The sequence below is a fragment of the Dendrobates tinctorius genome, unplaced genomic scaffold (genome assembly GCF_039654945.1).
Source record: "Dendrobates tinctorius isolate UK_male_01 unplaced genomic scaffold, ASM3965494v1 ptg000114l, whole genome shotgun sequence".
NCBI classification, from domain to species: domain Eukaryota; kingdom Metazoa; phylum Chordata; class Amphibia; order Anura; family Dendrobatidae; genus Dendrobates; species Dendrobates tinctorius.
Window position 1 is genome coordinate 258,369 of NW_027361782.1, and position 143,093 is coordinate 401,461.

At 44.7% G+C, this 143,093-nt stretch overlaps 1 protein-coding gene across 1 annotated transcript; it reads right to left on the bottom strand.

Moving 5' to 3' along the window:
- Positions 1-69,291: 69,291 nt before the first annotated feature.
- On the bottom strand, positions 69,292-120,996 carry LOC141101039 (uncharacterized). The gene is made up of 7 exons (XM_073589825.1): positions 120,901-120,996; positions 102,517-102,751; positions 100,545-100,658; positions 96,540-96,596; positions 96,080-96,316; positions 93,111-93,227; positions 69,292-72,494 (listed from the first exon to the last, which is right to left on the bottom strand). Exons 2-7 carry the CDS (start codon positions 102,727-102,729, stop codon positions 72,429-72,431), a joined length of 804 nt encoding a protein of 267 aa, XP_073445926.1. The 5' UTR covers positions 102,730-102,751; positions 120,901-120,996; the 3' UTR covers positions 69,292-72,428.
- Between the last annotated feature and the right edge of the window lie 22,097 nt (positions 120,997-143,093).

A 143,093-nucleotide genomic window follows, 5' to 3' on the forward strand; every position in this document is an offset into this window, starting at 1 on the left:
ATTTAATATATTTATTTCCCAACGCGTTTCGAGGTCATAAAACCTCTTCCTCAGGGGATGACATGTACAGGCAGGTAAAGACATTGCCGGTTTTATATATACATGGTTCAAATATTGGCGCCAAGAGTCACATGTTGGGGAAGGGATAAAGGTCAGAGATCATCAGTATAAATGTTTAAAAACTTAGTACATTCAAAAGAATTAATACATTTGGTGTGTTCACAGATAAAAAATAGAGAAGAGGAAGAAAGTGAAGAAAAATAAAGAAGAAATAAAGGAAAAAAAGAAAAAGTAAAAAAGAAGGAAGCGCTGCACGAACCCGTGGAAAAGGAACGAAAAAAAAGGTGTTAGCCACTGTGTGATCCGCTACTCCAAGTGAGCAGAGGAAAAGTTGCTGAGAGAGGAAGAAATGATTAAAAAAATATTTTAAATAATAAAAGTGAATATTATTGGAAGTGAATGTGTTAAAATCTTTATTAGTATATAAAATGCAGTAGAAATTGGATGAATAAAAATATATGAATAAAAAAATAAAAAATATATATGAATAAAAATTGAATAAAAACGAGTCTGACCAAATGTAAAATTAAAAGTTAGTAAAAATACAAAAGGTGAGAAATTAAAACCAGGATGGATGTCTGGTAAACTAATTGGAATCGCTGGAGAGAAGAACACTTCTATAGACGGTCCTGAGGGCAGAAGCACACAGAAGAGGAAGCAGATTCAGGGAGGGAAATATGCACGGGAGATCAGAAGGCGAAAGATCGGGTCCAGGAGAAGAAGGGAAAAGAAGCAGGGACAGCAGAGTCCCGCACCCTGAGAGTGTAAAACAAATAGAACAAGTGCAATAAAATTATATTAATATGCAAACAGTAATTTACACGCAATGAAACAACAGAAAATAGAACCAGGATTAGTAAAAGAGGCATGACAAGTTCAGAGAGCGGTGGCCTAAAGTTGAAGCATAAAAACGCAATCTTAAAAAATATTTGCACAAAAAAATATATAAGAATAAACTTCATTAAACTCAATATCTATTTAATAAAATTATTCAGACAAGGGGATGAGCAGTAAAATTATTTTTATAGGAAGACTTCAGTGATTTCGTTAAGACCATTAGGTCTTAAAGTATTCAGCCTATAAATCCAAAAAACCTCCTTTCTGTTCAGTGACCCCATTCTATCAGTAATACTATTTGGAATATGTTCAATGGGGCTAATTTTCAAACCATTTGGATTTTTATTATGCTCAACTGTACAATGCCTAGAAAGACCATGTTTTAAAAACCCTTTTTTAATATTATGTCTGTGAGAGTTAATTCTCAAATGCAGTGGTTGGGTTGTCCTCCCCACATACTGCTTACCGCATTCGCACTCAATCAAATAAATCACAAAGTCAGTGGTGCAGGAAAGAAACTCCTTAATGGGGAAAACTTCATTTGTACTAGTTGATTTAAAATTCTTTTCTTTATGTGCGATACAAGTACAACATAGACAGTTCCTCTTGCCGCATTTAAAAATACCATAAAGAGGGGTATTAAAGACAGATAAAAATTTGCTACTACTTTTAACATTTTTTAACCGGCTAGGAGCCACTGTGCTCTTAATGGTGGGGGCTCTTCTAAAAGTCACGCCAGGTTTATTTGGAAGGAATTTCTGCAGTACGGGGTCATTCAGTAAAATGTGCCAGTTACTCCTCAGAATTTTCCTAATTTCTGTGTGCTCAGAGCAGAATTGCGTGATAAAATTAGTCATAAATTTGTTGTTTTTGGGTTTAACCGTTTTAATGCCATTAATAAGGCTATCTTGAGATAGATTAATGCATTTGTTGAAGGCATTGGTAAGTAAATTAACAGGGTAATTTTTTTCGATAAATCTATTTTTTAATATTTCTGCCTGGTCCTTAAAAACTTTCGTGTCTGTGCAGTTTTTCCTTATTCTTCTATATTGATTAGTAGGGATGTTCCTCAGCCATTTCCCAAAATGACCACTACTAAAAGGGATATAGCTGTTTGTATCCACATTTTTAAAAAACGTTTTCGTTAGAATTCTATTATTCTCAATGTAGATAGTCAGATCTAAAAAATTAATATTTTCTTTGTCATAGATTGCTGATAAACTTAAACCCCAAATATTGTTATTAATGTCCCGAATAAAATCACCAATATTATTACCAGTATTGTCCCATATGAAGAACAAATCATCTATATATCTTTTGTAAAAAATACAGTTATTGTACCATCTAGATTTAAAAATATAAAATTCTTCAAATACCCCCATGAAAATATTAGCATAAGTGGGTGCTACTTTTGAACCCATCGCGGTCCCGAGTTGCTGGTGATATAAAATTCCATTGAAAGTAAAATAATTATTATTCAATATAAAATCCATACCCTTTAATAAAAAGCTTTTTTGTCCTTTGCTCAGTCTAACATCTTTCAATAGGACTTTATTAAAACAAGCTAAACCCAAATTGTGTGGGATGTTTGAATACAACGAAGAAACATCCATGGTTACCAGTATATACTGTGGCTTCCAATCAATATGTTGTAAAAATTGGATTAGTTGTGTAGAGTCTTTAATAAAACTTTTTAATATAGGGACATGAGAAACCATTATTCTGTCGATGTAATGAGATAAATTACTGGTTAGTGAATTAATGCCAGAGATAATAGGTCTCCCTGGAGGATTAACCAAACTTTTATGAATTTTTGGCAAGTGATAAAAAAAGGGGGTCCTTGGGTCCGTTACATGAAGAAATTTCAATTCATTTTTATCAAATATATTATTATTCTTTCCTTCTAAGATTAAATTGTCATAAGCAACTCTGGACCTGATTAGGGTGTCAAAAGGGACTTTAATATAATATTTATCATCTGATAATATATTAAGAGCTTCATTGCAATATTCATCTCTATTCTGGATTACGACCCCTCCACCCTTGTCAGCAGATCGAATTATTATTTCGGTATTAGATTTCAATGTTTTCAGAGCGGTTTTTTCATTTTTAGTTAGATTACATTTATAACCATAAGTAGCTTTGGTGGAAAAAATCTCTTTGAATTTCCTTTGTACAACATCGCTGAAGACTTTTAGATAGTGGCCTCTGTCTTCCAATGGATAAAATTTAGATTTGATTGGGACATTTAGATGAAAAGAATCATAATCTACTTCACTATTAATTTGTGTATCTTCATTTGTACCATTACAAGTAGTGTTATTCATTTCTTTAATTGCAAAATGTCTTTTTAATGTAAGTTTTCTAATAAACAATTGGAGGTCTAAAAAAAGATCAAAATCGTTTGTTTTGTAAGTGGGGCAGAAATTCAATCCTTTTGAGAGGACTCTAATTTCATCAATAGTGAGAATATGAGAGGATAAATTAAAGATATTACTACCCTCAGAGGAACAATTATTTTTATCCTTTATTTTCCATTTATTTTGCCTTTCACTACAATAGAGTATAGATTGGACCATAGTCTGCAGTAAAAACCTGCTAATTATATCTATATGTGTGCAAACCACATTTTTTTTTCTTGCCATGAATGTGCTGTATTTCAGGTCCTTCATTGACCTCACTGTAGTTACAAGTTGGTTTAGCATTTGTACTCATCTGTGTCATTAACAATTGGCATTAAAAAGCAGTATCTATTGCAGCAGTTTTTTGAACGGTCTGCATGCTTAGAAACCACTTCCATTTTATACACGTGGTTAATGATGGGGTTATAACTTCTTTTGGGCAATATCATGCAGCATTTTTTGCCACATTTGAAATGTGGCATTGTTGGTCTTTTTCTTGTGTGGTGCAGTGACCACTATGTCCGCTAGGGGGCGCTGTGTGGGTGTCCCAGGACGGGCCTACAGTCATATCCATTGTGGTAATGGGTATAGGATGGTGAAGGATCGTTATGTATCTCAAGGTAGGTGGCCTTGAGATGAAGGCTTGCTTATGTGCTGATCAGCAGAGGCCCTGCTGCGCTGTTGTTACACTGTGTCAGTGAGAGCTCTCTACAAATCCACCCAGGGGTGTGTTTAAAAGTGTCATAATAAAGTATATGTGTATGAATGCTTGAAGGACCTGTGATGAGGTCATAGCCATGTGATCACCTGTGGGTGTGGTTATGGACCATATAAGGTACCTGAGGTCCGGTCACATGAGAGATAGCGCATGGATCTGATTGAGCCATGTGGAAGGTCCCGGCAGGCCTAGGTGGAAGAAGGTGTGCTACCTTCCTGAAGACCACGTGCTGAGGCTGCTGACCCCTATGTATATTGGCTGTATGTGAGGACGGATAAGCCTCCTGTGCTTTGCTGAGGCTCCAGGACTGAGCCTGAAATCATGGACACTTATGCTTGCTTTCGCCTGAGCTAAAGGCTATTCCTTGTGTTATGTGCTGCTTTATGGGTTATGAAGCAATAAACCCTATGAACTTTAAAGGAACGTGCCTCCTGGTTGTCTCCCGTTGCACCTAAGCGAGTTGAATGCCTACAGTTGCTATTGGAAAAAGTGTGAACATACACTGCATGCTTAGAAAACACTGATTTAACCAACATTAGGTTTTTCCTACAGTAACCACATCTTAGTTGGCTCTAATAGTTTTCTGAGCACCATTTTTTTTCATCTATGCCAACCATTAGTTGGCAGTGTAAGCAGTATCTAATTTCTGTAGCAACTTTTGAATTTTGTCTGCATGTTAGGAGACTACAGTCTATTTTGGCAAACCAAGGGCAGAAAACAACCGGAGTATTGTTATCCTTTGACCACGTTGTGAAATTATGTCAATCGTCACCAATTGCCTATTGTGTTCTTTTTTGTTTTTAATTGGGGTCTAGGGTCCTCTTAGATATAGGATAGTCTATGTCTATTGATAGGGATTCCTTTAGGACATCGGGTAGAAGGGTTCCCTTAGTGGCTGTAGGGTGTTACAGGGCTCCCAGAGTCAGCCATCGTGGAGCGGGGGCGCCACAAAGTTCCCCCCCTAGGGTGCCAACCTCCGCAGCCAGGAAGGCGACAGCTTAGTTGACATAAGAGGGACTTCTAGCTCACCCATTTTTAATTGGTAATTTTGGAACACAGTTGTTTTTGTTTGTGCAGGTTTTTTTTTTTTTTTTTTGGTGTGAACCATTGCATATGTTTTTTAATCAATAAAGATAATTTTTAGGGATATATATGATTGAACAGTTGGATACCCTTTTTGGATCAATTTTTGATAATTTTCCCACTGTACATTTAACGACTCTGTTAAACTGTGTGGGTTTTTTGCCTGCTACTTCCGCTGCTGCTGAAAGTGAACTTGTCAGTTAGCTAAATAGGATCCTGTCCTGTGTGAGATCAATCTTCCAGCATATAACTAGATTGTGTGAAAACTGTGTTGCAGTCCCAGGAGGCCCCATTTCCTCGTTTAAATCATTTGTGCAAAAACTATGTTGCAGTGAGGAATGAGGAGGCTCTCTTTCCTCTTAAAAATTGTTAGGCCTAATATAGGGGTTCAGCCAGGAGGCCCATATGCTAATCCAAATCGTTTGTGATGAAACTGTGTTACAGTGAGAAATCAGAAGGCCACATTTCCTCTTAAAAATTGTTCGTCCTAACATAGGGGTTCAGCCAGGAGGCCCTATAGGCTAGTCAAAATCGTTTGTGATAAAACCATGTTGTTGTGAGAAATCTGGAGGCCACACTTCCTGTCAGCAGAATTGTGCTACATAACCTACAGACAGTGTCAGGTTGGCGCCATTATACTAATTTAAATGATACCTGGGGTGATGAAAACTGTCTCGTGGCTGTTGTTTAACCTCTATTTTCGTTTTTGAGTTAATGATATGAAATAATAGCAGGAACGCGGGATGTCGTCACGTACAGGAGGCAGATCAAGAGTTGAAAGTTTTATTTAAAAATGAATGCACTCCACGCAGGGAGTAGTTGGTTACGGGGTGAGGGTAGGAGATGAGGCAGAACTGGGAGAATGGCAGTGTAGGTAAGGGACGAATGATAGTTCAGAATTAAAGAGGTATAGCTTAACAGACTTCGGTCTTCTGGTGTACAGCGACTCAGGGTTCCAGCGGTGGCATCGACAGCAGCGGCACATGGTGCCTCAGCGAAGTCTGTAGCAGGCGGGAGTCACATGCAAGGGTTCGCCCTTGACTGAAAGTCTTCCCCCCTGCAACATAGGTGACAGCTCCGGCAGTTCCGGAACCAGCGTGAGAAAGGTACCACTGTTCATGTGCTTCTCCTTACATTCTCCCTCTCTTTTAGCTCGCCATTCCATGGGTGAGAGTTTCGTTATCTCACATCGACATTCTTTCAGACCTTGAACTATTTGTTGCCAAACAAACTGATTTTGATTGTAGCGAATAGGGGGTATACCTGCGGTGGAACATTCGGAGTGCCATAGAGTAGAAGGTAAATAGTAGATTTCGTTGGATCAGCTGAATCAGGTTGTCCTTGGGTACTGGTAGACACGTTTCCCCCGTGGAACTGTCGACAACGGATTCTTCCTCTTCATCCCTCACGAGGACTGTTGGAACTTCATTAGGAGCATCCAGCATCTCCTGCTCTGGGTCAGGATCTCTTGACAAACAGGGTCGTAACATGTCCCAAGTCGGGGTCACAGCAGCAAACTTTGTAAAGTGATCCGTCATTACTAAGCAGTGTTCATATCCCTGATGTGCTGGGCCAATGGTCAGATAATCTATCATTAGTAGTTCCAGCAGAGCAGATGTCACAATGGCTTGTGTTGGGCCCTCTGTTCGGGTTTCTTGGCCAGTTCGCAGCTCCGACAATGTTGACAGGTTTCTTCCACAGCTGGTTTCAAATGAGGATGATATACCAGTCGTTGTAGCATCTGAAAAGTTTTTTCTGGCCCGAAATGAGCCCCTTTTTCATGCGCCTCTGTGCCACGTGGGACAGTAGCTTCTCAGGAATCACCATTTGCCAGGTAATACTCAGTTTCCACGGTAGAAGGACTTTTCTGTACAGAATTCCATCACTCAACTGTAGACTTTCCCAGTGCTGCAGCGTCCGTAGGACACCAAGGGACAGAGCATCTCTCTCTTGCCGACTGGGTAACTGCTTAGAAGACACCCATTGTCTGAGTTGAGCCAGTTCTTCGTCCTCCTGTTGTATTTGGACCCATTCATCCCGGGGCTGCCCCAGTAGACAGGCTTGAGTCGTCCCCTGCACCTGCTCCAATGTGGCCACCACCGTCCTGGCAGGGTTTCCGAAAACAGGAACTTCCTCAGCCTCCAAATCTTCATCACGATTGGGCCCAGGTTTCCCATAGTCCTCTCGGGACAGGGCATCGGCATGGGTATTCTCTGCTCCTCTCTTGTAGGTGATTATGTAGCGGACCTTGTAGCGACCCAACCCTGCTCCAGTGGCCCAAACTTTGCTCTCACCAGATGGGCCAATGGATTGTTATCCGTGCGCACATGAATTTCGGAGCCGGACAGATACTCGGCAAATTTCTCCGTCATGGCCCACACCAATGCCAACAACTCCAGCTTAAAGGAACTATAATTTTCTGGATTTTTCTCAGAATCATGTAGGGAGCGACTCGCATAGGCGATCACCCGCTCTTCTCCCTTCTGGATCTGGGACAACACTGCTCCGAGTCCGTGTAAACTCCCATCTTTATGCAGAATGAACGGCTGCGTGAAGTCAGTATAGACCAGCACTGGTGCCTCCGTCAAGGCCAATTTTAGGGCATGAAATGCTTCCTCTTGTTGTTCGCCCCATTGTACAGTTCTGCTCTTTGCACTTGACGGCACTCCCTTTAACAACTCCAATAGTGGATTCACGATGCGGGTGAAATTCTTGACGAAATGCCTGAAATATCCCGTGAGCCCCAGAAAAGCTCGCACTTCTTTCACGGTCTTTGGGGTAAGCCAATCTTGTACTGCAGCAGTCTTTTCACGAGATGGTCTCACTCCTTCTGTAGAGACGACATGCCCCAGATATTCAATTTGAGTGTGAAACAGATGACGCTTCTGAGGCTTCACTTTTAGCCCATGTTGTTGTAGACGACTCGGCACTTGTTCCAGTCTCTGAAGATGTCCTTTGAACGTGGGAGCAAAAACAATGATGTCGTTCAGATAAATCAAGGTGGCCTCTAAGTTTAAATCCCCTTAGCATCTTTCCATGAGTCGCTGAAACGTGCCCGGAGCATTGGCCAGGCCAAATAGCATCCGTTCAAACTTGAATAACCCCATAGGAAGTATGAAGGCTGTTTTAGCTCGGTATTGCTCGGACCTAGGCACTTGCCAGTAGCCACTGGCGAGATCCAAGGAGGAAAAATACTTAGCATTTCCCAGAGCGGTAATCCACACAGAAACATAATGTTCCGTCCTTCTCCGCACCAACACGATGGGGGCATCCCAGGGGCTCTGACTCTCTCTGATCACCCTCTTCTGGAGCATCTGGGACAGCATAACTTTCACCTCCTGGTACATTTGAGGGGGGCATCTGACGGTAACTTTCTCTAATGGGCACGGTATTCCCAGTGGGTATCTCTTGGGCGATTGCCGTGGTGCACCCGAAGTCACCCTCGTGTTTCACAAACACATCCTGGTATTTTCCTAACAGGGTCTCCACCTGCTGTACTTGTTGGGGCGCGAGATCATTCACTTCAGCCTTCATCTGTTCTAAAATCTGGTGTCCCTCTTTCAAATGCTACGGATCAGGCGATAACGTCGTATCCACGGTCACCATCCAGGCATCTCTTTGTTTGACGGTTAGCTGTATGGCCTGGGGTGGAACCAATTCTTCTGGCATGCCCATAACGTGAGCCACTTCACTCCTGGGGGGTAAGGTGATATCTTTCTCCCCCCAATTTACGCAGCGTACGAGTACTGTTCCGTCTCGCACTGTAGCCAACGTTCGTGCTACAAGAATTCCTGGTGGTAGCTGGTCGGGATTGCTCGCTCAATCTGAACTTCCACGCCTTCCAGGGGGGTACAGGCCCGAATGGGCAGAGTAAGCACTGTGTGACCTGGCGGGATGACTCGATTGAATGTAGTAGGGGCAATATCCTTCCCCAACATCTTTTCCCCACTGGAAGTCTCTTGAGCTTGGGCCGCTTGAATCAGCTGCTGAAAAATTTTCCTCTGGGACGTCCGAGTACTTCACTGTTTAAGGAATCTATCCGGGGACTCATTGATAAGCAGACTCCCAAACTCCTTCACCACATTCATGCCCAACGTGACAGTATGTTTCTTGCTTGCCTCTCCGGCCGTCAGCACCACCCCTTTGCGTCCCAAATCTTTCCCGCAGACGACTATATTCATCCGAGATGGGCAATTGACTGGCCGCCGTGAGCTTAATCACAGGTTCCCATTCAGGCCCCATTGCTTCAGTGAAGTGTCGGCGGAAGTATATTTCGGGCATGGTGGTCACCTGAGAGCCCGTATCGACCAAACAGCATACTGCTCGTCCGTTCATCTCTGCCCAGACCAGGGGGCACACGGACACCAGACTCATGGGACTTATAGTACTCCTTCTTAACGGAACAGGCTCCGGGAGGCGTCCCTCAGGCTCGGAGCCTCTTAGTTTAACGGACAGCGCTGGAGGGACCTTCCCCTCCACCTTCACCATCGGGCTACATGACCAAATGCTTCACAGTTAAAACACGCAGGGGGTTCTTCTCTGCTGTCCATTCTCATCTCTCGCCTGGGGGCAGGCCCTCGACGGTTTTCAGGCCGGCTGACAGGTACAGCCGGGGTCTTTTTTTTCTCAACCTATTCTTCGCGTATCTGCTGTATTTCCTTATGCAAATCTTCGGCCCATTGGGGCGCAGTAACTGTGGTGGCGGACACCTTCCCACTCCGAACCTTCCCTACCGAAACTGTCCCCCCTGTTCCTGCTCACGCGTGTGCGCCTCACTTCCTACCTCAGCAAATGTCATACTGGGTTTAACCCTCAGGCGCTCCTGCAAAGCCTGCTTCAGCAGCACATCTCGCAGACCCGTCACTAGCTGGTCTTGCAGTACCACGTCAACGGACCCTATGCCTATTCCGTCTTTGTGAGCAAGCAATGGCAGTATGGAGTTCCTACAGCACATTCATAAATTGGGACACCGTCTCCCCCTCTCTTTGAACCCGGCCGAACAGGTGCATGCGCAACTCTCCTACAGCGGTTGGGTCCCCATGCTTCTCTTCCAGTATCAGTAAAACTTTATCCAGGGTGTCTCTCGCGTGGGGGGGTCGGAGCATGACAGAGTCCCTGGCCTCCCCATCTAAAGCCATCATAGCCACCTCTACTTCTAGGGCCCCCACCAACTGCTTGATCTTCCGCCTCCGCGCCATTGTACGACACCCTGCCTACTATGCCAAGTGTTATAATGGCAGGAACGTGGGATGTGGTCTTGGACAGGAGGCAGATCAAGAGTTGAAAGTTTTATTTAACAATGAATGCACTCCACGCAGGGAGTAGTTGGTTGCGGGGTGAGGATAGGAGATGGGGCAGAACTTGGAGAATGGCAGTGGAGGTAAGGTACGATAGTTCAGAATTGAATAGGTATAACTTAACAGACTACGGTCTTCTGTTGTACAGCGTCTCAGGGTTCCAACGGCGGCACCAACAGCATCGGCACGTGACACCTCGGTGAAGTCTGTAGTAGGTGGGAGTCCAACGATGGCACCGACAACAGCGGTGCGTGATGTCTCAAAGAAGTCTCTAGGAAGCGAGGAGATTTCCGGTGCTTAAAGATGCCTTGCACTGTATTGAGTCCAGTATGGGAAACCGCCGGAGTGAATCTTCGTTCTGTGGTGTGCGCAAGTCCTTGGTAGTGAGGCCCTGTCCTAGCCGTATGTCTCTCACAGTGTCTCACTCTTGGTGCGGTCTCTGGCGTCAGCCCTGAGTCACCCCCTGACGTGGAGGGTAGCGGGGAATCGCTGGCTGGTTGCCCACTAACGGTGTAGTTGTCTACAGGGGTACTGTCGAGTCGACCTGCGCGCCTGGTATGCTCTGCCTCGGTCACAGACACAGCAGCCGACTTGCCACTCAGCCTTCCCGCCCGGGCTCTGGCTCTTTTCTCGCGCACAGCGCTATTTAACTCAGCCCGGCCTACTACAGTCACATCATTATGGCTTCTGACAGGTCTCTGATCCCTCAGTTATCTGCTCCCTAGTTTACATAATGAATATTTTATATATTTAAAAAAAAACCCTACACATGCCAAAGCTAAGAGCTTGAACTCCACCATTTCAAATCTGTTGGCCACGGAAATGCTGCCTTTCTGCCTGGTGGATACAGACTGTTTCAGAAAGTGAATGGCCATCGCAGTACTCCAGTACCAGTTGCCCAGTCACCATTACTTCTCTAAGAAAGTTGTGCCTGTCAGTGGTGCATTTCACCACTGACACCTGGATGAGCAAACATGGGCAGGGGTGACTCTGGTGGCTATGGGGTCAAGGGGCTGCTCCACAAATCTTTGAATCCCCAAGTCTTGCGGGTCAAACCTCTGTATGTAACAGTTCCTCCACTGCTTCTGCCTCCTCCTCCAACTCCTGACAGCAATCAGGCAGTGTTTAAATTAATATGCCTTGGAGATCGCAGTCACACAGCTCGAGAACCTTGGACAGCTATCAAGGCTAAGTTAGAGCAATGGCTGTCTCCACTAAACCTGGAGCCAGGGAAGGATGTGTGAGATAATGGTGCAAACTTGGTAGCAGCCCTACACTGTGGCAACCTCACACACGTGCCTTGCATCACTCACATCCTCATCCTGGTGGTACAAGAATTTCTCTGCCACTATTCAGGCCTGGATGCGCTGCTGCAGAAAGCACAGTTGCTATGTGCTCACTTACCATAATCGCACCCCGCAGGTCATTGATTTGCATCGCTACAGAGGTCTTTCAGCCTACCAGTTAACCGTTTGATTAGCGATATTCCAACATGGTGGAATGCCATTCTGCACATGTCACAGTGGCTGTGGCAGCAGCGATGAGCCCTGGTGCAGTATGTACTTTTGCATAGCCTGGGCCAAAATAGTACAGACGTGGGGCAAATCACACTTGCAGAGGGGGCACAGATGAAGGACCTCTGCACCCTTCTGCATAGTTATTGAAACATGACGATGGAGAAATGAAGAAATGGCAAAAAACATGCGTGCTTCTTTCAATTAAATGGAAGTTCCAGCTATTTCCGGAACTCCTGGTCAAATGAATTGAGCAACTGCATGCATGTCTGACCAGCCACTCCATTCATTTCAGGGAGTGGTTACAGTTATGGGGCCCCTGTTTGCTCCATCAGTTGGAATTCTTCTTTTTGTACCCCCATTGATCACAAGAATGGGACCCCTGTAAATCTCATCGCCTCCTGAAAAGAGCAGAGCAGCTGACTGGGCATGTGTGCAGCCACTCGATTGTGAGGGCCAGCTCACATGCAATATTCGCAAGCAGAATTTTGGTGCGGACAAGTCCTTTCTCGGCATGGCTGCGGCTAAAATCTGCCTTTCTGCATTCCTCATCACTGTCTCCTATACAGTAAAGATGAATAGAAGGCATGAAGGAAGCGGCGGCCATGAATATTCAGTAGAATGTCGCCATGGCTGCCCACCATGTGGACGAGCTCTAATAATTATGCCATATGTTGTGTATAGGGGATAAGTATTAGATTACCAGAACATCCCGTTTAAGACATGCAAATGTACCTTTTTGCAGACAGTCAGACAGGCAGCAGTCAGTAGGGTTAAACTTAATATTAGTTAGTAGTTTGCAGGCAGGCAGCAGACAGGGATGGCCTCCAAATTCACACTGTAGTTGCAGGGGGGGGGGTGCAAGAAGAGTAGTGGGTGGGTGGAGCAGGGGGTGGACAAATAGGATGTTGGATGGGGGAATGGGAGGTCATATGGGCGAGTGGACGGGTAAGTGGGCAGTTGGATGCGCACACCTCATCATTTTCGGGGCCCTGCTTATAATGTGCCACAAGGGCACCCTGGCAGTTCATGAACAGAGGGCGGGCCGGCAGCGTCTGACATCACTGAAGTAAAATGTGGCCGGCCCCCTCTTCTGCGGCCATGCAGTACAAGTAGCTGTGTACTTTACTTTACAAAGTACAGTAATTATCCCAGGCCCCACACAGTCTGCCAGGCCGTTTATACAGTGGCTCGGCAATGCTGCCTCAGCGCATGCTGTGCAGAGTGTCTCACCCAGTCCAAGCCCCCCCTTTTCCTCTGCCCTACGGACCCCATACATCAGTAATGGCAGTAATGCACTGATGGTAGAACTTCTGTATGGACTTGAGTATCTCAGATTTCATCAGAACACTGAAGTGACCAAAAGATAAAAGAGATAAAAATGTGTAATATAACGAATTAATAAGTTGTGTAAGAACCACCAAAATGTTACAAAAAAACTGATGTAGTGAGATATGGAAGAAACCTGTTAGGGCTTGAATGATCTGATTGTTGAAATTTGAAGAATTATAGTGTGACATATTGGACCAGGCATGACCTCGTCTATCCATTCATCCTGATGGTTTTCAAACCATTTTCCTAGAAGAGTCTTAGGCTGCGTTCCCACGGTAAGTATTACTAGCGTTCTGGATGCAGCATATTTTCACTGTATCCAATGCGCTGCATTGTACAGCACAAGCACAGTGGATGGGATAAATAGAAATCTCATGCCCACTGAGATTCTTGGGGTTTGAAATAAAAAAACTAAATTGGCCTGCTACATGTATACAAATTTGATTGATCAAAAATTGACTATTGTCATATATACTGTAGAACTTGTTTTGCGTGAAATTTGATTGGTTTGAAAAACAAACAAAAAATGGCCTGCTACAGGTTTACAAACTTGGTCCCTTGGTACTCGGTTCCCAGCCTCCGCTATTTCTCCCAGTGTGGCGTCCCCGCCTTGCACAGCACGTGTCCAGGAACATCACTCCTGCCTTTACCAATGCACTTACTAGGATTGTCAACTTAATGACTGACACATGGACAAGTGCTTGATGTCAAGGATTCTACATTTCCCTGAGGCCACACTGGATGGACAGCTGGAAGCTGGAGCCAAGTCCGATCCTTGCATGGCATATGTGTGGTGCCCGTGAGGCTCAGTCGCCACAGAGGTACTGCACCTTCTTCTAAGGTGTGGTGCCCCACCATCCAGATAAGTTGTAGGCTCCAGACCACGCTCCAACACTCGCACCCCACACAATAGAGTAGTTTTGCACAACCACATTGCGGCTCCTTGCTTAGAGAGAAGCAGAGCACCTTTGGTGGTTCCCTGCTTGGAACACTAGACGTGCTGGGAGGTGGGTGGAGTTCAGAATATATGTATATGAGCGGGATGGTTTAGGATAGCAGGTTAGTCTGACAGGAGGTCAGTGAGGAAGGAAGCCACTCGGGAGGAGTGGGGATCCCTGGAAGAAGGGATGGAGGAAGGAGTGCTGCAGTTGCCTCAGTGACCTGAGCCAGCTGGCACGGGAAAGGAAAGGAGAGAAGGAGAAGGACGTTGACCTGAAGCCTGAGCTTCCATAGAAGGGAAAGGACAAGTACAGAACGTAGGAGTAAAAGGGAACACAGAGGACGTGGGTTAGAGCAAGAACCCTGCCTAGAAGTTCTAAGAGCAAGGCCGGGGCCCGGTCCCCGAGGTTGTATGAACACTAATGGTTCTGCAGCAGACAGCGGTGGAGTAGTGGGCTGTAAATGCACTACTCCCATCTAAGACTTGAGGGCACAACAGCAATACGGATAGAGAGCCGGGACTTAGGAGTAGAGAGTCCCCGAAGCAGGCTACAACTGTCTGCCGTGCAAGTAGAGTTCTTGGGAACATCTGTCAGGAGGAACTCCAGAGTACCACGGTACTGGAGATCTTCACACTTAAAGGCGCTATAGAGGAGACGTTCAGGAAAGGCACATAAGTTGGCGGAGTGTGGAAGGGAGCTTTTCAACTTGCCTGGAGGTTGACTGAGTCCCTGACCCGGAGGACACGTCACAGAAGCGGGCACTACAGACTGTGAGTAAAGCTTTGGAACTACATGCCCTGGTGTCCTCCATTCCTTCCTGCATCCGTCCACCTGACACTGCTACATCCCCTGCGCCAGACACTACATCACCTAAGTGTCTCCACATCTACACTGCCCTGGGACAACAGCCCTGCCTGTGGAGGGCTATACCATCATTGCTGCACCACACCATCTATCCCGGAGGACCTGCATGCGGCGTCGGCTTAACACCTCCCTTGCCGAACACCACAGGTGGCGTCACGAACTATTCATCCAAACCATTACATTCCCCCATTACTTGGGCAACCAGGGCCACGGTCCGGGTCACCGCTGCTGTGACTCATCCCACTGATACCGGCCCGGTACTGAGTACCCCACAGCCCTGGGAGGGCTACCGATGTTGAGGATTGCTGGCCCTTCTTCTATGAGGGTTTCCTCCACCTCCTGCTCCTGCTCAGCCTCCATCTCCAGTATGCTATCTCAGAGCACGACGTCCACATCAGCTTTGCAGCCCTGTCTGTTATGAATGAGTCACCGTAGGAGGCAAAAGCAGAAATACAAGCTAAGTCCAGAAAACCAGAGAAGTTGGCAACTATCAGATTGCAGACCCCTGAACCTATCCACACAACCAGCAGTAGCCGTGGGGGGTTCCTACGATGCCCTAGACCCCTCGATCACAGCCGGAGAAATACATAGGCCTAAAGAAAGAAAGGGGAAATCTAAACTGCCCCAGAGCAGACCCCAAAGCAATAGGTAGCCCCCAACATATAATGACGGTGAAGCAAGATGAAAATACTAATACAGACAGAAAGATAGACTGAGCAAAGACGGGGCCCCAAAACTACCTAGATAGGAAAGGAAAGGAAGGCTGCTGTCTGCAATCTGCCAAAACCCTATCAAAGACATAAGCCAACCAGCTGATATGAAAAAGGCCCTGAAGCAGCTAGGCTTCAAAAACTGAATCAGCACTCAGGTATTTTCAGAAGACAGAGCTAACTGAATTCAGCACACTCCAGCAGGGAATGGCAGAAATCCAGAAAAACACAGCAAAAACAAAGTCAAAGCACAAAAGCAAAAGGCCGAGCAGCAAACTTAGCTTTGGAGGAGCAGGAATTCAGACTGGTCTCCAAGGATCCCACAGAGAAATCACCCGCAGGGCAGAAGGGCGTCGGCAGCATTATATCCAGTCCGTAACTCCACTCAGCCAGTCACAATCATCAGCCTCAGGTGTTTGACAATCAGGCTCACTACCTTTCTTTACCAGAAGAGGGAGTTCCTCGGGCCTCAGTAATGAAGGGGAAAATTAACTCACAACAGTACCTCCCCCTTGAGGAGGGGTCACCGAACCCTCAACTATGCCACCAGGGCGATCAGGGTGAGCCCGATGAAAGGCACGCACCAATCGTTTGGCATGAATATCAGAGGCGGAGACCCAGGAATTATCCTCCTGACCATAACCCTTCCACTTAACCAAATACTGGAGTCTCCGTCTAGCCAGACGGGAATCCAGTACTTTCTCTACCTCATACTCCATGTTACCTTCAACCAATACAGGGTCTGGAGGTGCCACCCCCTGAACAACAGGTTCAACAAACCTCTTCAACAAAGATTTATGGAACACATTATGGATTTTAAATGTGACAGGAAGAGCCAAACGAAAAGAGACAGGATTAATAATCTCCACAATCTTGTAAGGTCCAATAAATCTAGGCTTAAACTTAGGAGAAGCCACCTTCATAGCAATATTTTTTGATGATAACCACACCATATCACCAACCTTAAACTGGGGACCAATGGTCCTATGTTGGTTGGAAAACCGCTGGGCCTTCTCCTGGGAGAGAGATAACTTATCCACCACTTGGTCCCAGATCTGGTGCATTCTCTCCACCACAGTGTCAACACCTGGGCAGGCAGAGGGCTCCACCTGCCCTGAAGAAAATCGAGGATGAAACCCAAAGTTACAAAAAAAAAGGTGACATCAAAGTGGCAGAACTAGCTCTATTATTCAAAGCAAATTCGGCCAAGGGCAAAAATGAAACCCAATCACCCTGATCAGCAGAAATAAAACATCTCAAATATGACTCCAAGCAGGGCCGGACTGGGACTAAAATTCAGCCCTGGCATTTGAAGTTACACAGGTCCACTAGTCACATGGTGACTATATAATATCTTTGTACACTTGTAGTTTACAAGAAGTGAGAGGAGATTAACACAACTATATAACATGTAGTCACAGCTGTGCCCAGTATTTCAGCTCAGTCCTATTTATTGCTTTTAGGTACAGTACTCCTCCCAAATCTCTGTCCCCTTTTGTATGCATGATTACAGAATTCCTGGCAGAACTGCTCTCTATTGGGCAACCAGACCCCCTGGTCATAGCCGCCCCTATCATACCTCCCAACTTTTGAAGAAGGGAAAGATGGACAAAGACTGCGGCGCGCATAGCAAATTTTGGCCACGCCCAGCCACACCCATTTCACAACTAGTCACACCCATGTCCACACCTAATCGCACCCATTTAGCACTGCTGATCACACTGACTGGTACTGAGGGCATAGTGGCTGGCATTATGGGCACACTGACTGGCACTAAGGAAGAGAGAAAACAGAGAGAGAGAGAAAAAAGAAAACAGAGAGAGCGAGAAAGAAAGGGGAAAGAAAGAACAGTGAGAGACAAAGAAAGAACAGTGAGAGACAGAGAAAGAACAGAGAGAGAAAGAAAGAGGGGAAAGAAAGAAAGAACAGAGAGAGACAGAGAAAGAACAGAGAGAGAAAGAAAGAAGTAAAGAAAAGAAAGAAAGAACAGAGAGAAAGAGAGGAAAGAAAAAGAAAGAAAGAGGGGAAGAAAGAACAGAGAGAGAAAAAAGAAAGAATAGAGAGAGAAAGAAAGAACAGAGAGAGAAAGAAAATGAGGGAAAGACAGAACAGAGAATGAAAGAACAGAGAAAGAAAGAAAAAGAGAGAAAGAAATAAAGAAAGATTCTACAAAGATACTATAGCAGCCCGGCTCCCATTGTAGTGCCCACCTGAGCCTCCCGGTGCAGGACCTATCATGATCCGCTCACATGGCCGGCATCCCCGATTCCAAGGCGATCCTGCTGTCTGCGCCGTCGGAGGAGGACACGGTGATGGATCTGAAGCATTCCTGGTTCCGTCACAATCTCCTCAAGAAATTCTCATTTCCGGTCAGCTTCCAGCACATCACTTCAGGTGGAACGTCATGTGTGTGTTTTAAAATGCTCCTCGGGGCTCCGCCGTGTACTCCTGTGTCCGTGGGAAAAGCCCGCTTTGTATGCTTTGTACACACTTGGCTCCGCTCCGTACATCCCGTACACATATGGCTCCACTCCATACACACGGCTCCACTCCGTCCACCTCGTACACGCGTGGCTCCTCTCCGTACACCTCGTACACGCGCGGCTCCGCTCCGTACACCTCGTACACGCATGGCTCCGCTCCGTACACCTCGTACACACGGCTCCTCTCCGTACACCTCGTACACATGGCTCCTCTCCGTACACCTCGTACACACACACGGCTCCGCTCCGTCCACCTCGTACACGCGTGGCTCCTCTCCGTACACCTCGTACACGCGCGGCTCCTCTCCGTACACCTCGTACACACGGCTCCTCTCCGTACACCTCGTACACATGGCTCCTCTCCGTACACCTCGTACACACACACGGCTCCGCTCCGTACATCTCGTACACACGGCTCCTCTCCGTACACCTCGTACACACGGCTCCTCTCCGTACACCTCGTACACACGGCTCCTCTCCGTACACCTCGTACACGCGTGGCTCCTCTCCGTACACCTCGTACACACGGCTCCTCTCCGTACACCTCGTACACGCGCGGCTCCTCTCCGTACACCTCGTACACGCGCGGCTCCTCTCCGTACACCTCGTACACGCGCGGCTCCGCTCTGTACATGCGTGGCTCCGCTCTGTACACCTCATACACACGGCTCCGCTCCGTACACACACACGGCTCCGCTCCGTACACCTCATACACACGGCTCCTCTCCGTACACCTCGTACACACACACAGCTCCGCTCCGTACATCTCGTACACACGGCTCCTCTCCGTACACCTCGTACACACGGCTCCTCTCCGTACACCTCGTACACAAGGCTCCTCTCTGTACACCTCGTACACACACGGCTCCGCTCCGTACATCTCGTACACACGGCTCCGCTCCGTACACCTCGTACACGCGCGGCTCCTCTCCGTACACCTCGTACACGCGCGGCTCCTCTCCGTACACCTCGTACACGCGCGGCTCCTCTCCGTACACCTCGTACACACTGCTCCGCTCCGTACACCTCGTACACACTGCTCCGCTCCGTACACCTCATACACACTGCTCCGCTCCGTACACCTCGTACACACTGCTCCGCTCCGTACACCTCGTACACTCACGGCTCCGATCTGTACACCTCGTACACTCACAGCTCTGCTACATCCACACTGTAAATCCTGACCCCACACATACATACCTCAACCAGCACCATGACAACAGCAAAGCAGAGTCTTGCAGACGGTAGAGGCAAGGCTGGGCGCACAGGACCTGTGATGAGGTCACAGGAGGGGCGGAGTCAGGGGGTGACATGATCGGGGGTCTGGACAAAGGCTCCTGCTGATCATGTGACCCCCTGACTCCTCCCCTCCTGTGACCTCATCACAGGTCCTGCGAACAGAGCGAGCAGGCAAGCGAGTGCTACGCTGTGAGTGGCTGGGGGGAGGGGGTCTCATGCTAAGGCGAGGATGGGGTGCGTGGGGGGGGGCGTGGCGGCTTATCTCCCTGCAGTGCGGGAGGAACTTGAAACTATCACCACCGTGCCCGCAGAGGGCCGGCGGCAGGAGCAACAGTGGCCACAGCAGCTGGCAAGCGGCCAGATGATCGGGCGCTGCCGCCCGCGGCCCACGTGACAGCGGCCCAGAGGGAAAATGCCCGGTTAGTTATATTGCCAATCCGGGCCTGACTCCAAGGTCTGGTTTGTTCTCTCTGTCTGCCCATTGGTCTGAGGGTGAAAAGCAGAGGAGAAGGACAACTGAATTCCCAGCCTGGAACAGAAAGTTCTCCAAAATCTAGACACAAACTGCACTCCTCTGTCAGACACAATGTTCTCAGGAATCCCGTGCAAACGAACCACCTGTTGTAAAAACAGGGGCACCAACTCAGAGGAAGACGGCAACTTAGGGAGTGGTACAAGATGAACCATCTTAGAGAACCTATCACAAATCACCCAAATAACAGTCATCCTCTGAGAGACAGGCATATCAGAGATGAAATCCATAGAAATATGGGTCCATGGCCTCTTGGGGACAGGCAAAGGCATCAACAACCCACTAGAGCGAGAACACAATTTAGACCGGGAGCACGTCCCACAGGACTGCACAAAATTCCTGACATCACGAGACAAGGAGGGCCACCAAAAAAACCGACTCACCAGATCTCTAGTACCAAAAATACCTGGATGACCAGCCAAAGCAGAGCAATGAACTTCAGACATCACTCTCTTCTTCCACTGGTCAGGAACATACAACTTTCCACTGGGACAACGCTCAGGTTTGTCCTCCTGGAACTCTTCCAGAGCACGTCTCAAATCGGGCGAGATGGCAGAAAGAACTACCCCTTCGCCTAAGATGGTAGCAGGCTTGGTCACCACAGGAGAATCAGCAAGGAAACTCCTAGAGAGGGCGTCTGCCTTGACATTCTTTGTTCCAGGAAGAAAAGAAACCACAAAATCAAAACGTGTAAAAAACAAGGCCCACCTAGCCTGTCTAGGGTTCAAGTGCTTAGCCGACTCTAGGTAAATCAAATTCTTGTGGTCAGTGAGGACCACGACTTGATGCTTAGCTCCCTCCAACCAATGTCTCCACTCCTCAAATGCCCATTTCATGGCCAACAGTTCCCTATTCCCCACATCATAGTTACGTTCAGATGGAGAGAACTTTCGGGAAAAGAAAGCACAGGGATTCATTTTAGATGTTACAGGATCCTTTTGGGACAAAACAGCTCCTGCACCAATCTCAGAAGCATCCACCTGTTATGCGGGGCTTAGGTCAAAGGAGGCTGACAAACCCGGGCCCCTGCGGAGTCCCTCAAACTAGGGAAAACCCTGTCTGACCCTCAACCCAGGGTTTTTGCTAAAGGTGCAAATGCCTGAGCCTCCAGCCTCTCCTTATCTCCTGCTCAGCCCTAAGCTGAACCCTCCACCCTCCACCCAGTGAGTTGTAAAACCACCAAAGCCCACACAGTAATGACAGACAGGGAGAACTCAAACCACACCACGCCGCAACCACACAGGACAATACTATAATGTGAACAGGGCAAAACAAAGCACAAATATAGGAAGGCGAAAAGGTAACAACGGATCATACGACACCAGATATGAATTTCTCTCTCCAACACCTCCTCTCCAGACCGGAACCACTTGGCACAAAACACAAGCTATAATCGGTGACGCCAACAGGCCAGCACGACTATTTAAAGACCGTGGGCGTGACCAAACATCCCACCTGATTTCCAGCTAGATTAACCCCAGATAACCGGAGTAAAATCAAGCCGGCGCCACTGAGGCTATAGTGGACGGAGATGGAACTACCGCTGCCTACCGGACGCTGTGGTGTGAACAGCGTCCGACATGACAGTACCCCGTCTTCTACGAGGGACCCCAGGGCCCTCAAGACTCATAGGACCCAGCTTGTCCGGATGGCGGTGGTGAAAGGAACTGACCAGCCGATCCGCATGTATGTCCGAGGCTGGTACCCAAGACCTCTCCTCCGGACCATACCCCCGCCAGTGCACCAAATACTGAAGAGTATGGCGCAGTACTCGAGAGTCCACCACCTTGGAGACTTCAAACTCTAAATCGCCATCCACCATGACTGGAGGTGGCATCGGCGTCGTGTCCACAGAGCCTACCACCTTTTTCAATAAAGACCTGTGAAACACGTTGTGTATCTTGTATACCGCAGGAAGCTCCAACCGATAAGCGACCAGGTTAATGATGGCAGCAATCTTAAAAGGGCCAATAAATCTTGGACCCAATTTCAATGATGGAATTTTGAGTTTTATGTTTTTAGTAGCTAACCACACCCAATCACCCACACACAGGTCCGGACCTGGCACGCGTCTAGAGTCAGCCACGCGTTTGTATCTTGCACTCATGCTCAGCAATCGCTGTTTCACACTCCTCCAGACCGATGATAGTTGAACTCCTAACCGGTCCTCCTCTGGGACGCCCCCAGAGCCCCCCTGACGCAAGGTACAAAATTGAGGATGGTGCCCATAAACACAAAAGAACGGAGACTCTCCCGATGATTCTTGGCGGTGATTATTCAATGCGAACTCGGCCAAGGGAAGGAACGTCGACCACACCTCTTGGTTGTCAGACACAAAACATCGCAAATACTGCTCCAGATTTTGGTTCATGCGCTCAGTTTGACCATTTGACTGCGGATGAAGCGCCGACGAATGAGACAACTTGATCCCCAATCGTGAGCAAAAAGCTTTCCAAAACTTCGCCACAAACTGGGTACCCCTATCAGACACTATGTCTGACGGAACTCCGTGCAGTCTGACCACCTCCTGCACAAAGACCTGAGCCAACATCTTCGCGTTGGGCAAGGAAGGCAATGACACAAAATGCGCCATCTTCGAAAATCGATCAACCACCACCAGGATGACCGTGTTCCCCGCCGAGGCAGGCAAGTCTGTGATAAAGTCCATGGAGATTTCTGTCCATGGCCTACTAGGTATCTCCAGCGGCTGTAGAGTGCCAGCAGGACGGGTTCTGGGCGACTTGGCCCTGGCGCATGTGATGCAAGCTGTCACGTACGAAACCACGTCCTGCCGGATTTTTGGCCACCAGAAGCGGCGCGATACCAGTTCCAAGGTGCCCCTAACCCCTGGATGACCGGCCAGGACCGAGTCGTGGTGTTCCCCCAACACTTTAAGACGAAGATGAAGGGGTACGAACGACTTATTAGCGGGAAGTCCTGGTGGTACCTCCTCCTGGGCCTCGGCAATCTCCGCCTCTACCTCAGTCGTGAGAGCCGAAACCACTACACCTTCCTGTAGGATGGGTACCGGATCTTCCCGAGGTTCTCCCCCCGGAAAACACCTGGACAAGGCATCCGCCTTGGTGTTTTTCGCCCCAGGACGGTAAGTCACCAGAAAGTTAAAACGTGTAAAAAACAATGCCCAGCGAGCCTGCCTGGGAGACAGACGCTTGGCCGACTCCAGATAGAGCAGGTTTTTATGGTCGGTGATGACTGTGACCTGGTGGGCCGCCCCCTCCAAGAAGTGTCGCCATTCCTCAAAAGCCAATTTGATGGCCAACAACTCCCTGTTGCCGATGTCGTAATTCCGTTCGGCCGGCGACAGCTTCTTGGAGAAGTAGGCGCATGGACGCAAATTTCTCAAGGACGAGCCCTGTGACAGTACTGCCCCCACTCCCACCTCAGACGCATCGACCTCCACCGTAAAAGGTTTAGATACGTCCGGTTGCACCAGAATGGGGGCTGAAGCAAAACGGTTCTTCAGAAGCTCAAATGCACGCACCGCATCCTCAGACCAGATAGCGAGATTGGTACCTTTTTTCGTCATGTCCGTGAGCGGTTTGGCTATAGTAGAGAAATTCTTAATAAACTTCCTATAATAGTTAGCAAACCCAAGGAACCGCTGGAGCGCTTTTAGATTACCAGGCCGTTCCCATCGCAGCACCGCTTGCACCTTCGCGGCATCCATTTTAAACCCTGCGGCGGACACAATATATCCCAAAAAAGGCAACTCTTGAACAAAAAACATGCATTTTTCAAGCTTAGCATAGAGCTTATTCTCACGGAGCAGCTGTAACACCTGCTTGACATGCTCTAAATGAGTGTCCTGGTCGCTCGAATAAATGAGGATATCATCCAGGTACACAATCACAAATTTCCCCAGCACATGAGCAAATACATCATTTATGAAATGTTGGAACACAGCCGGCGCGGTTGTCAACCCAAATGGCATAACTAGGCTTTCAAAATGACCCTCAGGGGTATTAAATGCCGTCTTCCACTCATCCCCGTGGCGGACCCTTATGAGGTTATATGCCCCCCTGAGGTCAAGTTTGGAAAACCACTTCGCACCCGCCACCTGGTTGAACAAATCAGGGATCAGAGGCATCGGGTAGGGATCACGGACCGTAATCTGGTTTAACTCCCGGAAATCCAGACACGGGCGTAACCCCCCATCTTTTTTCTTAATGAAGAAAAACCCCGCTGCTACAGGTGAGGATGAAGGTCGGATGTGCCCTTTACTTAAACTCTCCGCAATGTAATCCTTAAGAGCTTGTCTCTCCGGACCAGAAATACTAAACATCCTCGCCTTTGGCAATTTAGCCCCGGGTTTTAACCTAATCTGACAGTCATAGGCTCGATGTGGAGGTAGTTCTGAGCAACCCCTCTCAGAGAATACGTCCGCAAAATCCAGCAATGCCTCCGGAAGGCTGGACTTCACGGCGGACACACATGTGGCCAAGCAATTTTCCTGGCAGAAACTGCTCCACTGGACTATGTCCTGGGTTCTCCAGTCAATCACCGGGTTGTGCTTACACAACCATGGGAAACCCAGGACTATTTGTGCTGGGAGATTATTGAGTACCTTACATGTAACCCACTCAGAATGTAGGACCCCAATGTGGAGTTTAACCTCAGCTACAAACTCAGTAATCTCCCCCTGTGGGAGGGGAGCGGCATTAATGGTAACCACGCGAATAGGATGAGGGAGTTTTTCGATCTTGAAACCTGCCATGCGTGCAAACTCCTCATCCATGAGATTGGTGGCTGAACCGCTATCCACAAACACTGATATAGGTAGCTCTCTGCCCGCAATAATAACCCTGGCTGGGAGCATACATTGAGATACCATCATGGAGGATATGCATACGCTCAGTTGGGCCTCCTCCATACCCTCTGAGCTTACCAGTTTTCCGCCGGTGCGACTTTCTTTGGTAGCACAGGACAAGCATTTACATAATGATCTCTTTTACCACAGTAAAAACATGCTCCATGCTTCCTGAACCCAGGAACGCGACGCTGCACATGCGACACCCCCGCGATTTGCATAGGTTCCGTGGGCTCACCTGCAGCAACCACACTGGCACCCTTGCTTTCCCCCAGAGGCAGCGTCTCCTGCGCCCCTTGATGCAAACGGCGATCAATATGAATAACCAAACTCATGGCAGATTCTAACGATGCAGGAGTCTCATACATCAGGAGGGCCTGTTTAACTCTTTCTGAAACCCCATGAATAAACTGACTCCGCAGCGCTGGGTCGTTCCACTGTGTGTCTACTGCCCAACGGCGAAATTCTGAACAATAGTCTTCCGCCATACGTTCCCCCTGACGGAGGGCGCGGATTTTAGATTCCGCCATAGCCAATCTGTCGGGGTCATCATAAATGAGCCCGAGTGCTGAAAAAACATTCTCAACCGAATGAAACGTAGCAGAGTCGGCTGGTAAGGAAAACGCCCATGCTTGGGGGTCCCCACTCAGTAAAGATAACACCAGACCCACCCGCTGAGCCTCATTACCTGAGGAGACCGGGCGCATGCGAAAGTATAACTTGCAGGTCTCCCGAAAGATGACAAATTTGCTGCGTTCCCCAGAAAATCGTTCAGGCAGCGGAATCTTAGGCTCTGCACCTGCACCTGCAGAAGCCACTTGCACATTAGCTACGACCAGACCCTGCTGCTGAACTGCCCCCTTCAACTCGGTGACCTGTACGGACAGCGCCGCCAACTGGCGGTTAATGGAAGTCATGGAATCCATGGAAAAAATGTTAGGCCGATTATAATGTTATGCGGGGCTTAGGTCAAAGGAGGCTGACAAACCCGGGCCCCTGCGGAGTCCCTCAAACTAGGGAAAACCCTGTCTGACCCTCAACCCAGGGTTTTTGCTAAAGGTGCAAATGCCTGAGCCTCCAGCCTCTCCTTATCTCCTGCTCAGCCCTAAGCTGAACCCTCCACCCTTCACCCAGTGAGTTGTAAAACCACCAAAGCCCACACAGTAATGACAGACAGGGAGAACTCAAACCACACCACGCCGCAACCACACAGGACAATACTATAATGTGAACAGGGCAAAACAAAGCACAAATATAGGAAGGCGAAAAGGTAACAACGGATCATACGACACCAGATATGAATTTCTCTCTCCAACACCTCCTCTCCAGACCGGAACCACTTGGCACAAAACACAAGCTATAATCGGTGACACCCACAGGCCTGCACGACTATTTAAAGACCGTGGGCGTGACCAAACATCCCACCTGATTTCCAGCTAGATTAACCCCAGATAACCTGAGTAAAATCAAGCCGGCGCCACTGAGGCTATAGTGGACGGAGATGGAACTACCGCTGCCTGCCGGACGCTGTGGTGTGAACAGCGTCCGACATGACACCACCTCTACCTGGAATGGAAGTGAGACATCAGGTTGCTGCAAAACCGGGGCGGAGGTGAATCTTTGCTTCAACTCCTGAAAGGAAGAAACAGCCTCCGGAGACCAATTTAACACATCAGCACCCTTTTTAGTCAAATCAGTCAATGGCTTGGCAATACTAGAAAATTTTGCTATAAATTTCCGATAAAAATGAGCAAAACCCAAAAACTTCTGGAGGGCCTTCAAAAAAGTGGGCTTAACCCAATTGTGAATGGCCTGTACCTTGGCCGGGTCCATTTCAATAGTTGACGGGGACAAAATAAATCCCAAAAAAGAAATCCTCTGTACTCCAAAAAGGCATTTAGATCCCTTGACATACAGGGAATTCTCCCTCAAGATCCGGAACACAGTCCGAATATGTTCCACATGAGAATCCCAATCCTTGGAGAAGATCAAAATATCATCCAGATAGATAATCAAAAATTTATCGACAAAATCTCGGAATATATCGTTCATGAAGCACTGGAAGACAGAAGGGGCATTAGTGAGCCCAAAAGGCATCACCAGGTACTCAAAATGTCCCTCCGGAGTATTAAACGCCGTCTTCCATTCATCCCCATGCTTAATGCGAATAAGATTATACGCCCCCCTGAGATCAAGCTTGGTAAACCAGCAAGCACCTTTAACTCTGGAGAATAGATCAGAAATCAGGGGTAACGGATACTGATATTTAACAGTAATTTTGTTGAGGGCACGATAATCAATACAAGGTCTTAATGATCCATCCTTTTTGGCTACAAAAAAAAAAACGGCACCTAAGGGTGACGAGGATGGTCTAATATGACCCTTCTCCAACGCCTCCTTAATATAGGATCGCATAGCCTCGTGCTGGGGTACAGATAAATTGAAGAGCCGACCCTTGGGAAATTTACACCCCGGGCTCAGTTCAATTGCACAGTCATAACTCCTATGATGAGGCAGAGACGCAGACTCATTCTCACTAAATACATCATAAAAGTCCGCCAAATAATCAGGAACATCATGCGACTGAGGAGAGGTGGAAAACACCGGAGCCTCACTAAAGGCACACCGACAACCCCAACTCACCACAAACACAGATTTCCAATCCAAAACTGGATTATGAATTTGTAACCAGGGAAACCCCAGAACAATAGTATCATGCAGATTATGCAACACCAAAAACCTGCAATTTTCTTGATGGTCTGGGGCGACCCGCATTACCACCTGGGTCCAAAACTCAGGTTTATTTTTAGCCAAAGGAGTAGCATCAATCCCCCTCAAAGGGATAGGCGTCTGCAGAGGTGTCATCGGAAATCCACAACGTTTAGCAAAATCCAAGTCCATTAGGTTTAGGGCTGCTCCCGAATCCACAAAAGCCTTGGCGGAAAATGTGGACAGGGAGCAGATCAGAGTAATAGCCAGAAGAAACTTGGGTGGAACACCACCAACAGAAAACGTGTGTGCAAAGCGTTTCTCTCATTTAGGACAGACAGAAACAACATGCGAGGTATCTCCACAGAAAAAACACAACTTATTATGCCTTCTGAACTCCTGATGCTGCTCTCTGGAAAAAACTCTATCACATTGCATAGGTTCAGACATTTGTTCAACAGGTGGCAACACCTCTCGTGCAGCTTTGCGTTCGCGCAAACGCCGATCAACCTGAATGGCTAATGACATAGAATCGTCAAGACCAGAGGGAACAGGAAATCCCACCATAGTATCTTTTACGGCTTCTGACAACCCCTTCCGAAAGAGAGCAGCCAAGGCATTATCATTCCAGGTAGTAAGTACTGCCCACTTTCGGAATTTTACTGTTGTGAGTTCATTTTCCCCTTCATTACTGAGGCCCGAGGAACTCCCTCTTCTGGTAAAGAAAGGTAGTGAGCCTGATTGTCAAACACCTGAGGCTGATGATTGTGACTGGCTGAGTGGAGTTACGGACTGGATATAATGCTGCCGACGCCCTTCTGCTCTGCGGGTGATTTCTCTGTGGGATCCTTGGAGACTAGTCTGAATTCCTGCTCCTCCAAAGCTAAGTTTGTTGCTCGGCCTTTTGCTTTTGCGCTTTGACTTTGTTTTTGCTTTGTTTTTCTGGATTTCTGCCATTCCCTGCTGGAGTGTGCTGAATTCAGTTAGCTCTGTCTTCTGAAAATACCTGAGTGCTGATTCAGTTTTTGAAGCCTAGCTGCTTCAGGGCCTTTTTCATATCAGCTGGTTGGCTTATGTCTTTGATAGGGTTTTGGCAGATTGCAGACAGCAGCCTTCCTTTCCTTTCCTATCTAGGTAGTTTTGGGGCCCCGTCTTTGCTCAGTCTATCTTTCTGTCTGTGTTAGTATTTTCATCTTGCTTCACCGTCATTATATGTTGGGGGCTGCCTATTGCTTTGGGGTCTGCTCTGCTCTGGGGCAAAAACTGAATCAGCACTCAGGTATTTTCAGAAGACAGAGCTAACTGAATTCAGCACACTCCAGCAGGGAATGGCAGAAATCCAGAAAAACAAAGCAAAAACAAAGTCAAAGCACAAAAGCAAAAGGCCGAGCAGCAAACTTAGCTTTGGAGGAGCAGGAATTCAGACTGGTCTCCAAGGATCCCACAGAGAAATCACCCGCAGGGCAGAAGGGCGTCGGCAGCATTATATCCAGTCCGTAACTCCACTCAGCCAGTCACAATCATCAGCCTCAGGTGTTTGACAATCAGGCTCACTACCTTTCTTTACCAGAAGAGGGAGTTCCTCGGGCCTCAGTAATGAAGGGGAAAATGAACTCACAACACCTGCCTCAGCGAAGATGCAACAGGCTCTGCTGAAGCTAATTTGTCTAGGAGACAAACCACACTGCTGCAGAATAACTGAAAGGAATTACAGACCAGAAAGATCTCTGGTTCTCGATGCTGAACCTACAATCAGGCATGGTCATGTGTAATAATGGCCATAGCCTGGTGGCAGCTGTGAAGCTTGACAAGCTCACACACTTACCATTCTTGGCCCATGTATCTAAGTTGGTAGTTCAACTAGCAGTGCTGCAGCAGAGCATGCAAGTGCCAGCTCAATGACTGGAACTTCACACTGCACATGCTGGCAAGGCTTGGTGTGCAGCAGAGGCCATTTGTGGGATACCAGCTCAAACACTCCTGTCTGTATTCTGGTCAGCCTCCATAACAACTGAAGTGTTGACAAGGATGTCTGACATTTGTTCGGTTCTCCGACTTTGAGGACTCCAGTAAGATGGTGAGTGGTGATGACGCCATTGTGGCGCCCCTGAGGGTTCAGCCGCCACAGAGGTACTGCACCTCCTCCTGAGGTGTAGTATCCCATTCCTCAGGTAAGATGACGACACCTGACCAGACTCCAGCACCTGCACCCAGCACGGAAACCTTAGAACAGCAGAGCACCCTCTATGGCCCCTGCTTTGGTTCATGAAGGGTGCTGGGAGGTGGGTGGAGCTTAGATTGCACTAAGAGAGGAAAACTGACAGAAAGTTAGAGCAGAATCCCCAGAGAGGGATGGAGTGAGAGGACGTACATGCAGCAGCCTCCTGTGAGCTGGAGCTGCTGGCATGGCAAGGAAAGAGAGAAAGAGAAAGATCAGTTCTTCAGAAGAAAGATAGAAAAAGTACGGAACGTGAGGAGGAGAGAATTGGGATCGGAGCTAGAGCAGAGCCATTTCCTAAGTTTAATGTGCCAAAGACCAGGCACCGGTATCCGAGGCTGTGTGTGATACTAATGATCCTACAGCAGAAACTGGAGGAATAGAAGTAGAGACCACTTTGTTCCCACCTAAGACTCAACAACACAGCTGCAACATGTGTGAGCTGGGACATGATTGTAAGGAGTCCCCGAAGTAGGCTACAGCTGCCTGTCATGCGAGTGGAGTTCTGAGTAACAGCAAGAAAGAGGAACTTGAGTGTAATTCATAACTACAAGTACTTCAGATTAGCGCTAGTAAGGAGACGTTCAGGCACATATGGAAGGGAGTGCTGGAAGGGTGTATTCCATCTGCCTGGGAGTTGGCTGAGCCCCTCACCCGGAGGACACAGCACTGAAGTGGGCACCTGTCTATGCCAGGTACATGAGTAAAGCTTTGGAACTGCATTCAGCTGTGTCTCTGCCTTCTTCCTGCGTCCACCTACTCAGCACTGCTACATCTCTGTGCCTAGCACTACACTACACCATCTACCTCAGCATCTACTATCACTGCCCTGGGACTACAGCTCTGCCTGTGGAGAGGTATTACACCTCTGCTGCATCTCACCATCTGTCCCAGAGGATCTGCACTGCAGCGCTGGTCCCCTTCTGACCAGATACCACAGGTGGCGTCATGAACTTATCTACTCATAAATTTTATTCCACCTAATTTACATGGACACCCAGGGCCACGCACTGGGTCCTTGCCACCGTGACACATCCCCCTTTAAGACACCGGCCTGGTACGAAGTGAACCCCACTTGCCCTGGGGTGCTCCACCATCATCAGCGCAAAACACTTCCACTTCTGTGCCTACTTAAACAGTTGCTGCTGACAAATAAACATGAAGGTTTACATGCGGACCAGGTGGAGATATTACCCAGCCCAGCCTCATCTCATCTGCTCAGTGCAGATTGGGTAACAATAAAAAGGTGGAAGCTGAGGAAGAGGAGGAACAGCAGATAACTGAGAGGTTAGAAACCACACAAGCGTTGTTCCATTTCTCTTACATGGATGGGCAGAGGAGGGAGATGGAGGAGGAGGTGATGGAGGATAGTCATAATAGTGGAGACAGGGAAATCTTCCCTGTCAGGACATTGGCACATTTGTATGACTTTATGTATTGCGGCCTTCCCCGTGACCCTTGCGTTACATTTATTTTGGCCAAAAAAAGTACTAGTTGTTCATCCTGCTACAACCTCGGTACAAGGAGTACCTTGCATCTCTGCTTCCTGAGGCAGAGAGGTCTACTAAAATGGTGCTATATCAAAAAGCCAATGTGGTAAATATGATGAAAAAATTCCCATCAAACAAGGCTACCGGTAGGGTGCAAGCTTCCTTGCCCAACCAAGGAGGAGGGGTGAGAGAGACACACATCAGGTACAACAGAGGCAGGGGAACACTTTTAAAGTCCTGTACCAATTTCATGACACCCTCCCAGTGCCATGCCCTGATGTCTGGGTATTTTTGACAAGGAGAGAAAATACCTGGCCGACAAAACCAGTGTACTAAATAATTCTTCTGCAACCTTCAGTTATTGGGTCTTCAAGCTGGACACCTGGCATGAGCTGTCTCTCTCTATTTTGGAGGTGTTGTGCTGCCCTGCTGATAGTGTCTTGTCTGCGTGGGTTTTTTGTGTCGCTTGGGGGGAGGAGTCATAACAGACAGGCGCTTTTGCCTGTCAGCAGAAAGTGCTGGTAGGCTAAGGCTGGTTTCACACTAGCGTTTTTTTGCGCTGCGCCTCGTGCGCTATCAGGCGCATGCGCATTGCTCCCCTATCTTTAACATGGCAGGTGCATGGTATAGCACATGTAGGCGTTCATGTGCGTTTTCGTGCGCTGCGTTTTTTCCAGGTATGCGCCCAGGCGCGCCAGACACTACATGTTGCATTTTTCTGTGCGCCCAACTGCTGCCAAAAAACGCATGCGCACGTTAGCGCACGGAATGTGCAAAAAAAACCATTATAGTCTATGGGATCGCACGTGTGTGCTAGGACATGCGCACGCATGCGTTTAAAATCGCATGCATTTTTAGAGTTAACATGGCGACAAACTGGTTAAATCGCATGCGCAAAAAAACAGCAAACGCATACAGAACGCTTAATTAATGCTTTTTTTATGCCTTTGGAATGCGCATGAGGCGCAGCGCAAAAATACGCTAGTGTGAAAGTAGCCCAACTCTGATAAAAATGAACAAAGCCTGGATTAACCCCAACTTGTCCACACCACTATATGACAGCAGCACATAAAATGTTTTTAAACTTCAATATTTGAATGAAGCCAGCCAGTTGTTGCCTTCAAAGGTCTATGGATGACTGTATTACCCTCTTTATCATTTTCTTCCTTTCTTTGAATTTGGTGCGAAGCCTTTATGAGTGTGGAAGTGCCACAGCTTCACTTTCTTATTTTTTTGCTATGAGGCACTCCAGTTGGTGCCTTGAAGTGTGTATGGGTGACCCTGCTTGTAATTTCTGTTATGTTTTTCACTATGATGTGCAGAGCCTTAATGAATATACCACAACTACACTTTTTTAATATTTGAATGAGGTACAACAGATGATGCCTTGAAGGATGTATGGATGACCCTGCTAGTAATTTTTGGCAGGCTTTGCAATTAGTTCATAGCTTTTCCCCAGTCTAGGAGTATCACTACATGACAATTTGAACAGAAAGCGTATGAGACTCTCCTTTTTGTTTAATACAGGGTCTATCTGAGCCCCTCTCAGTCCCTAATATTTGACACTAGATTACACTGAAATTTCAAATTTTGGTTTACATAAATTATATAGATAATTTTTAAATCCTTTTAAATTTTTGCCTTGTTCTTAAAGTGGAGTAAAAGTGTGACATCATTCTCAGCAGCAATCTGGAAGTCAGAGATGCATCCAGGGGTCTTCTCCATGCTGTTTTCCTTCCATTCAGCATTTTTTCCATTCATTTCAACATTTTCAGTGCCCCCCCAGACCTCCATGTATTGTCTATTGCAAAAATGCTTGGATTTTCCATTGACTCCCATTATACACTTTTACTTGAAACAAACATCTGACCATTAGAAATTGTTCAGTTCGAGAGGCGAGCATCCAAGCGTTTTTAGTGTTCGCTCATCCCTAATACTGACATGTAAAATTAAAAACATCAGCAAAAACACTGACAGAATTGCCATTTTTCCCCCTTTTTTGCCTCACACAAATCAAGCCCTTACACAGTTCCATAGAAAGACGAATAAATCTATGGATCTTGAGAGGTGGCAATGAAAAAAAGACACTACCTAATTTTTGAAAAGGGGCACAAGTAGTATAATGTAAAAAAAATATTTATTATCGCTATAATAGTACTGACCCAGAGAATATAGAAACGTTACAAAATTTGCAATGTGAAAAGTCAGTGGCGGTATTGTTGTTTTTCCCAATCCCCTCAGAAAGAGTTAATAAATAGTGATGAATGAGTATACTCGTTGCTCGAGTGTCCTGCGAGTATTTTGGCGTGCTCGGAGATTTAGTTTTTGTTGACGCAGCAGCATGATTTGCGGCTGCTAGATAGCCTGAATACATGTGGGGATTGCCTGTTTATTAGGGAATCCCCACATGTATTCAGGCTGTCTAGCAGCCGCAAATCATCCAGCTGTGTCAACCAAAACTAACTCTCCGAGCACGCCGAAATACTTGAAGGACACTCTAGCATGTTCGGGAAAACCCGAGCAACAAGTATACTCGCTCATCACTATTATTAAATTAATCTGTAATTTATGTGTGCTCAAAAATGTTGGCATCAAAAACAACTTGTCCCACAATAAATATAGCCCATAAAGCTACATCAATTGCAAAAAAGGGATAGCTATTGAAATATGACGATGAAGAAATGACAAAAAAAAAATACTTGACCAGCCCCTGAAATGAACGAAGCAGCTGGTCAAACATGCATGCTTCATTCATTTAAATGGAAGTTCCAGCTATTTCCGGAACTCCTGATCGATTGAATCAAGCAGCTGCACGCATGTCTAACCAGCAAATCCATTCATTTCAGGGAGTGGTTAGAGTTATGGGGCCCCTGTTCTCTGCATCGGTTGGAGTTCATCACCTCCTGGAATGAGCAGAGCAGCTAACTGGACATGCGTGCAGCCGCTCAATTGTAAAGGCCAGCTCACACGCCAGATTGGCAAGCAGAATTTTGGTGCCGACAAGTCCTTTCTTGGCATGGCTGTGGCTAAAATCTGTTGTTCCACAATCCTCATCACTGTCTCCCATATAGATGAATGGGAGGCATGAAGGAAACGGCCGCCACGAATGTTCAGTAGAATGTCGGTGTAACACTCGCGCCCTGACTGGTTGCCATGAGCGTGGGAGGTGTGACCCCACGGGACCACAAACCAGACTACCCTGGAAGGGGCGTAACTAAGCAGCTACCTTGGTGTTCACTGGAGCCTCTGATGGTGAGGTCAGGCTTGTGCGGCAGGTATCTGCCAGGTGCCACTTCCAGGGTGGTGTCTGGCTGTGGCTGCTGATCCCACTGAGGGACAGGATACTGCGAGCAGGTGCAGGCTAGTGCAAACTGACACGACGGGTACTCTGGCGGGCATGGCTTATGACACTGGCAGGCAGGCGGCCACAGCTGAGACACTGGCAGGCAGGCGGGCACGACTGAGACACTGGCAGGCACGGCTGAGGCAGAAGGGACAGGAACTGACTCGGAGAGACAGGACGGAGACTTGGACTGGGATGAGTAGTACGTTAACAAGTAGGGGGCTGTTCACACTGGCGGTGCAGGAACTGGTTCGGGAAGGATGGGATCATAGACAGGTATGAAGGGTATGAGGGAACAGGTAGAGAGCTGTTCACACAGAAGATGCAGGAACTGGTTGAGGAACCAATACAGAAGAGTAGGACAAGGATCCATTTAATACGGAACGGAAACAGAGCAGAACGGCAGGGTTGCAGAGCAGAGAAGAAGTGCAAGGAGTGGAGCAGGGTAGAACCGCAAGACTGCGGAGAGGAGCTGCAGTTTGCAGCAGGAGGTTCTGCAATAGCAGGTGCCACAGAGAAGGAGAGCAGAGAGGAACCACAGGCATGAAGGTAACGAAGCAAGGCAGAACCGCAATGTATGCGGAGAGGAGCTGCAGCAAGAGGTTCTGCAGCAGCAAAAGTGGAGCAGAGCGGAGTGGAGCTGCAGTAGCAGCAAGACAGAGGGAGTAAAGACAAGGGTACACCAAGCAGGGAAGGAAAGGCCAGAGACTGGGATAAAACAGACACAAGTATTGAACAGAGTTCAGACTAGGCAACGTACAGGGCAAGGCACAGAGACAGGGATAAGATGGACACAAGTATAGGACAGAGTTCAGACAAGGCAAGGTACGAGTCAATGCACAGGAACAAGGACACAGACCAGGATATTCTGCCTCCTGGTGGACGGAACAAGAAATGCACAAGGCACAGAGACAGGGATACAGACACCAGGATATTCTGCCTCCTGGTGGGCGGAAAACATAACACAAAGCACACGGAAACAGATCTGGGTATGATGTCCCCAGAGCAGGCAGAGACAGCAAGACAGTGACTGAGTAAAGGCATTGCTCAGGCAGCTTCCACCAGTTGGAGCTGCCCTAAATACTAGAGGCCTCTTGGTAATTGGCTGGGAACACCATAGGCAGGTGCACACTAATTCTATAAGAACCAGAGAGTGCCGGCGCCACCCCCCTATGCACACAGCCAGGAAGTATGTAGAGAGCAGGCAAGAGGCATACAGCACGGAGCCGGCAGCATACAGAACTCACACCATTCCCCGGAGCAGTGAGTACAGCAGGTGGGGAATGGGAGGCCATGCAGTGATACCGGCAGGGTTCTTACAGTCGCAGTGGCTGTCCGCCATGTGAACTAGCTCTAATAATTATGCCATATGTTGTGTATAGGGGATAAGTATTAGATTATTGGAGCATCCCGGATAAGACTTGCAACTGTACCTTTTTGCAGACAGTTGGACAGGCAGCAGTCAGTTGGGTTAAACTTAGTAGTACTTAGTAGTTTGCAGGCAAGCAGCAGACAGAGATGGCTACCAACTTCACACTGTATGAGCAGGGAGGGGGCACAAGAAGAGTAGTGGGTGGGTGGACCAGGGGGTGGACAAATAGGATGTTGGATGGGGGAATGGGAGGTCATATGGGCAGTGGACGTGCCAGTGGGCAGTTGGACGTGCACACCTCAACATTTTCGGGGTCCTACATATAATGTGCCGCAAGGGCCAGGGGCACCCTGGCAGTTCAGGAACAGAGGGCGGGCTGGCAGCATCTGACATCCGCCAATTTTGAAAAAAAACGGATCCGCTATTTTTCTTTGCGGATCCGTTTTTTTTCCCCATTGACTTTCATTATTGGCGGATCCTGACTGATTGCCGTCCATTGCATCCGTTTTTTTGAGGATCCGCCAAAATGTTAGTGTCCGTCAACATCCTCAAAGATTTCCAAATGGAGCTTGCAACGTTTTTTTCGGCGGCGGATCCTCCAGACACTGAATTAACCCCAAAATCTGTCTAGGTGCCGGACAAAAAAAAAATTCTAAAAACGGATCCTGTGCCATCCGTTCACATCAGTTGAGAACGGATCCGCTTGTCTGCCTTTTTGGCGGATTATAACTGATGCAAATAACTGAAGTGTGAAAGAGGCCTTACTTGTGTGCTCCTGCGATGTACAGAGAAAGCTCGGCGATAGACTCTTTTTTATTGAGGGTGCTTTTCTAGAGACTATTCTAAATCCTTTTTTTATTACGTCCTCAATATCTGGATCTTCTTTGAGGATTGATAAATTATCCTGAATAATTCTTTTTATGCCTGAAAATTGGTAAATTGTAAGACCAATGTTACAGGGTTAACAGGATTTTCAGTTACGTTATGTAGTTTTTTGAAAACGAGATTTTTTAGACACAATTTTTTCCACCCTATCTAAACTCCACTGATTGTAGCCCCTTCTACTTAGATGCTGTTTTATACCACAGACTTCTTTTTTATAGTCCTCATGCCGGTTACAATTTCTTTTTGCATGTGTCATTTCACCCACAGGAATACTTTTAATTGTATGCCTCGGGTGATGACTTTAAGCATGGAGTATCGTATTTCCAGCTGTGTCTTTTCGATGAGTGCGTTTAACCACAGACTCATTAGGTATTCCAGTTAAATTCAAATCTAAGAAATCGATGTTAGACTTCTCATGTCGTACCAGGAATTTTAAGTTGAAAGGATTACAGTTTAGGTGCATGTTAAATTCATGCACAGTCAATATATCAGATTTCCAAATTATGACAATATCGTCTATATATCTCCCATAAAATTGAATGCAATTAATAAAAAGATTATCGATATTATAGATATACAGCTCCTCCCACCAACTCATGACTAAATTTGCCAATGAGGGGGAGTATTTAGCCCCCATAGAAACACCATTTGTTTGCATGTAATAGTTTTCATTGAATAAAAAATAATTGTTCGAAATTAACAAATGTGTGACATCCAATATATAATTTTGGGAATCAGGGGGAAAATTGCTGTATTTTTGCAAGAGGAACTGTAATGCATAAATTGCTATTTTATGGGGAGTTGATGTGTACAAAGAAATAACATCTGTGGTTATCCAAGAAAAATTAGTGTCCCATATTAAACCATCCATCATACTCAGAACCTCAGTGCTATCTCTAATAAATCCAGGAACCCTTTGGGCCAGGGGTTGTAAAAGAAGATCCAACCTTTCCCCTAATCTCTCCCCCACCGACCCCATTCCTGACACAATTGGTCTCATGTGGGGGGGGGAAGTTTTTTTATGGGTTTTTGGTAGCGCGTAAAGTGTGGGTGTAACAGGGTTGAGAACTTTTAAATAGTCCTTTTCTTTCGTACTCAAAAAACCCATACTAAATCCTTCATCTATAATTTGAAAAGTTCGATCTTTCATTTTCAAGGAAGGATTTTCAGAAAACCGTTTATAAATCATAGGATCATCTAACATTTTCTCAACCCAGTTAATATAGTCCCCTTTATTCATAAGCATAATCGATCCACCTTTATCTGAGTTTTTAATTACAAGGTTGTCATTTTCTGTTAATTCTCGCAATGCTTTTCTTAAGGATGGTTTCAGATTGTTGCTGAGCGCATCTATACTGTGCGTTTTTTCAGATAAATCTCTCAAATCATTTTCAACAGCACTCTGAAATCTATCCATTACTGGCCTCCTAGCTTTAACTGGATAATATTTTGGATTCGGGATGTTCATATTTTTTATTGGGGAAATGAGGTTATCATTATTTGGCATATTTTCATTTTGTAAATCCTGTAGACTTATTATTGACATTTGTTCCAAAAAGGAACAATTGCTATATGCATTCTCAGAGACTTTACTAGTTTTCACAAAATTATCAGAACCTTCTTCAAAATGTAACCTTAGAGTGAGATTTCTAATAAATCTATTAATGTCACATATTGTTGAAAAAAGAGTAAAATTACAACTAGGAACAAAAGAAAGGCCAAATAATAATAACTCACGTTGGTCAGTTGTTATGTTCAGTGATGAAAAATTAATCACACAGTCTCCTACTGTAGATTCCTCAGGTGATATCTCTGCACACCTTTGGTTATTCCTATGCTTCCTTCTCTTCCTTCTTCTGTTTTACTTCTTTGTTTGTTCTTTTTGTAGTATAAGTTTTTTGACTGCTTTGCAATGTCCATGTCAGAATCAGATGTAGCTCCATTCGAAGTTTCAGCATCAGATGAACTAAAAGTCACTTGTCTATGAGCTTGATTTCCACTGGTGTGTCGTTTGGGCCGTCGTAGTATTGATCTGGGAGACTTGTTAGTGTTCTCCCACCTGCCCCATTCGTACACCTGTTCATTAGAATAATCATACAGATCACGCTCCAATTTGCGTTTCTTGGTTTTCATTATTTTCTCCTCAGCTTTGTTAATTTTATTGATACTATTTTGCAAGAAATCCTCAAAAACTTCTTTTGACAATTTACCTTGTATTTCTTGTTTCAAAGTGTCAATTCATTTTTGTAGATCTTGCAACAAAGCTTCCTCATTCCTTATGATTAAGGAGATTAATTTTAATGAACAGTCCGATAGTATACTATTCCATTCTTGGACAAAAACATCTGAGTACACCGTACTGGGAATTTTTCTAATTCTCAATCCCCTCGGGATCACATTCTTGTCTCTGTAGTTCTTCAGAGAACTCACATTCCACCATAGGCGGTTTTCCTTTAACATAGCAGCTAACATCTCCTCCTGCTCAGTGTTTGAATTTACTGGTACATGTGCAGATTCAGCGGTAGACACAGCAAATAGTTTAGCAGCTTTATTCTGTCTAGTCTGGTTTTCCATGGTAGAATACCAAGTAAATCAACTTCATGATGCTGGCACCTATTTTCAAACCTCTTGGGGTATGTGCACATGGTGCAGATTCTGCTGCACATCCGCAGCGTTTCTGCAGCTGCGGGTCCGCAGCAGATTTAGGTGCGTTGTACAGTACCATTGTTTTCAATGGTAAACTGGAAAACGCAGTGCACATGCTGCGGATTTTTCCGCGTGGTTATGCTGCGGTTTACAATCCACAGCATGTCAATTCTTTAGTGCAGAAATGCTGCAGTTTCACATTTCATCTATTACGAGGTGTAAAACCGCAGGGCAAAACCGCAGATAAACCGCAAAGTTCTGCGGATTTATCTGCGGTTTTTACTACAAAATCCGCAGAGCCAAAAAACTCTGTGTGCACATAGCCTTGTACTTTAAAACAGATGCACCTGGGTGCACGGAGACACTCAAGGTAATAAATTCTATGAAAAGATCCAGCTCACCAGAGACAGCATCCTGACATCGGACCAGGAAACCGCTGTGCTTGATTTAAAACAATGAAAAAAGCAATGTCAAGCTCCACGATGTAGTGAATACATAAATCCTTTTATTCACTTAGATACAGGAAAGATGTATATCTTTGTACCGTGTTAGCCAGTAGATTTCAGGATTGAGAGTCCTCAGTAGTTGATACCTTTTAATGGCTAACTGAAAAGATGGTAATACATTGCAAGCTTTCGAGACTACGCTTGCAATGTATTACCATCTTTTCAGTTAGCCATTAAAAGGTATCAACTACTGAGGACTCTCAATCCTGAATATTTTTTTATTCACTTAGTCACTTCAAAGGTGAGGTTAAAAGGCCAGCATAGAAAAACAAGGCTTGCGTTCTCAACGCGTTTCTGGTGACTTTGCACCCTTAGTCATGATGAACAGCTTTGTTACAAATAGATCTTATATACTATGTCCGGTCGGCACACCGGTAAAATAATTAACACACAAAAACTGGGAGACATGTGAAACAGACAGAATTAAAATCCTTAACGAAATCCTAGGTTATGCATGACAAGATGTACAATTCAACGATCTACAGATAAATTATATTTTAATAGATAAAAAAAATTTTTGCTTTAAATTACATTTTTTATATTTGTTTATATTTTTATAGAAACTATTCGTATAAAACAGAGAGGGAAGAGGAAGTAATTACCTTTTATTTATGTGCAAAGAAGAATTTTTTCGTAGCATAAATATGCCACATGTACTTGCAATTTTAGAAAAATTGTGCGGCAAATCACAGCAGTATGAGCTGCAACCATTTCAGATTTCATTTGCATAAAGAAAAAAATACATTTTTTAAACTTTTATCATTATCAACAGGTGGCAGATAATTTGTTTATAGATAAATCCGTTAGTTAGAATGTTAATCCCAAACAGATTTACAATCTTATAAATTCATAACAAAAATAAGACACTAAATATTCATCATAATTTTATTTTCAGAATTTTTCAAAATAGCCTAAATTTATTAGATTAATAAAAAAGCATGATATCTTTTCTTTTATTTAAACCCTGTGGTATTCTAGTATTTAATTTGAAGATCCACCACGCTTCTCTATTCCTAAGTATCGATTCTATATCGCCACCTCTGATCCGATTATGGATTTTTTCTACATCATATACTTTCAATGAATCCAATTTATTTTTATGGACTTCAACAAAGTGTTTTGGTAACTGAGATGTTTTTCTATCTGTGTTAGCGCTCTCTAGGTCATGGATGTGCTCCCTAATTCTTGTTTTTAAAGCGCGCTTACTGCTGCCTACATATTTTAATTGGCAAGCTGTGCACTCCATGACATAGACAACGTTCTTAGAGTTGCAGTTTAGGAAATCTTTAATTATCATTAAAATCTCCAAATTTAGTACATTTTTTTAGTATAACTGCACATTTTACATGGATTAGCGCCACACTTAAAAATACCTTTCATGTTTAACCAGTTACTTGTGTGATCCTGCGATGTACAGAGAAAGCTCGGCGATAGACTCTTTTTTATTGAGGGTGCTTTTCTAGAGACTATTCCAAATCCTTTTTTTATTACTTCCTCAATATCTGGATCTTCTTTGAGGATTGATAAATTATCCTGAATAATTCTTTTTATGCATGAAAATTGGCTACTAAATTGTAAGACCAATGTTACAGGGTTAACAGGATTTTTAGTTACGTTATGTAGTTTTTTGAAACGAGATTTTTTAGACACAATTTTTTCCGCCCTATCTAAACTCCATTGATTGTAGCCCCTTCTACTTAGACGCATACAATTAGAGGCATACAATTAAAAGTATTCCTGTGGGTGAAATGACACGTACAAAAATAAATTGTAGCCGGCATGAGGACTATAAAAAAGAAGTCTGTGGTATAAAACAGCATCTAAGTAGAAGGGGCTACAATCAAGGAAGGTGAAGGTACCCGGGCCAGAATACAGAGAGCTGTAAAGGAGCTGCGGTGTATGGCTACGGTCGTCAGGAGGACGGCCAATAAACTTCGACCCGTTGCAACTAAATCTGTCTCCGTCTAGTGTCTGTGTCATCTGATCGCGGTAAGCAGTGGACTACCCCCCAATTCGGGCCATTACCACATAAGAACCACCAACATGTTACAAAAAAACTGATGTAGTGAGATATGGAAGAAACCTGTTAGGGTTTGAATAATGTGTTTGCTGAAATTTGAAGAATTATAATGTGACATATTGGACCAGGCATGACCTGGTCTATCCATTCATCCTGATGGTTTTCAAATCATTTTCCTAGATGAGTCTTAGGTTGCGTGCCCACGATCAGTAATACTTGACCGCGCATGGCGAGTCCGGCTTCCCCTTCAGCAACTGACCTCCATGCCAGCCCACACACTGATGTGCCAACCCCTTCCTATAAATAAAACACTACACAAGAATTCTTTTGGATAATTTTGGCCACAGCGGCCATTTTTATTAACAAACATATAACCATGAATAATAATACATTCGATATGTAAAATATAAAGGGGGTGGGGGATTCTTGGAGCTAAAAGATCTGGTTAACAATCCTGCAAACAAATTGGAAAACTCGACCACCCTGTTACCCTCAGACGTCCATCACCAGCTCGAGGGCACCATACATCCCGTCCCGGAAAGATTAACCACCAAAGCTCCCGAAGTAACAAACCCCATCCAGAGCCCATAACCAAAACCAGATCAACCAGACAATTTTAAACTGTTAGGAATTTTGCTAACAATTCCTTCCCCCGACCGATCAACGTCAACTCCAAGAACCCCCACCCCCCTCTAACCACGAGCAGCCCTGACCACTTCAGGCTCGTGAGTGCCCCACAGCCACCCTCCCTCTCGATCCCTTCCTGTATCAGCAATGCCCATAAATCGATTCCTATTGCATTTTAGTGCACTCCATCCTCCATCCAAAAGTTACCAACACCTGCTTCTAATTCAAACTCTCTCACGCTAAAACCCCCGTTCCTGGAAACAAAAGCGGATACCACCCTATTCAATTTAACCCTAGCTCTGTTGATCCCTTTTAACGATCTAGCATGCCTCCACTTCTGTCTAGGTACAGTGTCCAACCACACAATTACCATGCCCGGACAAGACGCCACAACCGCAAAAAATCAAAACATATATCCCTGATTAATTCCCTAACAGGCCTAACCCCCAAGTCATTGCCGCCCACGTGCATGACCAGAATGTCAGGTGATCGGTCCAGACGAACAGCCCTGGAAAATCCCGATAGGACCCTATTCCAAACCATCCCCCTAAATCCCAACCAACGAATCACCACCTGTTCCCTCCTAAAACCCAATTGCCTACCGTTTGGCCTGACGTCAGCCCGCAGCGCCCCCCAATGCACGAAAGAGTGTCCAAAAATCCAGGCAAGAATGGGTTCTCCACATGTAAAATACACATATGATCAAGTTCAAACAAATCAATTAACATTCCACCCCTAAAGCCAATGATGCACATACATCAAATATCGGTCCGAACTCCACCTGAAAATTCACCTTATCACATCCGCACTCAAACCAAGACTATCAGCCTCGGAAGCAGCCCCGATCCTAAGCAAATGTGACCCAAATACGGCAGGGTTGAGGCCGAACGCTATCAGTCCCTTCTTCAGGACCGCAATGAATTGATAACGGGACAAAAACGCCCCGTTCGCATGATACAACAATGGGCCTGCCCGAACTGACCAAAGATGCCAATAAGTCTCCAAGCACCCTTGCAGGCACATCACCGACCCCTCAACCCGGCCCAGAACTTCCCATCTGCCTTTCCCCAACTGATGGTTTTTTTACTTTCTTATCCAAAAAGTAACGCCCCACGCCCAAAACTCCATATCTTCTGCTAACAATCCGCCAGCCCTCTCCCTGCTATAAGAGACAAGTTCACCTATTTGCATTGCCCCGAAAAAGGCCAATGAAAAAGCCAGTCTAAATAAAGCCAATTCAAATCTAGAGCAACAATTGGTCTCCAAAACTCTTCCCAACCTTTCCAACACGCTGAATGAGATCGGTTTACGCCTATCGAAACTCCAATTACCTCTCCTAAAACCCCTTAATGCCTGCCTAATACGTACGAGCCAAACCTGGTCCCACGCCCGCACACCGGTCCGGTGGATTCCTGCTGGATCGGGCGCTGCTGGAAAAGGGAGCATCGCCGCGGTCGCTGTCCACAGGGTCCCTGGAGGGGCTCCTCAGCCTTCGCCTGCTGCGCGTTGTTACTTCGGGTGAAAGCCTCTCAGGGGGTCTGGTCCTCCTGCCCCGCTGGCTGGTACCCGATCCCCCTGCAGCACCGAGGAAAGAGGACAGCTGGGCCTCGAGACATCCTCCCCTCCTGGAGCGCACGACCTCCTGGAGTCGTGCCATCAGAACGTCCACGGATTGCATCAGGTAGTTCTGTTGGTCTGTCCTGCTTCACTCCCTGGGTCGGAATGGCGGCTTTCCCGCAATTCTCCCTCACTAACACCCACCGACTCCCCCAACCTCCCTCAATACTCCACCCCTTTTCCCATATTCAAAGGGCCCTTGTCCAGTCCTGTCTAAAGCTTTATTTGAAAGCCTTCCCACCCAAACGCAGTCATGGGGGGGCTCTTACTAAGGCTGCTCCCCAGTCCCACCCCTGTCTAGAATTGTGGACAAAGCATATTTTCACTGCATCCAACGCTCTGCATTGTACAGCACAAGCACAGTAGATGAGATTAATAGAAATCTCTTGCCCATTGAGATTTTTTGGGTTTGAAATAAAAAAACTAAATTGGCCTGCTACAGGTATACAAATTTGGTTGTTCAAAAATTGACTATTGTCATTTATACTATAGAACTTGGTTTGTGTGAAATTTTGTTGGTTTACAATTAGTGATGAGCAAGTATCGTAACATTCGTAACCGCTATACTTGCAACGAGTACTTTGCAAAAATCGCGTATTGGTTCCGAATAGCGAGTACAATGCAAGTCAACGGGAAATGCAAGTAATTTTCTTCTGGACCATACAAAGGAGTCTGGGGACCTGAGGAAAAGGTTGAAATGGATGGGAAAGAGATGAAACAGAATGGGAAGAGCCTGGAGAATATGCCTGCATGCATTTCTGACTCATATATGGTTTCTGGGAATAAGTTTGTTGCAGTATTATGCCACTTTTACAGTCACAATGTGGGACAACCTGTCACAAGGGCCTCCAATGACAAATATTGGTTTGGTAGGACTACTCTACATTCAAGATTTGTCCACTGCACAATGTGCAAATGATTTGTAAAAATTAGCCCTATGGGCCGAGTCATGGTTGACGCAGGAAGCCACCATCCCAAGGGCCTCCAATCACAAATAGTAGTTAGGCTGGAGTATGAATACTGTCCTGGTTTGTCCACTGCACAATGTGCATAGGGTTTTTTTTTTAAATTAGCCCTATGGGCTGAGTCATGGTTGACGAAGGAAGGAAATGGGATTTTATGGGAAGGGGTTGACGTTAACAGCAGTGGCATAAATCAGAATTTTTGGTGAATTCAGATTGGTTTGCTGTCAACTGGAGGGATATGAAAATGTGGCGATATCCAGTCCTTGTTGAATTTAATCAGAGTAAGTCTGTCTGCATTTTCCTTGGAGAGGTGAGGGATACTCGGCACCGAGCCCGTTAACTTCAATGGGAAATGTCACAGTGGCAGTGTCCCCGTCCGTGGCCTCAGGCGGTCATGTAAAAGGGGTAGAATTGAATGGGGTTAAAGATTATGTAGTGATTTGTGACGCCACCTGTGGTTTCTGGTCAGAATGACCAGCCCTGCGGTGATGCTTCTCTGGGACAGATGTTTTGGTGCATCAATGATGTTTAAGCTCTCCAAAGGTAGAGCTGTAGTCCCAGGGGAGTAGAGATGGGTTGGTAGCTGGTGAGGTAGTGTGGAGTGGAGGATGTAGCAGTGCTGGACGTGAGGGGCAGAAAGAATATGGCGGACACAATGGCATGTAGTTCAATGAGCTTTACTCACAGTTCTGGCATGCACAGAGGACCACTTCAATGCTGAGTGCTCCAGGTGAGGGGTCCAGCCAACATCCACATAAGATGAAATGCACCTTTCCAGCTTTCACAGTCAGTGTGTGCCTTTCCTGGCCGTCTCCAAAGAATATGCTGCTTTTCCCGCCTTACTTCCACTCCAGCACTTCACAGTTATCGTTCTGGGCCAGCAGCTGCGAATCCTGTTCAGACAACGCCTCACCGTTTCTGTGACTCTAAATAGCCGCCTTTCCAGTCGGACTAACTGTGGTAGGGGCGATGATCCGTGAACTAACCAAAGCTATCGGCTTGCTAGTGGCACCCAAAGGAATGCGATCCCTTTGCGACCAGTCTGGTTCCTTCCTCCACCTGACGGCGGTCAGCATGGAACGAGATCCACGGGATAACTTTCCAACCGTGTCTCTGGAAGAACCAATCTTTCCTATGGAGAATCTTCTGTTTTAGTCCCAAACCGTCCAGCAACTCCCTTTGAGAGGACTCAACCTAACTTCAGCCTAGACTCTCCCTCTCAAACTACGCTCTACCCACCTCCCAGCACTCTTCATATTCCAAGCAGGGAGCCATAAAGGGTGCTCTGCTACACTACTGGTATGTGTGGGGTGTGAGTGTTGGAATCTAGTCGGGTGCATGCACCTCACCTGGTCATGGTATACTACACCTCTGGGTGAGGTGCAGCATCTCTATGGCGACTGGACCCTCAGGGGCACCACATTCCCAACTGTTAAACTTGGCACATCCGCGGGCTTAAATAAAACAAAGATGCTACAGAGAACATACAAAATTATTGTTATTTTTCTTTTCAAACAATACTGACCAGCAGTTAACATTATATATTCTACTAGTATAACTTCTTCTCTTGTGAGAGGTACCTTTACTTTAAATGTTGCAAAATATTCTTATCTTTATTATCTAACAAACTGACTGCTTCCTGGTGATAACCGCTGACTATGGTTCATCACTTGTCCCACAAGCTTTATTCAATAACTTCACATTTGTATTAAAGACTACTACTGCAACCTACTCTTGTAGAAAAAAAATGCTTTCACTATAAAATACTAGGCAACAACACAAGAAGACAAAGTGCTTCATTAAAACAGTAATTATTCTTGTACTAGGTAGACACTATCCCAGCCGGGGTGTCTTGCAGTGTCCCTTTTTGCTGGTAGAGGACCCGCTCCAAACCTCCAACGGTTGTCCTGGGTGGGCTGCAGGACTTACTGGTGATTTTCTTTAGACCCAGTCTTCGGCCACACCCACAGGTTTTTGTTCAGGTCTGAGGGAGTTGTCCCATTCTTGCAAAAGTTCAAATAAAACCAAGACGAAGCACCATAAAAGGGGCGCAAACTATTTACAGGGGAAAGTTTTTGGATCACTCAAAGTTCATGATCGCTAGTTTTTAACTGGGGAAACTGGGATATTTGTGCCTACTGGGCAACTGGGAAACAACAATGAGGGCACGACGGTTCCCATACCCTCATGGGTAAATGTTCATGATTTTCAAGCATGTTTATTTCTGTTCACCCCCTGGGGTGGATGAAGCAGGCTTTTTCTTCTGCTTCCAGGGTAGATTATCAGGGTGTCCACTCCCTGGTGGCATAACCCATTGGAGGTAGCCTTCTGCAGGAGCTCCTCCAGAGGTAGCTGTACTAGTGGCTGCCGGGGGTAATCTTCTGGCAGCTGGTATTGCGGCTGCTTGTGCTGGCGCAGCGGGAGCTGATACTTGTACAGCTGGGTGACAAAGTGCTGCCGCAATCGCTACCATAGATTTGATGGGAGTATAGATGGTGGTCGGAGCCACAGCTGCTGTGGTGGTGGGCGCCTCCTGGTGTTGGTAAGCTTCTACAAATGGTGCGGTTATGCGGCGTACATTTAGAGCGTACCAGCCGTGCGCCCCCTTGTGGCATGTGAAGGACACGTACTCTCCGCGGTACAGGTCACGATGCGGTTGCCCCCTGGGGAGATGCGCTTCCACATCTCGGCAGCTCACAAAGAGATCCTAGATTTCCTGGGCATCCTGGATAAACCCGAACCCTTTGTCCAGGTTAAAATTCAGGACCTTGCCCCATCCAACAGAAGTACGCCCAGCTGGCCAGTCCGCCCGGGCCTGGCGCTTCTCCCACAGGTCCCTCTCAAGTACAGCTGCCCTACGCTGCTCCCATTCCCTTTGCTCTGCCGCGAGCTTCCGTATCTGCCGCTGACAGTACTCCTCCCTGGTTAGGTCTTCCGGACGGTCTCCGCCTACGGAGGATGGTGGTGGTACCGCAAGCGATTTTGGCTTTCCCCCCTGGGTATAGTGTCCCGGTCCCAAGCCAGATCTATCACTACCTGCCCGGGTTTTGGAGCAGGTGGGGACTCACCGGGGCCTATCAGGGCCTCCCAGGACGCAGGGGCGGCGGCCATACCTGTTCCCTCCTGGTCGCTAGTGTCCTCCGCAGGTGAGGGGAGGAGATTGGTGTCGGCAGCGGTCATCAGGGCTGCCAGGTCAGCAACCGCGACAGATGCCGGCGGTGGTAAGGCCGGTGCAGGGATGGTATCAGACAGGGCCAGCGACGTAACCTGCGCAGCCGCGCCAGGTCCTGGCAGGGATACAGCCTCTGCAGCGATGATGTTCTCAGGAGCTGATGGTAACGACTCCCAGCAGACGGCGGCGTCCTCCAGCAGGGAGGCCTGGAAGTCAGCATCAGGTACTGGCAGTGGGGATACCGGAATGGTAGCAGTGGATCCCGGTGGCGAGGGTTCCGGATCAGGGTCAGCATCAGGGTCGGCAGGTACCGGTTGCATAGGTACTTCAGGGGCAGACCCCTCCTGGGTGCGCTGCCGACTCAGCTCCAGCAGAGCCTACCTCAGCCGCAGGCTGTGGTTCAGCAGGGCGTTCTCCTCCTCTAGCTGCCTCTGGTCCATGGATTCGAGCGGGCCGGAGCCTACGCCGAAGGCGCCGGGGAAGAGATGCTCCTCTCCTCCGCGCTCTCCTGGTCTCCGTCCTCCTTCCATGATGGCTGCTGGGAATTGTGGTTTCTTCCTGGCCCTTCTTCCCGCCGCTGAGCTTTGCTCCTCCTTCTTGGGGCGGTGCCTCCTTCCTTTTCCACCATTCCAGGCCAGTATCGAACCCCCCTGGGGGTTGGCCATGTTGCAGTCACATAGAAATTCAGGCAGGGGAGGCCCAGAACAGTTTGCCCTCTTTTTGGGGTGCCACCCACGATGGCATGCCCCTCAGCACTGCTCTGGCAGCCATTTTGAGAGTCCATTTTACAGTCTATCATTTTGGTTCTTTTGCACATTTTCAGCAATTTTAAATGTAATAAATCTTCAGCATACAGGACCCGGTGGTACCGGGCTTCGTCATCCTGTTCGTGACGCCAAAAATGACGTGCCCCAGAGGCCATGGGATACTCGGCACTGAGCCCGTTAACTTTAATGGGAAATGTCACAGTGGCAGTGACCCGGTCCGTGGCCTCAGGTGGTCATGTATAAGGGGTAGAATTGAATGAGGATAAAGTTTATGTAGTGATTCGTGACGACACCCCTGTGGTTTCTGGTCAGAATGACCAGCGCTGCGGTGATGCTTCTCTGGGACAGATGTTGTGGTGCAGCAATGATGTTTAAGCTCTCCACAGGTAGAGCTGTAGTCCCAGGGCAGTAGAGATGGGTTGGTATCTGGTGAGGTAGTGTGGAGTGGAGGATGTAGCAGTGCTGGACGTGAAGCGCAGAAAGAATATGGCGGACACAATGGCATGTAGTTCAATGAGCTTTACTCACAGTGCTGGCATGCACAGAGGCCCGCTTCAGTGCTGTGTCCTCCAGGTGAGGGGTCTAGCCAACTTCCAGATAAGATGAAATACACCTTTCCAGCTTTCCCAGTCAGTGTGTGCCTTTCCTGGCCGTCTCCAAAGAATATGCTGCTTTTCCTGCCTTACTTCCACTCCAGCACTTCACAGTTATCGTTCTGGGCCAGCAGCTGCGAATCCTGTTCAGACAACGCCTCACCGTTTCTGTGACTCTATATAGCCGCCTTTCCAGTCGGACTAACTGTGGTCCGATGGTCCGTGAAGTAACCAAAGCTATCAGCTTGCTAGTGGCACCCAAAGGAATGCGATCTAGGCTAGGGGCCGTTCCCTTTGCGACCAGTCTGGTTCCTTCCTCCTCCTGACAGCCATCAGCATGGAACGAGACCCACGGGATAACTTTCCAACCCTGTCTCTGGAAGAACCAATCTTTCCTATGGAGAATCTTCTGTTTTAGTCCCAAACCGTCCGGCAACTCCAGGTACAAGTCAGGAGCTGCTCAGAACATGTCCTTCGCCTTCCCTCCCTCTGAGGGGACTCAACCTAACTTCAGCCTAGACTCTCCCTCCCAAACTACGCTCCGCCCACCTCCCAGCACTCTTCGTGTTCCAAGCAGGGAGCCATAAAGGGTGCTCTGCTACACTACTAGTGTGTGTGGGGTGTGGGTGTTGGAATCTAGTCGGGTGCATGCACCTTACCTGGTTGTGGGATACATCTCTGTGGCGACTGGACCCTCAGGGGCGCCACAGAGGCATGTGCGCCTATCAGTGATGATTGACCCAGCGGAACTGAAAACACGCTCTGACATCACACTAGCAGCAGGGCAGGCCAGCGCCTCCAAGGTGTATAAGCAGAGGTTGGGCCAAGTGTTCAGCTTGGACACCCAATAATTAAAGGGAACTGAAGCGTCAGAAAGGACACACATATTGTCACTTACGTACCCCTTGACCATGTTCTGCAACTTCTCTCTCCTTGGCATTGTTACAGGCACAGATAGCCCTTGCTGTTGTGCTGGTTTATTGAAAATTGTCCAATTTGTGTACATTTTCCCCCCACCTCTGTTGGACCTGGTGTTCGTGTCTCTCCCCATTATCCCTTGGTGTTGAAAACAGCTGCTAATTCTGCCACCAGCATTGTCTGAGGGTGATGTTTTCAGCAACTGATCTACAACAGCCCTCTTGAACGATTCCATTGTAAAACTCTTTGGTGACTCCAAAAGGAGAGAAGGAAATTTCTCCTTGTACCGTGGATTGAGAAAAAGTGGCAAACCAGTACTGGATGTTGGATAAAATGTGTATCACACGAGAGTCTTGCCACAGACGCTAACACATGAACTGTGCCATATGAGCCAAGCTGCAAAAAGGCAAATGTTCTGTGTCCCCAACAGTAGGAACAGTACCCATCCTCTCCTCATGCTGACTAGCCTCCTCCTCCTCATCCACCTCCTCCTCTCCAGCCCATCCAGGCTGCACAGACATGAAACCTGGGTTGGGTGTCCCCTCTGTAGCATTAGGAGTCCCCTCGGTTTCACAGAAAAACAAGTCCTCTCCCTCCTCATACTCCTCATCTTCCTCCTCATCATCACCCAATGTTGCCTCAGAATATTGACTGGGCTAGGTAGTATCACCCATTGTAAAATCTGGCTCTCAACCCAACATGCTGGACACTCAAAGCTTTTTCTTTGAGATTATGCAGTGATTGTTTCTAGAGACACAGCAGCAAGATGATTACGCTGATAATAACCTGATCACCGCTCACGAGCTTGGTGCAGTACTCAAAGTTCTCAAGAACCTCACAAATGTCAGCGATCCACCCCCACTCGACAGTTGTTATGTGTGGTGGCTGACTCTCAGTCTGACAGGCATGTTGAAGCTGGTATTCAGCTACTGCCCTATGCTGCTCACTAATCCTTGCCAACAAATGATAGGTCGAGTTCCACCGCATGGGCAGGTCGCAAATGAGTCAGTGACTTGGTAAATTCAAGCTCTTTTGCAGCACTGTAAGACCAGCAAAAGCAGTAGAGGAATGGTGGAAATGGGCACTAATATTGCGCACCTTCTCAAGTAGGTAAGGCAGTGTAACTTTTCAGAAATTTCTGAACAGCTAGGTTCAGCACGTGAGCCATGCATGGCACGTGTACCAGCTTGCCGCCCTTTAACACCGCCACCAGGTTACGCCCATTATCGCAGATGGCCAAACCAGGTGGAAGGAGCAGCGGGGAGAGCCAGTGATTGGTCTGTTTTTTTAAAGCTTGCCACAACTCTGCTGCAGTGTGTGGTTTATGACCTAAACAGATCTGCTTTAGCAGACAATGTTGCTGCTTTGCCAATGCGCTGCTGCTCAGGTCCCAGCTTGGCAGCGATGGGGAGGGTACTTCAGCAGAGGATGAGGAGCAGGAGGAGGGGAGAGAGGAAGTGGATATGAAGAGGCGGAAACCCTGACAGAAGTTGGGCTCGCTATTCTTGGCGTGGGTAGAATGTGTGATTGATGTTCCAGTTTGAGCCTTTGTCCCACCTTCCACCAGGTTCACCCAGTGTGCTGTGACAGAAATTTATCATCCCTGTCCACAACAACTTGTCCAGGTGTCTGTTGTTAGGTGGACCTTCCTGGTTACGGCATTGGTGAGAGCTCGGTCCAGATTGCTTGTGTAGCGCAGGGATGGCATGTAAGGTACTAGCAGCAACACGGGATGCAGTGACGGGACACAGGCAGAACAAGAGTTAACAGGTTTATTTATAGGGGAATACTCCATACAAGGAGGTAAAAGGTTAAACAGGGGAGACAGTACATAAAGACAAAGGATAACTTGAGGTGAAGAACAACGGTTGAAGTATCGGCAGTTCGTTAGACCAGGAATAAAGTAAGGAAGTTCCTGAACGGCAGCTCCTGCTGCGGACTCAATGGTGCCGGCAACGGCCGACACGGTGTCCTTAATAATGGGATCCAGCACACAATACCCCATCTTCTGATGACAGTGGTCAGACTCTGGTACCTTCCATTGCCCCTAGTCCATATACTGTGGTGGGCTAAACAACAGTGAGGGCCACAGTCCTGTAGGAGCCCAAAGTGCCTCTGCAACTATACAATGGTCAAGTCAAGGTGCAAGTGTCTGGGGCCGAGATTTACTAGCACAGTCAGGGTGTAGGTTACGGTCTCTTTCAGGTGGCACACGCATGGTACTCACGATCCTGAAGCATCTGGCACCTGGCTTTATGTCGGTCACCGGGCACACACTGCCCGTCTCTCTCTCTCTGGTCCCCGCTGTTAGCGAAGGACAACAGCAGTCACTGGTCTGTGTGAGGCTGGTGCTCCCCGGATGGAGCGCTCCTCTCTTTCGCTGCTGCAACACCCGGCTTGGCTCTACTCTGTGTGCACGGCTCCACTGCACGGTTCTGCTCTGCTAACACGGCTCTGCATGGTTCTGCTCTGCTGACACAACTTGGCTCTGCATGGCTCTCGCTGCAGGTGACCCTATATGACCCATCGCCACACCGGTACTCTCTGGTGGTGGAAGCAAAGCGCGCTGCTCACCGCTCTGCACGCTGCTCACCGCCGGCGACAGACTGCCCCGCTTCGCGCGCTTTTTCCTTTTATATATCCGATGCTGCGCACCTTTTCCTGGCTCTCCCCCCACCCTTCTCCATCCTCATGAAGGTCCTCCTCACTCAGGATTCCCCCAAACAGCAGGGGAAGGTCCGCCCCACTCAGGCTTCCCCCCGGGAACAGAGGATGCAGTCTTACCAGTTCCAGACCCGACATACAGGTACCCGTGGTCATCTCCATCTCCCTACATTCTCCCTGTCTTTTAACTTGCCATTCCACAGGCGAGGATTTGTTATACTCCAGGATGCTCTCCTGAGGGCCTACAGCTGCCACAATTTTCGCAACTACATCTTCCTCTCTGGCTTCATGTGTTAGGGCTTGCGGAACGCACCTAATAATATAAAGTAGAGGCTAGGTGCGTTCGCAGCCCGAGGTCCACCGTGCAGAGATGGTAAACTGCTGCTTAGTAATGGAGGAATACAAAACGCACACCGGCAGGTTAACCACTGACCCAGTGTGCTCATGAGCGAACTCTGTTACCTCACAGAGCCGCTAAAACAAACGCCGGAGCCTGTTGAACTCACAGAGCTCGGCTGGGTGACCGCTAATTAAAGGTCACAGAACTCTGTCCCAGAGACACAGGGCTAGAGTTCCTCTCAGCGCTCGGCGCCGTGGCTGCAGTGCCAGCAAAAGGAAAGGAATATAATTGTGCCAAGTGTACACTGTACTGCTTCGGCGGACGCCACTAACCACCCAGAGTGAGGAGGAAAGCGCTAGAGTTGCGCATGACGCCGCACTGGCGGCTAATGCTACCTAGCGTGGTACGACAGTGCCCTGAGCAGAGAGGCACAATAGGATGCTAGCAAGTGCAGAGGACTGGGATGCACTGTGGCGTATAGCCTAGCCACTGACAGGCGCTGACTCTAACCACAAAACCCTAACAACAGACACAACCAAGGGTAGGGGTTTTATAATGAGTCAGTCACCAGATACATCCATCCATCATCAAACACACCATAAACATTTGAGTCTATACTAGCGCATGGCCGAGCGGCCATGAGACTTTTATAGCGGCGTCCTTCCGGGACCTTCCTAGTGGACCAATCCAAGCAGGAACGGGACCTGCGCATGTGACTTCCGACCTCCAATGAGAGGTCGTCCCACGGGCATTCTTGATAAGCAAAACACAGGACTTATTCCCAGGAGCGTCTGCTTGCTGCTGACTCAAGCATGGTGCTATAGCAGAGCCAAAAGGAGCAACCAGACGCCTAGCATCAGCCTGGGCAAGACACCGGGACCGAAGTCTCTGCTGAGCAGGAATATCTGCAGCTATAGAGAAATGGGAGACTGCAGAGGACATGGCTTGAGATTCCCCTTGTGCAGTGGGGGAAACTTGATGCCTAACATTACCCCTCCCCCCTGAGCCTCGCTATGCTCAAAGGCCGCAACAAGTAGCGGAGTGCGGATGTTCTCCACAGGCTCCCAGGTCCGATCCTCTGGGCCATGACCCTTCTAATCCACCAGATAATACTTTTTTCCACGTATCATCCTGCAACCCACGATGGCATTCACCTCGAACTCGTCCGAGGACAAGCCCGATGTCCCGGCAGATGACTCGGAGAACCAGGACATGTGGATGGGCTTAAGGAGGGACACGTGGAAGGTATCGGTGATACCCAGGTGTGGAGGAAGGGCCAGCCAGTAGACCACAGGGCTAACCTGTTCGAGGATCTTGAAAGGACCTATGTAGTGAGGCGCGAACTTAGTGGACTCGACCCGCAGCCTGATGTTATGAGCGAAGAGCCACACTAAGTCTCCAAGGGCGAAGGTCGGAGCAGGGCACCGGTGTTCATCCGCGGAGACCCTCATTCTCTCCTTGGAGGCCCGGATGGCATCCTGGGTGCGGTCCCAAATATCACGTGCCTCCACCGCCCAGTCTGTCACCCTAGAGTCAGTGGATGACACGGGCATGGGCACCGGAACGCGCGGATGCTGACCGTAATTAAGGAGGAATGGGTCTGGCCGGTGGAATCTGCCACAGCGTTGTTCAAGGCAAATTCCACCCAAGGTAGCAAGGATGCCCAGTCATCCTGCCTGGCTGAGACAAAATGTTGTAGGTATGTGACCAGGGTCTGGTTGGCCCTCTACCAACCCGTTCGTCTCATGATGATAAGGCGAGGAGAGATTTAGCTCAATGCTGAGCAAGCGACAGAACCGAGATGCAAACTGGGGACCCCGGTCACTGACAATCTTGTCTGGCATGCCGTGTAGGTGAAAGACATGCTTGATGAACAACACTGCCAGGCCCTGTGCGGAAGGTAGCCGAGAAAGGGGCACCAATTGCACCATCTTAGAGAAATGGTCGGTGACAACCCAAATCATCATGCTGCCACTGGACTTGGGCAGGTCCACCACGAAGTCCATGCCAACCATTTCCCAGGGCTTGCAGTGCTGGTGGAGCCCAGTCAGAAGGAGCACAAAGGATGAAGAGTATAGATTTAAAATCTTATTTTATTGCAGTCCACAACGCGTTTCGACAGAGACATCTGTCTTCCTCAGGTGGCAATACATGGGTTACATCAGGGGCAGGTATATAAAGGGACAATAGCCAATCCGAGATAACATATAATCAGTGCGTCATGATGATTAAAACATGGGGGATTTTAAAATAGGAGTGGGGAAATGGGAAAAATGAAACATAAATACATGTAATAACTTAACAAGACATCAAAAAAACAGATTAATAAAAACGGATTAATAAAATACTATGTAAAAAATACACTTTATAAAAAGAAATACTTCACCCTAAGGTTTCTCAATAGTAAGATTTAACCCCTCTGGTGCCAATGTGCCCAATTTGAAAATCCAAAAACTTTCCCTCCTAATAAGATTTTCATAGCGGTTGGTCACGTCCTCCTTTACGTGTTCGATGACTGTGAGTTTTAATAAACTGGGATTTTTTTTGTGTGTATGCAAAAAATGTTTAGAAAGGCTATGCAACATATACCCGTTTCTGATATTCTGGCGGTGTTTGTTGAGCCTATTATGCATAGACTGAATCGTCCTGCCCACATATTGTAACCCACAGTCGCATTCAATCAGGTAGATGACATAGCTTGATTGGCATGTGACGTGACCCTTGATTTTAAAACTAGCGCCAGTTGTCCGAGATTCAAAATATTGTACCCCATTCATAATTGATGTACAGCATAAGCATTTCGGGGTCCTACATGCAAAACACCCTGGGTTGGATGAATCTTGGGAGGTGGATAAGGGAGGGTGTCCAATAGATGTATTACTTGGGGCTATAAAATTACGAATAGTCCGGTTTTTCCTAAAGATAGTCATCAGTTGTACTGGTATCTTATCTGACAGAACAGGATCCCCTCTCAATATAAACTAGTACTTCTTTATCAGGTTACGTTGTTAAATATTAATAATCCGTTAATTTCTTATAAGACTCAGTTCTGTACATTGCTTTAGCTTACATGACATAGGCTATTTTTAAGCTTGGCTCATGGTAGAAAGACAGCTCCATATATGTAGAGACCACGTGCTTTAGGAGACGTATATAATTCATGGCTAACTGTAGAGGTCGCTCTTCTTCCCTCACCATCATGAGAGACAGACACGAAGATGTCATCTGTTCTGGGCCATGACATGACATAACAGCTGGTATGTTACTTTACTACGAAGAAGCCGAACTGAGAGACAGACGCCATTTGCCATGTGAGATCCCGGAGAGAAAGAAGAATACACGTTGCTTTGCTATGAACTGATGGACAATCTTTCACCTATTTTTATTCACCTGTTTTTCTGTAATAACCTTTCTTTGATGGAAGAATCCAAATAAACCACTATATTTTTATCTGGTAACTAGTCCTGAGTATTTTACAGGATAAGCATTATTTTACATTGGAGAGCCAGCCAGATCTGAATTTTTGTACTTTTTTGCGGATTTCCCTCCACTTGCCCAAAAGGGGGATTGGACTTTGCTAACGTCAAATCATATGTGCAAGTTATCGGGAATTCCACTACTTACAAGAATCACACAGAACCTAGAAGTAAGAATTGCCAGATAGATTGAGAAGTACTACAAGTGCCAAAGTGCCAGACATGCTGAAGCCAAGACGTGTGAAGACAAGAGCCCAGTGTTGTCCATCAAAGGAACAAGCTGAGAAATTTCAAGGTAAGAGAAATGGATGTAATTAATTCTTATGCTAAGCAGAGTAGATTGAAATTTAAGTCTGTAGACAATTCTAATTCAGAAGTTTTATGGTTGAGTTTATATGCCGAGTGTGAACTCGAGAATCAGAGGTTAGATTCTAAGTTTTTCAATAGAGAAAGAGAGAGATTAAAAAATATTCTACAGATGGTAGATATATTTCATAGATCTGTGTCAGAGAAATCTAAAAATGATTGTGTAGAGGATAGTGATATTCCCGAGATTCACTGTAATGTGGAGAAACAGTTACAAGTAGCAGCAGCCATTGAAGGTGACCTTGCAGACGTGGAACAAGATGGAGAAGTAGGAGGAGACTTCAGAACTGACGTAGAGGACGTACAAGGGAAAGACGTATCACTAAAAATAGACGACTCACAGGCCCAAATCCGAAGGCAAATAAGGAAAAGTTTGCTATCGATATGTAAAATAATACCTGCATATGACAACAAAATGCATGTTTGTAGAAACTCTGAGGTTTTTGAAAGTTGTGTTGACAAATTTGATTTATCTAACGAGGAGAAGAATCAGTTGTTCAAAATGTTGATCCCTGTAACCTTTTCCAGGAGGTTATCTTTAAAGTTATCTGGTGAAACACATGAGAATTTAACTGATAAAGACAGATTAAAAATTCTCATTTTTTGTTCATCAAATGAAAATCATCCAGATATTGATATTCTTCAAAAATTAAGGATTGGTCGGAAGGAATGTATTTTTACGTTCATGTCAATATATGAACGTTTGTACAAAATCCTGAATGAGAATGTCAAAACACCGTCCCTCATAAGGAGTTTTGTAAGCAAATTTTGGTTTTTAAATCCTGCATCTCGTGTTATTGCGTCACAAAAAGATTCATTGTTTGAATGTGCGCAATCCCTTGATTTTGCCAGAAAACACGAGAATCGTGAAAGGAAAGTAAATTGTGCTAATTTTGTGAAGACAGGCAGAGTAAAATCTTATCAGAAGCCTGTATTAGCAAAACCTTCTAAAATGAGTTTTCCCCAAAATCAAATTTATGAAGAACAAAGGAAATCACATGTTTGCTTTAAGCCCTACGGAATGATGCAAAGTATCACTGAAAAGACACAAATTGAATTAAGAAAAATGATGAGTTTTGATCTTCTTTCTGTAACCAAGATGGCCGAATTTGACAGACAGAAACAGGTGGTGAGTGACATCATGGCCTGTAAACTGAATACTCTGCTCCAAGAATCTATCAGCTTTAAAATGGCAAGAACCTTTCAGGATATTTTTTGCAGAGAAATAAGTATGGGTTTAGGAATTGGCTAGAAAAAGTAATTATATATATATATTTTGTGTAACAGTGTTATACAATTAGTGAGTTATATGTAATTATTTTATAGAGTATAATCCTGTAGTTTTATGGTTTGTGGATATATACATAGTCATACAGTATATATAGAGTGTTTGTAGAAGTAGAAATAGTAGAACTGTATTTTTTAATGAAAATTAAAATCTACATCAGTAATAATATTTAGAATATGAATATGATATTAACCTTCTCTTTTATGTTTCCTTAGAATTTTCATTTCAAAGCAGGACTTAATCGGGAAAAATTTTCTTACAAGGATTTATGCCTTTATTTACACAGGAAGTTGCAATAATTGCATGAATTTATATATTTAACACTGAAATAATATGCATATAACTAACTGCATTTTAAAATATGTTCTGTGTTTGTGCCTTCACTGCATGGCTCGAATGACAACCACAGCAGGGAAATTTGAACCTTGTTCTAATAATACCAGACCAGTATACTATGTCCCTGTTCCTTAGGGAAAGAATTTTTAAAGGGGTCTCAGCTTTTGCAAAGCAATGGAATTTTTTTTTCAGGCCTAAATGTCAAGTATAGCTATACATATATTTATGTCATGTGTATTTGGGGAATATTCAAAGAAATATTAAGAGACTAAATTGAAATAGTTTACAATGCATTGATGATTAGGATAATTTGGGTTAAAACACGTGTATTCATCACACCTTCGTATGTGAGGTATTTGGTTTAAACTTAATATGTGACACAGTCTGAGTGACAGTGACTGAGTGTATGAGCAGCTGCTGAGCGAGTAATGTGATATGTTTGTAAGAGGCCTCAGGATCCTGAATGCATGAGAGAAAAAAAAAAAAAACCCCAAAAGCTTTTATCTTTAGGAGAAATATGCAGATCAGTTAAATTATTAGAATATTAAGATACATAATGAAATATTATCTATACAACATATATTTCTATATTTCTATAGTAATTATTATTTCTTGATTTAGTTAATTGTGGATAAGTGCCATCGCACATCAAAATGGTTTATGAAGAAAATCTACATTTAAATTAATTTTTCCAAAGGATAATTTTATGATATTCAAATTAATTTTAATGGTTACACATCTTCAGACAAATAATGGTATAAGCAAGTATAATATTTACACAATTTATTCATTAATTATTTTTAATTTTGGTTTTGATAAATGAATTATTTCATGAAACAATATTTTTTTTTTGGTATTAAGGGGGAAAATATGTTTTTTATCCTGACTACATCATCACATTTGATTAATACCTCTTCTTCACACATTTTAATAGGAAAAAATATTAATAAGGTACAATGGTATAAGTATTGGGTATAATAACAAGTATTATAAAGAGTCATTTCTTTACACTAAGAGGAATTACATGCAAAGTTGCATGATTTGAATATTTTGATAACACAAGTTTATGACAATTATGAAATAATCCAGATCATGGAAATATTAAGGGTATATGTTACTGAAGACATAACTACTCTGCATCAACATAAAGGCCTTATTCTTATTTTTATTTTTATTCTTATTTTTCATTATTTTTAATTCTTTCACCAATATTTAGTAAAGTAATATCTACTGAGAATATTGCTTCATTAAATATAGCAATTATATGGTTCTATTACTAAGGAAATGTTTCACTTCTGAGTTATATGCAACAATTCTTTTATTCATTCATTCGCTCACTCATATATTCTTATTTTGGTTCATGGCTATACATTCCTACATATTATTAGTATAATAAATATATTCCTTATTAATAAAGATGAAAACACTGGTTACATAAAACACAGTGACACCTATGGGTTGAAAAAGGTAATTACACCTATGACATCAAAATGTTCTATCACATGAAAAATATGGATAATAATGTATTATCACTTATTATTGGTTTATTATTTCAAATATTGAAATCCATATATGGTACAAATTCTGATAATAATTATATGGATATTACTGATTGCTATGGTACGCTGTGATATTATAGGATAGGAAAATTACCAGATTTGGTATAGACTAGGGAATGAAGACTTCAAGCAAGATACTGAAATTATGTTAATAAAGACTTTTCATATTAAAATTGATTCTTATCAGTTGCAAGAAGAATGCCGCGATCCAGAAGTCCCAGAAGGTAACAAAGTTATGATTACTGAGTAATAGACTGTGTTAATTACAAATGCAGTATCCACCACTGACAGTCACAAGTGCAGTATTCACCACTGACAGTCACAAGTGCAGTATCCACCACTGACAGTCACAATTAAAGTGTCTAACCTGACAACCAGAAGACGATGATCCTATGATGCTGAGATGAACTGTGTTATCACGTTCTTATCAAGTTCCAGAAGTTTTCAATCACCTGTAAAGCTTCGATGTAAGGCTGGTGAACAATAAGGTAATTGTCGGGAGGCTACAACCCTGACATATGTCCTGTGCATTAGGACAAGGAGTGGTTATGGTGCTATGTTTAGCAAGAAAGTCATTTTAACCCTTGCTTTGCTGACCAAAGACGTCACACCTGTTCAAAGACCAGTGCCGATGGAGGATTCCAGAATATCCAAGGCGAGCCAATGTAAGCCCAGGTTTTTAAAGATGACACTGCACAGATATTAAAGCTGCATTTCATCTATAGACTTTGTTTCTTATCAACATTTGAATTTATGGACTTTAATTTTTACACAACACGATTTCTACAACATCTTTATGCTATAGAAAAACTGTGTTTTTAAAAGAATCAAGAAGAAGATAGAAGACATCAAAATGAAGACCAGATGACATCAGATGATGATGACTGGACCTGAGATGCTTCAATTTAGACTTAGGGAAGTATAATTATACATATTTTATATGAATATTGTTCACGGCTTACCATAACATGAATTCACATCAATTATGTCATTGAGTACTTATAACGGTAATCTGATATTATTATTATTATTATTATTATTGATATTAAATTATTTTGTCAAAGAAGAAGAAAAGAAGAAAGAAGATCTTGTTATATTTTGAGGGTTCCAATTAATGTCTGTCTCCCTCAAAAGGGGGAATTGTTAAATATTAATAATCCGTTAATTTCTTATAAGACTCAGTTCTGTACATTGCTTTAGCTTACATGACATAGGCTATTTTTAAGCTTGGCTCATGGTAGAAAGACAGCTCCATATATGTAGAGACCACGTGCTTTAGGAGACGTATATAATTCATGGCTAACTGTAGAGGTCGCTCTTCTTCCCTCACCATCATGAGAGACAGACACGAAGATGTCATCTGTTCTGGGCCATGACATGACATAACAGCTGGTATGTTACTTTACTACGAAGAAGCCGAACTGAGAGACAGACGCCATTTGCCATGTGAGATCCCGGAGAGAAAGAAGAATACACGTTGCTTTGCTATGAACTGATGGACAATCTTTCACCTATTTTTATTCACCTGTTTTTCTGTAATAACCTTTCTTTGATGGAAGAATCCAAATAAACCACTATATTTTTATCTGGTAACTAGTCCTGAGTATTTTACAGGATAAGCATTATTTTACATACGTATAGATACATGGGACTGGTTATAGGTGGTAACCAGGCTCCATTTCGCCATGTCTGGAGGTTCAGCCTTTCTTTGAAGTTCAATTTTATTTTCATTTTTACTCCTGTTGCTGATTTTTTCAGTGCAATCTTTTTGTGAAAGGTTATTAGCCCTATTAAAGGCATCTTTCAATAATTTTTTGGGGTAGCCTTTATCTACAAACCGGTCCTCCAAAATCTTAGCCTCTTTTAAAAATTCTATATTATTCGTACAGTTTTTTCGGATTCTCCAATACTGCCCATAGGGAATATTTGAAATCCATTTTGGGAGATGGCCGCTTGAAAAGTTCAGATAGCTTTTAACATCTACTTTCTTGAAATGGGTGGATGTTGAAATTTTCCCAAAATGATCAACATTGATCATAAGGTCCAGGAATTGAATTCCTGTAGTAGATGTGTTAGAGGAAAAATGGAGACCCCAAGTATTCTGGTTCAAAGAATGGGTGAATTCAATGGCTTCCAATTCCGAGCCAGTCCAAATTATAAACAAGTCATCAATAAAGCATCTATAGAGGGCTATCCTGCCAACCGCCAGCGGTCCATTCTCTTGGAGTCAACTACCCGTGTCACTATCCTTACATTTTTCTTACATTAGTAGTCTATGAAACTGTTATTTGTGCCACCTTAATGTGGCTGAATATCAAAGCAGGTTGAGCTGTTATATGTGGTATCCGGGCTCCCAGCACAGCAGGCCTACACTGTTGCCTCACCCACCTCATCTTAATTTGAAGTTCAATTCAAAGCTGTAAATGCTGGCCCAGATTCTCATACCTCATGTATGGCTGACTGCTGCCGTTCCATTATAAAATTTGTACTGTGGGTCAATTGAGGCCACTTTCCTGGTGTCTGCAGCTAATATGATGTGTTTTGACAGCTTTTGGGCCTGTTTGAAGGTGTTGTGTTTGCATTTGTTTTTGCCTTCCTTTGACTCCAGTGGCATTCGGCTATAATCGGTGAACGTTCGTTGAACAATTCGGCGAAAATTGCAAAATCGGCAATTGTAATCCGAACTGAACATTGAAATATTTGCTCATCTCTAACTGGGACACCCTTTGTCTGTAAGGTGCAGCAGATCGGTCGCAGCTACTGCTCTCAGCCAGTTTACAGTAACACTCACACAAATGTGTAAATGTAGCCTAATTGTTAGGCGTCGGGTTCCTGCCTCTGCACAGGAGGAATCCCGACCCTTGCCTTCTGCGGTCTCCCATTCCTCTCCGGCTGCAGAGGAGCCTGCTAAGCAATATCGTTGTTCCTGGCGTCTTGCTCAGTCTACGAATGCTGGCTTGGTTACTGCTACCAATCAGGGTTCAGCTATAGTAACCTGCAATAGCCAGCAGCGAGCAGCTCTTGAGACAAAGTCCTTCTTTCGGCCCACTGAGCATGCCCGTGGGAAGTCCTCTCATTAGAGGTCTGAGGTCACATGCTCAGGTCCTACTGCTGCTCCCATTGGACTATTAGGAAGGTCCCGGAAGGACGCTGCTATAAAAGAGTCGCATGGCCGCATGGCTAGTATAGACAGTAATTGGTAGTGATGTGTGTGATGATGTGTGTGATGATGGATGCTTGTGAACCGCTGAATGACTCATTATGAAACCCCTTTCCTTTGATACGCATGTTAGTAGGGTTTAGAGTTCAGAGTCAGCGCCGAGTTGTGGCACTGCCTAGTGCCGTAGTGCTCCCAGTTCCTCACACATGCTAGCGCCAGAGTGTGCCACTCTACCTAAGGCACTACGCTACCGCAGGTACTGCAGCATCTGTTAGTGCGGCGCCGTGCGCGTCCTATGCTTTAGGCTGGTTAGTGGCGTCCGCCAGAGCTGCGCTGTACACACATAGTGCGGTAAGCAACGTTCAGCTGCACCCTGTGACTTCTAACAGTGCACAGCATTCAATAAGTGTCTGTTAAGGCATCGCTGTTGCGGTGCTGAGCGCTAGTGGGACTAGAGGGGCTCTAACCCTGTGTCCTTGGAGCAGAGTCCTGTGTCTTAGCACTAACGCTCTCCTGCCGAGTCCTGTGAGGATAAACAGGCTCTGGCACTTGTTCCAGCGGCTCTGTGAGGTGACAGAGTTCGCTCCTGTACACACCAGTTCAACGGTTAACCCCCGGTGTTTTGTGCTCCCCCTTTACTGAGCAGCAGTTTCCATCTCTGGACGGTGGACCCCGGGTTGCGATCGCACTTCCTTAAATTTTATATTTAGTGCGATCCGCAACCCTAACATTATACTAGCGCCAGTGTCTCGCTAGTAATGGCGGATGAACAGCGACTTCTCAGGTGCATCCAGCAGCTGGAGGGCAGGTTGGTTGGCGGCTCTCGAGCGCTCAACCTCAGCTGTAGATGTAACCGCGGTAGCTGTTCAGGCAGCTACGGAGGCTGCTTCCCGTGTGACCACTGCCATCCCTGCCTCAACTATGTCCCGCCTTCCCCTCCCCGTAAAGTTCTGGGGCGATGTTTCTTGTAGGGGTTTTGTCAGCCAGTGTGCCATTCAGCTTGAGTTGCTTGCCGCTCGATTCCCCTCCGAGCGGGCTAAGGTGGTATTTGTAGTTTCCCTCTTGTCGGGCAGGGCTCTGGAGTGGGCCACACCGTTGGGAGCGTGGTGATCATGTGGTGCAGAGTGCCTCGCAGTTCTTGGCTTCTCTGAAGCAGGTCTTCCAGGGACCACGAGTCACCCATGACACCGCACTCCAGCTGCTGGCACTGTAACAGGGCTCGTCCTTGGTCAGCCATTATGCTATCTAGTTCCGGACCCTGGTCTCGGAGCTGGAGTGGCCAGACAAGGTCCTCATCCCAGTGTTCTGGAGAGGTGTGGCTGCCCAGTGTTCTGGAGAGGTGTGGCTGACCACGTGAAGGACGCCCTGTCCACCAGGGAGATTCCCGCCACACTGGAGGAGCTTATTACCGTCTCTACCCATACAGACCGTCGCTTCGTCAAGTGAGGGTTGGAGCGGTCCCAGTGTAGGCAGAGGTTGAGGTTGGCATCTAGTTTTACTAAATCCCTTGAATCTCTCGATCGGGCATCCGAGCCTCAGGGGGCCTTAGATGCTTTTCGCACGGGATTCAGGTCCCAATCCGCTCGAGCACCTGTGGTCTGTCATGTTTTCTGGCAGTTTGGTCACCTTGCCAACCGGTGCCCACAGCGGACAGGGAAACGCTCGCCTCTAGTGGTCATAGTAGGGAGCTCACTAGAATCAGCGGCATTTTCCTCCAAGCTAACCTTTAAGGGAACACTTGAGGTTGGTTCATCTACTCTGGTGGTGGAGGTTTGCGTGGACTCCAGAGCGGAGGGCAATTTCATGTCTTCTGACTTCGCTCAACGGCACGCAATACCCCTGGTTATGATGACAAAGCCAGTCACCATCAGGGTGGTGAACGACGCAACTCTACCCTCACAAATTACCCACCAGACCACCCCGTTGATACTCTCGGTGTCTCCGTCTCATCAGGAGATGATATCCCTCCTTGTCAAACCCGAGGATATCGATCAGGTTCTTTTAGGGGTTCCCTGGTTAAGGTTCCAATCTCCCCATATAGAGTGGTCCTCGGGGAGGATTCTCGGTTGGGGTAAAGCCTGTGAGGGTAGATGCCAGAGGGAGTGCGTTCAGGTTGCTTCCACCGAAGTCCCCGCAGATCTTTCCTCTCTCCCCACACACTATCAACAGTATGCAGATGTGCTCTCCAAGCGGGCTGCAGAGACTCTTCCGCCTCATCGCCCCTACGACTGTCATATTGACCTCTTGCCTGGTGCTGAGCCTCCTCGGGGTCGAGTATATCACCTTTCTCTCCCGGAGACAGAGGCCATGTCTCAGTATATCAGGGAGAATCTGACAAGGGGATTCATTGGAAGTAGGTGTCACCAGCAGGGGCGGGATTCTTCTTCGTCCAGAAGAACGGAGAACTGCGTCCCTGCATCGATTACAGGGGTCTTAACACCATCACCATTAAGAATAAGTACCCTCTGCCCCTGATATCAGAGCTGTTTGATAGGCTACGGGGAGCGAGAGTGTTTACCAAACTCGATCTGCGGGGGGCTTACAACCTGATTCGCATCCATGAGGGGGACGAATGGAAGACGGCATTTAACACCAGGGATGGGCACTATGAATACCTGGTGATGCCCTTTGGGCTCTGTAATGCCCCTGCCGTCTTCCTAGACTTTGTGAACGATATCTTCCGGGATATGCTTACCACCTCGGTAGTAGTCTATCTGGATGATATTCTCATCTATTCTCCAGATATTGACTCCCACCGAAGAGATGTTTGCAAAGTTTTCGACCTCCTGCGGGCAAACTCCCTGTATGCCAAGTTGGAGAAGTGTGTGTTTGAGCAGGAGTCCTTGCCTTTCCTGGCTTATATAATCTCCGCCCAGGGATTGGCCATAGATCCTGCGAAACTACAGGCGGTGATGGATTGGCAGGAGCCCCATTCTCTCAAAGCCGTGCAGCGCTTTATGGGGTTCAAAAATTACTATCGCCAATTCATCCCACACTTCTCGACTTTGGTAGCCCCCTTGGTGGCCCTCACCAAGAAGGGTGCAAATCCCAAGTTGTGGTCGGAACCTGTCTCCAAGGCCTTCTCCTCCATTAAGTCCCATTTCGCTAGCGCTCCCATTCTACATCGCCCTGATGTAGATAAACCCTTCATTCTGGAGGTGGATGCCTCGTCCGTCGGTGCTGGAGCGGTCCTGTTTTTCTCTAACCTTCACAACGGCGGAGAGGAATTATTCCATCGTGGACAAGGAGTTGCTAGTGATGAAGTTGACCGGAGTGGAGACACCTCCTAGAGGGGGCTCGCCACCCTTTCCAGGTGTTCACAGACCACAAGAACTTGGTGTATTTGCAGACAGTCCAGCGGCTAAATTCTCGCCAGGCCAGATGGTCCTTGTTCCTCTCCCGGTTCCACTTTACCCACCATTTTCTCTCCAGTGAGAAGAACGTCCGGGCCGATGCTCTCTCCCTCTCCATGGTGTCATCGGAGGAGGAGCCTTGGCTGATTGTCCGAGAGCCTGAGGACCATGGCTCCGGTCGCCCTTGAGTCAGTACCTCTGGGCAAGACATCTGCGACCGGAGGTCCTCTCTAGGGCTCACTCGTCCAGGGTGGGTGGACATTTCGGGACAAAACGGACCTCTGAGCTTCTGGTGAGGACATACTGGTGGTTGCATATGGCCTGTGACGTCAGGAACTATATTCGGGCGTGCGTCTCTTGCGCCCAGAATAGGTCCCCTCAGCAGCGGTCAGCTGGGCTACTTTACCCCCTGCTGGTAGCGGACAGGCCCTGGGAGATGGTTGGTATGGACTTCATGGTGGGACTGCCCAAGTCCAGTGGCAGCACGGTCATTTGGGTTGTGACCGACCATTTCTCCAAGATGGTGCACCTGGTACCTTCTGCATGGGGCCTGGCAGTATTGTTCATTAAACACGTTTTCCGCCTGCACGGCATGCCGGAAAAGATTGTCAGCAACCTGGGTCCCCAGTTTGCGTCTCGGTTCTGGAGAGAGCTCTGTAGTCTGCTCAGCATTGAGCTAAATCTCTCCTCGGCCTATCATCCCAAGATGAACGGGATGGTGGAGAGAGCCAACCAGACCCTGGTCACATATCTATGACATTTTGTTTCAGCCAGGCAGGATGACTGGGCATCCTTGCAGCCGTGGGCGGAGTTCGCTTTCAACAACGCTGTGGCCGACTCCACCGGACAGACCCCATTCCTCCTCAATTACGGCCAGCATCCGCACGTTCCTGTGCCCATGCCCGTGTCATCCACCGACTCTAGGGTGGCAGACTGGGCGGTGGAGGCACGTGATATTTGGCGGCTGGACGTAGACAGTATGAGGGAGTGGGACATCACTGATCCATCACTATTAGTGATGGGCGAGTAGCATTGTTGCTCAGGTCTCCTCAAACATGCTCGGGTGATCTCCGAGTATTTTGGCGTGCTCTGAGATTTAGTTTTCGTTGTCTCAGCTGAATGACTGGCGACTTGTAGACAGGCTGAATACATGTGGGAATTTCCTAACAAACAGACATTCTACACGTTTTCAAGCTGTCCATCCCATAGTCCCGTGCCCATATACCCATCATACATATCTGCCATCCCATAGTTCCGTGCCTATATACCCGTCATACATATCCTCCATCCCATAGACCAGTGCCCATATACCCATCACACATCCTCCATCCCATAGTCCCATGCCCATATACCCATCACACATCCTCCATCCCATAGTCCCATGCCCATATACCCATCATACATATTCGCCATCCCATAGTCGAGTGCCCATATACCCATCACACATCCTTCATCTCATAGTCCCATGCCCATATACCCATCATACATATCCTCCATCCCATAGTCCCGTGCCCATATATCCATCATACATATCAGCCATCCCATAGTTCCGTGCCTATATACCCATCATACATATCCTCCATCCCATAGTCCCGTGCCCATATACCCATCATACATATCTGCCATCCCATAGTTCCGTGCCTATATACCCGTCATACATATCCTCCATCCCATAGACCAGTGCCCATATACCCATCACACATCCTCCATCCCATAGTCCCATGCCCATATACCCGTCATACATATCCTCCATCTCATAGTCCAGTACCCATATACCCATCACACATCCTCCATCCCATAGTCCCGTGCCAATATACCCATCACACATCCTCCATCTCATAGTCCCGTGACAATATACCCATCATACATATCCACCATCCCATAGTCCAGTGCCAATATACCCATCACACATCCTCCATCCCATAGTCAACCATTATGACATCATAATGAGGGGCGGGGCTTGATACACACACACTTTTTCCCCATTATGTAGATAGGGGCAAAATTGTTTGGTGAATTGGAACGTGGTTTGGTTCAAAATAAATGATAGAATTTAAAGGGTGCTTGATAAGGTTATACTTTATTATATATTGCAATTGAATGTCAGTTACACAGCAGTACATAGCCCAAAAAACGCAAGTACAGTATATCTTTGATTATGACAGAATAGAAGAGAGACAGTTTTGATAAATCAGCCCCTAAGAGAAAAACGGTCTTTGTTTCCCAAAACAACGAATCGCAGCACAGATTTCATTTTGTATTCTGTTCTTGAAAGATGAGAGCATAGTTTTGATTGGTTGCCATGGGGAACTAAGACAGTTTTTCTTTTGATGAATGGGGTACATAGTATTTATCATCAGAAACTATAGAACTTGCACTTTCTAGGAGGTAGCCAGATTTCACGGCATGGTGGGCAAGAGTGCAATCTGTAATGAATTCATACGGCAATATTATATTAATTCTGAATGTAATTAATTCTATGTAGGCTACTGACAATATATATATATATATATATATATACTGTGTGTGTGTATATATATATATATATATTAAATACATATATATTTATGTATATATATATATATATATATATATATATATATGTGTCGGTTTATATATCTTCCCCTCTAAACTTTTTCTATGGTCATGTTGCTCTCTGAAAGATAATGTGATCCACACACTTGCTTCTGAAATCTGTTGCTCCCTTAAAGAACAATCACTGTTTAAATTAATATGCAAATGAGCTTTAAGTGCTCTGGGGGTGATCAGAGCATTTCCCACACTCCCTGACTCTATTACTCTTCCAGCTCCATCTTCTCCTGCCTGCCTGACAGCTCACTGGCTCGATTATGGTACACAGTTACTGAGAGATCAGTCAAGCAGGGGAGGATGGGAATGGGCAATAAATAGAGCCAGGAAGGCAGAGGCTTGGGAAGTGCTCTGATAATCCCAGGGCACTTAAGTTTTAATTTTATATAGATTAATACAGCAATTTTCAGTTAGGCCGGAGTCACACTAGCGATTAAATCGGATGAATGCAATGCGATAAAAAATCGCATTGCATTCGTCCCAATGTTATTCTATGGGGCAGCTCACATCATCCGATTTTTTTGCTGAACGTTTCCTCGGACCGAGACAATCGCAGCATGCTGCGATTGTCACCGATTTTCGGATCGGACTCACCAATGCAAGTCTATGGGGGCGATAAAAAATCGGATTACAAATGGACCAGATATGTGAGTTGCGATAAAATCGCACCCGGTGTCGCACCCTTTACAAAAAGCCGGCAATTCATTTAGCAATACAGTAAAATCACAGTGACAGGTTAAATAAAGAAACGAAAGAATAGATATTGACACATATATATATATATATATATATATATATATTGTATTCTATATATATATATATATATATATATATATATATAAAATTCATGCAGTTCTTAATAGCAGAATAGCCACTGTAACATTTGCCGGCTTCTGTAAGTTCATTTCCCTACCCGACATGAAATGACACATGGTTTACATATAGTTAACCATTTCATTTCATGTTTTTTTTTATGTCTATCACTAGTAATTAGATGAGGGCTTTTGTGTAAAATTTTGGAGTTGTAGGTGTTAATTTAAGGGGATAATTTGTTGTAAAAAATTGCGGGGACTCCCTGCAGCCTCAGTGACGTCAGCGGACTTCCCCTAGAAGTTTTTATGATCTGGCAAGGGTTATTTTTTTGTCCCATGCCAAATAATGAGGCTTTTTAGACCCCTAGTTTCAGGTATGCTAGAAAGGCAATGTATTTTCATTTATTTGATGTCTCCTCTAGAAACATTATTTTCACAGTGATCACTTATTTTGGATATAGGGGCAATCACCAACTTATGAATGTTTACTAGTTCCAAACGTAAGATGTTAGGAAAAAACCTAACACCTAATCCCTCACCTCTCTGAGAGCTATGCTGCTTGCCAACAAGTCCTGTTATTTCCACTATCATGCCACACTTCTGTCCTTTTTAATGTAGGCCAGACAGGGCCGGCCCGAACGTATAGGCGAACTAGGCGCCCGCCTAGGGCGCCGACCCAAAGGGGGCGCCAGAGAAAAAATAGAAAAAAATTATAAAAAATCTTTTCAAAAGGCAAAAAGTTTTAGGGATGGAAAGAAAAGTGCACATATTTAAGGGCAAATATGATGCAAGAGAGGTTGGTTGGGTTGGCAACAATTTCGATAGAATCTGAAGTTGCTAAACAAATTAATCTCAGTGACTTAGTGTCATCCTTTTAAAAAAAAAAGGCAAGGAAACAAAAATTTTAATTACCTATGGTAGTTTTTGTTTTGTGTTATTGATTACTTTGTATATATTTTTCCTATACAATTTCTCAGAAGATTAAAGAGTTAGGAGAGAGTTAATTAATCATTGTTGTTGTGGTTTATTTTGCTCCTAAATTTATATCCCAAGTTTTCATCTACTGCCAAGTAGGGGCGCAACAAAATAGTTTCGCCTAGGGCGCCGTAATCTCTCGGGCCGGCCCTGAGGCCAGAACTTCCGGCTGCATCCAGGCCTCAGACGTCACTGCGTGTTTTAAAGATGCGACAATGTGATGTCAAGACGTTCGCCAAGACCTTATGATGCGCAGTATCCTTTCGAGGCTTGGACGCAGTCTAGAAGGCATTTAATGAAATGGTCAGAGAAGCGGCGAACAACGGCAGAAAGAAGAGGATCGGACAATGGAAGTGGGACAGCCGGAGAGGTAAATAATGAGGTATTTGTTTTTTGTTTGTTTTTTCTGCCATCCCTGTGTTACCTTACTTACTGAGCCAATTTGGATTATGAACAAACCTGCAGAACCTATTTAGATTGTACCCTGGGAACTGTCCTTATTTAGGAAACTTAGAAAACAAATAAAAAGGACTGAATATAAAATAAGATGGAGGAGACTTTAAAGAGCACACAGATACTAGCGAGCCAGGTGCCAGCCTTATACTGTACTACCAGGCCCTCAGCATTATTAAATCACATTTTACAAGAATTGGTAAATCGGTCAGTAAAGAAGTGGCAGTGATTAATTAGTTATAAGGTCATCTCAATTTCATTGGGTATTTCAGACAGAATGCATAACTAATGATCATTTTCCCCCTTTCATCAAGTGATTTTATAAGCAGCTCATAATTTGTTGATTATGTGCACAAGACAGTATTTTCCTTAAGCAATAATGATGCCATCATGAAGATCCGGTTTCATCAGACTATCGTCCTTCTCCTCAGTTTTCTGTAAAAGACAGTAAATGTATATAACATTATGGCTACCATGATAATATACCAAAGAACAGTATACGAGTAAACATGGCCAAAATGTAAGTGGTGGACTAAAGACTCAAGGACCCTGTGCAAGATTGGAGCACAACATCCCCTACCCCCACACAAAATGCTCTGAATAGTGAAAGAGAATATACAGTGGGGAAAAAAAGTATTTAGTCAGCCACCAATTGTGCAAATTCTCCCACTTAAAAAGATGAGAGAGGCCTGTAATTAACATCATAGGTAGACCACAACTATGAGAGCCAAAATGAGAAAACAAATCCAGAAAATCACCTTGTCTGATTTGGCAAGATTTATTTTTCAAATTATTGTGGAAAATAAGTATTTGGTCATTAACAAAAGTTCATCTCAATATTTTATTATATATCTTTTGTGGGCAATGACAGAGGTCAAACGTTCTGTAAGTCTTCACAAGGTTGCCACACACTGTTGGTGGTATGTTGACCCATTCCTTCATGCAGATCTCCTCTAGAGGAGTGATGTTTTGGGCCTTTCGCTGGGCAATACGGACTTTCAAATCCTTCCAAAGGATTTCTATGGGGTTGAGATCTGGAGACTGGCTAGGCCACTCCAGGACCTTCATATGCTTCTTACAAAGCCACTCCTTCATTGCCCTGGCGGTGTGCTTGGGATCATTCTCATGCTGAAAGACCCATCCACATTTCATCTTCAATGCCCTTGCTGATGGAAGGAGGTTTGCACTCAAAATCTCACAATACATGGCGCCATTCATTCTTTCATGTACATGGATCAGTCGTGCCTTTGCAGAGAAACAGTAGGTATGCTGTTCTTTGGATGCAACTCAGCATTCTGTCTCCTCCGAGCATGACGAGTTTTGTTTCTACCAAACAGTTCTACTTTGGTTTCATCAGACCATATGACATTCTCACAATAGTCTTCTGGATAATCTAAATGTTCTCTAGTAAACTTCAGACAGGCCTGGACATGTTCTGGCTTAAGCATGGGGACACATCTGGCACTGCTGCAGGATCTGAGTTCCTGGCGGCGTAGTGTGTTACTGATGGTAGCCTTTGTTACAGGGGTCCCAGCTCTATGCAGGTCATTCACTAGGTCCCCCCGTGTGGTTCTGCGATTTTTGCTCACCGTTCTTGTGATTATTTTGACCCTACGGGGTGAGATCTTGCGTGGAGCCCCAGATCGAGGGAGATTATCAGTGGTTTTGTATGTCTTCCACTTTCTTATTATTGCTCCCACAGTTGATTTCATCACATCAAGCTGCTTGCCTATTACAGATTCAGTCTTCCTAGCCCGGTGCAGGGCTACAATTTTGTTTCTGGTGTCCTTCGACAGCTCTTTGGTCTTCACCATAGTGGAGTTTGGAGTGTGACTGTTTGAAGTTGTGGACAGGTGTCTTTATACTGATAACAAGTTCAAACAGGTGCCATTACTACAGGTAATGAGAGGAGGACAGAGGAGCCTCTTAAGGGCAGAGACACACTGCCATATTTTTCGTCCGAGAATCGCATTGTAAAACTCATCCTGGCTGTCTGCTCTCCTGACCTGAGCTTGACAGATGCATAGTACTCTATCATGCTGTCATGCTCAGGTCAGGATAGGTGCAGGCCATTCCGTTCAGTGTGATGCGATTATCGCAGGAGAAATACGCCAGTGTGTCTCTGCCCTAAAGAAGACGTTACAGTTCTGTGAGAGTCAAAAATCTTGCATGTTTTTAGGTGACCAAATACTTATTTTCCACCATAATTTGCAAAATAAATCTTGCCAAATCAGACATGGTGATTTTCTGGAATTGTTTTCTCATTTTGACACTCATAGTTGTGGTCTACCTATGATGTCAATTACAGGCCTCTCTCATCTTTTTAATTGGAATAACTCACACAATTGGTGGCTGACTAAATACTTTTTTTCTCCACTGTACAATGCACATTAAAATTAAAATTCTAATGCATATTAACCAACTTTGGTAAATCTTTGAGAAGGAGCAACAGAGATTCTGAAGAGGGAAAATATAGCCGATTCCATATGCTGCACTCATTTAAATACACTCCTCAACATTGAAATTGCCAAGTAGGAAAAGTCGTAGAGTGATGAAAATTACAGGATCAGAAGGCATGTTAGTGATATGATATTGATGACAAAATTGAAACAAAATTTTGCAAACATCTCAATTCATTTAATACAGAGTATGAGCATCATGCACAGAAATCCCCGCAGTTACACTCCTTGGCTGCTATCAATGAGAATATTCATGGTTACCTGAGGAATGTTCTGCATGCTGAATGTACATGGAAAAATTATCAAGATCCGCTGTTGGCAGCTGTCTTTGCAATTGACTGTCAATGATGTCCCAGATGTGCTCAATGAGAAACAAGTCTGGAGACACTGCAGGCCACGTTAACACATTTAGGCTACCAAGACTGCTTAGAACAGCAAGATCAAAATGCAACCTAGCATTGTCATGTTAAGAAAAAAGAACGGCTTCGGGGACACTTTGTAAAAATGGCTGTACCACTGATTTAATGACCAAACTAATGCAACTCTAAGTTAGTATCTGAAAAGAAGAACAGAGGAGTCTGACTATCATACATTATGCCACCCCACACCATAATTCTAGGAGAAGGACAGATCGAATTTTTCTCTAATGAAGGCCATTTGATTACAATTTCCATGTGGTCTTCTGACCAATTTATGGCTATCATTTCATCCAAGACAAAAACAGGATTCATCGCTGAAGGGTATAGATCTCCATTCTAGCCTCCATTGCCACCTTGCTCTACACCATGATCGCCTTTGAGAGTGGTGGCGTTTGAGAGGATGTGTGCCTACCAATTCTTAAAGGGTCAGTGTGCGCACTCCATAAAGTGTCCCTGGTTTATAGTTGGAAGGCATCATGCATTTAAGGCGCCCTCCTCTGTAGAAAAGTGCCCGAGCAACATCAGTAATTAGTTTGTCTGCAAGCTGCTAAGTACATTTCAGGTCCTTGTTGCTATACCCATCCTGTTACTCAGAACCTGAACCTGTTCTGCCTTTCTGAACCCGTCCAGTCGGAACCATCTCCTCAACCTTTTTCCCATCTTGTCAATACCTAAACCTGAACCTGTCCTGTCTGAACCGCTACCTGAACCTGCACTAATCCTGTCTGAAACAGAGTCTGTCCTGGGACTCCGATTCCCCTTCTGCCTGGGACTCCGTGTCCATACCTGCGTCCCTGTACAAGATTCTGATTCCATTCCAGCATCTCTGACCCTTGGGGTCAGCTGCTGCAGTATTGGACACTGCCCTGGAGTGGTACCTGGCGGCTACATGCAGCTCAAGGCTGACCTCATAATCAGAAGCTCCAATGAAGACCAGGTATCTGCTTAGTTACGCCCCTTCAGGGTAAACCCGGCTCGTGGCATAGTAGGAACACACCCACCAGCATGACAGCCTGCATGAGGGAACATCACACCAGCCCTACTCCTGGCATTATGATGTGGTGTGGAATTATGTACAGTAGAAATACCCCTTTAGTCTTCATTCCAGGCATACTAATAACTCAGTGTTACATTGATTTGGTGGTGGAACAGTGGTACAATGAATTAACCAAAGCGTCTCAGAAGCAGTTTTCATGTTTTCATCACTTTATCGTTAACATGTCTATCAATCCAGTGCTTTCTATAGTTCCTCAATATTTCCTTCTTGGTGTTGCAATGTAATTATTGAAGAGTGTATAATACACTATACTGCATTTAAACTACAAATAATAATAATAATTTCATTTATATAGCTTCAACATATTCCACAAATCTTTACAGTTAATCTCTTAAGGACCAAGCCACTTTGTATGTTAATGATCGAGGCCTCATTGTTCAATTCTGACCAGTGTCACCTTAAGTGGTAATAACGCTGCTTCAACATATCCCAGTGATTTTGAGATTGTTTTATTCATGACACATTGGACTTCATATTAGTGATAAATTTTGCTTTAGCCTCAGATTTTTCTTTTCTCAAGGGTAACACGAGAGAATGAGATAATGGACCATACAGTTTGTTCTGCAATTTCTCGTGAGTATGCCGATACTCCATATGTGGAAGAAACCTAGTATTTACTGTAGGCTGGTTTCACACTAGTGTTTTTTAGCGCTGTGCTTCGTGCGCGTCCATGCGCATGCGTCCTGTGCCCCTATCTTTAACATGGGGGCGCATGGACTAGCGTATGCATGCGTTCGTATGGGTTTTCATGCGCATGCGTTTTTTTGTAGTGTGCGCCTAGCCTCGCTGGACACAACCTGTTGCATTTTTGGTCCGTCCGACCTGACTCAATAAAACGCTTGCGCACGGAATGCGCAAAGAAACACATTACAGTCTATGGGAAAGCAGGTATGCGCATGGATATGCGCAGGCCTGCGTTTAAAATCGCATGCGTTTTAAGAATTAACATGGCTAGAAACTGGTTAAAACGCATTCGCCTACAAAAAGCAAACGCATGCAAAACGCGTGATGCGTTTATTGCATGTGTGGCGCCCCTGAGGGTTCAGTCGCCACAGAGGTACTGTACCTCCTCCTGAGGTGTGGTACCCCACCATTCAGGTAAGGTGGAGACACCTGACCACGCTCCAACACCTGCATCCCACACAACATAGTACTGTAGCAAAGCACCCTTTGGTGGCTCCCTACTTGGAACACGAAGCGTGCTGGGAGTTGGGTGGAGTTTAGTCTGCACTAAAAGAGCGGGAAGAGTTTAGGATTTAGTCAGTCTGTGAGAGAAGATCCCCTGAGTGGGATGGATGAAGAAGCGCTGCAGCCGACCTCAGTGACCTGGGTCTGCTGGCACAGGAAAGGAACTTTGATAGAAAGCCTGACTCTCCATAAGAAGGAAAGGATTAGTACGGAACGTGAGGAGAAGAAGAGAACTAAGGATTAGGGTTAGAGGAGAACCCTTCCCAAGCTCTAAGCGCAAGGCCGGGGTCCAGTCCCCGAGGTTGTATGGATACTAATGGTCCTGCATCAGACACTGGAGGAATAGAAGTTGTCACCACTTTATTCCCACACCAGACTTGGGGCACAACAGCAACGATAGTGAGCCGGGACTAGGTAGTAAGGAGTCCCCGAAGCAGGCTACAGCTGTCTGCCGTACAAGTAGAGTTCATAGCAACATCTGACAGGAGGAACTCCAGTGTAACTCAGTACTGTGAGTACTTCACTAAAGGCACTAAGATGGAGACGTTCAGAAAAGGAACATAAGTTGGCGGAGTGTTGGAAAGGAGTACTTCATCTTGCCTGGAAGTTGGCTGAGCTCCTGACCCGGAGGACACGACACGGATGCGGGCTCTTGTGCCACAACAGACTGAGTAAAGCTTTGCAACTACATGCCCTGGTGTCCTCCACTTATTCCTGTGTCAACCTGCCCGGCACTGCTACATCCCCTGCGCTCGACACTACACCACACCATCTAAGTGTCACTTCCCCTACTCTGCCCTGGGACTAAAGCCCTGCCTGTGGAGGGCTATAACATCATTGCTGCACCACACCATCTGTCCCAGAGGATCTGTCTGCAGCGTCGGCTTAGCACCTTCATTGCCGAACACCTCAGGTGGCGTCATGACTCATTCATTCTAAACATCATAAGCACACTGAACATTTCCCCACTGTTTTACAATGGGTGCCCAGCTGCCGTGACATCTCCCATTGAAGCTCATCGGGCCCAGTACCGAGTACCCCACAGCCCTGGGAGGGCGACCCACATGCGATTCTATTGCGCATGATGCGCAGTGCTAAAAAACCCTAGTGTGAAACTAGCCTTAGGCACACTGCAGGACTCGGAAAGGAAGGAGCACCATTTGACTTTAAAAAAAGTGAAAAATTGTCTGGAACAGATAGTGGACGCCATGTCGCGCTTACAGAGTCCCGGATGTGCCTAAACTCTTGAAATCCCCCGCAAGTGACCCCAAATTGGAAACTATACCCCTCAAGAAATTTATCTAGAGGTGTGGTGAGCATCTTAAACCCACAGATACTTCACGGAAATATAAAACATTGGACCGTAATAAATTAAAAATCATGTTTTCTTCCCCAAAAATGTGGTTTTAGCTCCAAATTTTTCATTTTCACAAGGGTAACATAACTTTTGGATATAGGACGGACCCCACTCCATCTTAAAACAACCATAACAGTAAACCTAGGCACTAGAATAAATACACAAAGCACATTATTTTGGTTCTCAAAACGACCACAGCTTTATTTTAAATCACAGGATTAAAACAATCTCAGTAGGAGTCAGGTGAAGTGCTAGTACATTGAGATTCATAAGTACTGTGATATCCCCAGCTGTCTGACATACAGCCCCAGGACAGACAGCCATAAAGGGGCAGCACGCCCTGCCTTGCCATTCAAGCAGAGCCAGTAAAACTTTCAGGGCACCAATGACCCTATTATTCTCACTCCTGTGCTTTACCGCTGTGCCCGCCCCTGACTGATGTTACTATTACAACGTCCTTGAGGCTGGCCACCAAAGCCGAGCCTGTTCACCACCATGAGGTGATGAACATCCTCTATTAGTTAAAATAAGTCCCCCTTAACTTGTCTGCAACTCCTAAACCGCAGAGCTGTGAAGGGCTATAAATCCCAAGTTGCATTTGACACCTTTCTTTTTTTTTTTCCAATCATTTTTTTTGGAAACTTATAAACTCGAAGTCCCTGCAAAAGCATTCAGGGGACTAAACTTGGCAAAACCTCCGACTCACAAAGAGTCACCCTACTGCACCCAAGAGAGGAAAAAACCCCTTTGGAGGAAACAAATACTATCCCCTGACTACTCCTCTCTTACCAGTGTCTAGTACATGTGACTGCCCAGCTTCAGCCTAGTGATGGCAGACACTGTATGTGCCCATGCTCTGTCCTATCCTACATATACCATTCCCCGACTGCTCTCCTCTCACCAGTCTCTAGAAACATGTGACTGTGGCATGGCCAATATCTGCACACAGCTCTTGCTTCCCATATTATACAGTCAGTAGCACCCAAAGCTCATGAAGACTGTATAATACAGCAGTAATGCGATATATCAGCCATGTCTGCAGGGAGGTCACATAGGAGCTGTCTCTGCAGTGTGTGAGGTTACTTGTAGTAGCCGCATGAGGGAAACCAGGTGGCTACATGAACTTCTGAGGTAATATTAATTCCATCTATGATGTAGGAGCTGATACTACACTAGTACACGATGTCTGAGGTGTATGTGCTCCTATCAGCTGTAATGTGAAGTGATAACCCCAGTATTATACTTTTCTGCTTCTGCCGTGATGTTTGCTCGAGTTTGTCTGGTGAGAGAAAGAAGGATAGAGCTAGAGTCCTCCTTTATATAAGCCCCCACCCTCCTCACAGAGAGAGACTAGCCCCCACCATCCTCACAGAGAGAGACCAGCCCCCATTCTCCTCACAGAGATAGACCACCTCATAGTAACACACCAGGCACCGGCATTCTATACTATGCTCCATCGTCTTAAAGCAACATCACTCTTGCTTAGAATCTACACTGCTATACAAACAAAACTGCAGGAATTCAAGGTCCACCCCTCCCAAAGTCATGCCCTCCTCTGTTTAGTGCTCCGGTGGATTCTGGAGAAAATGGATCATAAAATTTGTTGTGCAATTTCTCTTGAGTGCAGGAATATCCTAAATGTGGCTAGAAACTCTTGTTTGGTCATATAGCAGAGCTCAAGGGGGAAGGAGCACCATTTGACTTTAGGTTGGCTCAAAAGGGAAGGAGCGCTATTTGATTTTTGAAGTGCAATATTGTCTGCAATAGATTGCAGATGCTATGTCGCATTTAGAGCGTTATCGAGGTTCAAACACTGCAAAAGCTCCCAAAAAGAGAACCCATTTTTTGGAAACTACACCAAAAATAATTGAGCATCTTGAACCCATTCGTGTTTCACAGAATGTTACAGTTAAGTTCATATATATTTGTACAGAGACAACATTTTTCTAATTTTGGTTCTAGACATTACCACAATGAATTTTATACAAAACAATTCAGATGCAGTTGAAGTTCAGACTTTCAGCTTTCATTTGAGAGTATCCACATTAAAAATGGATGAAGGGTTTAGGAGTTTCAGCTCCTTAACATGTGCCACCCTATTTTTAAAGGGACCAAAAGTAATTGGACAATTGACTCCAAGGCTATTTTATAGACAGGTGTGGGCAATCCCTTCGTTATGTCATTCTCAATTAAGCAGATAAAAGGCCTGGTGTTGATTTGAGGTGTGGTGCTTGCATTTGGAAGGTTTTGCTGTGAAGGAAACATGCGGTCAAAGGAGCTCTCCATGCAGGTGAAACAAGCCATCCTTAAGCTGCATAAACAGAAAAAACCCATCCGAGAAATTGCTACAACATTAGGAGTGGCAAAATCTACAGTTTGGTACATCCTGAGAAAGAAAGAAAGCACTGGTGAACTCATCAATGCAAAAAGACCTGGGCGCCCACGGAAGACAACAGTGGTGGATGATCGCAGAATAATCTCCATGGTGAAGAGAAACCCCTTCACAACAGCCAACCAAGTGAACAACACTCTAGTAAGTAAATACAGAGGGTTAACTGCAAGGTGCAAGCCATTCATAAGCATAAAGAATAAAAAGGCTAGACTGGACTTTGCTAAAAAAACATCTAAAAAAGCCAGCACAGTTCTGGAAGAACATTCTTTGGACAGATGAAACCAAGATCAACCTCTACCAGAATGATGGAAAGAGAAAAGTATGGCGAAGGTGTGGTACAGCTCATGATCCAAAGCATACCACATCATCTGTAAAACATGGCGGAGGCAGTGTGATGGCTTGGGCATGCATGGCTGCCAGTGGCACTGGGTCACTAGTGTTTATTGATGATGTGACACAGGACAGAAGCAACCGAATGAATTCTGAGGTATTCAGAGCCATACTGTGTGCTCAGATCCAGCCAAATGCAGCCAAACCGATTGGTCGTCGTTTCATACTACAGATGGACAATGACCCAAAACATAAAGCCAAAGCAACCCAGGAGTTCATTAAAGCAAAGAATTGGAATATTCTTGAATGGCCAAGTCAGTCACCTGATCTCAACCCAATTGAGCATGCATTTCACGTGTTAAAGACTAAACTTCAGACAAAGACCCACAAACAAACAGCAACTGAAAACCACCGCAGTGAAGGCCTGGCAGAGCATCAAAAAGGAGGAAACACGGCGTCCGGTGATGTCCATGAGTTCAAGACTTCAGGCAGTCATTGCCAACAAAGGGTTTTCAACCAAGTACTAGAAATTGTTATGATTGAGTCACCGTAGGAGGCAAAAAACAGAAATGCTAGCTAAGTCCAGAAAACCAGAGAAGTTGGCAGCTATCGGATTGCAGACCCCTGAACCTATCAACACAACTAGCAGTAGCCGTGGGGGGTTCCTACGATGCCCTAGACCCCTCGATCACAGCCGGAGAATTAAATAGGCCTAAAGAAAGAAAGGGGAAATCTAAACTGCCCCAGAGCAGACCCCAAAGCAATAGGCAGCCCCCAACATATATTGACGGTGAAGCAAGATGAAAATACTAACACAGACAGAAAGAGACTGAGCAAAGAGGGGCCCAAACTAACTAGATAGAAAAGGACAGGAAGGCTGCTGTCTGCAATCTGTGAAAAACCCTATGAAAATAAGAGCCAACAGACTGACAGTGAAAATGGCCCTGAAGACGCTAGGCTTCAAAAAAAGCTATGTCAGTACTCAGGAATATACTGAAGACAGAGCTACAGGCAAAAGGAGATTCAGCTCACCCCAGCAGGGAATAGCAGAATACTGAAAAGCAAGGAAAACAAAAGACAAAACAAAAAAGCTAACAGGCAAAACAGAAAACTTAGCTTTAGGGAGCAGGAATCAGACTGGTGTCCTAGAAGTCCACAGAGAAATCACCCGCAGGGCAGAAGGGCGTCGGCAGCCTTATATCCAGTCCGTGACTCCACTCAGCCAGTCATCCTCATTAGACTCAGGTGCCTGATAATCAGGCTCATTACATTCCTTTACCAGAATAGGGAGTTCACCAGACCCCAGTGACGAAGGGGAAAATGAACTCACAACAGTACCTCCCCCTTGAGGAGGGGTCACCGAACCCTCAACCACGCCACCAGGGTGATCAGGGTGAGCCCGATGAAGTGCACGCACCAATCTTTTGGCATGAATATTAGAGGCAGAGACCCAGGAATTATCCTCCTGACCATAACCCTTCCATTTAACTAATTACTGGAGTCTCCGTCTAGCCAGACGGCAATCCAGTATTTTCTCTACCTCATATTCCATGTTACCTTCAACCAATACAGGGTCTGGAGGTGCCACCCCAGGAACAACTGGTTCAACAAACCTCTTCAACAAGGACTTATGGAACACATTATGGATTTTAAATGTGACAGGAAGAGCCAAACGAAAAGAGACCGGATTAATTATCTCCAAAATCTTGTAAGGTCCAATAAATCTAGGCTTAAACTTAGGAGAAGCCACCTTCAATATTTTTTGATGATAACCACACCATATCACCAATCTTAAACTGGGGACCAATGGTCCTATGTCGATTGGAAAACCACTGGGCCTTTTCCTGGGAGAGAGATAACTTATCCACCACTTGGTCCCAGATCTGGTGCATTCTCTCCACCACAGTGTCAACACCTGGGCAGGCAGAAGGCTCCACCTGCCCTGAAGAAAATCGAGGATGAAACCCAAAGTTACAAAAAAAAGGTGACATCAAAGTGGCAGAACTAGCTCTATTTAAAGCAAATTCGGCCAAGGGCAAAAATGAAACCCAATCATCCTGATCAGCGGAAATAAAACATCTCAAATACGACTCCAAGGTCTGGTTTGTTCTCTCTGTCTGCCCATTGGTCTGAGGGTGAAAAGCAGAGGAGAAGGACAACTGAATTCCCAGCTTGGAACAAAAAGTCCTCCAAAATCTAGACACAAACTGAACTCCTCTGTCAGATACAATGTTCTCAGGAATCCCGTGTAAGCGAACCACCTGTTGCAAAAACAGGGGCACCAACTCAGAGGAAGATGGCAACTTAGGGAGTGGTACAAGATGAACCATCTTAGAGAACCTATCACAAATCACCCAAATAACAGTCATTCTTTGAGAGACGGGCATATCAGAGATGAAATCCATTGAAATATGGGTCCATGGCCTCCTGGGGACCGGCAAAGGCATCAACAACCCACTAGAGCGAGAACAAGATTTAGACCGGGAGCAAGTCCCACAGGACTGCACAAAATTCCTGACATCATGAGACAAGGTGGGCCACCAAAAAGAGCGACTCACCAGATCTCTAGCACCAAAAATACCTGGATGACCAGCCAATGCAGAGCAATGAACTTCAGACATCACTCTCTTCTTCCACTGGTCAGGAACATACAACTTTCCACTGGGACAATGCTCAGGTTTGTCCTCCTGGAACTCTTGCAGAGCAAGTCTCAAATCGGGCGAGATGGCAGAAAGAACTACCCCTTCGCCTAAGAGGGTAGCAGGCTTGGTCACCACAGGAGAATCAGCAAAGAAACTCCTAGAGAGGGCGTCTGCCTTGACATTCTTAGTTCCAGGAAGAAAAGAGACCACAAAATCAAAACGTGTAAAAAACAAGGCCCACCTAGCCTGTCTAGGGTTCAAGCGTTTAGCCGACTCTAGGTAAATCAAATTCTTGTGGTCAGTGAGGACCACAACTTGATGTTTAGCTCCCTCCAACCAATGTCTCCACTCCTCAAATGCCCATTTCATGTCCAACAGTTCCCGATTCCCCACATCATAGTTACGTTCAGATGGAGAGAACTTTCGGGAAAAGAAAGCACAGGGATTCATTTTAGATGTTACAGGATCCTTTTGGGACAAAACAGCTCCTGCATCAATCTCAGAAGCATCCACCTCTACCTGGAACGGGAGTGAGACATCAGGTTGCCGCAAAACCGGGGCGGAGATAAATCTTCGCTTCAGCTCCTGAAAGGAAGCAACAGCCTCAGGAGACCAATTCAACACATCAGCACCCTTCTTAGTCAGATCAGTCAATGGCTTGGCAATACTAGAAAATTTTGCTATAAATTTCCGATAAAAATTAGCAAAACCCAAAAACTTCTGGAGGGCCTTCAAAGAAGTGGGCTGAACCCAATCATAAATGGCCTGTACCTTGGCCGGGTCCATTTCAATAGTTGACGGAGACAAAATAAATCCCAAAAATGAAATCCTCTGTACTCCAAAAAGGCATTTCGATCCTTTGAAATACAGGGAATTCTTCCTCAAGATCCGGAACACAGTCCGAATATGTTCCACATGAGAATCCCAATCCTTGGAGAAGATCAAAATATCATCCAGATAGATAATCAAAAATTTATCGACAAAGTCTCGGAAAATATCGTTCATGAAGCACTGGAAGACAGAAGGGGCATTAGTGAGCCCAAAAGGCATCACCAGGTACTCAAAATGTCCCTCCGTAGTATTAAACGCCGTCTTCCATTCATCCCCCTGCTTAATGCGGATAAGATTATACGCCCCCCTGAGGTCAAGCTTGGTAAACCAGCAAGCACCTCTAACTCTAGAGAATAGATCCGAAATCAGGGGTAACGGATACTGATATTTAATAGTAATTTTATTGAGGGCACGATAATCAATACAAGGCCTTAAAGAACCATCCTTTTTGGCCACAAAAAAAAAACCGGCACCTAAGGGTGAAGAGGATGGTCTAATATGACCCTTCTCCAATGCCTCCTTAATATAGGACCGCATAGCCTCGTGCTCGGGTACAGATAAATTGAAGAGTCGACCCTTGGGAAATTTACACCCCGGGCTTAGTTCAATTGCACAGTCATAACTCCTATGAGGAGGCAAGGACGCAGACTCATTCTCACTAAATACATCATAAAAGTCCGCCAAATAGTCAGGAACATCATGCGACTGAGGAGAGGTGGAAAAAAACGGAGCCTCACTAAAGGCACACCGACAACACCAACTCACCACAGACACAGATTTCCAATCCAAAACTGGATTATGAATTTGCAACCAGGGAAACCCCAGAACAACGGCATCATGCAGACCATGCAATACTAAAAATCTGCAATTTTCTTGATGGTCTGGGGCGACCCGCATGACCACCTGAGTCCAAAACTGAGGTTTATTTTTAGCCAAAGGAGTAGCATCAATCCCCCTCAAAGGGATAGGCGTCTGCAGAGGTGTCATTGGAAATCCACAACGTTTAGCAAAATCCAAGTCCATTAGGTTTAGCGCTGCTCCCGAATCCACAAAAGCTTTGGCGGAAAATGTGGACAGGGAGCAGATCAGAGTAATTGCCAGAAGAAACTTAGGTTGAACACCACCAACAGAAAACGTGTGTGCAAAGCGTTTCTCTCGTTTAGGACAAACAGAAATAATATGCGAGGCATCTCCACAGAAAAAACACAGCTTATTACGCCTTCTGAACTCCTGACGTTGCGCCTTAGACAAAACTCTATCACATTGCATAGGTTCGGACGTCTGTTCAACCGGTGGCAACACCTCTCGTGCAATCCTGCGTTCACGTAAACGCAGATCAACCTGAATGGCTAATGACATAGAATCGTCCAGACCAGAGGGAACAGGAAATCCCACCATAGTATCTTTTACGGCTTCTGACAAACCCTTCCGAAAGAGAGCAGCCAAGGCATTATCATTCCAGGTAGTAAGGACCGCTCACTTTCGGAACTTTTGACAGTACAACTCTGCAGAATCTCGACCCTGGTTCAATGCCAACAGGGTCTTTTCAGCCTGATCAATAGCATTAGGTTCGTCATACAACAACCCCAAAGCGTGAAAGAATGCGTTCACATTAGTCAGAATAGGATCATCTGGTTTCAAAGAAAACGCCCAATCCTGGGGATCGCCACGCAGCAAAGAGATGACAATTTTAACCTGCTGCGTGGAGCTCCCTGACGAGTTAGGCTTCAAGGCAAAAAATAATTTACAATTATTTTTGAAACTCAAAAATTTAGATCGATCCCCAAAAAATACATCAGGTGTAGGGATCTTTGGTTCAACAGCATGCGAACGAGCAAGGTAGGCGGAAATTCCCCGCACTTCCGCAGCGAGCTGCTCCACATGATCAGACAATTGCTTTATCTCCATTGAGAGAAAAAAAAAATTCCCCCTACGGTCTCAGAGATATAGAGGAAAGAATATACACACACCCTTTTTTTTTTTTTTTTTTAGCCTAGGATACCCTAGGATCTGCGGTATGGCGGGTGATTCTGTTATGATTGAGTCACCGTAGGAGGCAAAAAACAGAAATGCTAGCTAAGTCCAGAAAACCAGAGAAGTTGGCAGCTATCGGATTGCAGACCCCTGAACCTATCAACACAACTAGCAGTAGCCGTGGGGAGTTCCTACGATGCCCTAGACCCCTCGATCACAGCCGGAGAATTAAATAGGCCTAAAGAAAAAAAGGGGAAATCTAAACTGCCCCAGAGCAGACCCCAAAGCAATAGGCAGCCCCCAACATATAATGACGGTGAAGCAAGATGAAAATACTAACACAGACAGAAAGATAGACTGAGCAAAGAGGGGCCCAAACTAACTAGATAGAAAAGGACAGGAAGGCTGCTGTCTGCAATCCGTGAAAAACCCTATGAAAATAAGAGCCAACAGACTGACAGTGAAAATGGCCCTGAAGACGCTAGGCTTCAAAAAAGCTATGTCAGTACTCAGGAATATACTGAAGACAGAGCTACAGGCAAAAGGAGATTCAGCTCACCCCAGCAGGGAATAGCAGAATACTGAAAAGCAAGGAAAACAAAAAACAAAACAAAAAAGCTAACAGGCAAAACAGAAAACTTAGCTTTAGGGAGCAGGAATCAGACTGGTGTCCTAGAAGTCCACAGAGAAATCACCCGCAGGGCAGAAGGGCGTCGGCAGCCTTATATCCAGTCCGTCACTCCACTCAGCCAGTCATCCTCATTAGACTCAGGTGCCTAATAATCAGGCTCATTACCTTCCTTTACCAGAATAGGGAGTTCACCAGACCCCAGTGACGAAGGGGAAAATGAACTCACAACAAGAAATGAATATTTTATTTACAATTATTTAGTCTGTCCAATTACTTTTGGTCCCTTTAAAAACAGGGTGGCACATGTTAAGGAGCTGAAACTCCTAAACCCTTCATCCAATTTTAATGTGGATACCCTCAAATGAAAGCTGAAAGTCTGAACTTCAACTGCATCTGAATTGTTTTGTTTAAAATTCATTGTGGTAATGTCTAGAACCAAAATAAGAAAATGTTGTCTCTGTCCAAATATAAATGGACCGAACTGTATAATATTGTTCCTTGAAACTGAAATATGTTTATTTCAACAAAAATGTTGCTGAAGTCCCAACTTTTTAATTTGTACAAGGGTAACTGGAGAAAATGGACCACATAATTTGTTATGCAATTTCTCTTGAGTAAAGGAATTTCCCATATGTGGTCAGCTGCCCTGTGCACACAGCAGAGCCCAAGGGCGAAGGAGCACCATTTGACTTTTGAAGCATAATTTTTGTTTGAATTCTTTGCAGGCTGCAATACACCTCTAACAGTGTAAAAAAAAGTATAGCTCTCGGAATACAGCAATGCCAAAACAATTATTTTTTATATAAAATAGTTTTTATTGTATAAAAGCGGTGAAACATTAAAAAAAACTTGTCAGATTTGCTTGAGTTGAAAAGACGTTGTGTACACAAAGCCTTACAGGAAAAAAGACGTTGACTTTTTTCCTGAAGCAACTTTCTGCAAAAAAAAAAAATTCTGGCGTTTTTTTTTTCCTGGTTTTTGAGGAAGTTTTTGAGCAGAAAGAGGCTACATGCACACAAAGTCTATTTGCTGAGTTTTTGTAATGGAAACTGAACAGAAATTCCCCCAAGGCTTTGTGACCACAACTTCTCTCTTGTTAAGAATAGAGAAATGAGCATTTCACTCCTTTTAACCGCTTGAGAGTTTCCACAAGAGGACTGAGGATGTGGACGTTCTTATGGTTCATTGAAAGAGATAGACTTTGTGTGTACACAGCCTTTTTGCAGAGTTTTCAAAGCAGAGACTCACTAAGCGACTTACCAGCGATCCCGACACCGATATCAAGGTGTCAGGATCGCTAGTAAGTCGCTATGTGATCGCTGGTGAGCTGTCACACAGACAGCTTCACCAGCGATCAGCACAGCGATGCCGAGCGCCCGGCATCGCTGGCCATCCTGTAAAAAATAGGATCAAAATAAAAAATATAGTTATTCTCACCATCCGATGTCCCGCGCAGTCTTCCGGCCTCTCTCCACGCTCCGGTCCCAGTGATCCTTTGCATGAATGACCGCGAGATGTCACGGTCTCGCGGGATAACAAAGTCTCGCGGTCATTCGTGCAAAGGATCACTGGGACCGGAGCGTGGAGAGAGGCAGGATGGCTGAACGGGACATCGGAAGGTGAGAATAACTGTATTTTTTATTTTTTTTATTATTTTTTACACCTGATCGCTGTGTGTGACAGCGGGAGACCAGCGACCAAAGAAATGTCCAGAGATTTCTTGCAGCGATCAGCGATACCGGCAGGGGGGCCGCTCGCTGATCGCTGTCACACACAGCAATCTCGCTGGTGAGATCGCTGTTACGTCACAAAAGTTGTGACTCAGCAGCGATCTCGCTACCGAGATTGCTTAGTGAGACGGGGCCTTTACTGAACGAAAACAGAACGTTTTTGAGAAGCTTTGAGATTAAAGCCATGCGCACGCGAAGACTTTTCCAGGCAGATTCCATCTTATGTCACATGTTAGTGACATGCTCATTCTTCACAGTACAGAATAAAAGACAACGGCAACACTAGAACAACGGCAAGACCGCTGGCAATGCTATTCCAGGAAACAGTCTGTCGACATCTTCCTGAAGTGGCTTTGCCTTGGAAACACCATGTGCACATAGCCTAAGGGGAAAAAGTTTCTGCTTAGTGGCTATGTGCACACAGAGTTTTTCATTGTCTCTTTGAAGCAGAAACTAAGAATTTCAGCTCAGTTTCCAATAAAAAACGACTGTGCACATTTCTGCTCCAAAAACACCTAGAAAAACTACACATGCACATAGCCTTAAGTGCACATGTCAGCTGATGAAATTAACAGCCACGGGTGGAATCGCGATCCACCAGCGGCTGTTAACATGTTAAATGGTGCTGTCAATTCCTGACAGCAGCATTTAAAATGTTTGCACAGGAATCGCGAAAATTGGTGCCCGTGTCACATTACCGCGGGTCGCTGATGGGTTGGCATGACAACCTTGGGTCGGCAAGAGACCCCTGTGGTTGCATTGCTAGATTACTATGAGTGCCGCTCTGTGGCCAGCGCTTACAGCAAATGAGCATTTTAGCTACAAATTGCAGGGCAGAAGCTATTGAAACCAGTAAAAAAAAAGTTTTAAAAAATATTTTTAAAAATTTTAAAAATATAAAAGTTCAAAATAAAACAATTTAAAACCCCCCACATATTTGGTATCACCACGTTCAGAATCGCCCAATATATCAACACCTAAAAATAATTAATCCGATCGATAAACAGTGTAACGAGAAATGTAAAAATGAATTACCGTATTTTTAGGACCATAAGACGCACATTTTTGGGGAAAATGGGGGTGCGTCTTATGGTCACAATATACTTACAAATCCTTGTGCGGTGGTCCCGTAGCGGCGGTCCCAATGCAGCCTCCCTGTGCTCTGTGGTGCGGTGGGGTCGGGGCTCTGTAGTGTGGCTGCAGCGGAGCTCTGTGCTGCGTGAGGGGCTCCGCCGGCATTTAGTTAAAGCCCGAAAGCCCCCCGCAGCTCCGTTGCTGCAGCGCGGTGGCCTCCAGAAAGATGGCCGCCGGGAGCGGCGCATACTCAAATTCAAATCACGGCAACTAGATCTCGTCACCCCACAGAGCACAGCCACCCCACGGACACAGCCACCCCACAGAACACAGCCACCCCACAGAACACAGCCACCCCACAGAACACAGCCACCCCACAGAACACAGCCACCCCACAGAACACAGCCACCCCACAGAACACAGCCACCCCACGGAATTCGGACTGTAAGATGGACCCCCATTTGACACATTATTTTTTTCCCCCTATTTTCCACCCAAAAATTTGGGGTGTGTCTTATGGTCTGGTGCGCCTTATAGTCCGAAAAATACGGTATGTTTTTTTGGTCGACGCATTAAAATGCATTAACTGGCGATGAAAACATCATATCTACGTCAAAATGGTATCAATAAAAACATCAGCTCAGCATCCAAAAAAATAAGTCTTTTAAAACTTTTTTTTTATTTTTGCATGCTTCAATAGTCTCCATGGGAGACTAGAAGCTGCACTTGTCCAATCGCCTCTGATACACAGAGCAAGGCTGCTGTCCTGCTCTACAGTCATGGCCAAAAGTATTGACACCCCTGCAATTCTGTCAGATAATACTCAGTTTCTTCCTGAAAATGATTGCAAACAAATTCTTTGGTATTATTATCTTCATTTAATTTGTCTTAAATGAAAAAACACAAAAGAGAATGAAGCAAAAAGCAAAACATTGATCATTTGACACAAAACTCCAAAAATAGGCCGGACAAAAGTATTGGCACCCTCAGCCTAATACTTGGTTGCACAACCTTTAGCCAAAATAACTGCGACCAACCGCTTCCGGTAACCATCAATAAGTTTCTTACAATGCTCTGCTGGAATTTTAGACCATTCTTCTTTGGCAAACTACTCCAGGTCCCTGATATTTGAAGGGTGCCTTCTTCAAACTGCCATTTTTAGATCTCTCCACAGGTGTTCTATGGGATTCAGGTCTGAACTCATTGCTGGCCACCTTAGACGTCTCCAGTGCTTTCTCTCAAACCATTTTCTAGTGCTTTTTGAAGTGTGTTTTGGGTCATTGTCCTGCTGGAAGACCCATGACCTCCGAGGTAGACCCAGCTTTCTCACACTGAGCCCTAAATTATGCTGCAAAATTTGTTGGTAGTCTTCTGACTTCATAATGCCATGCACACGGTCAAGCAGTCCACTGCCAAAGGCAGCAAAGCAACCCCAAAACATCAGGGAACCTCCGCCATGTTTGACTGTAGGGACCGTGTACTTTTCTTTGAATGCCTCTTTTTTTCTCCTGTAAACTCTATGTTGATGCTTTTGCCCTAAAAGCTCTACTTTTGTCTCATCTGACCAGAGAACATTCTTCTAAAATGTTTTAGGCTTTTTCAGGTAAGTTTTGGCAAACTCCAGCCTGGCTTTTTTATGTCTCGGGGTAAGAAGTGGGGTCTTCCTGGGTCTCTTACCATACAGTCCCTTTTCATTCAGATGCCGACGGATAGTACGGATTGACCACGTTGTACCCTCGGGCTGCAGGGCAGCTTGAACTTGTTTGGATGTTAGTGGAGGTTCTTTATCCAACATCCACACAATCTTGTGTTGAAATCTCTTGTCAATTTTTCTTTTCCAGCCACATCTAGGGAGGTTAGCCACAGTGCCATGGGCTTTAAACTTCTTGATGACACTGCGCACGGTAGACACAGGAACATTCAGATCTTTGGAGATGGACTTGTAGCCTTGAGATTGCTCATGCTTCCTCACAATTTGGTTTCTCAAGTCCTCAGACAGTTCTTTGGTCTTCTTTCTTTTCTCCGTGCTCAATGTGGTACACACAAGGACACAGGACAGAGGTTGAGTCAACTTTAATCCATGTCAACTGGCTGCAAGTGTGATTTAGTTATTGCCAACACCTGTTAGGTGCCACAGGTAAGTTATAGGTGCTGTTAATTACACGAATTAGAGAAGCATCACATGATTTTTCGAACAGTGCCAATACTTTTGTCCACCCTCTTTGTTATGTATGGTGTGGAATTATATCCAATTTGGCTTTAGGGCAATTCTTTTTGTGTTTTTTCATTTAAGACAAATTAAATGAAGATAATAATACCAAAGAATTTGTGTTTGCAATCATTTTCAGGAAGATACTGAGTATTATCTGACAGAATTGCAGGGGTGTCAATACTTTTGGCCATGACTGTATGTATCAGAAATTCTTACTTGCTATGAGCGCCGACCACCAGGCGGTGCTCATAGTGATCCAGCAATGACAACCACAGGGGTCTTCTCCTGACCCCGGGTTGTCATGCCAACCCGTCGGCGACCCGGGCGCCGATGGGAGGAAGAAAGGACGCGCTTCCTGCGCGTGCATGTTAAATGCTGCTATCAGAGTTTGACAGCGGCATTTAACATCTGAACAGCTGTGGGTGAATTGCGATTCCACCCGCGGCTGTTCCAGGCAAATATCAGCTGATATGATCAGCTGTCATGTCCCAGAAAAGGTGCGGGCTCCAGCAATGGGCGTCGTCCAATGATGAACTGTTTCCGTCACTGGACGTTAAGGGGTTAATCATGTCTTGGCTTTGAAAGGCAGAGAAGGGAATATAATCCATTAAGAAACAATAATTGGATAGCGCAGGTAACATGTAAATTTCACCTTTAATGAAATGGATTTACAAGTCCTACAGCAGTTTTGATATTTTTATCACACATTGCAGGATTATCACCATTGAATACTAAAGAGATATTCTATGTCTAACCTCCAATTTGCAGGAACTGCAACATGACTTGACTCTTAAGCCCAAACAAAGAATCGTAAGGCAGAGACCCCCAATCATCAGTAGCAGAGTCATAATTTTCAAGCTGTCCAGTAAAATCTGGAAAAAGAAAACATTATACATACATGAGACGTATAAAACAGAAATGAAGTATCCACATTTGCAGAAATTTGCCACATTGCATCAGAAAGTGACTGCTGCCCTTATACATTGAAGAACACGCATCGTCAGATTCTTAAGGCAAATTGGGTGAATCACACTAAGTGTATGTGCACTTTTAGGAAACACAGGCAGTGTTTTTTCAGAAAAATCTTCTGTGCCATTTTTTTTCATAATTTTTGTGGCTATTTTTTTTATCCCTTAAATAACATATTGGTGGCTTCCAAGAAGAATGTACCGGTCACTTCTTTCAGATGCTTCACAGCGTTGCAAGCATGACGTGATTAATTGAAGTTACAAAAGACAGAACATATGAACATCAAGACATTTTGTCATTGCTATGCACATGTTCCTTTTTTGGCATGTTTTTAGCACATTTTCAGGTGGTCTCAAGGTGGAGTTCACCTAAAAAACACTTTATGTACACATACCCCAAGTGATCAACAGTTTAAAAAGGTTATCTGACCATAACAACCTTCTCTGATAGTGCTAACAGTCTGAAAATGCAAGGTGATCATCATAAGTAGGGATGAGCAGACCCATGGATGGTCTCTCTCTCTCTCTCTCTCTCTCTCTTCTGGGAGAAGTCCATGTTTGAAGCACCACACTAGACACTAGGCGTCCGGTACGAACCTTCAACTTTACCGTTCGGGTTTGCTAATCTCTAACTACAAGTAGAGCGTCAGAAAAATATTTTTGTACATATTGTATACAGGTTGTGAGGTTGGTTGTAGCAGTTCGAGTAAGTTTGTTCCTGTTTTTCTACTTTTTATGGTGCAGAAAACCTTTTTTTTTTCTGGCTGATATTGCCTGAATACACTTGAAAAACAACAGCCACAACAAATGAACATAAGTGCACAGCAATGTCAAAATGACTTGTCTTTTAACCACTTCAGGGTTTGGAAACTGATGTGGTTAAAAGCAGTAAAATGCTGATTCTTTGGGCTGTTTCTACCAGGCAGCTGCTCTCCACAATAGTGTAAAATAAGCAGAGAAAAAAGCTGGAGTTGTCACTTTTGCTTATTTTTTTTTAGATGTAAAATAGTGGCCGCTCTTAGAGTTTCTTTACTATTCTCTACAATGTGCACAAATTATTAGGCAATTTGTATTTTTGATGATTTATTTTATTATTGAACAACTACAGCCCTGTCGGTCAATCCAAAAGGTGAATAAATCTGAATATTTAAGTAAGTAAAAGGGAGGTTTTGTCTTTTTTAGAATATTTGTGTGTGCAGGATTATTAGGCAACAAAATGAAAAATGTACATTTTCCCAGATCAATTGTTAATTTCATCTGACATTTCTACAAAAAAGTCTCAGTTACCAATATCCTTCCACCCATGGAGACTTTCAGTTTCTTAATCTGTTGATGATCAACTTCTTGGGCAGCACCAATCAAAGCCTTCAGCCACTGTTCAGAGAGGTATATTGCTTGCCTTCACTAAATTTTTTGCTTAAGAAGAACCGACAAGTCCACAATAGGGTTTAGGTCAGGTGAGGAAGGGACCATGTCATTATTCTTTCATCAATAATCCCTTTATTGCCTAGACAATACTTTTATGCATGTGATGGAGCTTTGTGCTGAATATAGATAATGGTTTTCTTGAAAGATTTAGACTTCCTGTACCACTGCTTGAAGAAAGTGTCTTAAAAAACTGGCAGCGGGTTTGGAAGTCGATTTTGAGTCCATCTTTAGACTGAAAAGATCTAACTAGCCCATCTTTAATAATACCAGCCCATAGCAGTTCTCACCTCCACCTTGCTGGTGTTGGAGTCAATGTGAAGGTCTGTGCTCGATACTAATCCAGCCATATGCCCATCCATCTGGTCCTTCAAGAATCACTGAACTCATCTTCAGTCCTTAAAACCTTTGAAAAATCTTGGACTAGTCTTGACGTTTCACCTTCTGTGTCTTGTTCAGTGGTGGTCGTGGTTCAGCTTTCCTTACCTTGGTCATGTCTCTGAGCACTGAACACATTGTATTTCTGAACTCTCCAAGGAGGTTGCAGATCTGGAATATGATAGTATTGGAGGATAATGGGTTCCTTGTCGCTTCAAGTTTGATTTTTCTAAAATTTGTGGTAGTTAATGTGCATCTTTTTTCTCAACAAGTTTTGTGGGACCCTGTTGATTATTTACAACAAAACGTTTAATTCTTCTGTGCTCACTCGCCAATATCTCAGAAATTTCTAAAAAAAATTGACTTTTCAGAGTCAGATAAATCTCTTTTTTGCCCATTTTGCCTGAGGAAGGTAAGCTGCCCAATAATTCTGCGCATCTTAACAAAGGGTGTTGTATCCTTAGGCCACATCCTCCCTTTTTGCACAAATACTCATCACCTGATCTGCTTCACCCAATAAGCATTCACGCTTATACAGCTTGGAGTTGAAAAATCTGCAGAAAAATGATGGTATGGTCAAAATATTCATTTGCCTAATAATTCTGCACACAGTGTATTAATATCTTTTTTTCAGTTTCTTTATAGGTTGCACACTGGTTTACACAGTTTGACAATTTTCCCCATTTCTGATAATTCTTTTACGAAAACATATTAATTGGCTTCCTATACATTTAGCCCTATTGTACATATATGTATATATTATATATATGCCTGAGAGAAGGAAATTATAATGTTTCCGAAGGCAGAGATGACAGGCATTCAAAATAAAGCTTTTTTCTACTTTAGGTGTGAAATTTAGAATACAAAAGAGATATTTAACGAGCCATACATTTTCATACACGTCCGAGAAGGAATATTATTGCAGCAATTATGTAAATGTCATAAGCATCAACCTGGCACTGTTGCAATCCCGTCTTGCATCTCCTCAGGTTATAATCAGTGTCATATCCATAGTAGTTTCTTGGAGGCATTGTTGATCTGTAGTAACCATCAGATTTTTTAAGGAGATTCTCACAGACTCCTACATCGACTCTATCCCAGCCATAATATTGAATATCACGAACTGCCATGACCATGCCCGCAATAGACACACTAAAGTTCATTAAAAGGGAAAGGGAGACAAGTGCCACCTGTATGGGTAAATGAGAAAAAACAAAGTAGTCAGCATTAGAAAACATCCAATACGTTAGTGATAGCCTAACTAATGTATAATGGAGGCTTCAACTAAAGACGCTCAACTATAGATTTCTCAAAAACACAAAAACTGTTTAATAGAACATGATAAGTTGAAATAGAGTATTATTGTAGAACCTACTCTGCCAAGCTATTCTGTAACGAAAGACCAATAATTACCCAGCATGCTTTTGGAAACTTGTACGCCACAAGATTCAGTATCCCAGATACAATGAACTGTGAAGAAAGAGGCAACAGGTAAAATTGGTTTCATTGAGCTTTCTAAATTAAGGGTGTGTTCACACTGAGCTTTTTTTTAGTTTGTCTTTGAATGAGAAACACTTTAAAAATCACAAGGAGTTCAAAAACACAATTGGAGAATAAGAGAGTTTCTGTTCCGAAAACTCGGAAAAAAACACTAAAAAAAAAAACCCAATGTGAACACATCCTACCAAAGCAAGATATAGGCTTTTTTTTCATTCCATAGAAAAACACGAAGCATGGAAATAAAATACGTGAATTAATGATCTCTCAATTAAAGTGCTTGTCTCCTTACAGGGTGCGCACCACAAGATGTCAGGGGTCTCCAGTATTGCCAGCACGGGCGGGAGGTCACGTGAGTAGAAGTCTGCGATTTGCTTACTTCAGACAACATTCAAACTAGACGTGCTCGGCCTCGCTCAGTACACTTGTATTGAGAGAGAACAACAATACCAGAGAATCCTGACAGTGTGAGAAGCGCTCACTTTGATAATTCAGAAGAATTTCAGTCTGTGAAAATTGGACCGCATCACATTTTATCCAAGTGTGATATGATTTTTCCCACCGACCCGTATAGTTGAATGGGCGAGTGCCATCCGATTCAAACCGTGCAATGCTGCGATTCATTTTCCTTAGACCAACTAGGTCCCAGGAAAAAAAAATAAAAAAGTCAAACGTGCACAACACCTTAGAATAACATGGAGATGAGTGATACCCGTCAAAATGATGAGGTCATCTGCATGAGCCTTTAAAGGGACTCTGTCAGTACAGAATGTTCAAACCAAGTACAGGGGCCGGGTGCTTGATGGCTGGGCCAATTATTTAAGTGCACCTTCTGACCAACTTGGTTTTCATCTCTCTCCACCCTTTTCTGACTACATATTGCTACTGCTAGAGTTGTCAATGAAAAAGAGGGGGACATGGAGATAGAGAGAAAATAAGTAGGTAGGAGGATCCTTAAATAATTGGCCCCACCATGATAGCCCAAGCGCCTGTACTTGGTTTGAACAATCATACTCTTCTGACAGGTTCCCTTGAAAGGGGTTGTCACATGAAGACAATTCCTGTCTATATGCTCCACTATTTGGATGTCATAGAGGAAGGTCTAGAACAGAGTTATCACCTGTGCAATACTAAAGAAATTCTGAAAACATGATCTGTTGGTGGCTTTTGAGGACTGGAGTTGGTGACCACTGGTCTGGGAGAACAACACACTCTCCAGTACTTCTAAACCTTTAAATCTGAGAGTCTTGCCAGAAGAAGTTTCCCTCAGCAAATTAGGAACTGGAATGCCTGATGCTGAACCGACTGTAATTGCAATCCGAAATTGCTTGATTATGACGAGACCAACCTTGTACAGGAAAGCTCATATCAGCAAATGACCTACTGTTGTGGACTGTCCATCTATAATAATAAATGCCCTAAGCAGCTTCCGGTTGTAACAACTTCCGTCCAGTTGTAACCGGTGACGTCACTGCACACCTCTTTCCATGTTAACCCTCAACACACACTCCTCTCACCTTTCACCATCTCCACTCACGTCCACTCACTCTTTCACTCCACATACGACCCTTTCTCTCACTCCGACTCTCATACTCACGCCGTCATCGCCGCTGATCCATGATCCCCGACATCTTCTTCCGCCGGCGCCATCCTGGATCCAGACGTCCTCCACGCCGGCGACATGTTCTTGCGGCGACGCCATTTTGGATCGGCGAAATCCCGCGATAGTCAAGATGGCGTCGCCGCAAGAACATGTCGCCGATGTGGAGGACGTCGGGATCCAAAATGGCGTTGGCGAAATCTCGCGAGATTTCGTCGACGCCATTTTGGATCCCAACGGCATCCACGCCGGTGACATGTTCCTGCGGCGACGCTATTTTGGATCGGCAAAATCCCGCGATACTCAAGATGGCGTCGCCGCAAGAACATGTCGCCAGCGAGGACGACGTCGGGATCCAAAATGGCGTCGGCGAAAACTTCGCGGGATTTCACGATACTCAAGATGGCGTCGCCGCAAGAACATGTCGCCGGCGTGGACAACGTCTGGATCCAGGATGGCGCCGGTGGAAGAAGATGTCAGGGATCGTGGAGCAGCAGCGATGACGGCGTGAGTATGAGAGACGGAGTGAGAGAAGGGGTCGTATGTGGAGTGAAAGAGTGAGTGGAGATGGTGAAAGGTGAGAGGAGTGTGTGTGTTGAGGGTTAACATGGCAAGAGGTGTGATGCTATCGCATCCTCCCGATGCGATAGCATCGGGCCATAATCTAGTAGACTATAAATGTCTCGGAGGTCCTGCTCCAACTTTGCAGTGATGTTCTAAAATGTTACTGCATAGGAGCGCAGTGGATCTGACAGCTGGAATCCCCATAGAGAAATTAGACACAGTTTATTGCTGTCTGTGATGTACACATAGTGCTAAAGAAGCACTTTGTAATAGGAAGCACTGATGGCATTTCCTCCTCCATACACAGTGGTCCTGTGATCACTGTACATAGTGAGGGAGCAGGAGCTGCTGGGTCATAGGAGTCTCAGACAGCTCTTCCATGCAGCCAGGAGGTTACATTAACCTTGTAACTTGGGCTAATACACCAGCCCCAGTTACAAGGGACATAAGATAAAGGAGAAAATATTAAAATGACCCCCCACCCTCTGCCCAAAAAAAAAAAATCACAATGTGTAAAAAATATGAAAAATAAATAAATTAATATATGAAAAGTAGCTGGTAAAAAGTAAATAAATAAAATTGCTACTGTCCATCCAAATTATTATTAATAGACCCAACCCTGTAAAAAAAAAGTATCCAATATATAAAAATAATTGTTACATAATGGTGAACACATATTTTATTGTATTTTAGAGGTTCTTTTTGGTCATCAAAAAATGGGAAAATCAGACACATACAAGTGCTTCTCACAAAATTAGAATATCATCAAAAAGTGAATTTATTTCAGTTCTTCAATACAAAAAGTGAATCTCATATATTATATAGAGTCATTACAGAGTGATCTGTTTCATGTGTTTATTTCTGTTAATGTTGATGATTATGGCTTACAGCCAATGAAAACCCAAAAGTCATTATCTCAGTAAATTAGAATAATTAACAAAAAAACCCTGCAAAGGCTTCCTAAACGTTTAAAAAATTTAGTGAGAAGCACTTGCATGTCCCTTATTTTCCCAATGATGTAGGCTGATATCAGCAAAAAAAAAGGGAGCTGGGCCGGATAGACGTCACTTATATGATTGGTGGATCCTGTGTTATCAGCTATATATAGACGTGTTACTTGTCATTGAAATCCTGCACAGATAATATGGAGCCTGCTGGTTTCTGGAAGAGTTGCAATTTATTTTTTTCGTGACATAAAAAAAATATTGCCAATATTAAAAAAAACAACAAAAGAAAAACATGTGACACAAAAACCTGATTTAAACAATGTGTTATTTTTATTGGTCTAGGACTAGAATGCCTGTATGAATCTGGCTTAAGGGAAGAGTTACTCTAGCCACAGATTATGTTTAGGTAATGAAGTCTACTATAGGACTGCTTGCTATTGATATTAGTTCCTTTCCTCTTGATCCCTCCAAAATACCAAAATATTTTTGCCAATTTTAAGATTTATGTTTATTAAGAAAAAATTCCTAGAAAAAACTTATCAAATCAGTTTTCACTTTGCCATAGTTGCATAAAATCTATACAATATACTCATAGCCTCTCTTTATGGCAGCTTGTTGTACTGCTAATTCTAAGGTCTTTCCTTTCCACACTAAAGAGCCATAAAGGGTAGAGTCCTAATACATGAACTGTAATGTTCTGTGTGGCCTACAGGGGCAGTGTAGGCTAAGTATGCGTCAATATTAAAAGATATCAACCAGGATATATCTGGGATGCAAAGGGGCAGAAGGACATCATTTACTGGTACTTACCGGAAATCCTACCCAGAAGTTGGTCCCTGTATAGAAGATGACCGAGCTTGGCTGGACTATGGCTATGATAATGGCCAACATGACAGAAACCAAACCCAAGGTGATATAGGCGGCCTAGATTAAAGAGAACACACATGAGATTATATATACACATACAGTCATGGCCAAAAGTATTGACACCCCTGCAATTCTGTCAGATAATACTCAGTTTCTTCCTGAAAATGATTGCAAACACAAATTCTTTGGTATTATTATCTTCATTTAATTTGTCTTAAATGAAAAAACACAAAAGAGAATGAAGCAAAAAGCAAAACATTGATCATTTTACACAAAACTCCAAATTGGGCCGGACAAAAGTATTTGCACCCTCAGCCTAATACTTGGTTGCACAACCTTTAGCCAAAATAACTGCGACCAACCGCTTCCGGTAACCATCAATGAGTTTCTTACAATGCTCTGCTGGAATTTTAGACCATTCTTCTTTGGCAAACTACTCCAGGTCCCTGATATTTGAAGGGTGCCTTCTCCAAACTGCCATTTTTAGATCTCTCCACAGGTGTTCTATGGGATTCAGGTCTGGACTCATTGCTGGCCACCTTAGAAGTCTCCAGTGCTTTCTCTCAAACCATTTTCTAGTGCTTTTTGAAGTGTGTTTTGGGTTATTGTCCTGCTGGAAGACCCATGACCTCTGAGGGAGACCCAGCTTTCTCACACTGGGCCCTAAATTATGCTGCAAAATTTGTTGGTAGTCTTCTGACTTCATAATGCCATGCACACGGTCAAGCAGTCCAGTGCCAGAGGCAGCAAAGCAACCCCAAAACATCAGGGAACCTCCGCCATGTTTGACTGTAGGGACCGTGTACTTTTCTTTGAATGCCTCTTTTTTCTCCTGTAAACTCTATGTTGATGCTTTTGCCCTAAAAGCTCTACTTTTGTCTCATCTGACCAGAGAACATTCTTCCAAAATGTTTTAGGCTTTTTCAGGTAAGTTTTGGCAAACTCCAGCCTGGCTTTTTTATGTCTCGGGGTAAGAAGTGGAGTCTTCCTGGGTCTCCTACCATTCAGTCCCTTTTCATTCAGATGCCGACGGATAGTACGGGTTGACACCGTTGTACCCTCGGACTGCAGGGCAGCTTGAACTTGTTTGGATGTTAGTGGAGGTTCTTTATCCAACATCCGCACAATCTTGCGTTGAAATCTCTTGTCAATTTTTCTTTTCCGGCCACATCTAGGGAGGTTAGCCACAGTGCCGTGGGCTTTAAACTTCTTGATGACATTGCACACGGTAGACACAGGAACATTCAGGTCTTTGGAGATGGACTTGTAGCCTTGAGATTGCTCATGCTTCCTCACAATTTGGTTTCTCAAGTCCTCAGACAGTTCTTTGGTCTTCTTTCTTTTCTCCATGCTCAATGTGGTACACACAAGGACACAGGACAGAGGTTGAGTCAACTTTAATCCATGTCAACTGGCTGCAAGTGTGATTTAGTTATTGCCAACACCTTTTAGGTGCCACAGGTAAGTTATAGGTGCTGTTAATTACACAAATTAGAGAAGCATCACATGATTTTTCGAACAGTGCCAATACTTTTGTCCACCCTCTTTGTTATGTTTGGTGTGGAATTATATCCAATTTGGCTTTAGGACAATTCTTTTTGTGTTTTTTCATTTAAGACAAATTAAATGAAGATAATAATACCAAAGAATTTGTGTTTGCAATCATTTTCAGGAAGAAACTGAGTATTATCTGACAGAATTGCAGGGGTGTCAATACTTTTGGCCATGACTGTACATGTACATATTGTATTTTACAATCAATAAATCTGACTGCCCCCTACATTCTGTAGATCATACGAAATATTTCTTCACGATTTCTGTTTTTACAAAATATCTCTGGGTGCTAATACACTTCTACCAATCCATGTAAATATAACAATCATATTATTATTTGAAGAGTAGTCATACACCTTACCCCAAATCCTAGGGGTGCTGCCGAGCCTGATGTATGGGAGGGCTCTGCCTTTTGCCCACTTTTCTGCATTTTCTTCATGTCATAGACGAAACGGAAGGCGTCCAGACAGCAGTCCAAGGTAGAACGCTGGTTAATATTGATGTGTACCACTGTTCCATCAGGGGTCTCACATGAGACGTTGCCATTTTCACTCTTTACTGTGCTGATAGACATCTTGTCAGACTTATGGGAAATACTTAAAGAGAAGAGCCAAATGTATCAAACTTGTCTGAATTTTTTCTTTTTAACATTAAAGCATATATTAATGAGAAATTTATTAATTACATAATTATATGCGCTAGTTCTTGTAACATATTTCTTAATTTTTTGGAGAGAACAGCATAATAATGAAGCTTAATGAATGTAAGGCTAGTTTCACATTAGCGTTTACGGCCGCCGCTAAGCCCCGCACCCTGACACGCCTCCACCGGTAGCTCCGCCTACAGGTGCATGACGCTGCATGCGTCCTGCGTCCCCTATCTTTAGCACTGGGGACGCAGGCCGAGCGCAGGTATGCATTTGGTGGCGCATGCGTCCTTTTGACGGTGCGCCGAGCGCACCAAATTGCTACAGGTTGCGTTTGGCGCTGGTCGGTGCACCGTCAAAAGGACGCATGCGCCGCCAAACACATACCTGCGCTCGGCCTGTGTCCCCAGTGCTAAAGATAGGGGACGCAGGACGCATGCAGCGTCATGCACCCGTAGGCGGAGCTACCGGCGGAGGCACAATAGGGGGCGGGGCTTAGCGGCGGCCATGCACAGCCCGACGCTGCGGCCGTAAACGCTAATGTGAAACTAGCCTAAGATAAGTGCTTATGTCTGTGTAGTGGTAAATTAATTTGTATGTGTATGAAAAGCTTATCAGTAACATGTAAGACTGTGCTTCTATGATTACAAATATCAAAAGATTAAGCGTCACTTCCAAACAGAAATCAGGTGCTTACGAAGAATAGCCATCTCTATATAAAGCAGCACTCTGTAGCGCTATAGCATACAAACATGAAATATATGAAATATGAATGACATTTCTGCTCTAGAAAATTGAGAATACTTAGAGCATAAATTGACCAATTCATGTGTATCCAGCAGCCACGATAAGGCAACTCTCATTGCTGAGAAGTGGGAACCTGCCTTATGTGAATCCTCTTTTGGGCTAAAGCCTCATTTATATAGGAAGATAGGATCCTGCTGACTTAGCACTCCACCCATCAGTTGCAGTTTAAATCTCATATATTTCACTTTTGCATGTCATAACGCCAGATAGTGCTACTTTATTTGTTTGCTATATATGGAGATGAATACTTTTAGTAAGCACCTGTACACACCTGATTTCTGTTTGGAAGTGATGGTCAGTCTTTTGATATTTGTATAGATAGGCTCTCTGACTGAGCACTCCATCCCTCAGCCTCAGGCTTTTTTAATTACAGCAGGATCCTACCTTCCCATATAAATGTAGGCTTTAGTCCAAGAGAGGATTTACATTAGGCAGGTTACCAGCAATGATAATTGCCTTATCGTGGCTGCCGGGTACACATGAATTTGCCAATTTATTAGCTAAATATTTCATGTTTGCATGCTATAGCACTACAGAGTGCTACTTTATTTGGTGGTTTGTGCTTCTATGATGACATGAGAAACTTAAAAGCCTACATACAGTATGATTGTGGTTACAATCATATGAGCATTGATCAATAGCATTTGCATAGACATACAGTGGCTTAAAAAGTATTCACCATCCCCCTTGTCATTTTTCGTGATTTACTACCTCATAACCTGCAATTTCACTTTTTTTGAGGGTTTGCATCAGTTCATGTAAACAACAAGCTTTCAACTGTGAACATTTGGTTTTCTTTTTATTGTGAAGCAAACAATAAATAGGACAAAATAACTGAAAACCTCAGTGTGTATAACTATTCATCCTCTAAAGTTAGTACTTTGTAGAGACTCCTTTTGTAGCAATTACAGCTGCAAGTCGCTTTGGATAAGTCTCTATGAGCATTCCAAATCTTGCCACTGGGGTTTTTTCCCATTCCTCAAGGTAAAATTGCTCCAACTCATTCAGGTTAGATGGCTTCTTCTGGTGAACAGCAATCTTCAAGTCTGACCACAGATTTCCATTTACATTAAGGTGTGGGCTTTGACTAAGCCACTACAAAACATTTACATGTTTCCCCTTAAACCACTCGAGTGTTGCTTTAGCAGTATGCTTTGGGTCATTGTCTCGTTGCAATGTGAACCTCCGACCCAGTCTCAAATCACTGACAGACTGAAAGAGGTTTTGCTCAAGAATATCCCTTCTTTTTGCACCATCCATCCTCCCCTCCACTGGGACCATTTTCCCTGTATCTGCTGCGGAAAAACATCCCCACATTATGATGCTGCCACCATTATGTTTCACTTTGGGGATTGTGTTCTTGGGATATGAGCTGTGTTGGTTTGGTACCAGACAGCATTTATTTTAGTGGTCAAAAAGTTCAATTTTTTCTCATCTGATCAAAGCACTTTCCTGCATACATTTGGGGAGTCTCCCACATGTCTTTTGGCAAAGTCAAAACGAGCCTTACACTTATTGTGTGTAAGTAAAGGCTTTTTTTCTGCCCACTCTTCCCTAAAGGCCACGTCTATGGAGTGTATGGCTTATTGTGGTTGTATGGATAAACACTCTATTATACAGTTTGGGGGCATTATACTATGTGTAGGGGAGCTGTACAGGGGGAGACTCAGGACATTATTAAATGTAAAGTGGGGACTTATTGTTATAGGGGCACTCAGGTTATTATGACTGTCAAAGGGGCACACAGGGCATTATTACTTACTAGGGGACAAAATGTGGGCACTGTGTTCTAGAGCACTTGCACTGGGCAGAGGTATAGCGAGGGTTTTGGTTCATGGAGGGCGAAACTTTTGAGTGGGCCCCTAACCAGGTAATGTTGATTACAACTTGGTGACGCACCATAATAGTGGATGTATGGATGTAGAAGAAGCTCTGCAGATGTTGTTGAAAATAATCTCTATACAAAGACCAACATTGATATTACCACCACCCCCATCTAGAGTGCACACAGTACCACACTGTAGGTGCAGTAATAAGGATACATACGTTAGCAGTGGCTCAGTATTGGGGTATTAGCAGAATAAGACGTTTGTGCAGGTTGGGAATAGATGGGGACGGTGCTGAAAATTTGAGAAGTGAAATGTGTCTTTGTTGTAATCTCTGCAGCTAAATCATGGCTGTAAGAAGTTGACATGTCGGTCTGTGCCAGGTGGAAAAGACGGGAAAAGTGAATGGTTCCATCAGAAAGAATGTCAGCTGTAAGTCACCATCTATAACCGTACTGTGATCTCTTATATGTTCTGTAGGACTGGTATTTACTACTGACCACAAAGCGGTTATGTCAAAGTTGGTCTTTGTATAGACATTATTTTCAGCAACAGCACAGTCATCTGCTGAGATTACAGCACAGTTATAGATGCTGACTTACAGCTGACGCTCTATCTGATGGAATCGTTCACTTTTCCCATATTTTCCATCTGGCCAAGACAGACATGATAACTTCTTCCAGTCAAGACTAACTTCTCATAATTTCAGCACCGTCCCCATGTATTCCAACCCTGCACAAACTCCTTATCTTGCTAATAACCCAATACTGAGCCTCTGCTGCCCTATATATCCCTATTACAGCACCAACTGTGGGATACTGTGTGCCCTCCAGATGGGGATGGCAGTAATATCAATGTTGGTCTTTGTATAGAGATTATTTTCAACAACAGCGCAGTCATCTGCTGAGGTTCTCCTACACCCACTATTAAGGTGCATCACTCAGTTGTAATCAAAGTTACCTGGTTAGGGACCCACTCAAAAGTTTAGCCTTCCCAAACCAAAACCCTAGCTACACCTCTGGTTATGGCCGTTTGACTGCGCCTTTAATGGGGTTGTCTGATCTTTCTGTATAATTTGTGTGTGTACCTGGAGTGCAGAATGCTGACAGTATGTAATATACATTCTGCATGGTGTCCTAGGTATCGCACTTAGTCATGTGAGCAGCTCTCTCCTAATTCTGGAGGAGCTGCTCACTCACCGACTAGAGTTTTCCTGTCTGGGAGAGACTGGTTATAACCATCCCCAGTCCCCTTGCCTCCTGTTGCAGCCTCCCAATGCAAAACACAATGCCAGGTAGCAGGGGAATGACTCAAATGACTGGACTAACCAGGAAAGAAAAGGCTTCTACATAGGTGTGTATAACGTGCTGTGTGCGTCCATCCTTCCCTCATCCATTTATGCCTACCCATCCATCCCTTATCCATTTATGCCTACCCATCCCCATCCATTCATCTCTCATGCATCCATCTACCACTCGTCGATCCATCAATCACTGATTCATCCGTCATCCATTTATGCCTACCCATCCATCCATTTATCTCTCTATCTCTCTTGCCTCCATTCATCCATGCATCATCCATCCATCCATTATTCATCTATCCCTAGCTTGTCCATCCATCTATCACTCATCCATCCCTCATCCATTCCTCCTTCATTCCTCCCTCTCTCATCCATCTATCTAGTTTAGAGTTTCTGAGTCATGCACAATGTGACATGGAAGTGGCTGTTGGCAAAGTCTTAGGAATGTCAGAACGAGGCTCCATACACTTTGTTGAATTTGCTGGACTTCGTCAGACTAGGTAGACTATGCCTGACCTGTGTGGCATTTTTTTTAAGTGGTGAATACGCGAATGTTTATTACAATATGGTATTTAGTGTCCTTTTCCTTTTTATTACTGGGCCAGCAATGGGGTTTTCTGATAGACACCTCTCCATTACTAACGCTAAGGCTTCATGCCAGCTGACACTACACAATTGACATCAACCCAACTACCATTACCACCGCACTAGGGCAATCAGGAAGAGCCAAGGCTAAGCACCAAAATTGGAGCATCTAATGGGGCGACAGCATGCTTGTATTTTTAGGCTGGGAAAGGGCCAATATCCATGGACCTTCACAGCCTGATATCAGATCACAGCTGTCTGCTTTAACTTGGCTCGCTATCAAAAATAGGAGGGACCCCATATAATTTTTTCTATTTATTTATTTGGTTAATAGAAATCTGGACAATAAGCGCCACATGCTAGGTACTAAAAGGTGCAATTTTATAATATCTTGTGTGGTTGTGAAGTTAAATATCTTCCTACCTATTATCTATCTCTCTGCATCATTATCTCCGCACATCTTTAAAGGGAACCTGTCACCAGAAAAAAATGCTATTAACTTGCAGATATAGGGTTAATCTGCAGGTTAACAGCGTTTCTAACTTGCCTGGTACCTGCACTAAGCCAAAGGCTGAAGGGAGAAAATTGGGGTGGGCGCTGGTGCTGGTTCAGTCACCGCTCTGAGAATACAGAGAATATCGGCTTTGCACTGCAGCTGGCTGTCAGTTAAGACAAGTGACTGACTGACTGAGCCGGCCCTGCCCCTGTGACTGAAACCGGAACGCTGTGGGGGAAATAAAGTTAATTTTCTCCCCGCAGTGTTTGGCTTAGTGTGGGCGTCGAACAGGTTAGTAACGCTATTAACCTGCAGATTAACCACATATATTAATATAATTAATAGTGTTTTTTCTTGTGATAAGTTCCTTTTAACCCATAAAAATCAGTAATTTCTTGAATGCATTTTATTCCGGTACAGGCAATGGAGAAGCGATAAATCTTCGCTGCCATGTGGAAAGGATGAAGGAACCGAGTATAGGTGGTTTGTTTCTCAGTGTGTTTCGAAATATACATGGTTCTTCTTCAGGACAACCACAATTAAAATACATTCAGCAGAAGACGGAAGTCACAGTATAAATATACACAACATTTGAAAAAAAGTTGCATGACAGAAGGGGTCAGGAGAATCAGATGACCATGGAGTGACATTTCACCTGAGGTCAGCAGTTACAAATCACATGTTGCAAACCATCAAAATTCAGAAGTGGTAATAGTCTAACACATGTTAAATGGTCTGTTTTATTCATATGTCTCATCATGTTAAATGTGACAAAAAATGGGAATTAAATAAATGTATCGAAAGAGAATTAAAGCATAGATTCAAACTTGGCTCTCGTGTTCTTTTTCAGTGCTATTAATGGCACAGAGTGTGTGTTCAATCATGCGCACCACACTAAAGGTTTAAGGTTTTGATTGATTAATGAGACAAACGCAGAAAAATGCAAGCTGATCCACATATAGATAGTGGCATGTGAAAAGAACAATGAGTCAAGATTTATTGTGAGGTTCTGCAGCAGCTGAGGTGTGTACTATGAGGTTGTGAAGCAGCTGAGATGTGTATTATGAGGCTCTGCAGCACCTTCCTCTGGGGGTTAGAAGAAGAAGGCAGAGCAATGAAACATGGGCTGGGGAAGGCACCACTACCCAAAAGAGATCATTTGTACTTTTGTGCTATGTGCTTTTGATGCTTTCCCCACTTTGAGTCCTTCCTTTTTGAATGAAGACATTATCTATATGTATTAATTGGGATGTTTTCATTGCAATATAATTTCTAGTTATCATTGTGGGTGAGTGGTGCCACCTTGTGGTTTCCCACTTTTTAGCAACCTTTTAATATTCATGTTCAATGAAGTTTATATATTTTAATTTTTCGTTCTCGTATAAAATTTATTACATGATGCAATACTTACACACACACACACACACACACACATCACTATAGTCTGAGGTTCTGCAGCAGCTGAAGTGTATTATGTGGTATATATCTAGATATACACATTACTGTAGACTTTTCACCTCACAGTACTCATATGTCAAGGGTGATGTGTGGACAGGTGAAGCTCTATCACCACAGTGGATGTGGAGACGTGACGCTCTGTCACCACTGTAGATGTGATGTGGGGACATGTGAAGCTCTGTAAGGTACTAGCAGGAACACGGGATGCAGTGACGAGCAGGAGACAGAACAAGAGTTAACGGGTATTTTATAAGGAGTTGTAGGAACAGTAAATACTCCACGCAGCGAAAGAAGTAATAAAGCTATATAAGGAATAAACCACAATAGAGCAATAGTAAGGGTACAGATAATGGGTTAGCTTATCAGTCTGTGATTCCCAGACGGAGGAGGCTGGAAGATCCCACGGTGGCGTCATACATGACGCACAAAGTTCCCGAATTGGTCCAGTGACGCACTGTCTCCGAACGGAAGTGACGCATCCCGGTCTCCTCACGCGTAGTCTTGTGGTCCTGGAACACGGTGCTGCTCGAGTGGTAATCTGCGGCCCCGCGGCTAGTGAACTCAGTCTAGGAGTGGAGGCCGCGCTAACTGCTTCAGCGTGCACTGTCTGTTGGGTCCTGTGTCGCGGGACCGAAATGGTCAGCGGTGCAGAATGGTTTGTACTAGTCACGTCAGAGACGACAGGAGTAGTGACCTCTGGAAATATACAGTCTGTATGTGCGGGAGAATGTATAGCATAAAGCAGGCTTGATTGCTGATGCTCTATCACCACTATGGATTTGATGTAGGGACATGTGAAGCACCATCACCACTGTAGATGTGATGTGCGGACATGTGACGCTCTATCACCACTGTGGATGTAATGTTGGAACATGTGTAGCTCTCACCAATGTGGCAGTGGGGACATGTGTAGCTCTATCACCACTGTGGATGTGATGTGGAGACATGTGAGGTTCTATCACCACTGTGGATGTGATGTGGGACATGTGACGCTCTATCACCACTGTGGATGTGATGTGGGACATGTGACGCTCTATCACCACTGTGGATGTGATGTGGGACTTGTGACGCTCTATCACCACTGTGGATGTGATGTGGGACATGTGACGCTCTATCACCACTGTGGATGTGATGTGGGACATGTGACGCTCTATCACCACTGTGGATGTGATGTGGGGACATGTGAAGCTCTATCACCACTGTGGATGTGATGTGGAGACATGTGACACTCTATCACCACTGTGGATGTGATGTGGGGACATGTGAAGCTCTATCTCCACTGTGGATGTGATGTGGGACATATGACGCTCTGTCACCACTGTGGATGCAATGTGAGGACATGTGATGCGCTATAATCACTGTGGATGTGATGTGGGGACATGTGAAGCTCTATCACCACTGTGGATGTGGTGTGGAGACAAGTGAAGCTCTATCACCACTGTGGATGTGATGTGGAGACGTGACGCTCTATCACCACTGTGGATGTGGTGTGGAGACAAGTGAAGCTCTATCACCACTGTGGATGTGGTGTAGAGACATCTGAGGGTCTATCACCACTGTGGATGTGATGTGGATGTGATGTGGGACATGTGACGCTCTTTCACCACTGTGGATGCAATGTGAGGACATGTGACGCTCTATAACCACTGTGGATGTGATGTGGGGACGTGAAGCTCTATCACTACTGTGGCTGTGGTGTGGAGACATGTGAGGGTCTATCACCACTGTGGATGTGATGTGGGGACGTGAAGCTCTATCACCACTGTGGATGTGGTGTAGAGACATGTGAGGGTCTATCACCACTGTGGATGTGATGTGGATGTGATGTGGATGTGATGTGGAGACATGTGAAGCTCTATCACCACTGTGGCTGTGATGTGGGACATGTGAGGTTCTATCACCACTGTGGATGTGATGTGGGACATGTGACGCTCTATCACCACTGTGGATGTGATGTGGGACATGTGACGCTCTATCACCACTGTGGATGTGATGTGGGACTTGTGATGCTCTATCACCACTGTGGATGTGATGTGGGACATGTGACGCTCTATCACCACTGTGGATGTGATGTGGGGACATGTGAAGCTCTATCACCACTGTGGATGTGATGTGGAGACATGTGACACTCTATCACCACTGTGGATGTGATGTGGGGACATGTGAAGCTCTATCTCCACTGTGGATGTGATGTGGGACATATGACGCTCTGTCACCACTGTGGATGCAATGTGAGGACATGTGATGCTCTATAACCACTGTGGATGTGATGTGGGGACATGTGAAGCTCTATCACCACTGTGGATGTGGTGTGGAGACAAGTGAAGCTCTATCACCACTGTGGATGTGATGTGGAGACGTGACGCTCTATCACCACTGTGGATGTGGTGTGGAGACAAGTGAAGCTCTATCACCACTGTGGATGTGGTGTAGAGACAAGTGAGGGTCTATCACCACTGTGGATGTGATGTGGATGTGATGTGGGACATGTGACGCTCTTTCACCACTGTGGATGCAATGTGAGGACATGTGACGCTCTATAACCACTGTGGATGTGATGTGGGGACGTGAAGCTCTATCACCACTGTGGCTGTGGTGTGGAGACATGTGAGGGTCTATCACCACTGTGGATGTGGTGTGGAGACAAGTGAAGCTCTATCACCACTGTGGATGTGGTGTGGAGACAAGTGAAGCTCTATCACCACTGTGGATGTGATGTGGGGACATGTGACACTCTATCACCACTGTGGATGTGATGTGGGGACATGTGAAGCTCTATCTCCACTGTGGATGTGATGTGGGACATATGACGCTCTGTCACCACTGTGGATGCAATGTGAGGACATGTGATGCTCTATAACCACTGTGGATGTGATGTGGGGACATGTGAAGCTCTATCACCACTGTGGATGTGATGTGGGACATATGACGCTCTGTCACCACTGTGGATGCAATGTGAGGACATGTGATGCTCTATAACCACTGTGGATGTGATGTGGGGACATGTGAAGCTCTATCACCACTGTGGATGTGGTGTGGAGACAAGTGAAGCTCTATCACCACTGTGGATGTGATGTGGAGACGTGACGCTCTATCACCACTGTGGATGTGGTGTGGAGACAAGTGAAGCTCTATCACCACTGTGGATGTGGTGTAGAGACAAGTGAGGGTCTATCACCACTGTGGATGTGATGTGGATGTGATGTGGGACATGTGACGCTCTTTCACCACTGTGGATGCAATGTGAGGACATGTGACGCTCTATAACCACTGTGGATGTGATGTGGGGACGTGAAGCTCTATCACCACTGTGGCTGTGGTGTGGAGACATGTGAGGGTCTATCACCACTGTGGATGTGATGTGGGGACGTGAAGCTCTATCACCACTGTGGATGTGGTGTAGAGGCATGTGAGGGTCTATCACCACTGTGGATGTGATGTGGATGTGATGTGGAGACATGTGAAGCTCTATCACCACTGTGGCTGTGATGTGGGACATGTGATGCTCTTTCACCACTGTGGATGCAATGTGAGGACATGTGACGCTCTATAACCACTGTGGATGTGATGTGGGGACGTGAAGCTCTATCACCACTGTGGATGTGGTGTGGAGACATGTGAGGCTCTATCACCACTGTGGATGCGATGTGAGGACATGTGAAGCTCTGTCACCACTGTGGATGTGGTTTTGAATGTAGTGATTGTGCTGCTTTCCACAGATGAGATATGGCCTTCCCAAAACCCTGTCTGATGACAAATGCACATATAGCAGGATGCAGCAGGCCTCCACTATTATTATAGTGCTGGAGCAGCCCGCCTGAGAATATGGGCGTCACTAATAGATTGCAAGCCAGACACTTTGCATCACACTTATATATGTGTGACTGGCGTCCTATGCAAGCCTTATCTGTGTGCATTTTTTCTACTAGACAGCCAACCCCTCCATGGTCTGGTAGGTGTGGGGTGGTTGTTTTTATCAGTAGTTTGCACCTGAGCTGCCCCTTGCCATTATTAGTGGAGGCCTGCTGCATCCTGCTATATGTGCATTTGTCATCAGACAGGGTTTTGGGAAGGCCATATCTTGTGGTATGAGTTTTTTTTAATTTTTATCTATGTTAGCAGTTTTCCACAGATGAGGACACAAGATCACTGCTCTGTTATTTCCAATACTGAAGTGATGATAGAGGTCAGCACAGGGGCAGATACTGACAGTCAATGAGTGTGCAGTGGGTGGGTAGAGGGTAGTGCTGGACATAGAGGCCTGGCAGTGTCAGTTCTGGCTATGAGGTTAGATAATAAAGCACATGAGGCTGTCAAGTTTAGTAGGTAAACAAAATGGGTGCAGCGAATTAAGTGAAATTCAGGAGGTACAAATGATAGAAACAAAAAACTAAATTCATAGGGGTGTTGTGTATTACAATACAGCACAGATTCTCTCTTCTGACATTCCCACCATAATCATGGGGGACTTCAACATCCAGCAGCCTCCAAACTCCTGTCACTTACCTCATCCTTTGGACTTACTCAGTGGTCCTCCACAGCCACCCACACAGATGGACATACACTAGACCTCATCTTTACCCGCCTCTGTTCCCTATCTAATCTCACAACGTCTCCCTTCCCTCTATCTAACCACCATCTACTCACCTTCTCATCCTTGTCCTTCTCACCTGCCCCCCATGTCCAGCTACTAGCACATCCTCGCAGAAAACTCGCACACCTAGACATCCACAGACTCTCAGACTCTCTTCTACCTCTGTCCTCCATATCTTCACTCCACAACACGTACAGTGCCACCGCTTTCTACAACGCCACCCTCACATCAGCCATAGACTCAGTCGCCCCTCTCATGCATGGCAAAGTGCGACAAAACAATAGGCAACCCTGGCACAACAACCTCACCAAAAAACTTCGACAAGCATCCGGGGTCGCGGAGCGGCGTTGGAAGAAAACATGCCTGCCAGACGACTTCACTGCTTTCAAACAAGCTACACTTGCATTTAAATCAGCCCTCACCTCTGCTAACAGATCTATTTCACAAACATTGTATCTTCATTATCCCACAACCCAAAACAACTGTTCAGCACATTCAACTCTCTCCTCCACACACCATTGCCACCTCCAACTACCCTCATCTCTGCTGAGGACTTTGCCACCTACTTCAAAACAAGATTGACCAAACAAGGCAAACCTTTACAGTTCCACCACCCCAACCGCTCCATATACCAGACCTCTGCCCTTCCCTAATACCCTCCCTCTCCAACATCACTGAAGGAGAGCTTACTAATCTCCTTTCCAAATCACGCCTCACCACCTGTGCACTTGACCCCATTCCTTCCCACTTGCTCCCCAACCTCACTAACATGATCATTCCAGCCCTAACCCATCTCTTCAACCTATCCCTAACTTCTGGTACCTTCCCCTCTGCCTTCAAACATGCCACCATAACACCCATCCTCAAAAAAATCAAACCTTGACCCAACTGCTATGCCCAGCTATGGCCCCATATCACTGCTCCCGTTTGCTTCCAAACTCCTTGAACAGCATGTCCATGCTCAACTTTCCTCCCACCTCTCATCCAACTCCCTCCTTGACATCCTGCAATCTGGCTTCCGCCCCCACCACTCCACTGAAACTGCCCTGACCAAAATTACTATACTAATGACTTACTCACAGCCAAAGCTAACAGACAGTTCTCCATCCTCCTCCTTCTTGACCTGTCCTCTTCCTTTGACACAGTTGACCACTGCCTACTGCTACAGATTCTTTCTTCCCTTGGCATCAAAGACCTTGCCCTGTCCTGGATTTCCTCATACATTTCTGACCGCACATTCAGCGTTTCCCACTCCCACACTACCTCCTCATCCTGCCCCCTCTCTGTTGAAGACCCCAAGGCTCTGTCCTGGGGCCCCTACTTTTTTCCATCTATACTCTTGGCCTAACAAAACTCATAAAGTCCCATAGGTTCCAGTACCACCTGAATGCAGATGACACTCAGGTCTACCTCTCTGGCCCAGATGTCACCTCTCTGCTGTCCAGAATCCCAGAGTGTCTATCAGCCATATCCTCCTTTTTCACCTCTCGCCTCCTAAAACTCAATGTAGACAAAACTGAACTCATTATCTTTCCTCCATCTCACGTATCTTCCCTACCCGATCTATCTATTATGGTAAACGGCATCACGCTCTCTCCAGCACGTGAAATCCGATGCCTCGGAATAACTCTCGACTCTGCCCTGTCCTTCAAACCACATGTCCAATCTCTTGCCGCCTCCTGTCGCCTTCAACTCAAAAATATTTCCGTCCCTTCCTCAGTCCTCAACCTACTAAAATTCTTTGACATGCCCTCATCAACTCCCGCCTTGACTACTGCAACACTCTCCTCAGTGGCCTCCCTGCTATCTCTTTTGCATCACTCCAGTCTGTCCTCAATTCTGCTGCCCGACTAATCCACCTCGCTCCTCGCTACTCCCCTGTCTCCCCCCTCTACAAATCCCTCCATTGGCTCCCAATTCCCCAACAAATCCAGTTCAAACTACTAACACTGACCTACAAAGCCATCCACAACCTTTCCCCTCCCTATATCTCTGAACTAATCTCCCAATATCTTCCCTCACGTAATCTTCGATCCTCCCAAGATTTCCTACTCTCCTCCACACTTATTCATTCCTCACACAACCGCCTCCAAGATTTCTCCCGAATATCCCCTATCCTCTGGAATGCCATGCCTCAACACGTACGATTTTCCACCACCCTCGGATCCTTCAAACGGAACCTGAAAACCCATCTTTTCAGGAAAGCTTACAGCCTGCAATAACCATTCTGCCGCCTCACCACCGCCTGAGCTGCCGCCTCATCACCACCAGAGCTGCTGCACCCCCGACCTTCTGTCTCTTCCCCACTATCCCGTAGACTGTAAGTCCGCAAGGACAGGGTCTCCTCCCCTCTGTACCAGTCTGTCATTGTAAATTTGTTTACTGTTAACGATATCTATAACTTTGTATGTAACCCCCCTTCTCAAGTACAGCACAATGGAATTAATGGCGCTATATAAATAAATAATAATTATAATAATAATTAGCATAAAAAAATTTGGATTTGGGGGTTGGACAACCTCTTTAAGGTCAAATCTGGCAGCATCGGGAATGGGTTAAAATATATGTGTTTTTATATATTTTTAAAAATGTTTTTTTTTGCCCCTTGTGGACCTGATAACTGAATCCTGCTTTGAGCAGGGGGTTGGACCTGATGGCCCAGGAGGTCCTTTCCAACTCTACGATTCTATGATTCTATCACTTGGCTGCAGTTAACTTTTATATTACAGCGCATATTGTGATTTTAGCCATCACCTATTAATCCCTTCCTTAGGGTTAAAATATGTTCCCACCCACATAGTGGTTTCTGCTCAGTCATGCAGCCATCTACATATATAATCACCAGTTGGCCGCTGTCACCGAATCCCATAAGGCACCGCGGCAGTGTAGTAGCTGGGAGTGCCGTCAGGCGGCTCAACGTCCCACGTGACTGGCCCACTCCCCCATCCGACATGTCAGGACGGGGGATGGAGCCAGCTACGCTACGGGCATGTTGCCACGGAGACTCACAGCCCAGCTTCGAAGGAGAGCGCACACCGCAGTTTGAGTGGAGTGGGAGAGGGGCTGCATTCTCTAACAGTTAGATGTACACAGAGCAAAGTGCGGCCCGTGGACCGAGACAGCCGTGGGGCTGGAAACCTGAGGTCACCATGCATATGGGGAGGCTGTGTGGGGCTCATGCCACATATGGAGGAGGCTGTGTGGGTCTCATGCCGCATATGTAGTAGGCTGTGTAAGGCTCATGCTGTATATAAGGGGCTGGGGGGGTTTAAAGATATATAGGTGGGGTGTCAGCATACTTAATTCTGCTCAATAATAAGTGATACAATTAATATTAATAAATTAATATTCAGTAGAATTAATTTCAAGATATTGGTTCGGCCCTCCACAAAAGTCATGGACTCTCATATGCCCCCTCAGGAAAATTAATTGCCCACCCCTGCTCTAACACTAAAAGTAGTTCCCAAAGGAAGTAACAGTGAATATTGCCCTGGTATGTTGTTGAGCAGGAAGTTTTCTCTAAGAAAACACATACTTGCTGGAAAGTATTTGACATACTTTTTTTAACCCTTATGTCACTGTTAAGAACAGTGGTTAAAGAAATGCATAAAAGACAACTCTTGAAACACATAGCACGCTATGGCTTTTATGAAGATGTAATGAAGATTTAATATATTAACCCCCCGATGCCAGATCTATTCCTGATTTCTTGGAGCCCAACTGAGGCCTAGTGTCAAAGACCATGCAAGGGGATGAGTCGGCACTATTTCTTGATTGTACAGTGAGGTCTTCTTCACAAAGTTAAAAAATAAATATGAACGAGGTATAATAACCATTTGGTTTGGAGGAGACTGTATAGTGGCACCTATACTCTGCTGTGACCCCTTACATGGGAGGCCTATGCCGAATCCATGCACTACAGAGCTTTTTTGCCAAGTATCGGTGGTAGGATCAGCATGTGTTGCATTTCGATTTTTTTTCATATTTGTGATGTGTGAAATTCGCTGTTAAAATGCATGGAATTTTCAAGACAAAATGAGCATTTGCTAGATTTGTAGTGCAGGGTCAGAGACAGGCCACAATTCATGCAGACTGGCGCTTTGTAATCTTGTCTTAACCCCTTAATGACCAAGTCACTTTGTAGGTCACTTTATGTTGTTATAACTCAGGATTGCTTCAACAGCTCCAACTGATTCTGAGAATGTTTTTTCGTGACACATTGTACTTCATGTTAGTGCTAAAATTTCTTCGATATAACTTGTATTTATGAAAAAAATGGAAATATGGCGAAAATGTCTAATTTTTTTGCAATTTTCAAACTTTGAATTTTTATGCCGTTAAATCAGAGAGATATGTCACACAAAATACTTAATAAATAACATTTCCCACATGTCTACTTTACATCAGGACAATTTTGGAAACAAATTTTTTTTTTGTTAGGAAGTTATAAGGGTTAAAATTTGACCAGAGATTTCTCATTTTTTCAGTAAAATTTACAAAACCATTTTTTTAGGGACCACCTCACATTTGAAGTCACGTTGGGGAGTCAATATGACAAAAAAAAAACAAAAGTGTCACCATTCTAAAAACTGCACCCCTCAAGGTGCTCAAAACCACATTCAAAAAGTTTATTAACCCTTCAGTTGCTTCACAAGAATTGAAGCAATGTAGAAGGAAAAAATGAACATTTTTTTCATAAAAATTTTACTTCGGACACAATTTTTTTAATTTTGTCAAAGGTATCAGGAGAAAATTAACCACAATATTTGTTGTGCAATTTCTCCTGATTATACAGATACCCCATGTGTGGAGGAAGACCACTCTTTAGGCGCACGGCAAAGCTCGGAAGAGAAGGAGCGCCGTTTGAGGTTTTGAGCGTAAAATTGGATGGAATCGAGAGCAGACGCCATGTCGCGTTTGGAGAGCCTCTGATGTACCTAAACATAAAAAACAAGCCCTCACATGACTCTGTTGGCTGAAATATGGAAAAATTAAAGCTCTCAAAATACGATGATACAAAAACTTCTTACAAAAAAAGCGTCTTTTAGTGTGTGACAGCTGCCAAACATAAAAACCCGCTATAAATAGTAAATTAAACCCCCCTTTATCATCCCCTTAGTTAGGGAAAAATAATAAAATAAAAAAATGTATTTATTTCCATTTTCTCATTAGGGATAGGGTTAGGGATAGGGTTAGGGTCGGGGTGAAAGTTAGGGTTAAGGTTGGGGCTAAAGTTAGGGTTCGGGTTGGGGCTAAAATTAGGGTTGGGATTAGTGTTAGGGTAGGAATTAGGGTTAGGGTTGGAATTAGGGTTAGGTTTGTGGTTAGGGTTATGGTTAGGGTTGGGGGGGTGTTGGGGTTAGGGTTGGAGTTAGAATTGGGGGATTTCCACTGTTTAGGCACACCAGGGGCTCTCCAAATGCGACATGGCTTGTGATCTCAATTACAGCTAATTTTGCATTGAAAAGTCAAACGATGGTCCTTCCCTTCCAAGCTCTGCCATGCGTCCAAACAGTGATTCCACCCCACATATGGGGTATCAGCGTACTCAGAGCAAATTGCACAACAAGTTTTGGGGTACAAGTTCTGTTACCCTTGGGAAAATAAAAATTTGGGGGCAAAAAGATAATTTTTTGTGGAAAAAATATGATTTTTTATTTTCACGGCTCTACGTTATAAACTTCTGTGAAGCACTTGGGAGTTCAAAGTTCTTTAGGGGGTCTATATTCCAAAATGTTGTCACTTGTGGGGAGTATCCACTGTTTAGGCACATCAGGTGCTCTCCAAAAGCGACATGGTGTCCGATCTCAATTCCAGCCAATTTTGCATTGAAAAGTCAAACTGCGCTCCTTCCCTTCTGAGCTCTGCTGTGTGCCCAAACAGTGGTTTACCTGCATATATGGGGTATCAGCGTACTCATGACAAATTGTACAAAAACTTTTGGGGTCCAGTTTCTCCTGTTACCCTTGGTAAAATAAAACAAATTGGATCTGACATAAATTTTTTGTGGAAAAAAGGTAAATGTTCATTTTTTTTAAACATTCCAAAAATTCCTGTGAAGCACCTAAAGGGTTAATAAACTTCTTGAATGTGGTGGTTTTGAGCACCTTGAGAGGTGCAGTTTTTAGAATGGTGTCACTTTTGGGTATTTTCTATCATATAGACCCCTCAAAGTGACTTCAAATGTGATGTGGTCCCTAAAATAAAATGGTGCTGTAAAAATGAGAAATCGCTGGTCAACTTTTAACCCTTATAACTTCCTAACAAAAAAAATTTGGGTTCCAAAACTGTGCATAAAGTAGACATGTGGGAAATGTTACTTATTAAGTTTTTTGTGTGCCATATCTCTTTGATTTAAGGGCATAAAAATCCAAAGTTGGAAAATTGCAAATTTTTCAACATTTTTGCCAAATTTCCATTTTTTTCACAAATAAACGCAAGTTATATCAATTAAATTTTACCACTAACATGAAGTACAATACGTCACGAGAAAATATTGTCCGAGTCACCGGGACCCATGGAGGCGTTTCAGAGTTATTACCTCATAAAGGAACAGTGGCCAGAATTGTAAAAATTGGCCTGGTCATTAACATGCAAACCACCCTTGAGGGTAAAGGGGTTAATAAGCATTGATCGACCATACACAGGGTTACACAGTCCGACTAACAATGACTGGAGCAGAACAATCGCTCATTCGATCATTCTGTGCCCATACAGTGTCATCGGCAGCTCTTTTCCTGTTTACACGAGGTGGTGTTGTAACAGTAGCAATGATTTTTTTGCCGGCATAAAAAATCCAACCACCTGAGAAAGGGGCTCATTTATCGGGTGATCATTGCCATATTTACACAGGCAGATAATTGGGAATAAGAACATTCATACCCTGATAATCTTCTCATATTCATGTCCCATAACACAATGTGCCATCCTTTGTTTTTCTTTCAGATTCGCATGTAATCTGAGAGAATAACCCTGTGTAGGAGCTCTGATAAGGCCCATTGTACAGTAGTACTCAGGTTATGATAGTACTTACCCTCCTCTCTCCACTCACACGCAGTCAGTAATTCTTTGCCTCCGGTTCCCACGAGACAGATCTGTTCTGCTGGTGATGACTGTAAACACCAAAGACCTAGATGACAGGGAGGGGTTCAAACAAGGAGGAAGTGAAGTCTCAGCTACAATAGCAGCCATACGAAGCAAAGGATACATTGTTATCAAATATCAGTCTCATTAGTGAATGAACACATGACACAAGTAAAAATCAATGTCCCCAAATTCATAAGTAATCCTAAACATTCTAGAATCCATAGTTTGCAACCCTAATTCTATCCTATATGCAGCAGATTAGCGGCACTGCCGTCACGGCTATGCCGGTGCTACTGTCGTTAGGGCTCTAGGCAATTTTAGAGTATATTCACACTACAATATTTTATTGGGGGTTTAAAACATCCATTTATCAAGTGGAAGACACTTCAGGAATCACACCTTGTCTAGAATTTTATTGGAGTTTTTATCCTGTTTTCTGTCACTTTTTGTTTTTCTTACGCGATTTATGGACTTTTTTTTACATCCATTAAGCGATGAATAAGATACTAGCATTTTTTTTAAGCAAAGCAATTTTTTTAGTTTTCCTATTGACTTAAATTGTAAATCATGCACCTTCTTCCCAGCAGAAAACATTTGAAGAATGGACACGCCATTTTTTTTAAACGCTTGACGCTTATAAAAGCCTGAAACATTTAAAGGACACCCAAAAGCCTGAACAGAGGAAAGGCAAGTCGTCTTTCCAAAGAAGTTATAGACCATATTAAGACCATTATTTTGTGTGTTTTGTGAGAGCGTTCAGTTTCTGATAATCTATGCAGAAACGCAGAGTCCCATCCTTTTTCTGTACGAGTACAATCGGGGCAGCCCAGAGACTCTGACTTTCTCGGATAACTGCATTCTGCAGCATATGTGTCAGCATTCCCTTCACCTTCTGGTATAGTTGTGTTGGGATGTGTCGATATCGTTCTCTAATGGGTGCGGCATTCCCTGTTGGATTCTTGTGGGTGATTGCTGTGGTACACCCGAAATCATCATCATGGCCGGCAAAGACTTCTTGGCACCGCCAAAGTAGGGTTTACACCTGTTGTACCTGCTGCGGTGAGAGCTCTGTTAGTTCAGCCTGCATTTGTTCCAGGATTCACATCCCTCCTGCAGCTGATGGAGCTTCGGTTCAGAGGACACGTTTACTGCCACTGTCCAAGGATCTCCCTGTTTCACTGTCAGCTGGATGGCCTTGGGTGGATTTACCCGCAAGCGCTCGCGCAAGGCCTGTTTCAGCAGCATTTTTCTAAGGCCTGCAACTAGCTGGTCTCGCAGCACTATATTTGGAGGGCCTACACCTACGCCATCTTGCTAAGCAATCACAGCGTGGATCTCCTGCAGCGCGTTCATGTAGTGGGTGACAGTCTCCCCCTCCCTTTGAACACGGCTAAACAACCGCATGCGCAACTCTCCGACATCTGTGGGGTCTCCATGCATTTCCTCCAGAATTTGCACCTTGTCAAAAGTGTCTTGTTCACGGGGGGCTGGAGCATGATGGAACTCCTCGCCTTCCCATCCAGTGCCATCAGGGCAACCTCTGCCTCCATTGCGGGGGTCAAGGGGTGCATCTTCAACATTCCCCTGACCTGGTCAGTCCAGACCCATAGCAGTGTGTTGACCTGTAAATTTGGGGAGGTTGCTCAACATAGCCCCCAGGTATATGCTGGTCCTCGGGGCTCCCCGAACCGCTTGGTCTGTCCCTTCTGCGCCGGTGGACTGCATCCTGGCGACTACGTCAAGTGTGAGCATGTTGTGGGATGCAGTGACTGACAGGAGACAGAGCAAGGGTTAACATATTTTACTTTAACAAGTATGTACTCCATGCAGGGAGATAAAGAGTTAAACAGGGATAATGCAGGTAATAGGTAATAAGGGTATGAAGTATGGGAAAGTACAAGGGACAACGACTGTAGCAGTTCTTAAGATGTAACTTATCCAATCCAACGACTTCCAGACTGCAGAGTCCATGAAACAGATGCTGGCGCTAACAACGGTCAGTGCGGGGTTAATCCGATGTAGTCCTGAAGACAACGACGATCTGAGTCCTCCCAGCAGCGATGAGTCTCTGATGTCTCCTGTTTGACCCGGAGTCCAGCGGGTGCGGTGGAGGGTAAGGCACAGGCCACAGCAATGTCGGAGCCCAATGTGGCCCGATAAATAAGCGTCGGGGAGTCAGAGTTCAATTCACGGTCATACACCCGGCCTGCGCTGCTACGGTGCTCGAGGGATGGAGCACTCTCCTCCCCCTGCTGCGCGCTGTCAGTTCCCGCCAAGTCTGAGTGTTTCTGAGAGCGGTTTTGCTTTTTAGCCTGAGACATGTCCCCTGCTGCCAAGTAGAAAGGTTGGTCTGGTTCTTTAAGCTTTCCCCTGGACAACATAGGAGACAGCCCTGACAGTTGCGGACCCGGCACAAGAAAGGTACCCCTAGCCCGGTCCTGCTTCTGCTTACACACTTCTGACCGGTACCAGGAGCAGCTGATACAAAAAAAGAAAGTATATAAAGTCAATATAAAAGTACTAGACAACCCCTTTAAATCGTATGTCCAGGTTTTATATAATGCTTAGCTCCATGGCTTACACTGTGTAGTGGCCATTTTCAGGTCCTGCAGCTCAGCTTCTATTGAAGTAAATGGGAGCTGAACTGCAGCACCAGAGAGCCACCACTACGCAGTGACCAGAATCGTGATATTCTGACACTTTAGACTGTGTACCTCCGACTAGCAAGAGCTCTAATCAGCTGATCATAGGGGTGCCAATGAAGGACCCCCAGCGATCTGGTATTGATGACCTAAGTCCTGGCCAACTTGCTTATTGTCTTTTCTATAGTGTCTTCATCCTAGTTGTACTTTAAAGGATGTCCTTCTTAAAAGCAACTGCAATCTGGAGAAACTAATGTAATACCTTTAGTGTTGTCAATGGCAAAACCTTGTCTTCACCTTTAATACAGTATAATCCCTTCTGATTTTACAATAAAGTCTGACAATATAACAATGCAAAAATACAACAGGGCCCTCTACCTGTCATGTGCCATGTATGCCATGCACAGTGCCTTAGGGTTTGTGTACACCGCATCTATTTCTGGCAGATTCCGTCTAGAATACGTCTGAAAAAGCACCCAAGAAAATGAACATAATGGACAGCAATGTCAAAACAACATTCTGTGCACAAGCCTTGTCTTATGTCTTGTCTTAAAACTGTTTCAGGATTTCTTAAAAGAAGTGACATGCTCATTCTTCAGGACGCTTCCACGTGAAAGGATAAAGTGAAAAGAAAGCTGCCGCAAGAACGATGGCAAAAATGGCGGCGATGCAGCTCCAAGAAAATGACATTGTTTTCCTGAAGCGAAAACTCGGCATCTGTGCAGGTGTCTTAAAGACACTATCTACACATAGCCTTAAAATAAATAAGGGCCAGCACACTTGTAGTATCAATGTAATATGCAGGTGCCATAGGCGGACATACCGCCGGTTCAACTGATGCGACTGCACCGGTGCCCAGAGGCTCCAGGGGTCCCCTGCAGGGCAGCTTATGCATACCTCCCAACCGTCACAGGCGGGAGCTTTTTTCCAGCATTGGACTGAGCCGCACGTCCCCCCCATGCACCGACCCTATCCTCACCCGCTCCCAGAGTGACCCACCGGCCACCGCAGCCCCTCACTCACAAATCCCAGCAATGATGTTGCTGGGCTGCTCTGTGCGCACAGGACCTGTGATGAGGTCACAGGAGGGGAGGAGTCAGTGGTCACATGATCAGGGGCCTCGGTGTCTGCAGGACTCTGCTGTGCTGGTTGTCAATGTCATCATGCTGGATGAGGGGAAGTTTCTGTGTGGGGACAGGAGGGGTTTACAGGGTGGATGTAGCAGAGCTGTGTGTGTACAAGGTGTACGGAGCGGAGCCATGTGTGTATGAGGTGTACGGAGCGGAGCCGTGTGTGTGCGAGGTGTATGGAGCGGAGCCATGTGTGTACGAGGTGTACGGAGCAGAGCCATGTGTGTACGAGGTGTATGGAGCGGAACGCTGACAGCGGGATCACCTTGAACGTGGGGATGTCGGCCTTGTGAATGGATCGTGATATATCCTGCACCGGGAGACTCAGGTGGGCACTACAATGGGAGCCGGGCTGCTGTGGTATCTTTATAGAATCTTTCTTTCTCTCTCCTCTCTGTTCTTTCTTTCCCTTCTTTCTTTTTTTCTCTCTCTCTGTTCTTTCTCTCTCTCTCTGTTCTTTCTTTTTTCTCTGTTTCTTTCTTTCGTTCTTCTTTCTTTCTCTCTGTTCTTTCTTTCTTTCCCCTCTTTCTTTCTCTCTCTGTTCTTTCTTTCCCTTTCTCTCTCTTTCCTTTTTTTCTCTCTCTGTTCTTTCTTTTCCTCAGTACCAGTCAGTGGGCCCACAGTACCAGCCACTGTGCCCATAATGCCAGCCACTGTGCCCTCATTACCAGTCAGTGTGATCAGCAGTGCTAATTGGGTGTGGTTGAGGCGTGGACATGGGTGTGGCTAGTTGTGGTCGGGGGCATGGTGGCACCAACGCTTCCTGTCTCTGATACAGAGAGCAGCGCCGCTGGATGACGACATCATTCAGCGGCCAGCTAGCCGCTGTGCCAGGGCGAGAAAGCGCAGGCGCTTGTAATGCTGTGGACAGGTGAGAGTTGCTGTATGTGTATATATGTGTGTGTGTGTGTATGTATGTGTGTGTGGAGGTGGAGGAGAAGGCAATGATGGGGTGATGGGGAGAAGGCCATGATGGGGTGATGGGGAGAAGGCCATGAAGGGGTGATGGGGAGAAGGCCATGATGGGGGTGATGGTGAGAAGGCCATGATGGGGTGATGGGGAGAAGGCCATGATGGGGTGGTAGGGGAGAAGGCAATGATGGAGGTGTTGGAAAGGGCAATAATGGGGGTGGTGGAGGCAGGGCTGTGGAGTCGGAGTCGTGGAGTCGGAGTTAGTTTTGGTTGGAGTCGGAGTCGGTAGAAATGTACCGACTCCAACTCCAGCTTTAAAAAAATGTATTAATATTTCATAATTGAACTTTCATATGAATTTTATAAATGTTACTCAAATATATATGTTCTATCAAACTATGAAAAACAGTGATAAGCAGTTCTGCTGGAGATAGAGACATTTCTTACTTCTTGTGTGTCACTGTTCTCCACTGCCCTTATCTAATCTTATACTTGGTTAACCTCATGCTGCCCCAACCCCCCTACTTACAATGTATGAAACTGAAAGTGAAAATGTGTTGCAAATTCTTAGTAGGAAAGCTCCTCCTCTAGACTAGATCATACTAGGTGTGCGTCTTCCAAGCATCTCACAGATGCCTGCTACTCAGAAGAGGAAGACTGTAAGAAGTATTATCCTTTCAACAAACTTTGCATCAGTTAACTGTGAGTACATGAGGAATAATAACAGTATTACTGACCACTATATCAGTTGTACGACCTGGCAATAATTTTGTACAATTGTTTTTAGGAAAAACAATTGTCATTTGGATTGTGAATGCAGAATTAAAAACCTGAGAATGTCAAAGAAGCATCACATTAAATCAGCTGTATTTGAACATTTCACCATCACTCAAGATAGAAAACATTATGTCTGTCAGTGTATGACAAATGATCCAGACGAAAACAAATGCTGTGAAGCCAAGATGAGTGCATATTCAGGCAAAGATAAAAATGCTCCTACCAGAGCTTCTAATCTAAAGAGACATTTACAGCGCTTTCATCCAGAAGTACTGAAAGCAGTGGATGAGAAAGACTGCATCCAAACCAATGAACCAGTGCCCAGCTCTTCCAGCCAAACAAAGGAGCAGAGAACTTTGCAGCCATCAGTTGCAAGATATTTTGTCAGTGACAAAGTTACTGTGACAATGACAGTAGATACATTTAAAAAACAGATCATAGAGCTTGTTGTAAAGGATAGTGTGCCTATTTCATTATTTTCGCGACCAGCTTTTATGTGTCTGAATGGGGAAATGGCCCGCAAGCTTGGTGTTTCTCTGGAGAGAGAGAGTATTAGAAAATTAGTAATCGAAGAAGCTTTTAAACAAAAGGAAGAACTTAAAAAAACTCTCAAGGGACGCTTTCTGTTTCTTAAAATGGATGCCTGCACACGTCACAGAGTGAACTATTTTGCCATCAATGTCCGATTTGTTTGTGACAAAAATGAAATAGTTACCAAGACATTGGCAGTAAAAGACACCAAAGCTCATCACACCAGTGAGTTTCTCCAGGTCTTGGTGGAAAAGGTTCTGCAAGACTATGAACTTAAAAAAGAGCAAGTTCTTTCTGTCGTAACTGACAATGCTTCAAATATGATAAGTAATATTAAACTAATGAATGAGAGTAATGATGGTGACCAGCAGCTAGAAGAACATTCTGGGTCCACAGACACAGAAATGTTTGAAATAGAGGAACACAGTATTGTAACTGAGGAGCAAACTGAAGTTGCTTCAGATGAACAGCAACATGATAGTTTAGATGATCTTGTTGAAACTGTGTCAATATGTTCCTTCATTCATCACATGCGCTGTGTTGTGCATACGCTACAGCTGGCTATAAGAGACAGTCTGCAAGAAGGACATGCTGCTGCACTGATTGGCAAGGTGAGAAAATTGGCTACTGTTGCCAGAACCCCTAAAGTTGACTCAATTTTGAAGAGACGTGCTGGAAAAGGGGCAATTATTGATCAAGCCACACGATGGGGCAGTACTTACTTAATGATTCAGCGCTTGGTTGAACTGAAAACCATTCTTGTAGACATGGCTAACCCTCAACTGACGCTAAATGAAAGTCAGTGGAATCAGGTGACTGAGCTGGAAAAATTGCTAGAGCACCCATTTACAGTGACTAAAAATTTACAAGCAGAGGACTTAACTCCAGGTATTTTCTTAAAGGAGTGGAAGAACCTGATGTTTCGCCTGTCCCAAAGAGGAGGGTTAATTGCAAGTGGCATTGCTACATCAATGAAACGGAGAGAGGAGCTACTATTACAAAATAACATTCTTTTGGCAGCTGTTTATGTAGACCCAATGCATCGGATTCTTCTAGATGATCAACAGCTAAGTAAAGGAAAAGAAGCTCTGTTTGAAATAGCAGTAAGGATGAAAGGGTTGCAGAACAGTCAGGAGGAACAAGAAGAATTTGGTCGTCCTGCCACATCTTCACCCTCATCATCAACTGATGAAGAATTTAATTTCGAAAAATATTTGGATCACAAGGACCGTGCAAAGCGTTCCCGCATAGAAGAAGAGTCATCCCCATCAAGGAACACAGCCAGTACATTTCAGCAGAATTTTTCATGTGCACTAAAAGAAATTGAGAAATTTGACCGTTCATCAAAAATAACAGTGCAACAAGCGATTCCTCTGTATCCTGACATTGTCAGAGATGTTGCCCGAGTGGTTACTGCTTTGCCACCAACACAAGTTAGTGTAGAGAGGTTGTTCTCTGCTCTCAAAATAATTAGATCAGATTTGAGGGCATCCATGAAGGAGGATCTGACAGAGGCAATACTTTTTCTGAGGACAAATTTATAGATTTCTTCTTATTAACTGCATAAAAGTGTTTATTGCATATTTACTTACAGTTTAGAAAAGTTTATAAAAGTTATTTGCTATATTCTAATTGTATTCTAATAAATGTAGTTTTTGCTCTAAGTGGTCTGATTACTTATATGATGGTGAGAAACTGAATAAGCACGATGTTTAATATTTTACAACAGTAAATTTGTTGTTATGAATTGGCCATTTATGAAGGAGTCGGAGCCGGAGTCGGAGCCTGATAAAATCCAGGAGTCGGAGTCGGAGTCGCAACTGTGGCTTACCGACTCCACAGCCCTGGGTGGAGGAGGAGGAAATGATGGAGGTGGTAGATTGGGCAATGATGGGAGTGGTGAGGGAGAAAGCAAAGATAGTGGTGGGGGAGAAGAAAATGATGGAGGTGGTGAAGAGGGAAATGATGGGGTGGGGGAGAGGACAATAATGGGATGCGGGGGGAGGAGGACAATGAGGGGTGTGGGGGATTGGGATGGGAGGAAGGGGGACTTATAATGGCCTTAAGAACAGGGGGAGGTGGAGGAAGACATTATCGCTTATTATGTCTAACATAGTCCCTTAGTATATAGTGTACTCACATATTATACCTTGCACAGTTCCTTAGTATATAGTGTACTCACTATGTCTAACACAGTCCCTTAGTATATAGTGTACTCACTATGTCTAACACAGTCCCTTAGCTTATAGTGTACGTACTTATTATGTATAACACAGTCCCTTAGCATATAGTATACGTACTTATTATGTATAACACAGTCCCTTAGCTTATAGTGTACTCACTATATCTGTATAACACCATCCTTAGTTACATAGTTTCCTCTTTTATTATGTATAACACCATCTCTTATTACGTACCATCCTCTCTAGTCATAAATGGTGCCGTCCCTTATATAGCTTCCTGTGCTGTTGGTGCAGGTGTGACTGCCTGTTCAAAGCAGTTAAAACTGGTTTGAATCACTGACTGGTAACCAACTTACGATTTTACTTTAAAAAAAATGCTTTGTCCCAATTAATTTGCACAGCACTGTAGCTTTGTCACCATAAAAGGAAGGGGGCCCAAATACATTTCTTGCACAGGGGGCCCAAGCTGTCAGTGTCCGCCCCTGGCAGGTGCACATGTATACAATAAGGCCATTATTAGAAAAATAATCATAACAGAAAAAGAACAGCCTTACCAACACCACGTCAAATTAGAAATTACTTGGGTGCCTGTCATTGTGGGATGCACTTATATAGCGCTGGGCAGCCCGCCTGATCTAACAGTATTAGTGTCATCAGGGCTGCCACTAGGAATTTAGGGCCCCATACTTGCAAAATTTTCAGGCCCCCTTGAGACTCCGCCCAGGCTCCACCCCAGCTCCACCTCCACCCTTCGAACCTTCAACAGTCCAGCGGCCAATACTTGGAAAAACTCTTCTCCACCACATCCTCACCAATCAGATATTAACAGTTCCCATCAGACACCAGATCACATTCATATCCAGCAGCTTTTGTTCTGGCCAAAAGAAATGTTAAGCCGCCACCATGGCATGGTAGACTCTTTTGGCCGGGCTTTACTCTACTCTAACCTATTAAATATAAATATATTTTTTGTGTATTTTTCTTTAAGAGAATGAGTCACAAACATATTTTTTAAATAACAATTAATACCACATAAAAGGGACAAATACCCTCATACCATGATCAGACCACATATTACCATCACATAGTGACCAAATAATACCACATGCAAGGAAAAAATACCACCACACCATGACCAGATCACATATTGCCACCACATAGTGACTGAATACTACAGGGTGGGCAATTTATAAGGATACACCTAAATAAAATGGGAATGGTTGGTGATATCAACTTCCTGTTTGTGGCACATTAGAATATGGGAGGGGGTGAAACTTTTCAAGATGGGTGGGGACCATGGCGGTCATTTTGAAGTTATCCATTTTGGATCCAACTTTGTTTTTTCCAATGGGAAGAGGGTCATGTGACACATCAAACATTGAGAATTTTACGAGAAAAACAATTGTGTGCTTGGTTTTAATGTAACTTTATTCTTTTAGGAGTTATTTACAAGTTTATGACCATTTACAAAATGCCCATTGTGTTGGATTGTCAATGCAACCCACTTCTCCCACTCTTGACACACTGATAGCAACACCACAGAAGAAATGCTAGTCTAAGGGGGTCTGATTCCTTGTAGGAATGCTCAGACCTGACACCCATAATGTGGTGGTGCACCATCTTGCTGGAAAAACTCAGGGAATGTGCCATCTTCAGTGCATAAAGAGGGCAATACATCATGTAGCAATTTCAGATATCCAGTGGCATTGAGGTTTCCATTGATGAAGAATGGCCCCACTATCTTTGTACCCCATATATCACACCATACCATCAATTATGGTGTCAGGTCCGAGCATTCCTACATGAACAGTTTCCGGGAAAGTGGATTGGTCACCAAGTCTCCCGATCTGACCCTCTTGGACTTTTATCTTTGGGGTCATCTGAAGGCAATTGTCTATGCTGTGAAGATAAGAGATGTGCAGCATCTGAAACAACGGATACTGGAAGCCTTTGCTAGCATTTCTCCTGCGTTACATTAAAATCAAGCACACCATTGTTTTTCTTGTGAAATTCTCAATACGTTGGATGTGTCACATGACCTTCTTCCCATTGGAAAAAATAAAGTTGGATCCAAAATGGCTGACTTCAAAATGGCAGCCATGGTCACCACCCATCTAGAAAAGTTCCCCCCTCCCATATACTAATGTGCCACAAACAGGAAGTTGATATCACCAACCATTTAATTTATGTGTATCCATATAAATGGCCCACCCTGTACAATACTGATCATCAATAAAAAAAACAACAACACAATACTAAGTGACATTATACACAGGAACTCTGTATTTACTGTCAGTGTACATGTAATACAGTGATCACCAGTGACAACACAGCAGGACCCTACTCCTCCACAGAGATATAGATTTCAGTCCAAGAGAGGATTCACATTAGGTTCCCTTACAGATGAAGACTTTAGTCTAAGAGAGGATTGGCATTAGGTTAGGTCCTGGAAATGAGAATCGCCTTAAGGAGGTTTACCAGGTACACATGAATTGGCCAATTTATGTGCTAAGCATTCTCAATTTTGCATATTTCTAGTGCAGTAACACAATTCAATTTTCATATTTCTTATTTGCATGCTATGGCTCTACAGAGTGCTGCTTTATTTGTTTGATTGTATATGAGTTGGTGACTCTAGGTAAGCACCTGTTCAGACCTAGTTTATGTTTGGATGTGACGGTCAGTTTTTTGAAATTTGTACTCACCAGTGACGTTATACACAGAAGATCTGTGCATAGTGTATAGTGTACAGGTAATACAGTGATCTCTGGTGATATTATACACAGGAGATCTGTATATAGTGTCAGTGTACAGATATTACAGTGATCACTGGTGTCATTATACACAGGAGCTCTGTACATAGTATACAGTGTCAGTGTACACATAATACAGTGATCACCAATGACATTATACACAGGACCTCTGTATATAGTATACAGTGTATAGCGTCAGTGTACAGGTAATACAGGGATCACCAGTGACATTATACACAGGAGCTCTGCATACAGTGTCAATGTACAGATAATACAGTGATCACTGGTGACATTATACACAGAAGTTCTGTACATAGTATACAGTGTCAGTGCACACATAATACAGGGATCACCAATGACATTATATACAGGAGATCTGTATATAGTATACAGTGTATATTGTCAGTGTACAGGTAACACATTGACTCACCAGTGACGTCTCTAGTTGAAGTCCTTCATCTTTACTTTTCTTTTTCATGCAGCGCAGACCGCCATCACTTCTTCCAGCCAGGACTCGTCTCTGCATAAAATAACACATAGTTATCTAGTGCACCAATTCCAGAGCACATTTCCCACTTTTTCCTGTTGTGAGTTCATTTTCCCCTTCATCATTGAGGTCTGATGAACTCCCTCGTCTGGTGAAGGAAGGTAGTGAGGCTGATTACAAAGCACCTGAGCAGAATGATTATGACTGGGTGACTAGAATTGCTGACTGGATATAAGGCAGCCGACGCCCTTCAGCCTTGCGGGTGATTACTCTGAGGGATTCTTGGAGACCAGTCTGATTCCTGCTCCTCAAAAGCTAAGTTTTCTGCTCTACTTTTTGCATTTGTGTTTTTGGTTTTGTTTTGCCTTGTTTTTCTGGATTTCTGCCTTTCCCTGCTGGGTGAGTTGAATTCCTTTTTGCTCTGTCTTCAGAAAATACCTGAGTACTGATATAGTCTTTTTGAAGCCTAGCGTCTTCAGGGCTTTTTTCCCTATCAGTCTGTTGGCTCTTGTTTTTGAGAGGGTTTTGGCGGATTGCAGACAGCAGCTTTTCTTTTCTGTCCTATTTAGTTAGCTTGGGCCCCATCATTTGCTCAGCCTATCTTTCTATCTGTGTGAGTGTTTTTTCATCTTGCTTCACCGTCATTGTATGTTGGGGGCTGCCTATTGCTTTGGGGTCTGCTCTGGGGCAGTTTAGATTTCCCTTTCTGTCTTTAGGCTATGTAGTTCTCCGGCTGTGATCGAGGGGTCTAGGGCACCGTAGGAACCCCCCACGGCTACTGCTAGTTGTTGTTGTTAGGTTCAGGGGTCTGCAATCCGATAGCTGCCAACTTCTCTGGTTTTCTGGACTTAGCTAGTATTTCTGTTTTTGCCTCCTACGGTGACTTATTTCATAACATTTTCCCTTCTACACTACACATCTGAATACAGACGTGCATCCCCATTAATATATAATTGGTTATTATGCAACCCACCATTCCAAATATAAATTATAATCCACTAACTATACATATCCACTTTCCCCACCTAATAAATATATAAATTAATTAGCACCTGTACTATTTCCCCCCATTTCATTACCAGTCACTTCATCCTCAACACCCCCACTATGTACCTTCGGCGCTAACCCTAACCCCCATTCATTATATTTACATGCCCCTACCGCCCCAATTCATTTTCATGTCTTTCTCTCCCTCTAGTCATTATCAACTGCCTTATCCCTCATCATTATTTGCTCTCCCCCAGATCATCATTTGCTCTCCCCACCCCGACCTTCAATTCATCATTTGTTCTCCCCATCCAACACCTTCAATTCAATTGCTGTCCAAGTCCCTCACACTCAATTCATCATTTGCAGTCCCCCTCACCCCCACTTTATCATTTGCAGTCTCCCGCCCCCCCACTCACTTCATCATGTGCAGTCCCCCTCACCCCCCACTTCATCATGTGCAGTCCCCTTCCCCCACTTCATCAAGTGCAGTTCCCCTTTCCTCCCACTACATCATGTGCAGTCTCCCTTACCCATCACTTCTTCATGTGCAGTCCCCTTCCACCACTTCATCATGTGAAGTCCCCCTTTCCCCACCCCACTTCATGTGCAGTCCCCTTCCCTCACCCACTTCATCATGTGCAGTCCCCCTTACCCCCCACTTCATGTGCAGTCCTCCTCACTCGCCCCACTTCATGTGCAGTCACCCTCACCAACCCCCACTGCATTATGTGCAGTCCTCAACCCCCACTTCATCATGTGCAGTCCCCTCACCCCCCCACTTAATCATGTGCAGTCCCCCTTACCCCCACTTCATCATTTGCCATCCCCCTCACCCCCTAATTCATTATGTGCAGTCCCACTCACCTCCCCCCAATTCATGTGCAGTCCCTCTCACCCATTTCATGTGCAGTCTCCCTTACCTCCCACTTCATCATGTGCAGCCGCCCTTAACCCACCACTTCATCATGTGCAGTCCCCCTCACCCCACCACTTCATCATGTGCAGTCTTTCTCACCCTCACTTCATCATTTACAGTCCACTTTACCCCCACTTAATCATTTGCAGTCCCCCTCACCCCACTACTTCATCATGTGCAGTCTGCCTCACCCCCCACATCATCATGTGCAGTCCCCCTTAACCCTTACTTCATCAGTTGCAGTCCCTCTCACCCCCACATCATCATGTGCAGTCCCCCTTAACCCCTACTTCATCAGTTGCAGTCCCTCTCACCCCCCCACTTCATCATGTGAAGTTCCCCTTACTCCTTCCCCATCATCATTTGCAGTTCCCCTCCTCCACTCACCCATTAAATCCATTTTATAGAGAAAACAAAAACATTTTTTATACTTACCTCCCAGACGTTCCCCAGCAGCGCAGCTCTGCTTCCAGCGTTCGGTACATCTCGGTGTGTACGCACTGTCACCTGACTGGAAGAGCACAGAAGGCGGAGGGTGAGGGAGCTGCGCAGCTGTCAAGGTTAGACGGCAGTGCACAGCTACAAGAGAAGCTCCCAGGCCAGAGCGCCGACATGTGTGCCGCAGTGCACACCACTTTAATGCACTATGGGGCCCGATGAGCAGATGCACAAGAGCGGGCCCTGAACCTATGGGCCCCCCTCTGTACTGCTGCTCACTGAGCCCCATACAGCGATAAGGGCAGTAATGCCCTGATGGTGGCCCTGATCAATAGGCTGTGAGCAGGACACTGTGCATCACACGTACCTGTGTGACTGGTGTCCTATGCAAGCCTAATCTGTGTGCATTTTTAATACTAGGCAGCCATCCCCTCCATAAATTGGTAGGTTTGTGAGTATTATTATTTTGCGCCTGGGCTAACCCTGTCTTTAACATGGGGGTCTACTGCTAGGGCATTTGTAATCTGATAGTGTTGGTAAGGTTGTTCATTTTCTGTAAAGTTTTTTTGTCCTTTTGTTATGTGCTGTTTTTAAGAATATAAACACAAAGAAAAAACTTATGAGTAGGCACACTGCGGTAAATAAATGCAAAAATACCACTATTGCTATGTACATAAAAAAGATAGGATACTTACGGTAGTTAAAAGCAATCCAATCACATCAATATGCACCTGATATGGGTGGTCCCTAACTCTAATGGCTCACCTCACCATGTGCCTATGGTTCTTGTAATAAGTAGATTTGGCTCATACCATATGATACCCCGCACCTTCCCTGGACTGTGCACCTTTATCCACCTAACTTTTCCCAGTCAAGTTTTAATCACAGTCAAACATGGATCCTATCTCTGTCCCCATCTATCTGAGGCTTTTGCAGACACAGAAAAGTAAGTCACTATAGTAAGGAGCCATCCTGATTGGGCATACATTGTCATTTTGGGAATGCTTTTGTATCAAATAATGCTATCAAAGTGCCCTAAGTTTTTTATGTTTATAGCAGTAATGGTATTTTGCATTTATCACAGAGTGCCTATGTGTAGTGTTTTTTTCATGTTTATATTAATTTGCTGCTTACAGCTATTCCCAATAAAATCTGATCTCAGAGAGTTACGGTCCGTTTACACTTAATGATAGGTGGCATTGAACGACCAGCGATGAATAACTTGATGATCGCTGTTCATTTAAAAGTCTGTTTACCAGGGGCATTGCTAAGCTCCTGAAAGATCACAGGCCCAAGAAACAAAGTACATGGCTTTCCATAACATCCCCCTCCAACTACTAAGATTATCTATATATATATAAAATTATTGTATAACACTGCAAACCCTAAAACACACAATATGACTAAAATTACTACTATACAAGACCAAAATAATACCACTACACAATGTCCACTACACAGTGAATACATACTATAATATGACCATTCCCTTCACATAAAAAAGCACACTGTACAAAGACCAATGTTAACAATAATATCACAATACGCCTTCCACTACCTAATGATTACATTGAAGAGTTACTAATTAAAAAATTAAAAAATACATTAGCAAAATGACTGGTAGTACCCCATTACTGTGACCATATCATAGTAGATACCAGTCACCACTAGGATCACATTACACCTACCACTATATCCAAGAAGTATCTTTTCTCCTTGCATGTCAATCTCCGCAAGGAGAAATGATACTTCTTGGATATCGGTCAGACGCCTCTCTCACAGCCAAACCATATCTCACACTTTGCACTGATGAGGGGCAGTACAACGAAACACAATGTCTGCAAATTGAGATTTTGGTTTGGCTTTTATCCTAAGTAATATAACAAGGCGTGTTAAAGAGTCAACATGGACTTTTAGGATTGCTACTTCCAATAGGTGGCACTAGAGTTGTAGTCCTCTTCCTCTCTGAAGAGACAATTTAGGCCTCTTTCACACATCCGTTTTTTGCCATCAGTCACAATCAGTTGTTTTGTCAAAAAACGGGTCCAGCAACTAATTGTGCTGGATCCGTTTTTTTCTCATAGATTTGTATTAGTGACGGATTGTGACGGATGGCCACACATTTCATTTATCGGAAAATCTTTGTCCGTCAACCGGAGATGACGGGCAAAGTAACGTTTTTTGTATGCATCTAAAAGTCGGACAGTGACGGATCCAGCGCCATCCGTCGTTGGCTATAATGGAAGCCTATGGGCGCAGGATCCGTTGGTGTCCGTCAAAAAACGGAATCCAGCAACGGATTCCGTGTTTTAAAACTGAGCATGAGTAATTACTCTTTCTTTATTTTAACCCCTACGGCTGCTTTTTCCATTCTGGCACAAAAAAAATTTCTATCTCTCTCCCTTTAATTCCTGCAGCAAGCTCCTGAGACGGATCCGTCACAAAAACGGATCCGGTGCATCAGTTTTTTGCAATCTGCACAGGATCCGTTTTTTGAACACTTTGATGGATTGTGACTGATGGCAAAAAACTCATGTGTGAAAGAGGCCTGTGGAGTCGGAGTCGTAGAGTCGGAGTCGGTGCTCATTTTGGTGGAGTCGGTATAAAATGGACCGATTCCGACTCCTAAAATATATAATAAATTGGGTACAGTAGTTCAATGCAGAATGTGCTGAGTATTTTTTCATAGGAATTTGAGAAAGTTATGAAATGTCATAAGAATATAGTGCTGTATAGAATGTGGATCTGTCATGAGAATACAGTGCTGTATAGAAAGTGGATCTGTCATCAAAATATAGTGCTGTATAGAATGTGGATCTGTCATCAGAATACAGTGCTGTATAGAAATTGGATCTGTCATCAGAATATAGTGCTGCATAGAAAGTGGATCTTTCATCAGAATACAGTGCTGTATAGAAAATGGATCTGTCATCAGAATACAGTGGTGCATAGCAGGGCTGTGGAGTCGGAGCTCATTTTGGTAGAGTTGGTATAAAATGGACCGACTCCGACTCCTAAAATATATAATAAATTGGGTACAGTAGTTCAATGCAGAATGTGCTGAATATTTTTTCATAGGAATTTGGAAAAGTTATGAAATGTCATGAGAATATAGTGCTGTATAGAATGTGGGTCTGTCATGAGATTACAGTGCTGTATAGAAAGTGGATCTGTCATCAGAATACAGTGGTGCATAGCAGGGCTGTGGAGTCGGAGTCGGAGCTCATTTTGGTGGAGTCGGAGTCGGTATAAAATGGACCGACTCCTAAAATATATAATAAATTAGGTACAGTAATTCAATGCAGAATATGCTGAATATTTTTTCATAGGAATTTGGGAAAGTTATGAAATGTTCTATTCCTGATCTAAGGCTACATTCACACACAGCGTTTTTCCTGCGTTTTTTGAGGATACGTTTTTCAGCTGCAAAAGTAGATCAGCTTTTTAAAAAAATGCATCACCTGAAAGGTTTTTTTTTTTTTTTCCTGTTTTCAAATAATTTTATTGGTTTTTTAAAAATAAACAGGGTAGGGAAAGGAAGGTAGGAAGGGAGGGAAGGAAGGGAGTGGGGAATAAACAACCTTGTACAGGAACGGAAAAAAAATTTAAAAACTAGAGAACCCACAAATAGGCATAGAATAACATATATCGAATAACAACATAAAAGAAAAAAAAAATCGACAATCCTTATTATGGGGTAACATTCTTGGAAGGAGATACAGCATCCCAGTACTAAAGCGCCCAGGTTTAAACTTCAAAATATAGTGCCTCTTGTTAAGTCTATTTGATTTGAAATTTGTTGTTCCAGGTCTTCCATTTTTTTGAGTATTTGTGAATGTGATTGTTGTTAATCGCAAATCTGCGTTCTAAATCGCTGTGTTGGCCTATCTTGTCAAGTATGTCTGAAAACTTGGGAACCTCTGCTTTCTTCCACCATTGTGCTAACATGGTCTTGGCCACTAAGAGGATGTGTATGATAATGTGTCTTACCGAATCATCAAATTGTTCCATGTCTAATGAAAGAAGTGCTCTTTCGGGTGTAATTGTGAAGTCCTTAGCAATGAGGTTAATGTGCTGTGTGACTTGAAGCCAGAGGTTTTTGATTTTTGAACAACCCCAGAAAATATGGTAGAGGTTCCCTTGGTGTCCACAATCTCTCCAGCACAAGGAAGATAGCTATGTGTTAAAATGTAATAACCTCGTCGGGGTATAGTACCACCTATTTAACAATTTGAAATAACTCATGAAGACCCATTGATATGTTGGAATTGTAAGTGTTTTTGATGGCATCGTTCCAGTTCTCGAGACGGATATCAGCACCAAAATTGGACTCCCATCTCTTCATGTATATGTTTTTGTGGCTCGTTAGGTCTTTGACAACAGATCTATACAAATTACGCAGACTCCAGAGGTTTTTATTTTTAAGGTTGCACAATAGTGAAGATAGCATTTCATAATTCAAAATCTTCCCTTTTATGAATTTCCAAATTCTGTCTTTCAACATGGTGTAAAAGACCAGCTCAGATGACGGTAAATTATATTTAACCCTGATCTCACTGAATTTCAGGAACTCCACTCCACTAAAAACATCCCCCACCCTTTTAATTCCAGATTTCCCCCAAACCTCCATTATCGGGAGATCATCCATCAGTGCCAATGAAGATAGAGGCAACTTTAAGATTTGCTCTGCTTTTTTGATATTTTTAGCCGGCTTAATGAGTTCCCTCCAGGCTGAGATTATCGGCCGGAATATAGGATGAGATGAGTTCGCACTGGGCTTTTGCAGAAGGAAGTGAAAGAAAAGCTTTTGCAAGGAACCTCTATCACTAGCATCTCTCTCCAAGCCATACCAAGCTGGATGCGTCATGTTTTCAGTAAACCAGTGCCAGCTCAGTTTGATGAGCGAGACCTGATAATAAGCGTATATGTTGGGCAGTCCTGCGCCCCCATGTTTTTTATTTTTGTACATCAAGTCTGCAGATATTCTTGCTTTTCTACCTTTCCAAATAAATAGTTGGATGAGCTCTTGAGCTCTATCAATGGTTTGGTGCGGAAAGCTAACTGGTAAAGTCCTAAATATGTATAAAATTTTGGGAAGGATAAAAGTTTTGACTGCCAGAATCTTTCCAAAGATGGAAGTCTTTAGCTGAGTTACTAAGGTAAACGCAGAGTTTCTAAGCAGCGCGCGGTGCTTAGAAACCCAATGTGTACCTTAGTTACCAGCTCCCTGCATCAGCGTGCTGGTAACTAACGTACACAGCGACGCGCCCGCTCGGCGTCGCTGGTGAAGCTGCCTGTTTGCAGCCGGCCTCCACTAATAAAGGCAAGGAGCAGCACAGGTGCAATCCACTGATAAAACAACCACCCCACACCTACCAGACCATGGAGGGGTTAGCTGCCTAGTAGAAATGCACATAGATAAAGGCTTGCTTTGGATGCCAGTCACACAGGCAGGTGTGATGCAAAGTGTCTGGCTTGCAACCTATTAATGACGCCCATAGTATTATCAGGCGGGCTGCTACAGCACTATAGTATGCAAAGCACAGTGACAGACGCCCCAGACCAAGCCAACAGAAAGAGGCTCGGCTGCATCCTGCAATAACTGATATGATAAGTGCAAAAATTAATGCATACAATGAATACATTAAATGAGGTATTGGTTAGTATTTTGGCCAAAATAGATAAAGCCTGCAAGTCAACATCAAGGCTCCTCATAATATTGCAGGGATCCCTTGTCTCTTAACTCACAGGATACCAACTGGTTAAAAACCAAAGGTTTCTATGGGTGTGGAGCTAATGTGTGCAAATGCTGCAAGCATGCCAAAAAATCTAAAACATTAATGTCTATGCACAAGAATAAGACTTTTGATATTCTTTCATATATTAATTGTAATACCGCCAATGTTATCTATTTAATTGTGAAATTTGCAACAAACAGTATGTAGGCTGCACTATGAATACTTTAAAAAAAGGATCAGAAAACATCTTTCTGATGCAGTTAATTTGCCACCAGCAGGAGCCTCTGTAGTTTCCTGACATTTTTCACAAATACATGGGGGTGATGTCAAGGGTTTTTCTTTTACAGGCATTGAACAGGTTAAAAAACCAGAAAGAGGGGGGAATTATCACAAAAAAATTCTTGCAAGAGAAAGCAAATGGATGTTTCTTTTAGATACAAGGTTACCGCATGGATTCAATAATAGAATGGATCTAGCAATACATTATAAATAATTTCTTATATCATGTTTTTCCAAGTAGCGCTATTATATCTCAGTCATAATGTTTTCATTATATAACACCGTTGTATCAATGTAATAATGTGTGCTTTTAATTATTTCTTTATCCTGGTCAGATAACTTTGTTAGCGCAGGTACTGTTCACACTGATGCTTTTTTTCTCTACTTGTTTCCGGAAGCCATAGAGTTAACATTGAAGGATGTTATCCACACCTGTTACTACTTTTTGATTATGAGGTTAAGAAATGTTTTTTCTACTTAAGAATGTTGGAGTATTCCAGAAGCAGTTTGAGCCCGTGAAGAAGGCGGCAGTTGTTACCGCCGAAACGCGCAGTCTGTTCAGCATTATGTCTGCATCTTGTCACTGAACTCTGGAGCTTTTAAATTATCTGCAATAAAAATTCTTAGATTTTATTATACCACCTGAAGTTTCCGCTTGCCGGACTTTTCTGCCTTGATTTCTACATTGTTGGACTTGTTCCCAGTCTTGGTCCGTGCAACACAGAGGAGACAGGTATTTACCATCCAGAGCTCGGAGGTTAGCTGGTCTATGTGTTAATAATAATAATACATTTCTATAGCGCTGACATATTCCGCAGCACTTTACATTTCAGAGGGGATTTGTACAGACAATAGACATTACAGCATAACAATAATCACATAGATTATAACAAATACCAAGAGGAAAGAGGGCTGTTTTTCTATATATATATAGATATATATATACAGTACAGTCCAAAAGTTTGGACACACCTCATTCAAAGAGTTTTCTTTATTTTCATTACTATGAAAATTGTAGATTCACTCTGAAGGCATCAAAACTATGAATTAACACATGTGGAATTATATAATTAACAAAAAAGTATGAAACAACTGAAAATACTGTATGTCTTATATTCTAGGTTCTTCAAAGTAGCCACCTTTTGCTTTGATTTCTGCTTTGCACACTCTTGGCATTCTCTTGATGAGCTTCAAGAGGTAGTCACCGGAAATGGTTTTCACTTCACAGGTGTGCCCTGTCAGGTTTAATAAGTGGGATTTCTTGCCTTATAAATGGGGTTGGGACCATCAGTTGTGTTGTGCAGAAGTCTGGTGGATACACAGATGATAGTCCTACTGAATAGACTGTTAGAATTTGTATTATGGCAAGAAAAAAGCAGCTGAGTAAAGAAAAACGAGTGGCCATCATTACTTTAAGAAATGAAGGTCAGTCAGTCAGTCCAAAAAATTGGGAAAACTTTGAAAGTGTCCCCAAGTGCAGTGGCAAAAACCATCAAGCGCTACAAAAAAACTGGCTCACACGAGGACCGCCCCAGGAAAGGAAGTCCAAGAGTCACCTCTGCTGCGGAGGATAAGTTCATCCAAGTCACCAGCCTCAGAAATCACAGGTTAATAGCAGCTCAGATTAGAGACCAGGTTAATGCCACACAGAGTTCTAGCAGCTGACACATCTCTACAACAACTGTTAAGAGGAGACATTGTGCAGCAGGCGTTCATGGTAAAATAGCTGCTAGGAAACCACTGCTGAGGACAGGCCACAAGCAGAAGAGACTTGTTTGGGCTAAAGAACACAAGGAATGGACATTAGACCAGTGGAAATCTGTGCTTTGGTCTGATGAGTCCAAATTTGAGATCTTTGGATCTAACCACCGTGTCTTTGTGCGACGCAGAAAAGGTGAATGGATGGACTCTACATGCCTGGTTCCCACCGTGAAGCATGGAGGAGGAGGTGTGATGGCGTGGGGGTGCTTTGCTGGTGACACTGTTGGGCATTTATTCAAAATTGAAGGCATACTGAACCAGCATGGCTACCACAGCATCTTGCAGCGGCATGCTATTCCATCCGGTTTGCGTTTAGTTGGACCATCTCATTTATTTTTCAACAGGACAATGACCCCAAACACACCTCTAGGCTGTGTAAGGGCTATTTGACCATGAAGGAGAGTGATGAGGTGCTACGCCAGATGACCTGGCCTCCACAGTCACCAGACCTGAACCCAATCGAGATGGTTTGGGGTGAGCTGGGCCGCAGAGTGAAGGCAAAAGGGCCAACAAGTGCTAAGCATCTCTGGGAACTCTTTCAAGACTGTTGGAAGACCATTTTCCAGTGACTACCTCTTGAAGCTCATCAAGAGAATGCCAAGA

Excerpts from the sequence above, each read along its gene's own strand:
- LOC141101039 (XM_073589825.1), bottom strand. The coding sequence starts at position 102,729 with ATGTCTATCAGCACAGTAAAGAGTGAAAATGGCAACGTCTCATGTGAG. Across the intron at positions 100,659-102,516 it reads CAGCACCCCTAGGATTTGGG|GCCGCCTATATCACCTTGGG; the intron begins GTAAGGTGTATG and ends TCTTTAATCTAG. Across the intron at positions 96,317-96,539 it reads AGTTTCCAAAAGCATGCTGG|GTGGCACTTGTCTCCCTTTC; the intron begins GTAATTATTGGT and ends TTACCCATACAG.